The sequence below is a fragment of the Oryctolagus cuniculus genome, chromosome 16, assembly GCF_051225735.1.
Source record: "Oryctolagus cuniculus isolate XC-2025 breed Fujian yellow rabbit chromosome 16, ASM5122573v1, whole genome shotgun sequence".
Lineage (NCBI taxonomy): Eukaryota > Metazoa > Chordata > Mammalia > Lagomorpha > Leporidae > Oryctolagus > Oryctolagus cuniculus.
Genome location: NC_142882.1, coordinates 25,188,530 through 25,332,708, shown reverse-complemented (window position 1 = coordinate 25,332,708; position 144,179 = coordinate 25,188,530). Strand labels below are relative to the sequence as shown.

At 42.7% G+C, this 144,179-nt stretch overlaps 1 protein-coding gene, 2 long non-coding RNA genes and 1 pseudogene across 5 annotated transcripts; 3 read left to right on the top strand and 1 right to left on the bottom strand.

Moving 5' to 3' along the window:
- The first annotated feature begins 13,577 nt into the window (after window positions 1-13,577).
- On the top strand, window positions 13,578-14,028 carry LOC103346594 (transmembrane protein 250 pseudogene; annotated as a pseudogene).
- Window positions 14,029-30,823: 16,795 nt separating this feature from the next.
- LOC149121615 (uncharacterized) lies at window positions 30,824-49,184 on the top strand. The gene is made up of 5 exons (XR_016222967.1): window positions 30,824-31,049; window positions 32,532-32,738; window positions 32,874-32,986; window positions 46,750-46,800; window positions 47,741-49,184. It is a non-coding gene; the product is annotated as an uncharacterized LOC149121615 (long non-coding RNA).
- Window positions 49,185-62,846: 13,662 nt separating this feature from the next.
- LOC149121614 (uncharacterized) lies at window positions 62,847-70,226 on the bottom strand. 2 transcript variants are annotated; one of them, XR_016223436.1, is made up of 2 exons: window positions 69,659-70,226; window positions 62,847-64,265 (listed from the first exon to the last, which is right to left on the bottom strand). It is a non-coding gene; the product is annotated as an uncharacterized LOC149121614 (long non-coding RNA). The 2 variants fall into 2 exon arrangements; XR_016223435.1 differs by lacking the exon at window positions 69,659-70,226 and adding an exon at window positions 68,059-69,648.
- A 9,805-nt stretch (window positions 70,227-80,031) lies between these two features.
- Window positions 80,032-123,643, top strand: LOC149121613 (uncharacterized). 2 transcript variants are annotated; one of them, XM_089316567.1, is made up of 4 exons: window positions 80,032-80,481; window positions 99,915-100,041; window positions 100,285-100,377; window positions 103,441-107,020. In XM_089316567.1, exons 1-4 carry the CDS (start codon window positions 80,149-80,151, stop codon window positions 105,564-105,566), a joined length of 2,679 nt encoding a protein of 892 aa, XP_089172693.1. In that variant the 5' UTR covers window positions 80,032-80,148; the 3' UTR covers window positions 105,567-107,020. The 2 variants fall into 2 exon arrangements, 1 of the variants encoding a protein (XP_089172693.1); XR_016223434.1 differs by lacking the exon at window positions 103,441-107,020 and adding an exon at window positions 123,569-123,643 and having other exon boundaries at window positions 80,084-80,481.
- The last annotated feature ends 20,536 nt before the right edge of the window (window positions 123,644-144,179 follow it).

Genomic DNA, 144,179 nt, shown 5'->3' with positions numbered 1-144,179 from the left:
CTGTGGCAGTCTTGCTTTGTCCCGCCCCTCTGTGCCTGGCAGCCCTGCTTTTTACCACCCCTGAGGTTGTGACCATCTTGCTTTCTCCTGCCCCCTGAGAGTGAAAGCCCTGCTGTATCCCACCCCTGAGGAAGTGACAGCCTGCTTTGTACCGCCCTCTTGTACTGACAGCCCTGCTTTGTCCTGACCTTGGGAGTGATAGCCCTGACTTGTCCTATCCCCCTGGGACTGACAGCCCTGCTTTGCCCTGGCTCTCTGGGTGTGACAGCCCTGCTTTTTCCCGACCCCAGGAGTGAAAGCCCTGCTTTTTCCCAACCCCAGGAGTGACAGCCCTGCTTTGTCCAGCCTCTGTCAGAGTGACAGACTTGGTTTGTGCAGGCCCTCTGGCTGTGGCAGTCTTGCTTTGTCCCGCCCCTCTGGGCATGGCATCCCTGCTTTGTCCCACCCCTCAGGGAGTGATAACCCTGCTTTGTCCTGCCCCCTGTGCCTGACAGCCCTGCTTTGCCCCTCCCCTCTGGGTGTGTCAGCCCTGCTTTATCCTGCCCCCCCCCCCGGGAGTGACGGTGCTGCTTTATCCCACCCTTTGAGAATGAGAGCCTTGCTTTGTCCCGGCCTTCTGGGAGTGACAGCCCTGTTTGTCAAGCCCCTCTCAGTGTGACAGCCCTGCTTTGTCCAGGGCCTATGGCTGTGGCAGTCTTGCTTTGTCCTGCCCCTCTGGGTGTCTCAGCCTTGTTTGACATACCCCTGTGACTGACCACCTTTCTTTGCCCCACCCCTCGGCTTGTAACAGCTTTGCTTTGTCCCGACTGTCTGGGAGTGACAGTCCAGCTTTCTCCTGTCACCTGGGAGTGACAGCCCTGCTTTGTCCTGCTCCCTGAGGGTGACAGCCCTGCTTTGTCCCAGTCCTATGGCTCTAGCAGCCTTGCTTTGTCCTGCCACTCTGGGATCTTGGAGCCCTACTTTGTACTGCCCCTCTGGTGGTGGCAGTCTTGCTTTTTCCTGACCCCTGGGATTGACAGTACGGCTGTGTTCCACCCCTCTGGGAGTGACAGCTCTGCTGTGTCCTGCTCTATGAGAGTACAGCCCTTCTTTGTCTTGCCCCCCTGAGAGTGACAGCCCCATGTCTGACTCCCACTGCCTTTCTCTTTTTCTAACTGCTATGGTGAAGCTTCCAATACTTCATGAAATAAGAGCCGTGGGAGTTGATATCCTTGTCTGGTTCCAGCTCGGAGGGGAACTGACAGATGACTTTGCTCTTCTAAATTTCCTCCATCTGTTCCTCCACTTGAATATAGGGTAAAATCAACCTTTGGTCCTTTTGGCTTCTCTCAGGATTGTGACTGTGACTTGATAGTCCTGGGAAGTGTTGCTTTCCTGAGTGAGTGGGTAAACGAGTGAATCAACACACTGCTACCTTAAGTCATATTATTTCCCTGTAATGGGATCCAGTGACCAAACCAGTCATTGGAAAAATGTTGACATTCATGAAAATTGTCTGTGAGAAAAGGAAATAATGACAAATTTCCTTTAGTTGATTAAACCTGAAAAAGTAATCTGGGTGCAATTCATTATATCTCTATATCTTTTTGTCTATGCTTAAAGGATCAAAATGCTAGAGTGGGCAGATCCCAATAGGATGTTCATTTCTTTTTGATATTATTCTTAGAAATTATTCTTTGTAACATTTTTCTCATTTTCTCAGACATGTATTTGCTTCAATGGAAGAGTGAGAAGTGAAAGAGTGAGAGATCTCACATCTGCTGATTTACTCTCCCAGATTCTTCAAGAACTTGGGCTGGGCCAGGTGGGATCCAGGAAGCTGGAGCTCTATCCAGGTCTCTGACTGGTGTGGTGGTGGCAGGGACTAAAGAACTAGGATCGTGAACCAGCTCATTCTCATGTGTATTAGCAAGAAGCTAGGTTAGATGCAGAATGTCCAGGACTCCCAGTGGCACTTGCATATGGATGCCATTGTCTCTCGTGGCAGCTTCACCTGCTGCACCTTCATGCCTGCTCCAACTACTGCTTCTTTAACTGCTTCAAACTTCTGGAATTCTTTCTTGGGACTGCTTTTCTGTATTGGAATATTCATGAATAGAGGATAGGTGTGTGCATCGATTTCACATTCATAGTAATCAATGTTTTCACGAATGCATCAGTGACAACATTTTATAGACATCACATTCAGATGAGGATTAGGAGAAGAGGAGGAGAATGACATCAACCTGTGACTCTGAGGAACTGACAATCACTGGTTGGAGTTTTAACAATCATTTTGCTGATGTGAAATGAAAGGTAGACAGGAACCAAAGTTTGGATTAGTAGTGCATAAGCAGAAGAAACCATTTCTGAAAATGAAATAAGTGACTGCCTTTGTGGTATCTATACTATGAGTATGTTTAAAGTCATGGCTTCCTTTCTAGAATTCCCATGGAAACCGACTAGGACCCCAGGGGATGTGGAGGGGGAATCTGCTTTGGGATCCGCTGATTCCGAGAGAGGGGTTTCAAGGGAGTTAACTCTGCATGAGGCCTTCAGCATCCTGACACTCTGCACCAGTTTAGTCGTACTGGCTGCAGGCACCGCTTTCCCAAAATGTCACCAACGCTTAGTCAAGTCCCACTGACCTTGGAAAGCAACCCAAGTGCTCCGATTCCCCCTGCCCATGCGCACTAAGCATTCTTGGCCGCCAGGCTTCTGTGCACATGCGCAGCCCACAGAGCTCGAGAGCCAGGAGTGCCTGCACAGTTGCATGTTCAGGCGTTGCTTGGCAACAGTTACTGGGCACTCACAGAAGCGGTCTGAACCCCTGGCTTGCTGCTGCAAAGAGCTGCCACAGGTTCCTCAGTCCTCGGGGCCAGTCTCGGCCCCGAAAAAGCCTTACTCCTTCCCCTTTCAGAAGGGGAATCAGGTGTGAAAATGTTGGGTAGGATGAAATCCCAGTCTGAGGTCTGTCAGCGTGGGGGGAGTGGCCCTATACCACCTTAGGTACGGACTGCGTGACCTACTTGCTCCTTGAATAGTTCATCCATTTTCACAGCTTTTTGATGGGCTGTGCAGGTGTTTCCAAGGGTCTAATCATGTCTTCTGCAGATACGGACTTTTGGTTTTCCTCTTGTGAAATTTGATGCCTTTTTTGCCTGTTTCTTTTTTTTTTTTTTTAATCCCACATCCTGTGAGTGAGAGCCCTCCTTTGTCCAGCCCTCTTAGAGTGACAGACCTGGTTTGTCCGGGAACTCTGGCTGTGGCAGTCTTGCTTTATCCCACCCCTCTGTGCCTGGCAGCCCTGCTTTTTACCACCCCTGAGGTTGTGACCATCTTGCTTTCTCCTGCCCCCTGAGAGTGAAAGCCCTGCTGTATCCCACCCCTGAGGGAGTGACAGCCTGCTTTGTACCGCCCTCTTGTACTGACAGCCCTGCTTTGTCCTGACCTTGGGAGTGATAGCCCTGACTTGTCCTATCCCCCTGGGAGTGACAGCACTGCTTTATCCAGCCCCTTTCAGAGTGACAGCCCTGCATTGTCCCGGCCCTATGGCTGTGGCAGTCTTGCTTTGTACCGCGCCTCTGGGCGTGGCAGCCCTGCTTTGACCATCTTGTAGTGACCACACTGCATTGTCCTGCTCATTGAGAGTGGCAGCCCTTCTTGGTCATGCCCCCCTGAGAGTGACAGCCCCATATATGACTCCCAATGGCTTTCTCTTTTTCTACCTGCTCTTGGTAATGCTTCCAATACTGCATGAAATAAGGTTGTTGGGAGTTGATATCTTTGTCTGGTTCCAGGTCTGAGGGAAACTGATAGATGACTTTGCTCTGCTAGTTTTCCTCCATCTGTTCCTCCACTTGAATGCTGGATAAAATCAAGCTTCTCTCTCTCCAACTCTCTGTCTCTGTCTCTTTTTCTGTCTCTCTATCTCTCTGTCTCTGTCACTCTGCCTCTGCTTCTGCCTATCTGTAACCCTTTCAAACAATCTTAAAAAATAATAAAGTGATCCTTCAGTGATCAATGTGTTTTGTCAAATAACAGGTGAACAGTGTATTGAGTGTAATTTTATTGTGTGATTCTTCAGTTTTACCATATTTTATCCATCTTTTCATAAACTTATAGTCCTTTTTTCATTGTTTTTTTTGTTTGTTTCTTGAGAACAGAGAGTAAACTATATGCCTTTCCCTAGTTTCTTATTTGTATGCAGCTTGGATCTCTCTCCTGAATTCCAGCTCATTTCTTCAGTTCCCATTTGGACGTCCATACATATTTGACACAGAAACTTTGGACATAAGGTGTTCAATATCAACTTCACATCTTTTTTTTATTTTTAAGTTTTATTTATTTATTTATTTGAAAGTCAAAGAGAAGTTACACAGAGAGGGAGAGTGAGAGAGAGAGAGAGGTCTTCCATCCAATGGTTCACTCCCCAGTTGGCTTCAAAGACCAGAGCTGTGTTGATCTGAAACCAGGAGTCAGGAGCTTCTTCCAGGTCTCCCATGCAGGTGCAGGGGCTCAAAAACATGGGCCAACTTCTACTACTTTCCCAGACCATAGCAGAGGGCTAGATCAGAGGTGGAGCAACAAGGTCTCGAACCGACACCCATACCGGATGCCCGCACTTCAGGCCCAGGTGTTAACCCACTGTGCCACATCACTGGCCCCAACTCCGCTTCTTTCCATTACATTCATTGTCCTTTTTCCCCCAAGTTCAGTTTGCAGTGCCAGTGCCTATCCCACTCGTCATACAGAGTGGAATTAAACTCTACATTTCAGGCCCCTCACAACAAAGAGCAGTGAATTCTCCTCTTGCCCTTTTTCCATTTTCTCATGTACACTCAGTTTTCCTGTGCTTATTGCTCTGTGTCCTGATGGAAATTGGTCATGTCTCAGTCTGTTTTGCTTCCCTCTATCATTTAGTTCTTCTCCATTTGCCTCACTGGGGATGGCATTTAATATACCAATCTGTCCGAGTAGTTGCCAGATTTTATTGGTCTCATTATTTACAGCAAATTATTTTCATGTAAAAAATAACAAGTATTTTGATAATATTTGGAGGAAATAGAAAGATACATATTAACATACTTTATAAACTTTTTTTAAGAAATAGCAAGTGCATAAAACTCATTGGAATTAGGTCAAGTGCATAAATAAAGTGTCACCTAAGTATCAGCTCTTTAAACACCTTTCTACTTTTACCACCTCACAACCCAAGGCCACTCACTTAAAAATGCTACAGGTTTTAGGCCTGGTCTGGGTTCTCTGTGCTTTTAACAACTGACTGGCTGCATCATATTCTTCTGAGCAATTCTTGCATGAGTGAACTGAAACCTGATAATAAAGAAAAATCCATTTTTAAAAACATTCTTGCATCCTGCACCATGACATAGCAGGTTAAGCCATGGCCTGTAGCACCAACATCCCATATGGGTGCTGATTTGAGTCCCAGCTCTCCTTTTCCAATCCAGCTCCCTGCTAATGTGCCTGGGAAAGCAGTGGAAGGTGGCCCAAGTCCCTGATCCCTGCACCCACATGAGAGACCTAGAAGAAGCTCCTGGCTCTTGGCTTCAGACTGGTATAGCTCTGGCTGTTTTGGACTTTTGGGGAGTGAAGCAGCAGGTGGAAGATATTCTCTCTCTATCTCTACCTTTCAAGTGAATCAATCTTTAAAACATAAAATAAAGAAATTATTTGCTACCCTAATTGAAGATGTTCTGTAGTTTGTCGAGAATGTTAATTCAGTCCTGTGTTTATACTTGAGTCTACAGACCACAGTCTGAGCTCCTTTCACAATCACTAAAAATGAGCTCCAAAATAAGGGAAACTCCACTGTAGTGGTTTTGGAATGGAGGGACGGCAGCCAACCCGGGAAGAACCAGCAACAAACCCGGGAAGGGCCGAGCAGACGAAAGAACAGCTCAGGGTCCTGTGTCGTTCCTCCATGAAGAGGGGGAGTGACATAATGGTGCCGTGACTCAGATAGGAAGCCTAGGAGACATAATGGTGCCATGACTCAGATAGGAAACCTAAGTGGGAAGAAGTGGGAAAATACCAGAGAGAGAGACTAGCAAAGAGCCTAGGGAAAAGCCGGACGGAAAAAGTGCCGGAAGAAGTTAGGATTGAAAGCGAAAGTGAAAGCTGGAGGAAACCTAGACTCGGATGCGGACTATGGCGGGGAAGTTAGGAGATTAAAAGCGAAAGTGAAAGCTAGAAGAAACTTAGACCGGATACGGACTGTGGGGAGAAGCCAGGAGAAATGAGAGGGGAATATTGTTGGAAGAAAAGTTAGGAAAAATACCGGGTAGAGGAAAATATTTTAGGGAGGATGAAGCCGCGGGGGCAGGCCAAAGCGGAGACGTAAGCTAGGTTGGGATTCGTCAAGTCAGCCCAGGGAACAAAAGGTGAAAAACTGGGACCAGAGGCGGAGACATAGGCTAGGTTGGAATCCGTCAGATTAGCCCAGGGAGCAAAAGACGGGAAGCCAAACTGGGAGCGGAGATGTAAGCTAGGTTGGAATTCATCAGGTTAGCCCAGGGAACTTATACTGAAAACCGAGAAGCAGAAACATGAGCTAGGCCCTGATTCGCGGAAGCCGCCACATGCAGAGAAAGCGCACGGGGCACAAGCGGAGAGAATGCACGGGGCGCGAGTAGATAGGAAGTGCGGGGCTGGCGCGGAGGCCGTGGTGCGGGCGCGAAGGGGCGAGGAGACCACAGAGTGTGCGTGAAGCAGGGAAGCCCCGCAGATAAGAGAAGCACGGGCTGAAGCCACGCAGAGCCGGGAAGCCACCGCGGGGTGAGGCACCGAGAAGCCACCTCGGGGCGGGCGCCAGAAAGCCGCGGGGATAAGAGAAACAGAAGTATAGAAGTAAAATGAGAGAAATAGGAATGCTGGCAGATAGAAGTAAAATAGGAGAGATAGGAATGCCCGGAGATAGAGAAATAGAGAAAAATAAGACCTCCCCACAACATGGCAATGAGAGAGCTTGGATTCGGTCTGCCTGATTAGGAAGGTGGTGAGCACCTGTGGGCGGCTAGCAGCTTATGCACCACAGGACACCGAAGACAGGCACGAATCAGCATCAATAAGTCTCCCCACAATACGGCAATGAGAAGGCTCGGATTCAGTTTGCCTGATTGGTAGGGCTTGTAAGTACCTGCAGGCAGTTCTAGCAGAGCAGAGCATGCACTGCAGGGCACCAAACACAGGCATGCATCAGCGCCTAAAAACCGCCTCACAACATGGTGAAGAGAGGACCCGGATTTGGTTTGCCTGATTGGTAGGGCTTGTAAGCACCTGTGGGCAACTCTAGCAAGCAGAGCAGAGTGTGTGCCATGGGGCACCGAAGACAGGCGCGTATCAACACCAAAAAATAAAAAGAAAGGGGGAACTGTGGGGAGCAACTCGGACTAGACTAAGTTACTGGAATGAAGACTTATTCTATGCATCTGCTCTCCCACAATATGGCGCTGAGAAGGGAGTAACAGCTTCTACACAGCTGCCTCTCACCAACTTGACAAGCTGCAGGAGCTGCTTCTGATTGGAGAAGAGCAGCATGCTCGGCGTGTGGGTAGCAGAGTTGGGATTGGTGGAAGAGGACTATAAAGGAGGAGAGAGACAACATGCACCAGGAACATCTAAGCGGAACATCCGGATAACATCTGAGCAGCCCCCGAGAGAGCCGGGGGGCGGTGTGCCGCTCCCCCGCAGAAGTGGGGAATGTGGCAGGGGGTACCGCCCTTCCACAGAGGTGGAAGGATCGGCAGCCAACCCAGGAAGAACCAGCAGGAAACCCGGGAAGGGCCGAGCAGACGAAAGAACAGCGCAGGGTCCTGTGTCGTTCCTCCACGAAGAGGGGGAGTGACATTGGAATTAGAAAATTAATATAGAAGCAAGATTTTTTCCCTATGATTATGCTTTCTGTTGCTAGGCAGATTACAAACTAAGCTGCACCTTATCAAAAGAAAATAATATGCACACAGAATGCAATCCCAATCTTTGATGAGAGCAGATATAATCAGGAGTACAGATGCTGGTGTCTTTTGAAGATCTGGCTGTAGGATTCAGCTAGGAAGAGTGGCAGCATGTGGACAATGCTAGGAGGACCCTGTAGAGGGAAGTGATGCTGAGAACTACAGTCTTTGGGTGAGTAAAACTCACCACAGTCTTTGGGTGAGTGAAACTCCCTTGAAATGGACCACTTTATTCACATTTGACAAATAAATGGACACCTTGCAAGGTTTTGGGCTGGGTAGGTTTAGGAATTGAGACCATGAAGGGTGAGCAGAGCATCTAAATGGGCACTTTTGCTGGGGCTGGCACTGTGGCACAGTGGGTTAAAGCCCAGTCTTGAAGTGCTGGCATCCTATATGGGCACTGGTCCAGCAGCTCCTCTTCCAATCCAGCTCTCTGCTATGGCCTGCGGTAGCAGTAGAAGATGGCCCAAGTCCTTGGGCCCCTGGACCCTTGTGGGAGACCCAAAAGAAGCTCCTAGCTCCTGGCTTCAGATTGGCACAGCTCTGGCCATTGTGGCCACCTGGGAAGTGAACCAGTGGATGTAAGACCTCTCTCTCTGTCTCGACCTCTCTCTGTAACTCTGTCTTTCAAATAAATAAAATAAATCCTTAAAAAATAAATTGGCACTTTTGCTGCATAAATTCTAGGACCAAATATTGTCCTTCAGCACTCTAACTTACTGATTTACAAAACCAGCATCATTTTCTAGGAGCAGGGTGTTACAGCACCAAATGCCAGGAGGTCTTCAAGCTGGAGCAAGGAGAAGAGCCCTGTGTGGTGGCAAAATCCATCAATCAGAGCCTCTCAGGTCAGTCAACACACAATGGGCAGGGAGGCCGGGACTAAAAGAACTGCAGAAAGAACTCAGCAGATGACGACTGTGTAGAGCTCTTATCACTAATTTTTCCCCATCCCTGCTCTGAGAACAGCTGGTACCATGCACCAGACACAGGGATTCTGCGGTCTCCAAGGAAGGCTGCCATGTGTATGTTCATCTACTTGCTTTTCTGCTCTTAGTGAATATTATCTTAGAGTTTTACCAAAAATTCAATCAATTTCTGGCTCTAATAAGGCTGTTTTCTAGATTAGACAGAGCCCTTACATTCTACCTTGTCCTTGTTTCTACTTTTTTAAGGTAAACAAATTTCATGTATTTCATGAGTGTATGTATTTCATATATGCAGATTTAGGAACATAGTGACTCTTCATCTCCTGCCCTTCCTCCTGTCCACTCTCCCACCTGTTCCTCCTCCCTTCCTCTCTTATTTCTGTGCAATTTTTACAATGATCCATTTTCAGTTTACTTTATACTCATAAGATTAACCCTACACTAAGAGTTCAGCAAATAGTAAGAGGGAAAAAGCCCATTTCCTCCACAGCATCCTGGGTTCTACTATACACCTGGCTTCTTTTTAGACATCCATTTATTTATTCGTTACTTCTTTCAATGCTTATTAGCTGGAAAGTCATAGGCACTGGTTTCTTACTAGTTACAGAGACTGAACTCCTAACTCATGCTTTCAGCCAGGCAAAGGCATTGTGTTGCCTAAATCTGAGGACTGCACCAGTAAATGAGAACTAATTCCTTCTCCCTCTCCCTCTCCCTCTCCCTCTCCTTCTCCCTCTCCCTCTCCCTCCCTCCCTCTCTCTCTCTCATGTTTCTCTGTATTTTCTCTCTCTCTCTCTCTCGGTCACTGATTCTCAAATAAATATGTAAGAAAAAATAATACACTGTTGGCAATAATTGAGAAGTAAACCAGTGCATGGGTTCTGGTTTCCTATGTGCTACTCTCTGGATCTCAAATCAAGAGTAGGAAAGAAGTAAAAATAACAGCAAAAGACGCCTCTGTATTATGACATCAGAAATTGAGACACTAAGCAAAAGGAAATGGGTGGTGCTAAACTAACTGAGAGAATCAGGAGAATATGGTTACCAAGGCTACATGAATCCATGGATTCTCAGTGAATCACTGACATTTTTTTGGGAGGGGAGATTGTACTTAAAGTTTTCCTTCAAGGACTGGCACTGTGGTTCAGTGGTTTAAAGCCCCAGCCTGTAGTGCCTGCATCCCATATGAGCGGTGGTTTAAATTCCAGCTGCTCTAATTCTGATCCAGCTCTCTGCTATGGCCTGGGAAAGCAGTAGAGGATGGCCCAAGTCCTTGGTCCACCCTCCCCCATGCCTCTCTTCTCTCATGGTGTAATTATACTTTCAAATAAATAAATAAATTTTTTGACAGGCAGAGTGGATAGTGTGAGAGAGAGACAGAGAGAAAGGTCTCCCTTTTGCCGTTGGTTCACCCTCCAATGGCCGCCACGGCTGGTGCACTGCAGCCGGCGCATCACGCTGATCCAAAGGCAGGAGCCAGTTGCTTCTCCTGGTCTCCCATGGGGTGGAGGGCCCAAGCACTTGGGCCATCCTCCACTGCCTTCCTGGGCCACGGCAGAGAGCTGGCCTGGAAGAGGGGCAACCAGGACAGAATCTGGCGCCCCGACCGGGACTAGAATCCGGTGTGCCGGCGCCGCTAGGTGGAGGATTAGCCTATTGAGCCACGGCGCTGGCCAATAAATAAATCTTAAAAAAAAACTTTCCTCTTCTGGGGATTAAAAACCTCAACAATAGTTAAGGTTAAGTCTGCTTTTGGGGTCCTTTGATCTTCTTGTATCTGGATGTACATGTCTCTTTCAAGACCTAGGAAACCCTCAACTACTTTTTTACAGATTTATTTATATGAAAGGCAGAATTACAGAGATGGAGAGGCAGAGGCACAGATAGAGAAGCTTCTTCCTGTTGGTTCACTCCCCCAAATGGCCACAATATCTGCAGCTGCGCCAGTCTTAAGCCAGCAGCCAGGAGCTTCCTCTTGGTCTCCCATGTGGCTGTATGGGCCCAAGGACTTGGGCCATCCTCCACTGCTTTCCCAAGTGCATTAGCAGGGAGCAGGATTGGAAATGGAGCAGCCAGCTCTCAAGCCAGCACCCATATGGGATGCTGGCACTGCAGGCGGCAGCTTAACCCACTATGCCACAGTGAAATCCCCCTCAACTATTATTTTCTTTAGCAGGTTCTCAATGCCTCTTCTCTTTTCCTTCATGTATACCTGTAATTTGAATATAATGGTATTCCAAATTTCGTATAGACTTTTAAAATTCTTTCCTGTTTATTTTTGTTTGATTGAGTTGTCTTGTCCTCAAAGTCTGAAACTCTTTCCTCCACTTGGTCTCTTCTGCTGTTAAAGGTCTCAATTGTATTTTTAATTTCACTGATTGAAGATTTCATCTCTAAAATTTCTACCTGGTTCTCCTTAATGATTTCTATCTACTTAGTGATATTTTCATTATGCCATTTATTGATTTCTTCATTTCTTTAACCTATCTGTATGCTCTTGCATTGCATTGAGTTTTCTGACAATCTTTCTTTTGAATTCTATTTCTGACATTCCATGGATTTCCCTTACTTCAGGATCTAATTCTGGAGAACCATTGTGATTTTTGGGGGGCCACATGTACCTTGCTTCTTCAAGTCTCCTGTCCCTATGCTGACACCTGTGCCTCTGGTGTGATTATCTTTTTTTAACGGAGTGGATGTTATTGGTAGAGCTTATGGTTTAGCAAGAACAGAGATATCAGAGCGTGACTGGCTGTTGCAGCCATTTAGGGAGTGAACCAGTGGATGGATGCTCTTTCTCTCCATCTCTAACTCTAACTCTGCCACTCAAATAAATAAAATCTTCAAAAGGTGCATGTCACTGTGCAATAGTGGATAAAGCGGCCACCTGAAGTGCCGACATCTGATATGGGCACCAGTTCTGATCCTGGCTGCTCCACTTTTGATCCAACTCTCTGCTATATCCTGGGAAGGCAGTAGAAAACCGCCCAATTCCTTGGGCATGTGCACCCATGCGGGAGACCCGGAAGAAGCTCCTGACTCCTGGCTTCTGGCCTGGCTCCAGCCATTGTGGCCAATTGCGGAGTGAACTGGTGGATGGAGGAACTTTCTCCCTCTCTCTCTCTCTCTCTCTCAGCCTCTGCCTCTCTCTGTCTCAAATAAATAAATAAATAAATAAATACTTTTTTTACAGGCAGAGTGGACAGTGAGAGAGAGACAGAGAGAAAGGTCTTCCTTTTGCCATTGGTTCACCCTCCAATGGCCGCCACGGCCGGCACACTGCAGCTGGCACACCACGCTGATCCGAAGGCAGGAGCCAGGTGCTTCTCCTGGTCTCCCATGGGGTGGAGGGCCCAAGCACTTGGGCCATGCTCCACTGCACTCCCTGGCCACAACAGAGAGCTGGCCTGGAAGAGGGGCAACCGGGACAGAATCCGGTGCCCTGACCAGAACTAGAACCCGGTGTGCCAGTGCCACAAGGCAGAGGATTAGCCTATTGAGCCACAGCACCAGCTTAAATAAATAAATCTTAAGAAAATAAAAAGAAAAAAAAACAGGTAATTGAAAGACTCCAGTGAGTCCTTAGGGCAGAGAAACATGCAAGTACCCATGACCTTCCCTGCCTGCATGGTGGAGGAGATGGTTGAAAGGAGAGACTCCTTTCCTACCTCTCCTGTTGCAGAAAGGGCCAACAGTAAAGTTTTGGATCACAGTAGCCTGAGCTCCCCCCCACACCCCCAGTCTACCACATTCCCTCTCTTGTGACAGACATTCCCAGCTCTACTAGTACATGAACAAAACTATGATCACTCTGGAGAAGATCCTAAGGTTGAGCAGAAGGTCAAGGTAAAAACTGAGAAGGCAGGAGGAGTGAAAAAGCAGGACTGCCCCAGCCCTTGGGCCTATCAGTCTTGTGTACATCTTCTTCCTGTTCCATGGGGAATGAAGAATGATTGGTCTGGGAACATTCGTAGGGGCTTTTCTGATGTTTTGTCTGGAAGAAATCAGAAACATCTATAATCAAAAAAAATTTACAATTCAATATTCCATGATGATTCCAACTGGAATCAAGGGATTCCCCCCCTCCCCCAGGGCCTTTGAAATGTTGGTGTGTCACTTGTTCCACCCTGTCGAATGCACAGGGTGCAGGACTGCAACTCTGAAGAGGCAAACAGGTCTCCCAGGTTCTGAAGAACTTTGACTCACCTGTGTATTCTGATTCCTACAAGTCCATGTGAGCTAACCCAACTCTTCCTGCACATGTGCAAAGTCACATGAATGTAGCTTTTGAGACAAGTGTCCATCTCTCAGTGGCCTATGAAAATTCAACATCAACATATGCATATTCCCTTGTTGACTTTATTGGGTTCTTTTTTGATTTAACTTGGATTTTCACTGAGTCCTTTTACCTACTGACCAGTAGAAAAGTTGTGCACACAAGCCTACCGACCTCAAAAGTAGTAACTCAGGGAAAAGCCCTGTGGTGTAGCAGATAAAGCTGCCACCTACAGTGCCAGCATCTGATATGGGTGCTGGGTTGAGTCCTGGATGCTCCACTTCCAATGCAGCTCTCTGTTATGGCCTGGGCCAGGCGCAGCCATAGGGAGCCTCTCGTGGGGGTCAGATGCGGGCTACCCATGAGGCCGCTGCTGGTCGCCACCGCCTGGGCTAGTGCTGCCGCGCCAGCCCCATGCCGGTGATGCCCATCCTGCGGCGGGTGCGCTCCTTCCATGGCCCGCACACCAGCTGCCTGCACGCAGCCTGTGGGCCCATGTGCACCTATTACCTGGTGTGCACCAAGTAACAGAACTTTGAGGTGTACCTGAAGACGCGCTGGCTGTATGGCCTCATCCACTTCCTGCTCTACTTCAGCTGCAGCCTGCTCACTGCAGCGCTCTGGGGCGCGCTGGCCAAGCTCTTCTGCCTGCAGTACCTGGGCGTGCGCGCTGCTCCGCTTCCAGCTCCAGCTGTCGCTGCTGCTGCTGCTGTTGCTGCTGCTGCTGCTGCTGCTGCTGCTTCTGCTGGGCCGCTGGCGCCTGGACTTCAGGCTGCTCAATGAGCTGCTGGTCTATGCCACCCACGTCTCCATGCTGCTGGTCCGGGGGCTGGGCTGGTGTTTCCTGGTCTTCGTGGACATGTGAAGCCCACACCGTGGGGGATGCCGGGTGCCAGCCAAGGGAGGTGCCCGCTGCCGCTCCAAACCTGCCCCAGCCACTGAGAAACCCGGGGGTGTCCAGCTGGGCAGGAAGGGGGCCCAGACCCCCTGCTGACGCCCCTGCCGCGAGGGCGTGCTGGTCCCCAGGTGCTGGGGGGCCGGCACCCGTGTTGAGGATGGCAAGTCCGCCCCAGGCAGAGCCCCCACTTCCGCTGCACACAATCTTTTGCAGTAAACTTCGCTGTCTCCTTGAGCCTTTGTTTTCTGCTAATTCGCTCGCGGTATCGGAACCCCCCCTGCTGAGGGCACAGGGTGACAGGAGGGGTGCGGCTGTCCCCCTCTCAAACCCTGCCGCCCCATCTGCAGTGCCTGGTCAATTCTTTATGACGTGAACCTCTTTCTCTCTGTCTAATTCTGCCTCTCTGTAACTCTGTCTTTCAGGTACATAAATAAAATCTTTAAATAAAAAAAGCAGTAACTAACTCAGAGAGAGACTTGGTGTTAGACATTCTAGTCAAAGACCTGAAAATGAAGCAACTACTTTCTACTGAAATTCAACAGACCCCAAAATAGAAATCCACATGCCAATTCTACCTGCCCATGAGTTCTCAGCACTGGTACCACTTTATCACTGTTGTTTTCCAAAGGACCCTTATATATGTAAGTTACTGAATACCTCTGTGCCCATTTTGTCTCATATTGTGCATAAAATTTGCAGTTTACAACATTTTCACATTTTAACCACAATTCTTCATTACCCACGGGTCACTGATATGCAAATAGGCTAGTTTATATTTTTCCATGATTCTCTAGTAAGTTACAGACCAGGATACTAACAAGCCTTCTGACATCAACCATAGTGCTGACACCATCAGGTAGCAGCTCCTAAGTCTAAGAAATCAGGCCCTGCCAGCGCTGTGGCTCACTTGGCTAACCCTCCACCTGTGCGCCATCACCAGGGTTCTAGTCCCAAATGGGGCACCGTATTCTATCCTGGTTGCTCATCCTCCTGTCCAGCTCTCTGCTGTGGCCCAGGAAGGCAGTGGAGGATGGCTCAAGTGCTTGGGACCCTGCACCCACATGGGAGACCAGGAGGAAGCACCTGGCACCTGGCTTTGGATCGGCACAGCACACCAGTTGCAGCACCAGCCATAGTGGCCATAGTGAACCAATGGAAAAGGAAGACTTTTCTCTGTATCTCTCTCTCTCTCTCTATCTCTCTCACCATCTAACTACCAGTCAAAAAATAAAATCAAAAGTAAACAAACAAAAAAATAAATCAGGTGCTTTCCATTGCTTTCCAGATTTTTAGTTTTTCACTATAAAGTAAGCCACACACACACACACACACACACACACGCACAGTATAGTTACCAAAAAGGCAGTCCCACAGTATATTTTGAAAAAGGGTTTCTACTGCTTAAACACTACTAAACCAAACTTTTGTTGCTGTAGTCTCCCACATATTTAAAGTTCCTATATTTTTCCTCTTCCTGAACTGTTACTTACAGATTTATACTTGGCAACCCAAAATAATTATACCAGTATGCTTCAGATGTTATTTTTCCAAGTTCTGAAGTATAAAAAATACTATTTAAAATATTTTTATCATTATTGGGACACTTATACATCCATATATATCATAGAATAATATTTGGCCATATGATGAACCAGAATAATCCTTGAGTTTTAGATACACTTAATTTGAGAGCCCTAAATGACCACTTGACTTTAAGAATTTGTTTTGCACTATATTACATTGGCTTAAATAAATGAATTCTGCATGTTATTAGAATACTACTATGCATAAGTAATACGTCAGCACATAATTATGTTGCTAATTATAGGTTGATAACTCTAAGTGAGCATATGCAGAGATGAGGAAGTCTAAGTATCATATTTATGGGTATTTAGCCAATGGTTAAGAAAGCAGTTAGGATGCCTGAAGCTGAAGTCAGGACACCTGGATTTGATTTTTGCATGAGGCTTCTGATTCCAAAATCTTATTTTTTAGATTTATTTTGTAGAATTGAGAGGTAGTGTTACAGACAATGAGAGGGAGAGAAAGAGAGAAAGATCTTCCTTTCCTTGGTTCACTCCAGAAATGGCTGAAATGGCTGGAGCTGTGCTGATCAGAAACCAGGAGCCAGGAGCCCTTCCCAGACTACCACATGGGTTCAGGGGCCCAAGGACTTGAGACATATTCTACTGCTTTAACAGGCCACAGCATACAGCTGGATTGGAAGAGGAGTACCCGGGATTGGAACCATTGCCTGTAAGGGATGCGGATCCCACTTGTGGAGGATTAACCTACTGTGCTACAGCACCAGCCCCTCAAATTTTTATGACTTAAGGACTTGAGCCATCTTCTACTGCTTTCCCAGGCCATAGCAGAGAGTTGGTTAGGAAAGAGGAGCACATGAGACTAGAAAGGCACCTATTTGGGATGCGGGTGCCATGGCACCAGGCTCCAAATTATGACTGTGTACTCTGAGAGTTGGGAGGTGATGGCTGAAGTAGTTGACTTCCTTTCAAACATAGAGAAGACCAAAACTGTTCAACTGGCACGTGGATGCTTTGTGAGTCAGCATTGGCCAATGCAATGTCTCTAGCTCACCAAATCTCAAATCATCAAAAAAAAAAAAAATAAAAGAGGAAAGAAAGAATATCTTATGTTTAACAACATTCAAATTATTTTGAAAAATGGAAACTACGATGGACAGTATTCAGAATCCCCAGTGGGTATAATTATCCTAATCTTCTATCCCTCATCTGGATGCCATTTGTATATAATGTAGTTACTAATCCATTCATGAAAACATTTATCACTGTTAGTATTAAATAGATGCACATATCTATATCTACTCATGAATATTCCAATAAATAAAAGCAGTCCCAAGAAAGAATTCCAGAAGTTTGAAGCAGTTAAAGAAGCAGTAGTTGGAGCAGACGTGAAGGTGCAGCAGGTGAAACTGCCACAAGAGAAAATGGCATCCATATCCAAGTGCCATTTGGAGTCCTGGAAACTCTGCATCTCACCCAGCTTCTTGCTAATGCACATAAGAATGAGGCGGTTCATGATCCTAGTCCTTGAGTCCTTGCCTCTGCCACACAAGTCAGAGACCTGGAAAAAGTTCCAGGTTCCCGGATCCCGCCTGGCCCAGCCCAAGTTGCTGAAGGAATCTGGGAAAGTGAACCAGCAGATGTAAGATCTCTCACTCTCTCACTCTTCCAATGAAGTAAATGAGTGTCTTATAAAGTAAGAAAAAGTGCTACAAAGAAAACTATCTAAGAATAATATCAGAAAGAAATGAACATCCTATTTGGATCTGCCCACTCTAGTTTTATCATTTAAGCATAGAGAAAAAAATGTATAGATATATAATGAATTACAACTAGATTATTTTTCAGGTTTAATCAAATAAAGTAAATTTGTCATTATTTCCTTTTCTCGCAGAAAATTTTCATGAATGTCAACATTTTTCCAATGACTGGTTTGGCCACTCCTTCCCTTGAAAGGAAAATAATATGACTTCAGGAAGCAATGTTTTGATTCACTTGTCTACCCACTCACTCAGGAAAGCAACACTTACTGGGACTATCAAGGAACAGTCACAATCCTAAGAGAAGCCAAAAGGAAGAAAGCTTGATTTTACCCTATACTCAAGTGGAGGAACAGATGGAGGAAAACCACAAGAGCAAAGTCAACTATCAGTTCCCCTCAGACCTGGAAACAAAGATATCAACTCCCACCGCTCTTATTTCATGGAGTATTGGAAGCCTAATCAAGAGCATATAGAAAAAGAGGAAGCAGGAGTCAGACATGGGGCTGTCACTCAAGGGGGGCAGGACAAAGCAGGGCTGAACTCCCAGAGGGGCAGGATAAAGCAGGACTGCCATAACCAGAGGGATGGGACAAAGCAGGGCTTCCACACCCAGAGGGCCTGGACAAAGCAAGACTGCCACAGCCACAGGTCCAGGACAAAGCAGGGCTGTAACTCTGAGAGGGGCTGGACAATGCAGGGCTCTCACTAACAGGGTGTGGGATAAAAAAAAAGAAAGAAAAAGAGAAAAAAAGTCATCAAAATTTCATAGGAGGAAAGCCAAAAGTCCATCTTTGCAGATGACATGATTCGACCCTCAGAAACACCTCCACAGCCCATCAGAAAGCTGTGAAAACAAGCTGGCACTGTGGCTCAATAGGCTAATCCCTCGCCTAGCAGGTCCACCACACCAGCTTGTAGTCCCAGTTGGGGCGCCGGATTCTCTCCCAGTTGCCCCTCTTCCAGGCCAGTTCTCTGCTATGCCCAGGAGTGCAGTGGAGGATGGCCCAAGTGCTTGGGCCCCGCACCCCATGGGAGACAAGGAGAAGCACCTGGCTCCTGTCTTCGGATCAGTGTGGTGCACCAGCCACAGTGTGCCCGCCATCGCGGCCATTGGAGGGTGAACCAACAGCAAAAGGAAGACCTTTCTCTCTGTCTCTCTCTCACTGTCCACTCTGCGTGTAAAAGAAAAAAGAAAAAAAGGCTTTGAAAACGGATGAACTATTCAAGGAGGAGGTAGGTCAGGTAGTCTGTACCTAAGGTGGTCTCAGGCCGCTCCACCCATGCTGACAGACCCCGGACTGGGATTTCATCCTACCCACCATTTTCACACCTGATCCCCCTTCTGAAAGTGGAAGCAACAAGCCTTCTTCCAGGCCGAGAATGGCAGCCACCTCTCACAGACTCAGAGGCCTGAGGAACCTGTGGAAGCTGTTTTCAGCCACAACCCGCAGGCTCAGGCCACTTCTCTGAGCTCCCAGTGACTGCTGCCAAGCAATGCCTGAACACACAACTGCACAGGCGTGCCTGGCTCGTGAGCCCTGTGGGCTGCGCACAGAAGCCTGGTGGCCAGGAGTGCTCAGTCCACATGTGCAGGGGGAATTGGAGGACTTGGGTTGCTTTCCAAGGTCAGTGGGACTTGACTAAACATTGGTGATGTTTTGGGAAAGTGGTCCCTGCAGTCCGGCATGACTAAGCTGGTGCAGAGTGTCAGGACGCTGAAGGTGTCATGCAGAGTCAACTCCCTTGAAACCCTCTCTCAGAATCACCTGATCCCAAAGTGGATTCCCCCTCCAGATCCTCTGGGGTCCTAGTCCGTTGCCATGGGAATGCCAGAAAGGAAGCCATGATTTCTCACTAACACGTAGTATAGATTCTACAAAGGCAGTCACACATTTCCTTTCCAGAAACGATTTCTACTGCTGATACACTACTAAACCAAACTTTTGTTCCTATCTACCTTTCACTTCACATCAGTAAACTTATTTTTAAAACTCTAACCAGTGATTATCCATCCATCAGGGTACTGGGTTGATATCATTCTCCTCCTCTTTTCCTAACCCTCATCTGGATCTCACGTCTATAAAAAGTTGTTACTGATCCACTCATGAAAACATTTATTACTCTGCATGTTAAACTGATGCACGCACCTATCCTCTATTCATGAATATTCCAATACATACAAGCAGTACTAAGAAAGACTTCCAGAAGTTTGAAGCAGTTAAAAAAGCATAAGTTGGAGCAGACGTGAAGGTGCAGCAGGTAAAGCTGCCACGAGAGACAATGGAATCCATATCCAAGTGCCACTGGGAGTCCTGGAAACTCTGAATCTAACCCAGCTTCTTGCTAATGCACATGAGAATGAGGTGGTTCATGATCCGAGTCTTTGAGTCCCTGCCACCACCACCCATGTCTGGGCCCTGAATAGAGCTCCAGGTTCCCAGATCCGCCTGGCCCAGCCCAAGTTCTTGAAGGAATCTGTTAGAGGGAACCAGCAGATGTGAGATCTCTCACTCTTTCACTCTCTCACTCTTCCATTGAAGTAACTAAATGTCTGAGAAAATGAGAAAAATGTTACAAAGAATAATTTCAAGAAGAATTTTTAAGAAGTGAACAGCCTATTTGGATCTGACCACTAGAGCAAAATCATCTATCAGTTCCCCCTCAGACCTGGAAGCAGACTAAGATAATTATTTAGAATATTGAATGGAACCTATTTGTATTTAAAAATTGTTTGAAAGCCAAATTTAACTGATATTTCTGCTAATCTGGCAGTCCTAATGAAAAGGAGTGAGCCATGGCAAGGCAAGCTGTCAAGGAAAACATCAAAGAAAAGCTCATATCCTCTATGGACACTGCTTCTCCTCTTCATTTATGCTCCCGCGTCCTTCATCCTGTGGATCTGCCCTGGCTCCCCAATCATGGCTTACCCTCAGGAGGATGGTCTGGGGAAGGGTAAGTTGGGAGAGACCCTAAGGCAGGTTCACAATATATAATGGATTTCAGTTTGACTTTGCCACCAACTAATTGAGCCCATATCTCACCTCACCTGGGACATAGCACAGTTGTTGTTAGTAGTGCTTGGAACTTGACATTTCTCCCACTTTTACATTCCCTCCCTTTCTTAGCATTTGTCAGACATTAAGGGAGAAACAGAGACTCAGGATGGTTCCTAGACACAGCCCTTGCCAATGAAGATGGCTCATCCACAAAGTACATTAGAAGCAATAATCAAAGGGAGATCCAGATGCAGTTGACACGAGTACCCACGCTGTGCCTGGGCTTGCTGTAAGTGCTATGTAGGCTGTTCATCAGCAGAGGGACAATCTGTTTTACCTTCTATGTTACAATGCCAGTGCACACACACACACACACACACATATATATATACACATATACATATATATATATAAATATCTAGTTATTTATTTGAAACTCAGATTTACACACAGAGAGACACACATACACACACAGAGAGAGAGAGGTCTTCCATATGCTGTTTCACTCCCCAGTTGGCCACAATACCAGAGCTGCGCCAATCTGAAGCCAGGAGCCAGGACCTTTTTTCATAGGTATGATTTCAAGAAGACAACCACACTTCCCTAATTATATATATATATATATATATATATATATATATATACACACACATATATATACATATATATACATATATATGATTTATCTATCTTTTGAAAAGTACAGTAATAGAGAAGGAGAGAGAGAGAGGGAGGGAGGAAGGGAGAGAGAGAGAGAGAGAGAGAGAGAGAGTGATATCTTCCATTCACTGGTTCACTCCCCCAAAAGCCACAGTGCCTCTGTCTGGGCTAGATAAAGCCAGAAGCCTGGACTCCATAAAATCTCCCACATAGGTGACAGGGGCTCAGTTAATTGGGTCATTTTCCATTGCTTTCCCAGGCACATTAACAGGGAACTGGATCAGAAGTTAAGCAGCTAGGACTTGAACTGGCACTCATATGGGGGGCCAGTGTCACAGGCAGTGCCTTAATCCACTGTGCCACACCACTAGCCCCACGTTCATTTTTACATCTCATTTATCCATTCAGCTAAGAGACAGACTGTCAGGTTCTGAGGTTAACAAGTCAAATCAACTAAACATGGTTCTTGCTCTCATGAAGTCTGCAGTCTGACAGGAAAGAATGAACCAGGCAAATAATATTTCCTTATGTAGTAAATACTAAGTGTGAATTGAATGGCTGAAAATTTAAACTGTCCAAACCAAGCAATTCTAATCTTCTGAACAAGAGACAGAAGGCACAGACATAGAACTGCAAATGATCCAGTTAACTATTTATATAAACAGCTTCTAATTAAAAAGTTAAAATACAAATAACACACGCATATCTGAGCACAGTTGTTACCTTAACATTAAACATAAAAAAAGACCATGAAATAATAAGAGTGAGACTTTGAGTGTAATTCATTTTTTAGGCAATTTGCAATCCTATATGGTCTTCTGCAGTGTGTTCTTCTACAGGTATTATTCCTCTTTCTCACATTTTTTTGGGAAAGTTTTATTTATTTGGAAGGCAGAGTAACAGAGGGAGGGGTCAGAGAGAGCAATCTCTCACCTGTCGGCTCACTCACCACGTGGTCACAATGGTCAGGGCTGCAGCAGTTTGAATCCAGAAGCCTGGAACTCCATCAGGGTCTCCTACATGTATGCAGGGACCCAATGACTTGAGTCATCTTACACTGCTTTATCAGGCACATTTGCAGGGACTGGGATCAGAAGTGGAGCAGTACAGACTCACAGTGGCACCCATATGGAATGCCAGCCTTGCAGCTGGTGACTTAAGCCCCTGTGCTGGTCCTCTCATTTTTTAATTTTTCCAGCTGGGAAATCTGAGGTTTGAGAAACTGAGCCATCAGACAAAACATTGATTTCTTAAGCTGTGTTAGACTTCAGCTGGTGTTCCTTCTAGTCTAAAAGACTATACTCCCCATGGGCAAATGACAAAACCTTTTCCACCTGAGTCTCCTCTTAGTGAACTAGTGATAATATGGTCCCCAGAATTAATCTATGGGCTAAAAGATATGATGGAAGGCATTTAGTCTCTCAGGAATGTTAGTTCTCTATCCAGGTCTCCCGTTATTCTTCTATACTTGGTGAACTAAAGGATGACGTAAAATTATATGAAAATAACAAACAAACATCAATAAAACACCATACAAATTTTATTCTCAAATCTGGATGCTAACCTTTCCCCTCTGCAACTCTTCAAAATTATTTTGCATTCATTCTCATTTACTATTTGACTGTTACAGGTAAAAACCCAGAGAAATCTCCCAGGTAAGCAGCAGGTAAGGTACTTTTTGGAAGAAGGCAGAGTTTATAAAGCATCCTGAAATTGGGGTCAGCTTCACTGGGTGTCACTCTGAAGGACGTTGGTTCAGTTTCTCTGAAGGGAGGAGAGAACGTCCACTTTGCTTATGGCCTTGTCTAAATAAGGTCGGAGTTTGTGAACTCAAGAGGCTTCCATGGCCTTGGCAGCTCGTGACAAGAGCCTCAGGTGATTACTGATATCATAAATAAGATGTCAATTGTTAAATCAACAACAGGAGACCGAGCTGCGCAAGCCGCAGGCTCTGCGTGCCAGTGCTCCAGGGGAGTGCGTGCCACACAGACAACAGCGGGGAGACTTGGGACGTCCAGGGCTCCGAGTCCACACTTCGGTGCTGGAAGGGGAGCGGTCCTGCGTGGAGAGCATGGCAGCCCACAGTTCGGGACACCAGCGGCAGACTCAACACACCAGCGCTGGAACGCGAGGTGAGCCGAACCTCAATAGCCCGAGACACCGGCAGGCAAGTGGAGAGAGGAGACTAGAGGGAACGACCCCCGGCGGGGGGCCGACAGTTCACCAGGCTAACTGGAAGAGAGACAGAGAGAAAAAAAAAGGTGACTGGTACGGACACGGGTTTCTCTCTCTCCGCTCACCTCTCAAGGGCGAGCAATACAAAGAGCAGGTGCCATCTTGGACATACGTCTTAAGCAGAGTGACCTCAGGTCTGCACCGGCCCTGAGCCTAGCAGTAAAACCTGACTCTGGGCGGGGTGAATTAACAGGAGATTAGGACCTAGTAAATTTGTGGTGCTACTGAACTGAGACTGTGAAAAAAGAGACGGTGGGGGAGAGAACTCACGGAATTCACGTGAGCACTCACCAGAGACGCTGCAATTCCGTAACTTTGGTAACCCACTGGGAGACTGAAGGATAATTTGAGCCCACTCTGAGGGCCGAACAGATTCCCTGTGTGGTCCTTGGGAAAGAGCTTCTGATCTCTGGCTCCTGTGGGTATATCATTTGCCTGCTAACTACCTCCAACTTCGTTCAGCTGTGCAGAATAACTTCCCTTTTGAATCAAAAAAAAAAGAGAGAGAGAGAGAGAGAGAGGTTTACCACGCCTAACCTGGGAGTGTCACCTTTGGCACACCAAACAGAGCTCTCAGGCCACACCCATCTCAAGCCCTAAGGCTCCATCAAAAACAGATAGTCCACTTAATCTAGAGTCATAGTATAACAAGAAAAAGTACCACAGTGAAGAAACCAAATATCTCCAATATGCCAAATAACAAACGCAAAAACCAAGGTAATAAAAACAAGGAAGTCACCATGAAGCCCTCAAATGAAAAAGACACCCCAATTCAAGATTATGAGGATGATGACATAGAAGAAATGCAAGAAGCAGATCTCAAAAAATTGATAAGAACATTAAGAAGTTCTCAAAAACAAATTCTTGAACTACAGAAATCCTTAATGGACAAGATAGAAAATCTCTCTCGTGAAAATGAAATATTAAGGAGGAATCAAAATGAAATGAAACAACTAGTACAACAGGAAACTGGGATAGTGACTGAAGTGAAGAATTCAATAGATCAAATGAAAAACACAATAGAGAGCCTTACGAACAGAATGGGTGAAGCAGAAGAGAGAATATCGGACTTAGAAGACAGAGAACAGGAAAGGATACAGTCAGACCAAAGAAAAGAAGAGGAAATTAGGAATCTAAAACATATTGTCTGGAATCTTCAGGATACTATTAAAAAACCCAACATTCGGGTTCTAGGAGTTCCTGAAGGCATGGAGAGGGAGAAAGGATTAGAAGGCCTTTTTAGTGAGATATTAGCAGAAAATTTCCCAGGTTTGGAGAAGGACAGAGAAATCCTAGTACAGGAAGCTCACAGAACCCCTAATAAACACGACCAAAAGAGATCCTCACCACAACACGTTGTAATTAAACTCTCCACAGTGAAACATAAAGAAAAGATCCTAAAATGTGCAAGAGAGAAACGTCAGATTACTCTCAGAGGATCTCCAATCAGACTCACAGCTGACTTCTCATCAGAAACTCTACAAGCTAGGAGGGAATGGCGAGAGATAGCCCAGGTACTAAGAGAGAAAAACTGCCAGCCCACAATATTATATCCTGCAAAGCTATCATTTGTGAATGAAGGTGAAAGAAAGACTTTTCATAGCAAACAGAAATTGAAAGAATTTGTTGCCACTCGTCCAGCCCTGCAAAAGATGCTTAAAGATGTGTTACACACAGAAACAAAGAAACACGGTCATCAATATGAAAGAAGGTAAAGGAAGGAAACCTCACAGCAAAAGATCACAGGGAATTCAAAGCATATATTAGAACTTATCTTTGGCAAATGGCAGGGCAAAGTTACCACTTATCATTAGTCACATTGAACGTGAATGGCCTGAACTGTCCAGTTAAAAGACACCGATTGGCTGATTGGGTTAAGGAACAAAACCCATCTATTTGCTGCTTGTATGAAACACATCTTTCCAACAAAGATCCATACAGACTGAAAGTGAAAGGCTGGAAAAAGATATAACATGCCAACAGAAATGAAAAAAGAGCGGGTGTAGCCATCTTAATTTCAGACAACATAAACTTTACCACAAAAACCGTTAAGAGAGACAAAGAAGGACACTACATAATGATTAAGGGATCAATTCAACAGGAAGATGTAACAATTATCAATGTATATGCACCCAACTACAGGGCACCGGTTTATCTAAAAGATTTGTTAACGGACTTAAAGGGAGACTTAGACCCCAATACAATAGTACTGGGGGACTTCAATACTCCACTCTCAGAAATAGACAGATCAATAGGACAGAAGATCAACAAGGAGACAGTAGATTTAAATGACACTATAGCCCAAATGGATCTAACAGATATATACAGAACTTTCAATCCTACAGCTAAAGATTTTACATTCTTCTCAGCAGTACATGGAACCTTCTCTAGGATTGACCACATACTAGGCCATAAAGCAAGTCTCAGCAAATTCAAAAGAATTAGAATCATACCATGCAGCTTCTCAGACCACAGCGGGATGAAGCTGGAAATTAGCAACTCAGGAATCCCTAGAGCATACGCAAACACATGGAGATTGAACAACATGCTCCTGAATGAACAATGGGTCATAGAAGAAATCAAAAGAGAAATCAAAAACTTTCTGGAAGTAAATGAGGATAACAGCACAACATACCAAAACTTATGGGACGCAGCAAAAGCAGTGTTAAGAGGAAAGTTTATATCAATACGTGCCTACATCAAGAAATTGGAAAGGCACCAAATAGATGAGCTTTCAATTCACCTCAAGGATCTAGAAAACGTACAGCAAACCAGACCCAAATCTAGTAGGAGAAGAGAAATAATTAAAATCAGAGAAGAAATCAACAGGATTGAATCAAGAAAAACATTACAAAAAATCAGCCAAACGAGGAGCTGGTTTTTTGAAAAAATAAACAAAATTGACACCCCATTGGCCCAACTAACTAAAAAAAGAAGAGAAAAGACCCAAATCAATAAAATCAGAGATGAAAAAGGAAACGTAACAACAGACACCACAGAAATAAAAAGAATCATCAGAAATTACTACAAGGACTTGTATGCCAGCAAACAGGGAAACCTATCAGAAATGGATAGATTCCTGGACACATGCAACCTACCTAAATTGAACCAGGAAGACATCGAAAACCTAAACAGACCCATAACTGAGACAGAAATTGAAACAGTAATAAAGGCCCTCCCAACAAAGAAAAGCCCAGGACCAGATGGATTCACTGCTGAATTCTACCAGACATTTAAAGAAGAACTAACTCCAATTCTTCTCAAACTATTCAGAACAATCGAAGAAGAGGGAATCCTCCCAAATTCTTTCTATGAAGCCAGCATCACCTTAATTCCTAATCGGAAAAAGATGCAGCATTGAAAGAGAATTACAGACCAATATCCCTGATGAACATAGATGCAAAAATCCTCAATAAAATTCTCACCAATAGAATGCAACAACACATCAGAAAGATCATCCACCCAGACCAAGTGGGATTTATCCCTGGTATGCAGGGATGGTTTAATGTGCGCAAGACAATCAATGTGATACACCACATTAACAGACTGCAGAAGAAAAACCATATGATTATCTCAATAGATGCAGAGATAGCATTCGATAAAATACAACACCCGTTCATGATGAAAACTCTAAGCAAACTGGGTTTGGAAGGAACATTCCTCAATACAATCAAAGCAATCTATGAAAAACCCACAGCCAACATCCTATTGAATGGGGAAAAGTTGGAAGCATTTCCACTGAGATCTGGTAGCAGACAGGGATGTCCACTCTCACCACTGCTATTCAATATAGTTCTGGAGGTTCTAGCCAGAGCTATTAGGCAAGAAAAAGAAATTAAAGGGATACAAATTGGGAAGGAAGAACTCAAACTATCCCTCTTTGCAGATGACATGCTTCTTTATTTAGGGGACCCAAAGAACTCTACTAAGAGACTATTGGAACTCATAGAAGAGTTTGGCAAAGTAGCAGGGTATAAAATCAATGCACAAAAATCAACAGCCTTTGTATACACAGACAATGCCATGGCTGAGGAAGAACTCCTAAGATCAATCCCATTCACAATAGCTACAAAAACAATCAAATACCTTGGAATAAACTTAACCAAGGATGTAAAAGATCTCTACGATGAAAATTACAAAACCTTAAAGAAAGAAATAGAAGAGGATACCAAGAAATGGAAAAATCTTCCATGCTCATGGATTGGAAGAATCAATATCATCAAAATGTCCATTCTCCCAAAAGCAATTTATAAATTCAATGCAATACCAATCAAGATACCGAAGACCTTCTTCTCAGATCTGGAAAAATTGGTGCTGAAATTTATATGGAGGCACAAGAGACCTCGAATAGCTAAAGCAATCTTGTACAACAAAAACAAAGCTGGAGGCATCACAATACCAGATTTCAGGACATACTACAGGGCAGTTGTAATCAAAACAGCATGGTACTGGTACAGAAACAGATGGATAGACCGATGGAACAGAATTGAAACACCAGAAATCAACCCAAACATCTACAGCCAACTTATATTTGATCAAGGATCTAAAACCAATTCCTGGAGCAAGGACAGTCTATTCAATAAATGGTGCTGGGAAAACTGGATTTCCACGTGCAGAATCATGAAGCAAGACCCCTACCTTACGCCTTACACAAAAATGCACTCCACATGTATTAAAGACCTAAATCTATGACCTGACACCACCAAGTTACTGGAGAACATTGGAGAAACCCTTCAAGATATTGGCACAGGCAAAGAATTTCTGGAAAAGACCCGGGAGGCACAGGCAGTCAAAGCCAAAATTAACTATTGGGATTGCATCAAATTGACAAGTTTCTGTACTGCAAAAGAAACAGTCAGGAGAGTGAAGAGACAACCGACAGAATGGGAAAAAATATTTGCAAACTATGCAACAGATAAAGGGTTAATAACCAGAATCTACAAAGAGATCAAGAAACTCCACAAAAACAAAACCAACAACCCACTTAAGAGATGGGCCAAGGACCTCAATAGACATTTTTCCAAAGAGGAAATCCAAATGGCCAACAGGCACATGAAAAAATGTTCAAGGTCATTAGCAATCAGGGAAATGCAAATCAAAACCACAATGAGGTTTCACCTCACCCCGGTTAGAATGGCTCACATGCAGAAATCTAACAACAAGAGATGCTGGAGAGGATGTGGGGAAAAAGTGACACTAACCCACTGTTGGTGGGAATGCAAACTGGTCAAGCCACTATGGAAGTCAGTCTGGAGATTCCTCGGAAACCTGAATATAACCCTACCGTTCGACCCAGCCATCCCACTCCTTGGAATTTATCCAAAGGAATTTAAATTGGCAAACAAAAAAGCGGTCTGCACCCTAATGTTTATTGCAGCTCAATTCACAATAGCTAAGACCTGGAACTGACCTAAATGCCCATCAACGGTAGACTGGATAAAGAAATTATGGGATATGTACTCTTTAGAATACTATACCACAGTAAGAAACAACGAAATCCAGTCATTTGCAACAAAATGGAGGAATCTGGAACACATCACGCTGAGTGAAGTAAGCCAGTCCCAAAGGGACAAATACCATATGTTCTCCCTGATCGGTGACAACTGACTGAACACCGAAAAGGAAACCTACCAAAGTGAAATGGACACTATGGGAAACGGTGACTTGATCAGCATAGCCCTGACTGTTAATGAACAACTTAATACATTATCCCTCTTAGTAGTTTTTTGTCTGTTCTACTTAATATGACTGGTTTAATTCTGTAATTAATACACAGTTATTCTTAAGTGTTAAAAATTAACTGAAATGTGATCCCTGTTAAACATAAGAGTGGGAATAAGAGAGGGAAGAGATGTATAATTTGGAACATGCTCAAGCTGACTTGCACCAAATGGTAGAGATAAAAACATACCAGGGGATTCCAATTCAATCCCATCAAGGTGGCATGTACCAATGCCATCTCACTATTCCAAGTGATCAATTTCAGTTCACAATTGATCATAATGAAAGGACTAAGAGTCAAAGGGAGCACATAAACAAGTCTAGTACCTGCTAACACTAACCAATAGAATAAATAAAGGGGAGAGTGATCCAACATGGGAAGTGAGATACTCAGCAGACTCATAGAATGGCAGATGTCCTAAATAGCACTCTGGCCTCAGAATCAGCCCTAAAGGCATTCGGATCTGGCTGAAAAGTCCATGAGAGTATTTCAGGCATGGAAAGCCAAGACACTCTGGCAAAAGATCTCTGCGAGTGAGATCCCAGTGGAAAGAACAGGTTTTCAAAGAAGGAGGTACCTTTCTCTGAAGGGAGGAGAGAACCTCCACTTTGACTATGACCTTGTCTAAACAAGATAAGAATCGGAGAACTCAGAGGGCTTCCATAGCCTTGGAAACTCATGAGTGGAGCATAGGGAGACTACTGATGCCATAGACAGGAGTGTCAATTGGTAAAGTCAACAACAGGAGTCACTGTGCACTTACTTCTCATGTAGGATCTCTGTCCTTAATGTGCTGTTTATTGAGATCTAATGCTATAACGAGTACTCAAACAATATATTTCACTTTGTGTTTCTATGGGGGTGCAAACTGTTGAAATCTTTACTTAATGTATACTAAACTGATCCTGTGCAAAAAAAAAAAGAAAAAAGAAAAAAGAAATTATCAACTCCCAACTTGACTCTCACTGGGATTAAACATGACAATAGGTATGATCTGATTTCATCTTCATTTAAAAAAAAATCATCTATTATTTTTCACTTTATGTTTCTGTGTGAGAGCAAACTTTTGAAATCCTTACTTAATGTATACTAAGCTGATCTTCTGTATATTAAGATAATCGAAAATGAATCTTGATGTGAATGGAAGGGGAGAGGGAGTGGTAAAGGGGAGGGTAGTGGGTGGGAGGGACGGTATGTGGGGGAAGCCATTGTAATCCATAAATCGTACTTTGGAAATTTATATTCATTAAATAAAAGTTAAAAAAAATCAACAACGGGAGTCAATGTGCACTTTCTCCCCACGTAGTATCTCTGTCCTTAATGTGTTGTACTATGCGAATTAATGGTAAAACAAGTCTTCAAACAGTATTTTACCCTTTGTGTGTCTGTGTGGGTGCAAACTGTTGAAATCTTTACTTAGTATATACTAAGTTGATCTTCTGCATATAAAGATAATTAAAAATGAATCTTAATGAAGAATGGGATGGGAAAGGAGTAGGAGATGGGATGGTTTGCTGGTGGGAGGGTGGTTATGGGGGGGAAAACCACCATAACCCAAAAGTTGTATTTTTGAAATTTATATTTATTAAATAAAAGTTTTATAAGAAAATTTTAAAAAAGGATGTTGTTGAAGAAAGGAATAAGGGCAGCAACCCATCTTTGAGATTTTTGGAGGGGAAGAGTGGAGAGATGTAAACAAAAGCAAAGGTTATTAGTTCCCATTCTCTCTCCACCTGCTGGAGACTGTCAAGCCCTTGAGGATGGCCAGCAAATCTGGTCTGCAGGCAAGCCTTGGTCCTGGACTCCATTTTCCAGAGTTCCTCCTGCCCTGACGTCATTCGCACTTGAGCGCCTGCGTGCGTGTGTGCACGTCGGATCACGCGTGCGCACAGGTGGATCCAAAGACCAGGACTGCGGAATTTCATTCACCGACAGGAGCCAGCGCTGGGAGGCAGGGCAGTGACTTCACTGACACTCAGCTAGTCTGTTACTCTGCACCTGAGGTCCCAGGCAGTTTGCCAGCGCAACACCCAGGCGGCGCCCGCTGCTTCTCCTCCCGCTGCTGTTGGTCTGTAGCCATCGCCATTACCGTTCACGCGTGTCCCGAAGGGAGCCGCAGGAGTCTCCGGAATTCTCACGACAGATACGGAGACCATGCAGAGGGGTTGGGTGCCAGGGCTGCTGGCGGCTGGGGGTCCTGGCTCGCTGGGTGCCATCGGGCAGCGGCAAGGACTGAGAGGGACCCAGGCTGTCCCGCATTTCCCCACGCTCTGGGGGGCCCGCGTCTCCCCTTTTCTCAAGTTTCCTAAATGCCTTTTATTTACGGGGTACAAGGGGTGTTCCCAGTCGCGAAGGGTGTGTGTGGGGTGTTCAGTTACTGGAACGGATCGGTGGGTTCATTCTTCAGCTCAGTGTAGCAATAAATGGCTGGGAAAAGGTAGCAAAAAAGGCAGAAGCTTTATTGTGCCAAGCGAAAGTAGTCTTAAGCGAGCCGGATGCTGGTTTCCAGGAGGTGTACCACATTTTTAAAAGTCTCGCTTTTTTTTTTTTTTTAATTGGACCACAATCGGAGGTGTGGGGTGGGAGAGTTCATTTTTATAGGGTTCTAAGTATGGCAGGGACCCCTCCTCTTGGGAAGAAAAAACTGGCTAAAGGCAAAAAAAAAATACAAAAACAAAAATAATAACAACAACACCACGTAACAACCAGGTAGAGGCTTTGGAGCTAGACTTTCTGAGAAATGCCCCAGTGCAGAGCTGGGTCAGTGGTCTGGGTGCACGCAGGCAGGTGGACTGCCCGGAACTGGAGTTGTTAAGAGCTAGCTTCCTCTTTCGGGGCCCATGCAACCTCAGACTTACCAGGCCATTTTGCAGCGGTTCCCATGGAGCAGGGCTGGGTGGCCCCCAGCAGGGAGCCCAGGGCTGCAGTGGATGGCTCAACCCTGCTGGCCCTGCTCCACATGCACACAGCCTGCAATGCGAGGTCCCCGCGGGCACTCAGGGCAGCTGGGGCTCTGTGGGCTTCACTGACTTTTTCTCCCTGTTCTTCCCTGTCCCACAGGGCAGCTCCCCGCTGATTGTCCTACAGTCCCTGCAGCTGGAAGTAAAGGGGCCACTCAGTTTTCTTATTTTCTGTTTGGTGCCAAAGCCCAAGACATTTTTAGCATTAGGAGCGCACTAACTACTAATTTGCACAAGGTCTGGTCTGTGGAGGCCTCTGTATTGTGTGTGGGGAGGGGTAAGACAGAAAAAGGGACCAGAAATAAGCACCTGCTTTCCCCCGCAGAGATGCCCACGCAGTGGGGAAAGAGTTGTGGCCTAGGAAAATACGGCACTTATCTTCCGCATAGTGGAATTGTCAGCAGAGTAACCAGTCTTGAGTGAGTCCCTGTTCTGTTAGATTAGTGCTGTCACCCGATTTCCGGTTGATGAACCTGATTGCCCATAATGAGGCCGCCTAGGAGGGAGGAGCAGAAGGGACTCTAGGCAGTGGGTGTGAAGGTTGCTGCATGCCTCCTCTCAGCCCCAGTGTGGGGTTTGCTTGTCCCCAGGCTGCATCCTGTTATGGAGCCTCTGATGGACCAGCAGCTGTGTGTTTCTTCTGGGAGGAGCTGCTTCATGTCGGCGTTCTGAGCACCCATGTCTTGTGACCATTCATCTCCCAGGGAAACAGCCAGGAACAGGATTCCTAGAGCTGTCCTGTTGGCAGGCTGTCCTCTGCAGATAATACTAAGCACCGCTGGAGGGCAACAGCCAAGGTACTTAGCATCTGGAAGAGAAGTTTTTAATATGAGATACATGCTCTGGTGATTTAGCAGTGATGTCTCTAGGAAAGGCGCCCTGTGGGGAAGCTGATGCTGTCTGATGATGTCCATTCATCTCTCCGTTACTAGCAGCTACTGACATCTGCTGTGGGCTGGAGAAGGAAGCCTTGTCCTCGAACTCCAGTGACTGGGAGGATTCAGCTACAGTTTAATGGAGGCTTCATTTGGAGGGAGTAACCAAAGTACGTCATTTTGTGTTTTTTTTTTTTTTTAAGAGGTAGTAACATTTTTTTCAGTTATAGCTCTGCATGTAAATATTGTAATTTCTGGCAAATGATGATTTTTTTGGGTTATATTTTCAATTTCATTTAGTTTCTGTTTAATTTATGTTTTTCAAGTTAATGAATCCTAGAAATCAGCTTATAAAATCCTGGCTGTTAATGCAATAACCTTTCTCTCATCTCTCACTCAATGTACATTATACAGATTTATTTTATTTATTTGAAAGGCAGAGTGACACAGAGAAGGAGAGAGAGACAGAGAGACAGAGGGTTCCAGAACTCTATCTGGGACTCCCAATTGGGTGGCAAGGACCCACATACTGGAGCCATCTTCTGCTGCTTTCCCAGGTGTGTGAGCAGGCAGCAGGATCAGAAGCAGAGCAAGTAGGTCTTGAGTAGTGTTCATAGGGGATGCCAGCACTGGAGGCAGTGGCATAACCCTCTGTGCCATGGAGCCAGCTCCTCCATAGATATTTGGAAATGCTGTTGGTAGCATTGAAACTGTAAAGTCTTAATTTTACAAGGGAAAGGAAAAGAAGTCTGTTCTAACTCTGGTCAGTTCCAGGGGCTGTTGGCTCACATAGTACCTATTTCTGAAAAGAGACACAGGAAGATGTGTGTGTCTGTGCCACAGTATTGGAGGTATCCATGTGTTTGCACACTGACTCACATGTACAGATGTTCCGTGTGCAGATGAGCATGATGCCGGTATTCCTCCATGTCTGGGTCTTGTCTGGGGAGATGAAGAGAAGATATATTGGTGGGGGAACCACACGGCTGGAAACTGGGCTCTGAATCAGGCCCACCATGCACGGTGCTTCTTCCCCAGAGACCCTCACCTGTTCTGGGCAACTTGGCCTTGCAAAGCTCATCTTCCCAGGAAATATTGTAGCTGAAGGTTTTGCAGTTTTTTTTTTTTTTTTTTTTTTGCTTGGCTTGGCTCAACTGCATTTTACCCAGCATGTGTGCAGACCAAAGTCAGCTGTGTGTAGATCCCAGGATGCCATCTGTGGGTTTTCCTAAGTGACAGTGCTCTGCTGCTGCTGCCCACTGGGTCCTAAGGCCTGTGGTGGCTCTCGTCTGAGCATCTGGAAGCCAGAAAGATGGCAGCTCAGCCATTGGGGCTTCCCTGTTTTTCTGCCCCTGACTTTCTCCCCCTCTCTCTTTTTCTATTTGCTGTTACTGCTGGTCTGGAAAGAGGAGGATTTTCCAGGAATATTCACTCCTTGATCCAAATTGCCAGTCAGCCTCTGTCCCTCTGGGAAGACTGCTTCTTGTGGGACATTGGCCATTGGCAGAGATGCTGCTGGACATGATGTGGGCACCTTTGAGGCAGCCAACTTGTGCTACCTTTGCAGTCCTTTGGCAGTGGAATGAATGCCCCTGCTTTAGCAAGTGTAAGTTCCTGTGGAATGTGGTGGAAGAGATGGCATCCAGAAATCCATCCATCCATCCCTCATTTCTTTGCCTTCCTCCTTATGCCTCTCTGACCTCGGAATTATTTTCCAGGATTTCTGTTGTTTCACACTTAACAGACTGCATGGGCTTCTGTTTTCACAACTCTCAGCCCTTGTCCACCTCAGGATATTTTTCAGTGAAGGACAGAGGTGTCATCTGTCTTCCATAAAGCATCCATCTTTCATTTCAAGCAGCTGTGTTTTCCTGGTGCTTATCTTGTAATAGACTGGAAAGCTGACTTCTCTTGGGATATAACAGGCTTGCACTTGAATACTGGACACAGTTGTCCTGTGTGACTGCCCCATATTTCCTGTCTACAACTTATGAAACAGCTGTTCTCAAGATTTCCAAGTGCCTGGTTGCACTCTGGCTACATTCACCCAGGGTGACAACTAAATATTTATTTGGCACTTGGAGACTTGGAGTGCTAAGCCCTATAATCTTCTACTCAAATTTGACCAGAAAATAACTGTGTTTTGAAACATTTGGGGGTCCGGCGCTGTGGCTTAGTGGGTAAAGCTGCTACCTGCAGTGCCGGAATCTCATATGGGTACTGGTTTGAGACCCAGCTGCTCCACTTCCATTCCAGCTCTGCTATGGCCTGGGAAAGCAGTGGAAGATGGCCCAAGCCCTTGGACCACTGCACCCTTGTGGAAGACCTTGAAAATAATCCTGGCTCCTGCCTTCGGATTGGTGTTGCTCCAGTCATTTCGGCCAATTGGGGAAGTGAACCAGCGGATGGAAAACCTCTCTCTCAGTCTCCCCTTCTCTCTGTGTTTAACTCTTTCAAATAAATAAGGCCAGCCCTGTGGCTAAATAGGTTAATCCTCCACCTTGCGGCGCCACCACACCAGGTTCTAGTCCCGGTCGGAGCACTGATTTTGTCCCAGTTGCCCCTCTTCCAGGCCAGCTCTCTGCTATGGCCAGGGAGTGCAGTGGAGGTTGGCCCAAGTACTTGGGCCCTGCACCCGCATGGCAGACCAGGAGAAGAACCTGGTTCCTGGCTTTGATCAGTGTGATGCACTGGCCGCAGTGCACCAGCTGTGGCGGCCATTGGAAGGTGAACCAACGGCAAAAGGAAGACCTTTCTCTCTGTCTCTCTCTCACTGTCCACTCTGCCTGACAAAAATGAAAAAAAAATCAAATAAATAAATAAGTCTTAAAAAAAGAAAAGAAACATTTGGTCTGTGGGTAGACAGGGCAGTTTGCTGCAAGCCTGGTGGTAATTTATGAGCTGATGTTGTTTTTACACCCCATATTAAAGATTTGCTTCATTTACTTTTCTTTCTTAAAAAAAAAGTTTATGTATTTCAAAATCAGAGTGAAAGAGGAAGAGGGAGTGATAGAGAAAGAGAGAACTTCCATCTATTGGTTCACTTCCCAGATAGATGTAATGGCCGGGGCTTTTCCAGGCCAAATCCAGGAGCTTCTTCCAGGTCTCCTGCATTGGTGGCTGGGGCCCCACAACATGGGCCATCTTTCATTTCTTTTCCAGGGCCATTGCATGGAGCCATATCAGAAGTGAAGCAGCCCTGTGGGATGCCAGCACTGCAGGCTGTGGCTTTTTCCACTATGCCACAATGCCAGCCCCATCTCTTTATTTTCTTAAGCAAACTTCCTAAAGTTTTCTTTCCTCTCTTTTGGAATTTCTGTGCTTCCATCCTCTCTATAACCACCCTTTTCTCTCTTCTTTTTATCATGATGAGAAGAGTAGTAGAGACACTGCAGCTCTCTCCCTTGTCAGCATGGCTTCCTCAGGCTGTCTCCCTGAATTAGGAGCAGCTACTTCCTTTGTTCAGGCAGGAAACTGGTGGATCACAGCACCCTCAGGATTTCTGCTTTGCTCTCCTCTGTGATGAATTTGAAAACCTCTGAGTAGGGGGTGGCATTTGGTACTCTGAGATGTGTCTTTATAAATCAGGTGTCATGGAGGACCCTGTGTCTTAAGAATCAATTGAGCCCATCCAGGCCATGGGCAGCCTGAACTGAGCAGGGCCTGGCTGACATCAGGCAGATGGTGTGGGGGGTCGGGGGTACTTTCCAAGGGCTCTGGTCATGAAGCAGGGGTGGGGACACTAGTCTGAGCTTTTAGCAGCTCTGCGGTTGCTGGGGAGATGGGGCAGTGCCCAGGTCACCAGGCTCCACCTCTGGAGCAGAGCTGGAGCAGAAGCCCCTGGTGAAGGGTAAAGCGAATCCCCAGATGACATGGGCCATCCCTCTGTCTGGACTGCACAGACCTAGCCCTCTTCCTGCTCAGCCGCTCCTGGGTTCTCTGAGCCTCTTTCCTCCTCTGCCTCTCCAAGGGGGCCCAGGCTCCTGTGAGGAGCATGTTGTTTTCTGGTTGCTCACTCTCAACACAATCATGGGGACTCCTTTTCCTGCTGCTGGGTCTGTCCTGTCAGGATGAGGCAATGTTTGCACAGCTGAGGTGGGGCCTGGTGGGCGGGAGCAGTCCCTGATGGCTGCAGAGCCATCTGGCCAAGTGTGGCCTGATTCTGCTTGCTGCTGGCAGACAGCTGGCTGCTCTGCCTGGGGAAGCTACTGGGTCACCTGGCTCTGCTCCTGCCCCTTTCAGCCACTGCCATGCAGAAGTGATCCCTGCTGCTGCCCGCTCAAAGCTGCCTGCCGACTTAGCTGAGCTGTGAAGCTGGACATGGATCATCTGTGGGAAGAAGCCTCAGGGATAGCAGGACCAGCCTGGCAGAGGCAAGGCCACAGAGGGGCTCCTTGTGCTCACTTGCCAAGGACATACCCCCAGACTCCACCCCTGATGAGGCTTGCAGGTGCTTTCAGATTTGTTGGTGAGCTCATCATCTCCTTGCAGGATGTGGCACTCATGAGTGAGTTCTATACTTAGGAACCAGAGTGGGAGGGTCCCTTCCACCACTTTCAGGCTTCTTTGTGCCCCTGGGTCCATTTGCTGTCTTCTGGATGGAGGCTGGGAGACTGGGTCAGTAGCATGAACGTGACCAGACCTGTAGTGGAGAACAGACTACAGGGCCTTGTTGTGATAGGAACCGGTGGAAGGTGCAGGTGGCTGTGGGGGTGGGGGCCAGAGGGAAGTCATGTGGGGGCCTGAGAGCATAGGAAGGGTGAGGGGTGTGTGGTTGTGGGCATGGATGTGCAGACTCATGCACCAGGGCCTGGCTTTTAGGAGATCTGCTGTTGCTGGGGGAATGGGGGGGCAGTGCCCAGGTCACCAGGCTTTCCCTGGCGCACTGGGACTTAGCTTCTCCCTGGGCACCTGGGCAGTTGCACGGCCATCCATTCAGTCCAGAGGCATTTCCCTTTTCCTTTTTAAGGCCATGAAGCACTTGGGGAGTGTTTCCCAAGCCCAGGCTTGCAGCTGGCAACGTGTCCATCCATGGGCCATTCAACACTCACCCCCACACGCAGGCCCACAACAGGTGCTACAGTGCTCATTAGGGCCCCGGTGCTTTCTGGAACTCTTCCCACAGGCAGTTTTTCCAGGGATGCTTGTAGGTCAACTCTAGGTTGATGATTTGGAGGTATTTCTCTGAATCAAAATGTACACATTGTATCTAAACAGCAGAAGCTGCACCATCTCCTCCCTTGCCATTTATAGTAATGTGGGAAAGGAGGGAGAGAGGCTCAAACTCCCTTTTCTGTGCTGTTGAGCTGCTCTCCCTTTAGTATTATCCACACACCACGACTAGGCCTGGGTTTCCTCTGACTTCTTTTTCCTTTTATTTGATTCAGATGCAAGCTCGTATAAGAGAAACTGAGTCCCTGAGTCAGATGGACTAGGGATAGAGAACCCCCAATCTCAAGATACTTTCTTGTCCTGTAAATTTGTTTTGTCAGAAGTTGTTTGAAATGAACAGTCTGCTAGAATTCGTGTGTCAGGGAGATTGGGGTGATATAGAATCAGGTTTGCTGTGTGATATTTGAGCAGTATTCAGGTACAAGGTCTTAGAGTCTCTGGTGTGTGTTTAGACTGTGAATTACACAGATACCTTTACCCTCTGGCCTAGGGGAGATGCATCAGCAGCCCCCACCCCCATGTGCATGTCCCAGGGCCATGGCAGGATGGGTTATCTGTTCTCAGTGGAGGTGGAGTATGTGTCTTGCAGGGGCCTCCTAGGTCAGGTGAGAAATAAACAGCAGGCCTGAGTTGGGGGAGTTCTGGACAGGGATTGATGGGAGGCAGAAGAAGCATAGCTGGGGAGAGGCCTTTGCATGTAGTCTGTGGGTATCCTCCTAGGGCTGAAGGAGGACTGTCCAATACCCTGAGTGCATAAATAAGCTCAATGTTTTCCTTGTCATAGGAAGGGAAGCCCTGGGGCTTGGGAATGCCAGAGAAGGGTTCTGTTGCCAGGGAGTGTGGAGTAGGAGTGTGGGAGTGGGAAATGCTGATCGTCTGCCTGCTGACCTTGGACTGGAGTCTGTTACCTAACTCCACTTGTTTCAGTAGAGCTTGTGTTTGGAGTCTCATGTTCATATGTGTGTAGCAGATGCAGGCAGATGCTACCTCAAGTCCTGTCAGCTCTTTTAAGGCTGTCTTTTGATTTAAGGGAAGGAGTTCAGCTCACTGCTGGGGCAGGACCTTGCTGTCAGTCATGGAGCACCCAGTTCTGCCTCTCTCTGTCCCCAGGCCTTCCCATATAGGCTCACAAAGCTGTTTGGGAGGCAGAAGAGCAACACTGAACATGGGATTCAGGACTAAAGGCCACAATCACAGTGCAGAAGGAATTCTAGAAAAAGCCAAGATGGGGTGAGAGGTGTCTAATAAGCATGGACAGCAGCCCAGACTCAGCAGGACTGAAGTTAGGGCCTAGACTTCAGCTTCCTTCTTGAGCCATAAATTAAATAACAACAAGAACAAAAACAACAACAACAAACCACCAAAAACAAAGCAAAAAAGGAGCCATTGAATGACAAACGTCACAATGCATGGGCTTCCTGTGTGAGTGGCCACCCCATGGGGCTTCATTCTGACTGGGCAGAAGTCAAAGGTGGTTTATGGTTAAAAGAACCCAGAGAAGTGCATTTAACTCTTTCCTGCCAGCAGAGATACCTCACAGCTGACTCCTGACTTCTCAGCCTGCTCTGGGCAGTTTTTATTGTCCTTCTTTCTCTATTTGAAGACAGCACCTGCTGTGGAAGTGCTCAGTACCCTCTCCATGACACAGCTATGGGAAGGCGAGTGAGTGGCTTGTAGGAGACCTTACCATGAAGTCTTGGACACAGCTGTTGATGTGGCTCATGGCCAGTGTGGACCTCACTCTCGTGATGACATGTACTGCCCCTAGAGCATTTTGTCCTTCTCTGATGATGGGGAGTGTCCCATGGAGTCTGTATCGCGGTGATCCTGTGAGCTGCAGTTGTGCCCCTGTGAGCTGCTGCTACTACAGAGCTGTAGCCCTGCCTCAGCTTAGGTGTTGATTGCTGACAGTTGAGAAACTGTGGCAGTTGTTGTCATAGAGTGTGACACACTGTCTCATCAATTTAAGCATCCAGCCAGATGTACTGTGTGTCCACCATGTTCCAGGTGCCAGACCAGGCACTGAGGACAGGATGCTGAGCAAGGCAGCTTATGCTTCCTGCTTGTTATACCTTAAACTCTAGTTAGTAATTGCAGTGACTTCTGGAAAGTGTTCTAATCTGAAAAGTATAAAATGCCCTGGATTCCAAGGTCTGAGCATCCAGTCTTGTCTAAGAGTCAAGGATAACTTTCTGGAAGAAGTGACATTTGTGCAGATGCCTGAACATCAAGAAGAAGTAATTTATTCTAAGGAGCTGTGCCTGGCAGCTTGCTTTTTTTGGGACAGTGTACAGCATCTCATTGGAAGAAAGAACTCCAGTGCTGCCAGGGTTTGCTTATGAGAAAGCGAGAATCAGATTCTCCCTGCCAGGACTGCAAGCTGACCTCATCTCCCTGCAGTACTTCTTCATCCAACAGCCAGGCCTGGTTGAGAATGTCCACTTGGTGCTCGTGTGGTTCTAAGGCCTGACATCACAGACAATCTTGCTTTTCAAGTTACTTTGCAAAGAGAAATCACTATCAAATACTTCCTGATGATGTGTGATCGCTTCACCACCAGAAGACCCCAAGAGTATTCAGAACCGTGCCCAGCGCAGAGGAGATACTCATGAAATATTCAGTGAGCAAAGGAGGACATTGTCTTACTGCTGCTTATTGGGAGGCAGATTAGGAGTCCTGATTAAACTGGAGTTAATGCTCAGCTCTATATTTTGCCCTCTGCATGGTTGGTCACTTGGCCATAAGCTGAAGCCCCATTGTCCTTTGGATTCTTGGCAGAGTTCTTTGGTTTCCCATTATAGGTGCATTGCTTGGCCTTGGCTTTCCTGAGGGCAGCTAAGTCAAAAGAGGGGGTCCTACTTCTTCTTCCTGAGAGCCTGGTGGTCATGGTGGGTAGCTAAGATGTTTATATGAAGCAGAAATGGTCATGGAAAACCACAGACAGGAAGGGCTTGAACATTTCCAGGGCAGGCATCATCCTGTGATGTCAGGACTGCCGGCTTCAAGTCATGTGTGGTGGTGGTGGAGAGGGGGTGGAGAGTGTGGAGATCATCCTGTGTAATGCAGATTCCCAGGGCCTGCACTCCTCCTGCTGAGCAGAGCCACAGGGAATGCTGCCCAGAGTTCTTTGTCTTTAGCAGGCAGCCTCCCGAGGTGATGCTTTTTTCCCTTGTGGATTCTGGGTCCTTCCTCTAGGGGGACAGCATCAGAGGGAATGAAGGTTTTACAGAGGAGTTTGACCCTGAGGGACTGGGAGTTAGGGTTAGGAGGGAGGAGAGACAGAGGATGCCATTCTGCAGAGCAGCAGGGGAGACTGGAGACACAGGTCTGCTCCCAGCAGTGCCTTTCTCACCCAGTCCTGCAGAGAATCTGCCCAGCTGCCTTCTATCCCCCTGGTGCCCTTGGATCCTTCATGGGGAGTTCCCTTTCCTTCCCACATTGCTGACCAGCTGATGGTGCATGCTCCAGCTGCCCCTTCTCTGCAATTTTGTAATTAGGAGGTGGCCCAGGGGAGGGGCTTGGGGTGCTTAGCCTGATGTGGGGGAGGCTGGGCATGTTTTGGTATGGCTTGGGCTCCCACCAGCTCATCTTGCTGCTATACAAGGCCAGGAGGGGCTGGAGGGTTGTTTTGTTTGTATTTAAATCAGCACTCCCTTTCTCTTTGCCAGCTCTCAAGTTTTGAAATCCTAATTTGTAAAGAAATAAGTGCTGGAGGGTGGGAAGTGGCAGATTAGTCAGGGGCACATGCAGATTGGCATTCTGCTTCAAGTTCTGCCCCTTCCTGGGGGCAGTGCTGGTGGCTGTGAGGTTAAATGACCTACAGAAAGGGCTCAGGGTGAGGTCTGGTGGCTTTAGATACCTGACCACTAGGGGCTGCCTTCCTCAAACTTGCTTCTAGACTTCTGTGTGGGATTTACTCCTAATGTAATTTCCTACCTCCCTTTAAAAGGCTCATCTCATTTCATTGTAATTATTTGCTTCATTGTTTCTCTCCTGTAAGTGTATGTCTGTCTCCTTGTGTCACAGTATCCAGTGTATCACTTCATGTTGTGCTTGGCTCAAGAGATAGTGGTTGTGAGAGTAAATGAACCTCTTTGCTGAGAGGCACTGTCTGGCTTCAGCCCATTTGATAGAGTGTGAAGGACCTCTTAGTGTTGAGCACAGGACTGGGCAGCTCCTGGCACACTGACAAGTGGGAAGTGGTGACTAGAAAGTGAAGAACAGCTTAAGGACAGGGTCACAATGCAGGATCAGAAATGCTGGGCTTGTCAGGGATGAGCTGTGTGACTCCAAGTAAATCACTTTGTTCTTCTGAGCCCCAGCTACTCCTACTTAAATTGAGAGCAAGTGGCGAGTGCCAAGGCTCACTAGGCTAATCCTCCCTCTGTGTTGCCGGCACCCTGGGCTCTATTCATGGTTGGGGTGCCAGATTCTGTCCTGGTTGCTCCTCTTCCAGTCCAGCTCTCTGCTATATGGCCCAGGAAGGCAGTGGAGGATGGCCCAAGTGCTTGGGCCCTGTACCTGCATGGGAGACCAGGAGGAAGCACCTGGCTCCTGGCTTCAGATAGGCACAGCGCGCCAGCTGTAGCAGCCACTTGGGGAGTGAACCAATGGAAAAAGGAAGACCTTTCTCTCTGTCTCTCTCACTGTCTAACTCTGTGGCAATAAATAAATAATAAAAAAATTTTTAAAAATGAGAGTAAGCGGATAATCCTTGCCCTGCCTTGCAGGGTGGCTGAGATGGAGAAGGTCACACAGGTGTGTTTTGTAGTCTAAAAGTAGCTAAATAAATATGGCACATATGCACTGTATGCAGGGATATGGATACACACAGAAATGCTTGTTTAAAGAACAGCACAATATTAGGGGACTGAATTAGCTTATAAAATACCGACGTGTACAACTTGGAGGTAGAACTCTTAGATGCAGTTCTTGTTTTTCTTATTTTTCAGTTAATTATTCAGAGAGACAGAGTTATAGACAGAGAGATGGAGAGACAGAGAGGTCTTCCATCTGCCCTTTCACTTCCCAAATAGCTGCAACGGCCAAAGTTTGGCTGATCTGAAGCCAGGAGCCAGGAGCTTCTTCTGTGCCTCCCACATGGGTGCAGGGGCCCAAGCCTTTGGACCATCTTCCACTGCTTTCCCAGGCTGGTAGCAGTCTTTGTGATAGAGGAATTGCAAACAGGCTGTGTGATAACATAACACTTGTTGATGAAGGTAGGCGGAAGTGAGGGCCTCACACTCACACTTGGGAGGCATATAATATGGTAGAGTCTCTTTGGAGGATAACCTGGCAGATGTCTCCACAATTTTGAAATGAAAATTTCCTTTGGTGGGGTTCAACTGCAAAAACCTTTACAAACTGAATCAGAGGGGCTAGTGCTGTGGCATAGCAGGTCAAGCCACAGCCTGCAGTGCTGGTGTCTCATGTGGGTACTGGTTCAAGTCCCAGCTGCTCCACTTCTGATCCAGCTCTCTGCTCTGGCCTGGGAAAGCAATGGAGGGTGGCCCAGGTCCTTGGGCCCCTGCACCCATGTGGGAGACCTGGAGGGATCTCCAGATTGGCTTAGCTCTGGCCGTTGTGGCCAATTGGGGAGTGAACCAGTGGATGGAGGACCTCTCTCTCTCTGCCTCTCCTTCTCTCTTTGTACCTCTGACTTTGCTGTAAATAAATAAATCTTAAAAAAGCTGAATCTAATCAATTTTGTAAGCAAAATCAGATACTTTCCCAGCAATTGTGACTATACTCCCCAAAAGTGTGCAGCAAGATTTTTAATCAGGGTTTCTTGTTTTCTTAGCATTATCTACTAAATTAACCACACAGTAAATCATTGTGGGTTTTTCTAATCTTTGACCACCAGTTGTAATAACTAAGAGTTTAAATTTATCATCGGGCATGTCTTTTTCAACACATGCACTGATATTACCAGTTCAGTGAACATGGGGGCCACCTTTATAGGGGTTAAAATAAATTTTATTTTATTCCAATATATGCACTAGTAGAGTTTCCCCAAGTGTGTAATATGATCCATTGATACATCACTGATGATTGCAATACATGAGAGCCAGCATCTTTATAAAGGGTTAGACATGAGTAGCCCTAAGAACCTTGTTTATTTGTTTCAGTGTCTTAAAGTAGAATAGAGTCATTGTTCCTATCCTCGTGCTTTAAGCAAGCATCCATATGAAGTAACAGGGGTTCTATAACTACAATATAATACCAGAACTTAAAATAAAAGTAGTGAAAATTATCATCAAGTCTTGTGTTCACATTTGATTTTCTCCATTCCTCATATGTTTTTTTGAAACATGAGTTTGCTAAGCTAAGATTCATCAGAATTTGACTTGGATAGCACAGGGTTGCAGGTGAATTCTGATACATCATGTATGCCCTCCAGACAGCAGAGCTGAGTACCCAGGAAATAGATGAATCATTCTTATTTCCTCATAGGAGGAGTGCCAGGGCTGTGGGAAATGTGTTTTCCCATGCCATGGTGTCACTGGCACAAAACCATGTGAGAAGATTTTTCAGGATCATTCAGAGCATTGGCCATTCTGCTCTCTCCTTTCCTAGAAATTTCAGGCTTTGTGGCCCCCAATGCTGCTTGATGGATTAAATGGATTCTGTATCCCTGAAGGTTGATCCCAGGAGAAAACGTGATCCTGCAGGCCACAGGGGAGCCCTGGGAAGTGGGACATGCATTCTCCACTGTGTGGAGCAGAAACACACATGATACTCAGGCGGCTGAGTCTGGATATTGAGGTGTTAGCCATAAGCCTCAGTCTGTGTGGGAGCCACAGTGGCACTGGATCCTCTGAACGGGAATCAGGAAAGGGGTTCTGTGGGCTGTGCTTCAAGAGATTCCCATGTCAGTGTCTGGGACTGTGGTATAGCAGTTAAGCTAAATGACTCTGTGTGCTTACACATGTTCAGAAGCTGATTACAGAAGCTCCATGAATGTGGTCTATGCAAGATTGCAGTGGGGCAAGGGGACTGTGCAGACCACATGAGCAGGAAAGTGTGCAGTATGAGTGGTTCAAGCTCAGCCACTGAAGGATCCTGTTACTGACCTGTATAACATTGGTTTATCCATTTGAAGCATGAGGGCATTCCACATACCAGTAAAATATCTCCCAAATCCTGATCCAAATCACTGTGAAGTGTGTGCAAGATCTATTATTATGGGGCAGTTTGGTTTGTGGAGTCTTTGTGGTGTCTCACCAACAAGTAAAAGGTCTGTTCCATTTCTGTGATGTGTGGCCTGCCCAGTACCTTCCTTGAGTTCATAGAAGTCTATACACAGTGTGGTTTTCATGAGCAGTGGGTTTATGGTGGAAATTAGGGTTCTGGATGAAGACCCCATTTCCTCTCTAACAAAGTGGTTCATGCTGAATGAAGGAGTGGACTCCATCAGTTGGAATCCACATGAAAGGACACCCCTCTGGTGCACACCCTCTCCCTAGAGCTTCATGGACTAGGCAAGGGAATCCTAGAATGGCTAAGGCCCAAGCAGTTGTTGATCCTTCTGCCCAGAGTGAGCAAGATTTTAGCGATGCTCTCTTATGTTAACTGTAAGCAAATCTGGGTGATGTTTCAAATTTCACATGAACTTTGAGAAGGATGACACAGGTGACTTGAGAAACATACTCCCGAAATGTCCATAACTACCAGACTGAAATAAAGAGGCATATACTACATCTGGGTTTTCCCTTTGGGATGGCAAGAACCCAAGTTCTTATCCTCCCAGGCACATTAGCAGGAAGTTGCATTGCAGGTATAGAATAGCCAGGACACAAACCAAGCTCTTTGATCTGGGATGTGATTCATCCCAAGAAGCAGCTTAATCTGCTGCACCACAATACCCATCCCTCCTTTGGTTATTTTCTGTAGTTCTTGCTTGCACCCACATCTCCCATCAAGCAAGTGCCAGGTTTCATCACCAGATGACTGTCTGATAAGGCAAATTCCAGCAGGTACCTACTTTTCAAAGTATGTTAGTATTGTAGTCACTGATGTCCCATGGAATAAAGGAAGTGAAATGGCAAAGGCAAGGATTATTTTGTTGAAGGAGTCTGTTAAAGCTGGGATCCCAGAAGGTGTGTCATTTGGACCAAGTACCAGAAAAATGCACTGCAATGATGTACTATAGTGTGTCCATTTTTTTTCTATATAGTTGTGGGGAGAAAAATCTAAATGACAAGGTGCATAAATTCTATGGATTTGGATTTGTAGGGATACAACCACAAGAGGTGTTCTATAAACAGTAACATGGAGCCCTGCATTGTGCATCTGTATCAATTAGAAATGCTTAACACTGACCAAGCATTTATTAATGTAGGTTTTAGTGACAGCATTATATTTCTTTCCATGGTGTACTGAAAATGATTTGAACAATAATCCTTAAAATAGAAATTAGTTCTCTTCAGTAACATTTTTCTTACAGAATTGAGGCTGACATTGTGGCACAGCAGGTTAAGCTATGATTTGCATTGCTAGCATCCCATATGGGTGCTGGTTTTGATCACATCTATTGTAGGCTTTGGGGGAGCAAACCAGCAAAGTAAGTAGCAAATAAATAATTTCACTAACCTGATAATTTGTAAAGCACTGTTCTCACACAGGGAGGCTCATTGCTTTTGTTTCTCGGCTCATTCTGTATTCCTTGTTCAACACAGTATGATCTTGCTTAGTGCAGTAGAATGTAGGAGCAAGCCAGATCAGCTCTCTCACAACTCCCTCCATTCACCTTCCTTTACAGATGCAGTTCTAGAGACCTCTACATGTGTCTGAGATAATGAAGACATCTCCAGTAAGTTCTTATTAACTTATTCCTCCATTGTTTTATGTTGTATTTTAGGAGCTTTAAGAGGTTGTGATAATTAAAATGGAAATGTAAAAGTAATTAAAACTCACTGTTACAGAATACACATAAACAAGATAAAGTTATGTTTACAACACACTAGAACCATGTATTCTAATTGCAAATTGCCCTCTGGTTTTTCTGATTACATAACAAAAAGGCTATTCATTACATAATTCAAGCTGAAACTTAGAGCACTCTTGTGGGATGTAAAACCTAAAATAGTCTTTATTGGTCCTGTAGGTGATATAGTGGACAGTGGTTTTCTTAAAGAACTCTCTTATACATTTCTTCCAGCCATGCTGGAGCTAGTGTAAATTTATATATTTGGGCAAATCATTCTATTCTTCATTTGGAATTTAACCTACTCAAAATTCTCAAAATTCAATTCTTCAAGTACTTACCGAGAATATATGGTCAAAGCCTATATATATATTTGAGAGGTTGACTGAGAGTGGGGGAGATCAAGACAGAAAAAAAGAGACAGAACTCAATTGACTCAGTTCTGGAATACCCAGTGCAGCCAGGACTGGCCTAAGGCTACAGCTGAGAGGCAGGAATGTAGTCCTTGCCCACATTGCACAGTTACTTGAGTAATCACTACTGCCTCACAGCATCTGCATTAGCAAGCTGCTGGAATCAGGAATCAGGGTTGGGAATCAAACCACGGCACTCTGAATTTGGATTAGGGTTTCTCAGCTGACATCCTAGACACTAGTCTAAATGCCTACCCTCTTCTTTAATTTTTTCTCTGCAATATTTGAAACCAATGTAAGTGATCTGCTCCTGAATTTTTTTTTTCTTTTTTTTTTAACATGACCTCACTGGTGATTTCTCATCTTTCTCCTTGAACTCTTCTATTTTCTTCTCCTTACCATCACTCATCCAGGTATTCCATGTGGTCTCCCAGTCAACCCACCTTGCATGTCCCATCACTAATATGCCCCAGATGTCACTGTTATGGGATCATTTGTTCAACATACTTTCTGATTTACCTTGTGAGTTCTTCTCTCACTCATAGATTATTTGGAAATATATTTCTTCATGTTTAAATATTGGAGATTCTTCTGGTTTTCTTTTTTTCTTATGGACTTCTACCTTGAAAGTATGATCAGACAGAATGTTTTATTATTTTAGTCCTTAATTATAACTCAGCATATGTTTTGTTTGGTGATTATTTTTCACAGAGTGGCCTATGGATATTAATTAGGTCAATATGCTGTCATTCACATGTATAGTTGACTGATTTTTATGTTTTAGTACTATAAGAGATATATTAATTGTCTAATATTACTTGTATTTTTTAAATTTCTTGTTAAATTGTGTGAATTTTGTTTTCTGCCTTTGGAGGCTTTGTTTTTTGGTACATTAACATTTATAATTGTTATATCATCCTAATGTATAATCCATTTATTATGATGTAAAGCCTTTCTATATCTGTGGTGATATATTTTTGTTGAAGATATTTTGTTTGCTGCTAACTAAGTTGTCAACTTGAGCTTTTTTTTTAGAGACATTTTATTTATGTGAAAGCAGAATTGCAGAGAGATGTAGAGCAAGACAGAGGTCATGTATATGCTGGTTCATTTCTCAAATGACCACAATGTACAGAGCTGAGCTAATCTGAAGCTGGGAGCCAGGAGCTTCTTCTGGTCTCCCACATGTGTGTTTGGGCCCAAGGACTTGGGCCATCTTCTGCTTTCTCAGGCCATAGTAGAGAGCTGGAATGGAAGTCAAACAACAGGACTCTAATGGTGCCCATATGGTATGCCAGCACTGCAGGCTAGGGCTTTAACCCACTGTGCCACAGTGCTGGCTCGAGCTTTTTTTTATTTTATTTATTTATTTGAAAGGCAGAGTTACAGGTAGGTAGAAAGAGAGCAAAAGAGGTCTTCCATTTGTTAGTTCACACCCCAGATGGCCACAATGTCCAGAGCTGCTCTGATCTGAAGCTAGGAGACATAAGCTTCTTCTAGGTCTCCCGCATGGGTACAGGGGCCCAAGGGCTTGGGCCACCTTGTACTAATTTCCCAGGCAATAGCTCCCTTGATCAGAAGTGGAGCAGCTGAGACTCAAACCAACGCCTACATGGAATGCTGGCACTGCAGCTTCTACCTGCTACACCACAGTGCCGGCCCCAAGAGGGTTTTATAATTAGTTCTTAAGTCAACAACAGGAGTCACTGTGTACTTACTCCTCATGTGAGATCTCTTTACTTAATGTGTTGTTCAATGTGAATTCATGCTATAACTAGTACTGAAACAGTATTTTACACTTTATGTTCTGTGTGGGTGCAAACTGATGAAATCTTGACTTAATATATGATAAATTGATCTTCCCTATATAAAGATAATTTAAAATGAATCTTGATGTGAATGGAATGGGAGAGGGTGCAAGATGGGGGGGGGTTGTGGGTGGGAGGAAAGTTGGGGATGGGGAAGCCATTGTAATCCATAAACTGTACTTTGGAAATGTATATTAACTAAATAAAAGTTTAAAAAAAGACCTCTGTCTCTGTCTCTTCCTCTCTCTGTAACTCTTTCAAATAAATAAATCTTTGAAAGAATAAACCTTATTTTATATTAACAAAAGATTATGAGTTATAGAAACATTTCATCACTATTCCAAGGATGTATCATCCACAATATAATAAATTTCTCTTGCCCGCCTGTGCCAGAAAATTTTATAAGGATGTTAGGATGCTTGGAGAAAGATCAATTTCCTTGCTGTTAGGACCTACTAGACCCATTTTAAGAAGAGAGTGAAGGGCTAGCACTGTGGCTTAGTGGGTAAAGTCACCAACTGCAGTGTTGGGATCCCATATGGGTACTGGTTCGAGTCTCAGCTGCTCCACTTCAGAGAGGCAGAGTTATAGACAGAGAGATGGAGAGACAGAGAGGTCTTCCATCTGCTCTTTCACTTCCCAAATAGCTGCAAACAGGAAGATATCTACTTTCAACACATAACATATGCCATGCAGTAGGATTCACATTAAATTCTTCACAGTGAGAAGAAGGGTAATCATTAAGCTTGTGTGAATCTGGATCAACTTTCATTCTGGGCTGTGAATTCATTGTCCTTTCCAACAGAGTTCGGTTCCTTCATGACCTATGTGCTCTCACATTTTCAGACATAGCAGTTGATCCTTCACAGTGGAATTTTTTCCATTAACCAACTGTGAAGACATCTTTCTCACTCAGCTTCTATTTAAGATTCACATTTGAAATGCCAAGGTTCCCTTGAATTCTTTGGAGTTGAGTCTATTGACTGTATCTTCTATCATATGCATCTGTGCAATGCTGAAATTAAGGGTGCTTTGCTCCTCTCTGCTGTAATCTGGAGTATTCTTTTGCACTCTCACACAATATGAGTTGTGGCTACTTGGTGTTGTCAGGTAGAAAGTGGGGCATGAAGTCTTTTATCTTTTTCCTTTGTGGGTATGTATTGTTGGCAGTACTAGATGGCCTTGAGTTTCAGGAGGAGGAAAAGAGATTCCAGGTTTGTAACTAATTGAGAATGTGTCCTGCTGCAGGTAGAAATAATAAAGTATTATTTTCTGGGTTATTATTTAATATATTCCTATTTTCCAAATAAATCTCTCATATTGAAAATTCATATGAAACATTAGGTGGGTAGTCAACAGAAGGAGGAAAACCAAAAGTCCATATCTGCAGATGACATGATTAGACCCTCAGAAACAGCTCCACAGCCCATCAAAAACCTGTGACAATGGATGAACTATTGCAGGAGGAGGTAGGTCAGGTAGTCCATACCTAAGGTGGACTCGGGCCGCTCCACCCACGCTGACCGACCCCGGACTGGGACTTCATCCTACCCACCATTTTCACACCTGATCCCGCTTCCCAAACGAGAAGGAGTAAGCCTTCTTCCAGGCCGAGAATGACGGCCACCTCTCACAGACTCTGAGGCCTGAGGAACCCGTGGCAGCTGTGTGCAGCCACAAGCCAGGGGCTCAGGGCTCTTCTCTGAACTCACAGTAACTGTTGCCAAGCAACACCTAATACACAACTGTGCAGGCGTGCCTTGCTCTGGAGCTCTGTGGGCTGCACATGCGCACAGAAGCCTGGTGGCCAGAGTGCTCAGTGTGCATGTGCAGGGGGAATCGGAGCATTTGGGTTGCTTTCCAAGATCAGTGGGACTTGACTAAGCCTTGGTGATGTTTTGGAAAAGCAGTCCCTGCAATCCGGCATGACTAAGCTGGCGCAGGGTGTCAGGCGCTGAAGGCCTCATGCAGAGTCAACTCCGTGGAAACCCCTCTCCCAGAATCACCTGATCCCAAAGTGGATTCCCCATCCAGATCCCCCGGGGTCCTAGTCAGTTTCCATGGGAATGCAAGAAAGGAAGCCATGATTTCACACACACACACACATAGTATACATACCACAGAGGGAGTCACACATTTCATTTCTAGAAACGGTTTCGACTGCTGATACACTACTAAACCAAACTTTTGTTCCTGTCTACCTTGCATTTCACATTTGGAAAATGATTGTTCAAACTCTAACCAGTGATTGTCAGTTCCTCAGATTCCTGGGTTGATAACATTCTCCTCCTCTTCTCCTAACCCTCATCTGGATGTCATGTCTATAAAATGTTGCTACTGATCCATTCGTGATAACATTGATTCCTGTGAATGTGAAATCGATGCACACACCTACCCTCTATTCATGAATATTCCAATACAGAAAAGCAGTCCCAAGAAAGACTTCCAGAAGTGTGAAGCAGTTAAAGAAGCAGAAGTTGCAGCAGGCGTGAAGGTGCAGCAGGTGAAGCTGCCACGAGAGACAATGGCATCCATATGCAAGTTCCACTGGGAGTCCTGGAGACTCTGTGTCTAACCCAGCTTCTCACTAATGCACATGTGAAGGAGGTGCTTCCTGATCCTAGTCCATGATTCCCTGCCACCGACACCCAAGTCGGAGACCTGGATAGAGCTCCAGGATCCTGGATCCTGCCTGGCCCAGCCCAAGTTCTTGAAGGAATCTGAGAGAGGGAACCTCAGATGTGAGATCTCTCATTCACTCCTCCATTGAAGCAAATACATGTCTGAGAAAATGAGAAAAATGTTACAAAGAATAATTTCTAAGAATAATATCAAAAAGCAATGAACATCCTATTGGGATCTGCCCACTCTAGTTTTTTGATCCTTTAAGCATAGAGAAAAAATGTATAGATATCTAATGAATTGCACCCAGATTATCTTTGCAGGTTTAATCAACTGAAGTCAATTTATCATTCTTTCCTTTTCTCACAGACAATTTTCATGAACGTCCACATTTTCCCAATGACTGCTTTGGCCACTCGTTCCCATAACAGGGCAATACTACGACTTCAGGAAGCATTGTTTTGATTCACTCATTTACCCACTCACTCAGGAAAGCAACACTTCCCAGGACTATCAAGTCACAGTCACAAACCTGAGAGAAGCCAAAAGGATGAAAGCTTGATTTTACCCTATATTCATGTGGAGAACCAGATGGAGGAAAAGTAGAAGAGCAAAGTCATCTGTCAGTTCCCCTCAGACCTGGAACCAGACAAAGATATCAACTCCCACCACTCTTATTTCATGAAGTATTGGAAGCCTCATCAAGAGCAGTCAGGGCTGTCACCCTCTGGGATCAGGACAAAGTAGGGTGGTCAGTCCCAGAGGGGTGGAACAAAGCAGTACTGTCAATCCCAGGGGTTGGGAAAAAGCAGGGCTGCCAAGCCCAGAGGTGGGGGATGAAGCAAGACTGCCACAGCCATAGGGCCAGGAAAAAGCAGGGCTGTCACTCATAGAGGGCCAGGACAAAGTAGGGATTTCACTCCCAAAGGGGCAGGATAAAGCAGCACTGTCATTCCCAGGGGTCAGGACAAGGCAGGGCTGTCACACCAAGAGGGGCATAACAAAGTATTACTGTCAATCCCAGGGGGTGGTACAAAGCAGGGCTGTCACTCCCTGAGGGGCAGGACAAAGCAGGGCTGTCACTCTCAGGGAGCAGGACAAGGCAGGGCTGTCAGTCCCAGGGGGCAGGTCAAAGCAGGGCTGTCACAGCAAGAGGGGTGGGACAAAGCAAGGCTGTCACTCCCTGAGGGGTTGGACAAAGCAGGGCTACCAATCTCAGGAAGCAGGACAAAGCAGGGCTGTCATTCCCAGGGGTCAGTACAAAGCAGGGATGTCACTCCCACAGGGGTGGGATAAAGCAAGGCTGTCACTTCCAGGGGAGTGGGGAAAAGCAAGCCTGTCACTTCTGGAGGGCAGGACAAAGCAGGCTGCCATGCCCAGAGGGGCGGGACAAAGCAAGTCTGCCACAGCCATAGGACCTGGACAAAGCAGGGCTGTCAGTCCCAGGGAGTGGTACAAAGCAGCTATGCCACACTCAGAGGGGCGGGACAAAGCAAGACTGCCACAGCCAGAGGGCCTGGACAAACCAGGTCTGTCACTCTGACAGGGGCAGGACAAAGCAAGGCTGTCAGTCCCTGGTATGTGTAACTGCTCCAGTCTGTAAAGATGGAAGAATTTAACAGCCAGATTTATCTAAATCTTAGGGGAGTATAGTTAACATTAAAAAAGGAAAAAGAAGTAAAAGCAGAGGCAGGGCCATGGCATAGTAAGCTAATCTACCTGCAGCACCAGCATCCCAATATGGGTACAGTTCATATCCCAGCTGCTGCACTTCTAATCCAGTCTCTGTTATGGCATGTGTAAGCAGTGGAAGATGGTCCAAGTGCTTGGACCTCTGCACCCATATGAACACCAAGAAGAAGCTCCTGGTTCCTGCCTTTGGATCAGCTAAGCTCCAGACATTGTGGCCACTGGCGAATGAACAAGGAGACAGAAGACATTTCTCTCTGTCTCTCCCTCTGTCTGTAACTCTGCCTCTCAAGTAAATAAATAAAATCTTAAGAAAGATTTGTTACTCTCCTCCTATTGAATCCACTCTCACCTGTTCTAACACTGGATAGCAATCTTTAGTAATATTCATGAAGCACCTGACTCTCCCGTGTCTTTGGTCCCCTCTTCTTAACCATAGTACTCATTACTGAAGCTCAGGGCCCTAATTTCAGTACCTGATGTATTATTACTGCTCTGAGTCACCCAAATCATTCAAAACAACATGCAACACTGACCTTCACCTGTAGATGGAGCTCTGAAGGTCAAAAGAGAGAAGGGAGAAAAACCTGTGGACACATTTTGGGTGGCAGTGGTTCACATTAAAGCTCAGGGGAAATGTCTAAGACTCTCTTCAGCCCTATTACCAATCACTCACCACTGGCTTTCCTATCTTGATCTGATAACCTCTTCACAGCTGTGGGCAGCCACAGGCAGTCACTCCCTTTGTTTACACTTAAACATATGGATGGAGACTTCCTGGCACAGACAATTAGACTAAGGAGATTCCAGGAAGAGTCAGGAAGAACCTTATCTCACTACTATATCTCTCACAAGAGATGATATAGATAATCAGTCACACCTGAAACCTGCATTTATCACCTAAGTGTAAGCAATAATTAAGAACCTTATCTGGAACTCTTTGTATCCTTAAAAGCCTTTTTGATATGTAAATCTTTTGTGCTCCTTCTTGTAAACAACTGGTCATGTTTAAATACTACTGGATTTGTTGAATAAACAAACAAACAAACAAACAAAACCTTGTTCAGGACTTGTCTTGGCTCCATTCTTTGTGTCCTTGTCCCTGCATTCCCAGTCTCTGTTTCAGGAAACCTGGTTCTTTGTGCTGCAGGCCGGCACAAGTGGCGCCTGAACATGGGACCTGATAATTAAAGAAGTAGTGAGGAACCTGGATTCATGGAGTCATGACTATAGAAGTGTACAATTTGTGGTGAGTACCCAACACCAAAATTGTGGAGATTTTTTTGAGCAGGCATTATGGGACAAGCATCAGGGAAACCGTCAAGTAAAGGCAGTCAAGGCATTATTGCAGATGCGAGGAATAGGGTTAAAAAAGAAAGTAATATAGCAATTTATAGAGACCATAGAAATTGTATGTCCTTGGTTTATTGAAGAAGGCCTTGTAGATGAGGCACATTGGGAGGAACTTGGAGAAGAACTTAATTTTTACTTACAAGAACATGGACCTTACTCACTACCCTTGTTAACTTTCTCCCTATGGTCATTAGTAAAGGATATCTTAACAAAGAGACAAAACCTTGCTAAGAGGAGCTCTTGACTTCCTACATGAGAAAATTGAGGAAGCAAGAAGCAGTGATGGTGAGGATAATAGATCCCACCAATCCACTATTTCTATGGAAAAGGTTGTTACTTCTGTTCCTCCTTTTGAATTCTTTATAAAAGATAACGATGATAAGGATTATCCCTTTGTCAAGAAGGGGAATGTTTGCCAAACAAAAATGAAGAGCATCATATATCCTGAAAAGAGTGTTGCTCAAACTCTTAGGGAAGCCACAGAGCAAGGCAGGGAGGGAGCCGAAATCTTTTTTGATGCTTTTCCAGTGGATATATATACAGAAGATGGCCAGGAAATGCGCTGTCACCATCCAGTGCTTTTTAAAATATTAAAAGATTTAAAATCTGCTTGTGATGCATATGGGCCTACTGCTCCCTATAGGAGAACTCTGTTGGATAGTCTGTCTCAAACTACTCTAGCACCAATTGATTGGAAAACAATAGCTCAAGCTTGCCTTTCTGGAGGTGATTTTTTATTATGGAAAGCAGAGTTTGATGACCAATGCTGCTGCACTGCTAAGTTAAATAGCCAGGGGGGAAATCCTGATTGGAATGCCAATATGCTGTCCAGAGAAGGTGAATTCAAAGACCTTAAAAGACAAATGGTTCAGCCCATTGCAATTTTCCAACAAACTGCTGCTGTGGCCAGGCATGCTTGGAATATATTACCATCTAAAGGAGCAAAAATTGGTGAGTCCTTGTCTAAGACTATTCAAGGACCAGATGAGCCTTATGCTGATTTTGTTAATAGATTAATACAGGTATCAGGGAAGATATTTGGAGATCCTGAGGCTGGTATGCCTTTTGTTACCCAGTTAGCATTTGAAAATGCCAACACTCCCTGTCAGCAGGCACTTTGTCCTTACCAAAAGAAAAATGATTTGGATGGATATATTAAGATGTGCAGATATTGGCCCCTCTTATTCAAAAGGTTTGGCCATGGCTGCTGCTTTACAGGGAATTTCCATGAAAGAGTCAGCTCAAAGGGCAGAAATGAATAAGAAGGAATGTTTTAAATGTGGAAAGAGAGGTCATTTACAAAAGAACTGCCCGCAAAATGATACTTCAGGTAACAATAGAAATAGGAGCATCCCCCCCTTTTTATGTCCCAAATGTAAATGGGGAAAGCATTGGGCAAATGAATGCCTCTCAAGGACCTATAAAGATGGTGGCAATCCCTTAGTTAACAATATTTCAGGAAATGGGAGGAGGGGCCAGCCCCAGGCCCCACAAGAAATCTATGGGGCCATGACTCTCCTCCCCCAACAACCTGTCTGGGACATTAGCACCCTCTGGAGAGCAACCCCAGGGAATGCCGGATTGGACCTCAGCGTCTCTAAGCACACAATATTAACCCTGGATATGGGACCAGGTCCTCCCTGCGGGATTTTTTGGGCCTCCACCACCCAGCATGTTTGCATTACTCTTGGGATGCAGTAGCTTAACAATGAAAGGCTTACAGGTTTTTCCTGGTGTCATTGACAATGATTATTCAGGGGAGATAAAAATCATGGCCCAAGCTGATAATGTTCTAATAACACTTTCCCCAGGACAGCGGATCACACAATTGATTTTGCTTCCATTAAGCTGTAATTCTAACTACAAGGCTACCTGTAGGGGCAACAAAGGTTGTGGGTCCTCAGATGTTTTCTGGCTAGAACCTATCACAAAAGATCACCCCATTATTGCATTGAAATTAAATGGAAAAAATTTTAAAGGGTTATTAGACACAGGAAACTGGAAAAAACATCCATCTATGACTCAGTTGAGAGGGATAGGACAGAGTCAGGACTTAGAACAGAATGCTGAGTTTATCAAATGGGAGGATGATGCTGGCCATACCGGAATTTTTAAACCTTATATTTTAAAGGTCTTGCCTACCAATCTATGGGGACGAGATATCCTATCCCAATTAGGTGCAATCCTGTGTAGCCCTAATGAGATAAAACCCCTTGGGCCTACTCGTGAGGTGTCTGTAATAAATAGTCCTGATAGCCAACTTTCAAAAATAAAAAAACCCTTAGTGGCCACTGCTCAGCCTGTCACCCATGCTGACAAAATTCATTGGTTGACTGATGAACCTGTGTGGGTGGAGCAGTGGCCTTTAATGCAGGGAAAAATAGTAGCTGCTCAAGCCCTGGTTGAGGAACAACTGCGGGCGGGATATATCATCTTGTCCACCTCCCCCTGGAATAGCCCCATCTTTCTGATCAGAAAAAAATCAGGGAGATGGAGACTGCTACAGCATCTCTGAAAAGTTAATGCTACTATGCAACTTATGGGGCCTTTGCAGCCTGGGTTACCAAACCCTTCAGCCATTCCAAAGAATTCATATATTGCTGTCATTGATTTAAAAGATTGTTTTTATACTATCCCCCTCCATCCTGCCAATTGTTGCTGGTTTGCCTTCAGCGTGCCCTCCGTTAATTTCAAAGAACCTATGAGAAGGTATCACTGGCAAGTCCTCCCCCAAGGTATGGCCAACATCCCCACCCTGTGTCAACAGTTTGTCGCTTCAGCGATTTCTAGTGTCAGAACTCAATTCCCTTCTCTTTATATAATTCATTACATGGATGATATATTGCTTGCTGGACTCAAAGAATCCGAAGTACACCTGTGTTTATCAATTATGAAGGAACAATTATGTAGGTACGGTTTACAAGTTGCACCCGAAAAGTGCAATTGCATTATCCATATCACTATCTTGGTTTTCAACTTTATCCTAGAAAAATTGTCCCACAAAAGGTGACTCTACGATTAGACACCCTAAAAACCTTAAATGATTTTCAGAAATTATTAGGAGATATAAATTGGATTCGGCCTACCCTACATTGAACAACTGGAGATTTAAAGCCACTTTTTGATATCTTAAAGGGGGATCCTGACCCTACTTCCCCCAGGGAACTCACTCCTGAGGCACGAATAGCTTTACGAAAGGTTCAAGATGTTTTACAGAGAAATTTCCTTACTTACTTTGATTACAGTAAGCCCTTGCATTACTTAGTATTAGCAACTGCTTATTTACTTATGGGTTTGTTCTGGCAAGGTGCTCCCCTGCTTTGGATTCACTTAAATAGTTCTCCTAAAAAAATCAATTGTTCCTTATTATTTGGCTGTTGCTGAATTGATCTCTAAGGGACGATTAGAGTCCAGGAAAATTTTTGGATCTGAGCCCAATGTTATATGTCTTCCTTATACCGGTCAACAGGTTTCTTGGCTTCTTTCCTTTACCGATGATTGGCCACTGGCCCTGGCTCATTACTCTGGCCAGACCTCAAATTCTTACCCTGTTAACAAGCTTGTACAATTCTTTCAATCTCATGCTTGCATTTTTCCTAAGGTCACTAGCTTCAACCCCTGCTTTCAGCTTCTCTCGTTTTCACTGATGGATCTAAACAAGGAAAGGCCGCTGTTGTATATGACAAGTGTACCATTTCCTTCTCTACTCCCTTTTCTTCTCCACAACTGGTAGAATTGGCTGCTGTTGTCATGGCATTGCAGATTACAGTGCATACTCCCGTTAATATTTATACTGATAGTAAATATGTTTTCTATTCTGTACCACTATTGGAAACTTGTTCTGTATTTTCTTCTGTTTCTTGGGCTACCCCACTATTTACTCATATCCAATCCTTAATCCATGAACAGGTGCAGCCATTCTACATTGGCCACATTCGTGCTCACTCTGACCTACCTGGTCCCTTACATGATGGTAATAGACTTGCTGATAGTATTTTACGTGTCTATTCCATAGAAGAAGCATCCCGTGGTCATGATTTGCATCACCTCAATACCCAGACCTTACGATTAAGATATGGAATCACCTGGGAACAGGCAAGGCAAATTGTAAAATCCTGCCCTTCCTGTGTTACATTTCTCCCGGTCCCTCATTATGGTGTAAATCCTGGAGGTTTTATGCCTAATCAGCTTTGGCAGATGGATGTTACCCATTTTCCTGAATTTGGTAAACTAAAATACATACATGTCTCTTTAGATACATATTCAGGTTTTGTTTTTGCCACCCCCCAATCCAGCGAGGCTGCCAAACATGTCACCTCTCATTGCCTTCAGGCCTTTGCTGTTCTAGGAACCCCTATACAGATAAAAACTGATAATGGCCCAGTGTATACTTCCAACTCTTTTAAGCACTTCTGTGGTAACTTCCACATCTCTCATATCACCGGGATTCCTTATCCCCAGGGACAAGGTACTGTGGAACGTGCACATGCCACATTAAAAAATTATTTACAAAAAATAAAAAAGGGGGAATACAGGACCATGGCCCATTCCCTGCAAAAATGGCTATCACATGCTCTTTTCATCTTATAATTTTTAATACTGGATAATCAAGGGAAATCTGCAGCTGATCGTCACTGGCATTCTGAAACCAAAAGACAACAAGTCTATGGGAAGTAAAAAGACCCTCTAACTGCTCAATGGTATGGACCTGACCCTGTTTTAATATGGGGACGTGGACATGTTTCTATATTCTCGCAAAAAGACAATGAAGTACGATGGTTACCTGAGTGACTGGTGTGGCAAACAGACAATGTCACAAAGCAGCCCCTTGATCTTCATTATGATAACATTGCTGATCAGGATCCCCCTGAAGATGAAAGAAGCTTGCCGGCTCACATCAAGCCAAACCTACATTACCACCTCTGTTGGTTCGCCGGTAATTCTAACTTGTTCATGTACTTAATTAAAACAGCAGGGTTTGTACAATGGGTAAGGAACAATCAACCCTTGTTCTGTATAGGGAGGGATATAGTTGAAAATCAATGGCTTAATGTGACTGATCAATTGAAAAGGGAGAATACTGATTTTAGCATATCAAAACTGGTCACATTGACAGACTCTGGTATACCTTTGTCAGTTCTGGAAAAGAGGCCTCATTGCTGTATTGGTCAAAAACTGTTAAAGTAATTCTTATGGTCAATTCCTCCTTCTCTGTCGAAAGTAGCAATTTCTGGCTACATTTAGCTGCCATTAACTACTTACTACTGAAAGATCGTATAAGCTGTGACTTGGTTCCTGGAGGTTGCTGCTTTAATATCTCAAATAATGTTCCTTACATAAAATATCTGGTACGGCAGCTACAAGGTGAACTTCAGCATATGTTTCTAACTAATCCCTTTTCTTTTGGTGACTCTCAATGGACCCACTGGCTTTTGATGTTGCTGTGTCTTTTGTTGCTGCTCCTGCCTATTTGTGTGTGCCTCCACTGTATATTCCAATGCCTCTCTGTGTCATTTGGTGCTGTTTGGTCTGAGATTTTAACGTTGCGTTCACAGCTTCACCCCCGAGCCAAAAAGGATGGCATTGAATTCCAATGATGGGTAAGACTCGGTCTCCTTGTACCAACCTAAGACAGGAGCCTCAGAGAATGTCTGGGGTGTCCAATGATAGGTAAGGACAAGAAGAGACATGGGCAACCTAAGACAGGAACAATGCCTCACAAAATAAAAAAGGGGGAAATGTGGGCAGCCACAGGCAGTGGCTCCCTTTGTTTACACTTAAACAAATGGATGGAGACTTCCTGGCACAGACAATTAGACTAAGGAGATTCCAGGAAGAGGCAGGAAGAACCTTATCTCACTGCTATACCTCTCACAAGAGATGGTATAGCTAATCAGTCACACCTGAAACCTGCATTTATCACCTAAGTGTAATCAATAATTAAGAACCTTATCTGGAACTCTTTGTAACCTTAAAAGCCTTTTTGATATGTAAATCTTTTGTGCTCCTTCTTGTAAACAACTGGTCATGTTTAAATACTACTGGATTTGTTGAATAAATGAGCTTTGTTCAGGACTTGTCTTGGCTCCATTCTTTCCTTGTCCCTGCATTCCCACTCTCTGTTTCAGAAAACCCGGTTCTTTGTGCTGCAGGCCTGCACACACAGTGTCTTCCCTTCTCCAAATGTGAAAGCAATGTCCACCAGAGCAGAGTTTGCTCAGGACATTCTGGCAATTTCTCAACCCCCTATACTATAAGATAGCACTTTGGGAGACCGAAGAAGGCCTAAAGATGTCAAGTAAACACAGTCTTAGGACTTTGCTTTTGCCAGCTCCAGACACACACTCCCATAGAGGCCCTGAATGACTGTAGGACTTTTTAAATGCAGCAAGGAAAAGAAAACACAAATGCACTAGTAACAGGAACATTGATAAAAGTCTAGAAAAGTTTTCTGAATGTGTGAAAAGTTAATTTGTCTTTACATTTTTGTTTGAAATTTGCATGATGTCTAATCCTCAGAGGCCTAACCAAAGTTTTAGTTACAAATAATGCAAGTTTCCTAAAATAGAAACAAATAAAGGTAAGGCAGAAAGTTTGTCTTTCCTCCTTTTAAATCCAGCTCCTAAATTTCTCACTACTTTAGTCTTTAAACAAAAACCTCACTGCTCAGAACAGAAGTGGCCTCATTCCAACAAACACAAAGGCTTGTCTCTGAATGGCTGCCAGCTGGCACCTGGCTCCTCCCATCCAAGGTAGAGGAGATAACACCCAGTGAAGTCCACAGAATGTTTCAAAGGCAAACAGCCCACTACCACATGCATGGAATGGACAATGCCAAGTGTCACTTTTTTTTCCAGCTTTCTTCTTTCTCATTGAATTAGCCACACTCACCTACATCTTGATAAAGCTATGTGCTAATGTAGGTCTTCAAAGTACCTGAATTTCTAGTGAGAGCTCATGGTGATTCAGTAGTGGTAAGGCTGAAAGCTATGTTAAATTGTTTCTGGGTCCTACAGAAGCACAGCACTTGTTTATCCCACTGTGTTATAGCTCTCTAAAAATACAGCCAAAATCCCTTGGCCTGGGTGTGCAAAGGTTGCCTTGTGTTTCACTCTTGAATCCCTAGGAGAGACAAAGGGCCACATCCCTTTGGAAAACAGAAAGCGAATTAACTCTTTACATCACCCTCTTTTGAAGGTTAGCTGAGATGGGAGACACTAATATTCTCAGATTTCTCATTCAAGGTGTGATTCAAAGTCCTTTAGTGCCTCAAACTCTTCTCTACTCTCATCAACTTAGGTCATCTATAAGGCCTTTTGAAAGTCTTAACAAATAAAGCCATTGCCAGCAGCTCTGGCAAACCAAGACCTCTGGTGGGAGTCCCAGATGTTCAATTTAAGATCCAGATCCCTGCTGATGTGCCTGGGAAAACAATGGAGGGTGATCCAAGTTCTTGAATCTCTTAATCCAAGTGGGAGATCCAAAAGAAACCCCGGGCTTTGGATCAGCCCATCTCTGGCCATTGCAGCCATTTGGGGAGTAAAGCCGTGGATGGAAGATCTCTCTCTCTCTCTCTCTCTCTCTGCCTTTCAAATAAAATAAATAAATCTTTTTTTTACAGGCAGAGTGGACAGTGAGAGGGAGAGACAGAGAGAAAGTTCTTCCTTTTGCCATTGGTTCACCCTCCAATGGCTGCCACAGCCAGCCCGCTGTAGCCAGCGCACCATGCTGATCTGATGGCTGGAGCAAGGTACTTATCATGGTCTCCCATGGGGTGCAGGGCCCAAGTACTTGGGCCATCCTCCACTGCACTCCCTGGCCACAGCAGAGAGCTAGCCTGGAAGAGGGGCAACCGGGACAGAATCCGGTGCCCAGACCAGGACTAGAACCCAGTGTGCCGGCACCACAAGGTGGAGGATTAGCCTAGTGAGCCACAGCACCAGCCAAATAAATAAATCTTTTTAAAGGAAAACCTTTTGGTGTTAAAGTCGAATTAGAGTTGAATTGCTCTTGCCACCCCAAAAACGCTCCAAGAGACCTTCTCTCATGTAATTAACAAAGGGTAAAGTTTATTGATGTTCCGACATGTCGGGGCCCCCGTCCCAGTACAGGCGAGCGGCCTCGAATAGTCTTGGGTTGGGGTTTTTATACACATTGAAACAAAGAAAATCAATCATTGCATAGAGCAGACAGTGGTATAGAGTAAACAATTGATAAAAGTTAAGTGATTTTACAACCAGTTGATTTATGAATACAGGGAGTATCAAAAAGCCTCCTATTGCCAAAGGGGAGGGCCACACAAGATTGCAGGAACTGCCTTGATGATACCTAGGAATGCAGCCGAATGGCGATAAGGGACACCTGGTGGAGTCAGGGGTCCAGGAGGCAGAGATATATGGTGACTTCTTCTATCTCACTTAGGTGAAACTGAGGTTACGCTCACATTGGGGTAATTTACTGACCAATTAACTTTATAGAGAATGGCTATGCAGAGCAAGTCTAACGAGGTCAGGAAAGTTCACCAGAGGAGGTTGGGGGGGGAAGCGGCTTTTAACTTTTTAACCCTTCATTCCCCACTCCTCTTAGGCCAGGGTCTCTAATCTTAGAGACCATCTGTTTCCCCTTTCCCGTGTGTTACATATTGTTGACGAATTACCATAAGTTTAACATTTTTGACTTGTTTTTAAAGAAATGTGACAAGCCTATTTAATATATAGGGTCCTATAGTAATAATTAGGAGCAGCACAACTAGGGGACCTGCCAGTGCTGATAATAACGTAGTCAGCCAGGGAGACTTAGTGAACCACGACTCAAACCATCCCTGTTGCTGAAGTCTGTCCCACTGTCTTTCCTCTAAGCATTTACGTAGTTGAGCCATGTTGTCCCTCGCCACCCCTGTCTTGTCTACATAGAAGCAGCATTCCTCTTTAAGGGCTGCGCATAACCCCCCCTCTATGAAAATGAGATCCTGTTCTGCAATACTGAAATGCAGATACTGGGCTGTATCCGGGAGGTTGTGGAAGATTTGTCAGGCAGAAGGGGTGGGGATCTCCACCTGGCAGGTTATCAGGTAGAAGGGGGCAGGGCAGGATGTAAAGGCCGGGCTTTCAGTGAAACATTGTCAGGATGACTGAGGTGTAGATGCATATGCTGGACACATTAGGCCTTTATGTCACACACACATAAGCTCATAACTGACTTTCTGTCTAATATTTTCCCCTCAAGAGGTAATACCCAAAATTCTTCTTTGGGATTATGGATGGAGTTCCGTTTTCTGTAACTTCTTCGAAGCTGGCATGTGGGCGTCGAGGGGGGTTTGGGTATTTCCTCTTGCTACCTGTCTTATGGTGTGCAACAGTGGCCTTGGAAAGACGGTGCGGCTCGGTCCAGAGGGCTGCTCAGGTAGTCCAGTGGAATGGGCTGGAAGCCTTGCCTGATGACCATTTGGAGTTTAACAGCTTTTAGTCTGTTAGAGACAAAATGAACAAGGGCATTAAAAACACACAGTGCAAAGAGAAGCATCAAGATTGCAGAAGTTATTGGGCCAAGGAGAGGAAACAGCCAGGATTTCCGTGACCAGATATCAGGCCAGAAATCCCAGCCCTGCTTTGCCTGGTCCTGGAGCTGTTTGGCTTTTTCCAGGAAAATTTGGATTTGTACCTGTCTAGTCTGATTGACCCAGGGACAACATTTTTCCTAGAACATGGCACAGACACCCCCCAGAACAGCACTTAGCATGTCTAATTTTTTTTTATAACCTTTTGTGACTTCACACACCCTCTTTAACTTACTTGAAACATTCCATTATTTCCATTCCAGTCTAGAGTAAACTAGCCATCAGGATTTTTACAAACCATGTCCTTTTCTTATTTAAAAAGCTCTTTTCTTTTTAACCCTTTTTACCAAGAACACTCTTTCCTTCTAAACCTTACTTACCAAGCACACATTTCTATCCTTGTAATGTTTTCTATAGAGCCTGGTTGGCTCTTTCTGCCTTATTGTTACTGGAAGACTGAGGTCTCCATGCAGAGTGAAGATGCCTTACAAATCTCTTGTGTGATCTAGAGCTCTGGTTAAGGCAATCAGTTCTGCTAAATGAACAAAAGTTCCTGGGAGCAGAGCATGCTGTAACTGTTGCATACCCTGAGAAGCAGGTCCCGTCTGACAAAGCTGCTTCCATCTATGAACCAAACTTTATCTGTGTTAGTCAGGGGGCTATCTTTTAGGTCCCTTCTGCTGGTATAGATCAAGTCTATAGTCTCAGTACAGGAGTGGAGGGGACCACTTTCCCCTGGAACTGGCAGGGAGGGCTTTTTAAGTTTATTTTTAAGGCCTGGCTGGGTGTGTGAGACCCAGACCTATCCATGGGGTGCTATTAAGAGAATTGTAAGAGATGCAAATCTCCCTTAAGGGAGGCACCCTGTTGACTTGCATTACATGGCTGGACTAGGAGGAGAGCTGAATAGGAGGCTGATAGAAATAGGCAACTTGCATTTTACTGACCCTAGGCCATCCCCAATAGCAGTGGCTGGAGCTGGAAGCTGGGCAGAGCCAAAGGCTTTTTAGCTTGGGGCCACAGGGTCTGCGGTTCTGAACCAGGAGTCCTTCGACACCCAGGGCAGTTCCATGTCCAGTAGCCTTGCTCTTGTCAGAGTTGACAGAAGGCAGTCGCTGTTACAACAGCTGCTTGCCCAATGCCCTGGCTCCTTATGTCAGCAACAGGTGCCATTTGGGGTGCATTGGCTTTGCTGGGTTTCCTTGACAGTGGATCACCGTGTAAAGCAGCCACTGATTGGCCTGTTGCCCATCCTTACATCGCTCCTGCTGCTAGCTTGCTCCTCAATTTCCTGGTCTCTAATAAAGTGGACCAAGGAGGCAGCCTCTATGATGTCAGTCAAGGGGGTGCTCAACCCCGTCCCTGATTTTTGGAGGTTTTTTTTTAATATTAGGGTGAGCTAAAAAACTATGGTCATGGGCAAATTCTGACACTTACTATTTTCCTGCGAGTTAAGACCGTGCCCATGAGGAGAACTATGATCTTTTAGGTAAGATCAACTGTGGTGACCTGCTTGCATACTTTGAGGTCATCAGTACAACTTCCTATCTATCCCTCAATTTGGTTTAAAAGGGGAGTTCTGCCCATTTACCGCGTACACCAAAAAATCGATCTAGCTGTCACATTTTAACCTCTTATTCTGGCTATGCTGTTTGGTCCTCTATACTGTGACCAGGCATTATTATAGAAATGGTCAGTCATCCCTTACATAAGGTCTGGGGGTCAAACTGTATATTACTGTAGAGTCCTGCAGAGCAGTTGTAACTTCCCTTCTGGAAAAGAAAAGAGGAGAAGTGAGGCAGTGAGTCGGGTCTCTAGCCTGACTTCCTGGGCTCTCAGATTTAACCAGCGTTTAACCAGTGCTTACTGCGTAGCCTGACTTAGAGGAGAAATTGTGGTAGAGGTCTCTGCCATTCCTTGGCCTCCGGACATTTACTGTGTAGCCAGTGGGCTATGGGCCTGGGTTTCTGGGCTTTCACCGTGTAGCCTGTGGACACTAGAGCCTTTTTGGGCTCCTGGAACCCAGTTTTTTAGCATTTGCCGCATAACCATCTCCCGTCGTCTCTAAGTCTCTTTTGGCACACTTTTTCCCTTTTGGCTAGACCTCCATTTGATCTACATTTGAACTAGCAATGCCTGGTTGTTACACAATAAATTACTTAGGCAGAACATGAATTTTATGTCTTTTGTTGTCGAATAAACCAGAAATAAAAACCCTGAACATTAGAGTTAGTACACAAAATTATCACATAACTCAGAATAATTTAACAGAGTCAAAAAGAGCTTACAGGACCTAATTTTAGAAATGGCAGGGTAGCCGATTAAGCAGACACTGTTAAAATAGACATTACAGTTTTTGTGAAAACAGATTTTAAGATTTATGATTTAGACCATTTTTAAACATTTTAAAACTTTTTATGACTTGTTTACACTTTTGGAAACTTTATACCCGTAGTTATTTTTATATAGCCTTGAATTGTCATGTGTGGACAACCTATGAGAATACATGCTAACAAACTCAAACAGTCTCTCTTATCGAATTTGAGATGTTAAAAGTACACATAATACACTTTTCCAAGTTTTACTTAGTACTGATGCCTAGATGACTTAAGACACAGAGTTATTAATGAATACCATACCAGTATCTGAAATAAAAGTCAAAATTACATTTCCATGCTTTTAAGTAATATAAGGACAACACCTCCTGAGCAACAAACATGGTCACTAGTGCATGGTTACAACTTTGAAAAGATCTTTATCATTAAAAGAAACAAGTTTAAAGCACATCAAAGACATGTAAAACTGAGCAAGCAAGCCACTGAGCAAACCGAAGGGCATTTGCATTACCTTAATTTTCTGAACCAATCTGCACTGGCTTACTTTAGTCAACAACATAAAGGCTTGTATATACAGAATTTACTCTTATTTTTATAAGACCATTTTAGCTGGAAAGTAAAAACATGAATACAGCATAGGTCTGACACCATTTATAACATTTTAATACATTTTACATAGTCTGAATTGACTCAAGCAGCTGTTACTTTAACAAATTCAGAGTCTCATCCTTTGAGAGTTCCAGGGATCCGACTGGAAGCCCAAAGTTGGAAGACTCGATTTAGAATTTAAGCTGTCAGAGTCAAACCATTTAGCCAAAATTAATACATTTTTGATCAGTTGGGTAATTACTCAAACATTAAAAACAGATAAACAACGTAGTCTCAGTACTACAAATAATAAAACATGAAACCTTCAAGACAGGTGAACACTCTCATCAGATAAGTCAGGGACAGCAGCACAGAAAAGAGCTGATAAAACCCATTTACATTTTGGAATAACCTGTTAAGAATTTTTAAATTAAGACAACATTTTTAAAGTTTTTATTATATAGTTTAGAACAGTTGGTTCTGAATGGAATTTTCCCATAATGTGTCCCCCTTGGTTGTACAAAACAAGAGATAAAGACCTCCGGAACAGGCACTGATCCGGAGTGAGATTGCTTCGCCCGCCTGGTGAACACGGAGCTGCAGGTTACGGCCCATTTAGACTCTGTAGCTGCAGGGCCGTGGAGCCACAAACACATTTACACCACACACACGCTCTTTTCCATTGCAGACACCAGGCAGGTCCCTGGTAGAGGGGCAACAGAAGCCCCCCCTTCCACACAAAGGCGGGCCTGAGTACTGAGTGCCCCAGGGCGACTTACCGGGTCCTGAAGTCCAGGAGATCCATCCATTTGCCCCATTTGGTCGGCCATGGGGAGTCAGTCTGGGGTGACGGGTATGGCTCGGGGAGTTAGGATCCTGAGGAATAAGTCAGGAGGCGCGCCTTCCCATCCTCCACCTGCCATTCCTGGGCCCCAGCTGAGTCCCGCAGGTTGAGGCTCAAAGGGCCAGCTTTGTTTGAACACGCAGGGGGTTTCAGCACTTGTTAATGGCACAGCAGGGGTTTCCCTGCTGCCTGTGAGGGGAAAGTGGAGGGATCTGCTGGCCCCTGGGGAGCTGCTTCTCTTAGCCTCTCCTGTGGCCCCCGCTGCCGGCCCCACAGCCAGGGCCGGGCGGCTGGTAGGGAGGAGGGAAAATCAAATCTTCAGAGTCGCCCTGTAAAACAGAATAGAGCGGCGCCGAGGCTGAAGTCTTAGTTTGTTTTATCTGCTTTGCTGGGACGGTCCTGGACGACTAAAATCTTTTTTGAAGGTTATTTCTGAGGGAGTAAAAGAGGCTTTAACCAGGAAAGGGAGTTTTTACCAGATCTTGCCAGACCAGGATGTCAAGGGTGCCCTTAGGCGCCCACCATACTTCAAAGGTAGGCCAATCTGCAGAACAAAGGGTGGTTAGTCTCCCTTTCTAAGAGTTGTCTAAACCCGTCCCATTGTCTGAATTTCAGAAAGGTAAATACAAATAGCCAAAAACAAACACCAAAGAGACTCACAAAAAGGCACTGAACAAAACAAAAAAGACAAAAATGGAACATCGGCCTCACGCCTGCGGAGCGACAGCTTCATTCCTACAGAGGTGGGGAGCCTGCCCCCCTACAGAGTCCCAGATGGGGTCCGAGAACCACACTGACACACAGACACAGATACGAATGCAAGTTCCGGAACCACTTCAGAACCTACAAATGCAGACTCTGGGACCACTTCAGAGTCTCGCGACTATGCCACACACAAACAGACAAACACAGACTCCGGAACCACATCAGAGCCCTGTGACAATGCCGACAATACAAATGCAAGTTCCGGAACCACATCAGAACCTACAAATGCAGACTCTGGGACCACTTCAGAGTCTCGCGACTATGCCACACACAAACAGACAAACACAGACTCCGGAACCACATCAGAGCCCTGTGACAATGCCGACAATACAAATGCAAGTTCCGGAACCACATCAGAACCTACAAATGCAGACTCTGGGACCACTTCAGAGTCTCGCGACTATGCCACACACAAACAGACAAACACAGACTCCGGAACCACATCAGAGTCCTGTGACAATGCCGGCAACACAAAATGTGAGTCTGAAAACAGTTTATGCAATAGAAGTAAAACCTGAAAGACAAAGGGTGAATACTGATGCTGGCACCGAATTCCCGACCGCGGGAATTCCAGATGGGAGTTTCGCTGAGCGTCCTCAGTCTCCCGGTCCTCCCGAGGCGTCCCTCGAGGCTGTAGCGTTGTGGCTTCCGGGCACGTCTGCCAGCCCAACGTCTACCGTGCCAGCCCGAAACCGCTTCAGGCCTGAACCAGATACAGAAACAGAAATGCACGTGCACAGAGTCCCTATCCTTTAGGCGCCTTTACTTACCCCGAGAGATGTCCGTTGGAGATGTCCGTGGGCAGCAGAGCCATCTCGGTGGAACCTCCATATGTTACAGTCGAATTAGAGTTGAATTGCTCTTGCCACCCCAAAAACGCTCCAAGAGACCTTCTCTCATGTAATTAACAAAGGGTAAAGTTTATTGATGTTCCGACATGTCGGGGCCCCCGTCCCAGTACAGGCGAGCGGCCTCGAATAGTCTTGGGTTGGGGTTTTTATACACATTGAAACAAAGAAAATCAATCATTGCATAGAGCAGACAGTGGTATAGAGTAAACAATTGATAAAAGTTAAGTGATTTTACAACCAGTTGATTTATGAATACAGGGAGTATCAAAAAGCCTCCTATTGCCAAAAGGGAGGGCCACACAAGATTGCAGGAACTGCCTTGATGATACCTAGGAATGCAGCCGAATGGCGATAAGGGACACCTGGTGGAGTCAGGGGTCCAGGAGGCAGAGATATATGGTGACTTCTTCTATCTCACTTAGGTGAAACTGAGGTTACGCTCACATTGGGGTAATTTACTGACCAATTAACTTTATAGAGAATGGCTATGCAGAGCAAGTCTAACGAGGTCAGGAAAGTTCACCAGAGGAGGTTGGGGGGGGAAGCAGCTTTTAACTTTTTAACCCTTCATTGGAATCTGTAGACAGTATATATATAGTATATACAATCAACTAGACTGACAAATCCAAACAAAAATTAACCATCGTCATTAAGAAATGCTTCCAGGTTTGAATGCTGACTTTGTCATGCTTAGCAATAGCATCTTGGGTAATCTCTGTTCCTCTTCATCTGGAAAATGATAACAATAGTTATATCTAGTGCTTAAGCAAAAAATGAAATGGGACAACACATTTAGAATACTAATAGTCATGTCTGGCATATAATGACTCATTAAATACTGGTTAACCACTATTACTATTATGTCCTAACAGGCTATTTCCAATGGGCTACCCTTGAGTTCCCATACTCTGAATTTATAAGCTCAATCAACACATCATGTAGCTGCAGAGGGATCAATGTCTCCCATATTCCTCCCTAGAGTGCTCTAGACTACACATAGGGCAAACTATATCCAAGGAGACTCTTAAGAATACACAACACAAATGGAATTCAAGGGCCAGTGCAGTAGTGCAGTGGGTTAATCCTCCACTTGCAGTGCCCGCATCCCATATGGGTGCCAGTTCTAGTCCTGGCTGCTCCTCTTTGAATCTAGCTCTCTGCTGTGGCCTGGGAAAGCAATAGAAGATGGCCCAAGTGCTTGGGCCCCTGCACCCATATGGGAGACCAGGAAGAAACACCTGGTTCCTGGCTTCAGATTGGTGCAGCTCTGGCTGTTCTAGCCATTTGGGGAGGGAACCAATGGAGGGAAGGACTTTCTGTCTCTACCTCTCAATGTCTGTAAATAAATGAAATCTTTTTAAAAAAAAAAAAATGGAATTAAAAGGTAAGTTAATTTTATTACAATTAAAAAATTGATACCTAGTTTTTCTCTGACACACATTTTTAATGAAATTTTTGAAGACTCCTCATGTACCCTCGTCTCTATCATGGGCAACATATTGATTTTCAGAGTCCTTTTGCTTGCACACTATATTTTCTCACTTGATTTAACTCACATATAAAAGCTTTAGAAAATCATGGGAGTAGCCATTAATAGGTCAGGCCTCCCAATATCAGTAGTCACTGGGTTCCACACTCCCCTTCCTTCTCACAGCTAAGTTCAGCTAAGTCAAAGAAAAAAGGGTAGTTCTTTGTATTTTATTCCTGAAAACATCAATCTTAAGACATTTTAAGTCCTCTTTTAAAGCTTCAAGTTGGAGAGAGAACATTTATCCAAGGTCCATGATCTAGGTAGCTGATTATTTTTAGCACTTTGAGCAAGAATTGTTAATGAGTTTTTAATCTGAAGGGCTTAAATCACCAAAGTGTTCCAAGTTTCAGGGAAGCACCACAGAATTCAAAGGAAATCTCATCAATCGCTTTTATCAGTTCACTTCCTGACACTCACCTTCCAATAAAAGCAGCCAAAAGACTTTCTAAGATCACAGATACACTTTAGTGGAGCCACATTCCATGTCCTTGTTTATAAATTGGTTTTTAAATGGTCAGGGATTGAGGTAATATACTTCATCTCCATTACACAAGTCCACAAAACAATACAAACTTTGTGCCAAGAAAGAGGAGACAGAGCATGAAGCCACAGGCAGTCCAGGTTTATTCAGAAGGTTTATTCACTCCAAGGTGAATGCATGACAGAGAGTTCCCAGCAAGCACACAGCAAAGAGAGAACCCCCTGTCTTACAGACTAGTGCTTTATATTGTACAAAGTAGTGGGAAGGAGCTTGGAGGTCTGAGCTAAAGCAGAGCTGCTGAGATAGAGAAGTGCTTGGGCTAGATTTAAAGGTCCGTTGAGGTCACAGTGTGAGCTGGGAGTGGTTCGGAATGAGGCTGGATTCTGAGGCTGAGCTGCTGAGATAGAGGGAGACAGCTTGGGAAGAGTGAAGGAGATCTCAGGCTGATAGCAGGAGCTTTCATATGTTGTTGTGTCCAAAAGTTGAGGCAGGACAAGGATGGTCATGGTGGGGTTGGGGGGAAGAGGCTGTATTAGCAAGACAAACAGGAGCCTGCTTGTTGTGTAGGTGAGAGGTCAACATGGATGTAAGAATTTTTCTTCCTCCATCACTGTGTATGATACATCCAGAATAAAGGATACTTTGATGGAAAATTTCTGATATAAATTCTATCATAAAAATGTAGCCAATCACAATCTTTTGCAGTTAAGATAGATTTCTGTGGGTGATCCCATGGGACTGCCTGCCCTGCCCCATGCAGAAAGTTGAGAGGGCATGGTGCACCATGCTTGCTGGGAGGGACCCCACAGTCTGGCTGCTGGCAAGTTGCAGGAGCTCCAGGCCCATTTCCTCCATTCCCCACTTCCTGTTGGAAGCCTTGTGGCTGTGCTTTTGTGGTTCATAAACAGAGAGCTGATAAGCAACAGCCAGATGTGGGCTGGTTGCACAAAGGAGCCCAGGAGCCTATGAGTCCTATGTGACCTAGAAGTCAATTAGTTAGAAGCCTTTTGGCATGCTGCCCCTTCTGCCCTATAGAATTACTGTTACCACTTTCAGGCTTTTTTCTTCCCCACTTACCCTATACAAATCTGTGCCTGATTGCTAATAAACAGACATGCTCATCAGGTCTGTCTCCGGTGCTTCTTGTTGAGTGATGCTTTCACTCTTCCAGCCTAACAAATGAGAGTCTCACACAAAGAGACCACAGATGTCAGCCTTTCGATAATAGGATTCACGTTTGGCTGCCTTTCAGCTGGGAATCTGAGGAAATGTCTAGCAAGGGTAAATGCCATAGGAGTTGTCAGAGACCTAGTAGAGAAAATGATGTGCACCACCAATGGCAAAATCCAGCTCTAATGACAGAACTCCAAACCCCCAATATGGAGCCACACATTTAGCATCTTTCAAGTCAGCAAAGAGTACTTATATTTTGCAAGAACTCTCAGTCAAGTCTCAAGCTATATGCATGCCTATATTTGTTTTAAGAAAATATTATTTGTTGGGTCATTTTAGGAAAGACCAGCAGAATATTAGCCACATTGGGCCCTTTATTCACAAGTTCCTACATCATTACTAGCACCAATTCAGATTTAAGAGGAGGGCAATTGCTAACCTTGAATGTGCATCTTGGGGAAGGGGCTAAGGGGATGTAGTATTTCCTATCTCTTTGCTCATTTTCTAGCTTGCAAACCTCCCTTGCCCTTCTCTAGTAGCCCCAGGTAAGAAATCAGCCTGCTTCACTTGCTCACAGGTCCTTCTTGAAAATCCCATGGCCCACTCTCCCTCTGTCAGACCCTCATTCATATCAGGCATGTGGGTGAATGCAGGGGACAGCACCTAACATTGCATATACGGTTGTCATTATGACCTGCATACATTAACCAGAATTTCATCTGGTGGTCTCTCAGCATCACCCACCCAGGTTGTTGCACTCGACTCAGGCTCATCTAAGTTCAGAGGAGCATAAAGGGAAGGACATGTATTTAGGAGACCACCCTGCCTTGCAGGGCTAACCCTGCCACATCATCCCCTGAAAATATTGTTGCTATGGCAACTTTCCAACCTTGAGGCCAGTGCTTCATACTTCCTCTGACTGTAGGTCTACACACATCCCTTGGCCTCATCAGGCACTCCAGGAGCAGACTCCATGCATACTGCAGTGCTGGTCAGGCAGAGACAGGATTAGCTCAAACCACTGCCACCAGTCATCCCTGATGTGTCAACAGCTGCAGGCAGTACCACAAAGCCACAACTCACAAAACGTCTTCAGGCCTTCTGTGATCATCCTACTCTGTGGGCAAATGTGTGATGCAGCAAGCCTCTGAGTCTTCTGCTGTATCCTTTGACCAATGGGCTCTAGTGGGGCAGGGCTTTTCCTCCCCAAATGCTTTCTACACTGTCAAGATAGTGCCTGTCCAATTCTGGTCTTCAGGTATTTGTCATTGTTCCAGGAGCATGTACTCAGGAGGTGGGTGGCTGGGCACTTCTGAAGTGTGCATAGGATTTTCTTTGTTTTCTTTTTCCCTCCCTCTCTCTTTCTTTCTTTCTTTCTTTCTTTCTTTCTTTCTTTCTTTCTTTCTTTCTTCCTTCCTTCCTTCCTTCCTTCCTTCCTTCCTTCCTTCCTTCCTTTCTTCTTTCTCCTCTTTCTTTCTTACTTTCTCCTCTTTCTTTCTTGCTTGCTTGCTTTGTAAGGAGGACTCTGTGGTTGAGCCTGACCAACGTCCCCTGCCTCAGTTTTCTCACCTTCAAGTATACCTATAAGCTGAGAATAGATTCATGAGTCTTCCATTTACATGATACCTCAAGATTCTGTTCATTCAGCCATAGGTTATCATGTGCCCTGTGATGTGGGTCTATGGGAGGTCTGGTGGCATGAGAGGTTTATGCTAAGAAGACAAGGCCAGAAAAGCCTTCCTATGAAAGAGGGAATCTCAGGGTTAAAAAGATTCTGGATTCACATGTGGGGAGCTCCCATAGTCCTCTCAGCCAAAGCCAGAGATGATTTTCTCTTTCTTGGTTATGCATCTCTGCCAAGGCATGGGCACTAGGATAGAGGTTGGGAGATCCCAGGCTTGTCCAGGTTGATGAGTGGTTTGACAGCCTCCCAGTCAAGATCCATGTTCTGATCCCAGCTTCAGTTACCAAGCTTCTACCTACCATCTGTCTATTTTTATTTCATACAATGCTGTCATTTCTAGGCTCTGCTTCCTCTGAGATCTGACTCTTTTTTTAAAAAAAAGATTGATTTATTTATTTGAAATTCAGAATTACACAGAGATAGAAGGAGGGGCAGAGAGAGAAAGAGGTCTTCCATACCCTGTTTCACTCCCCAGTTGGCCACAAAGGCAGGAGCTGCCCTGCTCAGAAGCCAAGAGCCAGGAGATTCCTCCAGGTCTTCCCATGAGAGTTCAGGGGCCCAAGGACTTGTGCCATCTGCATTCCCAGGCCATAGCAGAGAGCTGGATCAGGAGTGGAGCAGCTGGGAATTGAACTGGTGCCCATATGGGATGCTCACACTGCTGGGGGTGGCTTTGCCCTCCACACCACAATGCCAGCCCTGAAATCTGACCTTAACCTGATGGTTCCTGCCTGATAGGCATGGCATCCAAAAACGATGTAAGAGATTGTATTGTGCACCTACAACTTTTGTCACACTGTTTTTAATTATCTATGTCCTTGTCATCTGTCCACCAGGACTCAAATTGCCTTTAGAGTAATCATGATACTCACATTATTCATGTTGCATCAATTATACCCAGGAGAGTACCAGGCATAATGCATACAGTCACCCTTTCTCCATTCACCCTCTGCTCCTCATTCCCACAGTGCTAGGGGCTCTTGCTCTTCTCCTCCTCCACCCCTCCCTCTGCACAGCTACCACCACCATGAGACCCACACACCATGCTCCTCTACTCCCTCTGACCCCATACACTCTCCAGTTCCAGTGGATCCTAACAGAATGGCATATCAAGTGTGTGAGGTTTAGTTGTACTCATGAAACAAAGCTACAGTACTCCACTATCACTAAGTGAATTGTGGATGTTGGACTTGAAAGCTCTGATTTTTGTGCTCAGTTCTATGGTCCTAGAACAACTCAGAGCATGGCAGAAATTAAGGAGATGCCTGCCTGCATATTACATTCATTTAGGAGCCACAGAGCTCTACAGCATTGTTGTTGGAGCTCTTTCCATTTATTCACTGCTCAAACCTATTGCTTGCTTTTCTGCTTTGTGTCCATCCACTCATATCAGAGTAACCAAGGCAGAGTGAGTTTTTTATGAGTCATGATGGTGACCCAGTGGCTAGACACCTTACTTGGACTTTATAATGTGCATTTTGGTTATTACAGGAAATTTTTTTAGAGATTTACTTATTTATTTGAAATAGTTCCACAGAGAGCAAAGGAGAGGAAGAAAGAAAGGGCAAGGCCCTCCATCTATTGGTTCATTCCCAATTGGCTGCAATGGCCGGAGCTGTGTCAATCTGAAGCCAGGAGCCATGACCCAGGAGCCAGGAGCCTCTTCTGGGTCTCCCATGTGGGTGCAGGGGACCAAGGCCTTAAACCATCTTCTACTGTTTTCCCAGGTCATAGCAGAGAGCTGTAGTAGAAGTGGAGAAGCTGGGACTCGAACCAATGCCCATATGGGATGCTGGCACTGCAGGTGGCAACTGTACCCACTGCACCGTAGTGCCACCCCCTACCCCGGGGAAATTTTTTTCACTTCTTTCCTGCTTGATTGTGCTTACCTAAGGTTGGTGAATATATAAATTGTGAATTACTGAGGTATTCCAAATTTAGGTTTGAATTATATGATTTTGAGGTGTTTTTAATTTAACTTTTTTATAAATATTGACCATTACTATACTTTTTAAAAATATTTATTATTTATTTATTTGAAAATCAGAGTTACACAGAGAGAGGAGAGGCACGTCGGGTTCTAGTCCCGGTCAGGGTGCCGGATTCTGTCCCGGTTGCCCCTCTTCCAGGCCAGCTCTCAGCTGTGGCCCAGGAGTGCAGTGGAGGATGGCCCAAGTCCTTGGGCCCTGCAGCCACATGGGAGACCAGGAGAAGCACCTGGCTCCTGGCTTCGGATCAGTGTGATGCACTGGCCACAGAGCACTGGCTGCAGTGGGCATTGGAGGGTGAACCAATGGTAAAGGAAGACCTTTCTCTCTGTGTTTCTCTCTCTCACTGTCCACTCTGCCTGTCAAAAAAAAGTGGAGCATCCAGGTCTGAAACAGGTGCCTGTATGAGATGGCAGCACTTCAGCCCAAGTGTTTATTTGCTGTGCCACAGCGCCAGCCCCTGAATTTTACTTTTTTATTTAGATTGTTCTTATAGACCTGACTATGTCTTCTAGTTTCTAAGTAACTGCATCATAAAAAGGACCATTGTATATTGTAGCAGTTAAAAATATTTGGCATGATGATCAACATAAGGCTTATAGATTGTAGCTACCCATGAGACTGTGTCCTGGATTTAGGGGCAGTTTATAAGTCGGTTGGAGGTAGCCTTTTATTAATGATGAACATTAATGTACTGAGAACTCCTTGCCTATTAAATAATAAAATCTAAATGAAGACTTACACATGAGTTCCCTCCTGCCTTCATCTACCATTGAATTCCTGTTGTTTCTGCATTTTAGATCTCCCTCTGATCTGTTGCTTCTTCTTCATTCCCACTACCACCATACCTTGGTTCAGATCCTACTAAATTACCTTTGATATACTTTGTAATTGACCTCTCTGCTTTTTGTTTTTCTTACCTTTGTGTAAATCCTCTTAGTTCATCCAAACCTTTTTCTGATTGCTCAGGTTCTCTTACTCCAATAACTAGGGAAACCATGTGGCTGGTAGTTCTTTCAACACACCACACAAAAGAATGCTCAGTAAATGCTTACTAAGTAATGAATGGAATGCCTTACAAAGCTAGGGTGAACATTTAACCTGCTTGGCCATGGATGGTTTCTGTTTATACATTTCAACCCTGTGTCATTATTAATATGTCTCTTTTATGATCAAATTTATCTCTGAGCAACAAATTATACAGTCATCTAATTGTGGCAGTTATCAAATAGATATCTATTTCATTGTCTCTTCAACTAGGTAGTTCTTGGGATCAGAAATTGTATTTATTTAATTTTTATAGCCTCATTTATTCATTCAACTAAAAGAATGACTCTATCAAGATGCTGAGTTTTAATGTCAAAGCAAACATATTTCTTGCCCTCCTGAATTTTCAATCTGGCAAGAAAAAGCAGTCTACACAAATAATATTGCCTGACATGATAAACATTAGTGTGAAATGAATGGATACATTTAAGCATTCCTAATCGAGCAATTCTAATCCCATGAATTATAATTGCCAAAAGTAATCAGAAACAGAACTCCATGTCATCCTGCTTCCATTTACATTCCTACTTAAATCTTAAAAATCAGACACCACACATATACCTAAGAATGCATAATATTTATATGCTATCTTGATGTTAAACATGAGGAAATTAACCATACAGCAATAACAACTTTGAATCTCCTTTCTTTTTTAGATAAATTATAATCCTATATGTTTCTCTACAGTGAAGATTAGCATTGTAGATACTCTTCCTCTCCTTCACTTTTTATTTTAGAGATGAGAAATCTGGGGTTTAGAAACTGAACCCCAAATTAAAAGAAATATTTCCTTTTAAAGATTTATTTTTTTATTTGAAAGGCAGAGTTACAGAGAGGCAGAGGTAGAGAGAGAGAGAAGTCTTCCATCCACTGGTTCACTCCCCCAAATGGCTGCAATGACCATAGGTAAGCTTATCCAAAGTCAGGAGCCAGGAAGTTCTGGGTCTCCAGTGTGCATGCAGAGTCCCAAGCATTTAGGCCATCTTCTACTGCTTTCCCAGGCTAGACCAGAAAGCTGAATTGGAAGTGGAGCAGCAGGGACTTGAACCTGCACCCATATAGAATGTCAGTGCTGAAGGCAGAGGCTTAGCCCACTATGCCACAGTGCTGGTCCCAAAATATTTCTTTTTTTTAAATTTTATTTAATAAATATAAGTTTCCAAAGTACAGTTTTTGGAAGTTAATAGTTCCCCCCCAATAACTTTCCTCTCACCCGCAACCCTCCCATCTCCCACTCCCTCTCCCATTCCATTCGCATCAAAATTCATTTTCAATTCTCTTTATATACAGAAGATTAACTGAGTATATATTAAGTAAAGATTTCAACAGTTTGCACCCACACCGAAACACAAAGTGAAAAATACTGTTTGAGTACTAGTTATAGCATTAATTCACCTTGTACAACACATTAAGGATAGAGATCCTACATGAGGAGCAAGTGCACAGTGACTCCTGTTGTTGACTTAACAAATTGACACTCTTGTTTATGGTGTCAGAAATCTCCCTAGGCTCTAGTCATGAGTTGCCAAGGCTATGGAAGCCTTTTGAGTTTGTTGACTTCAATGTTATTTAGACAATGTCATAGTCAAAGTGGAAGCTCTCCTCCCTTCAGAGAAAGGTACCCTTCTTTGATGGCCCATTCTTTCCACTGGGATCTCACTCACAGAGATCTTTCATTTAGTTTTTTTTTTTTTTTTTTTTGAGAGTGTCTTGACTTTCCATGCCTAAAATAATTTCATGGGCTCTTCAGCCAGATCCGAATGCCTATAGTTAACTTTGGTTGGCCTTTAACCTAGACTTTTTAACCATATTTCTGTGGGCAAATTCAATTCTGAACTCTTTCCACCTCGGCTTTCTCTTTGTAAATTGATAATACTGTCTCCAGAATTGACCTAAGGTATAAATGATACAAAGTAAGGCATTTACTCTGTTAATCTGGCCCCTAGAAGATACTTGGCAATGTTAGTCCTGTATCCAGCTCTCCTGTTTTTTTTTTTTGTTGTTGTTGTTGTTTTTCTACTTGGTGAATTAGAGGGTGGTGTGAAATGCTTTGAAAAGAACAACAAACATCAACAAGACACAAATAAAAATTGTATTCTGAAATCTATATGTTAAACTATGCTGTCTACACCTGTGCTAAGAGTTACATTGAAATAATTGTCATTTATTACTTGAGAGAAGCTGCCCAGGAATAAAGCAGCAGGGGGATTTTTCTGAGGGAAACAGGATGTGTGAGGGAACTGGCATTTGGGACTCAGCAGCAGTGGCTGTCAGTTCTTAAGATTTTGTTCAAGAAAGGAAGAACAGCACCTGACCCTTGAGATTAGGGGTGGGAAGGAAGGGAAGGAGGGATGTAAACAAAAGCAAACACCCTCTGGTTCCCAGCCTGTCTCCACCCACCCCACACTGAAGCCCTAGGAGAGGGCCAGTAAGTCTATCTAGGAATGCCCTGGCCTGGACTCCATTTCCCAGAGTCACCCGGTGCTCTAACGTTTTCCTCTCTGAATGCCTGTGCGTGTGAATGTGGGAGAACCTGCGCATTCGCGTGCCTTTCCCTGTGGCTCAGGGTTGGGAACAGATGAAGTTCATTTACTGGTCAGAGTGTTCCCTGAGAGGCTGCTTTGCTCTTTCTCCCACATTCACTGGGGCGTCTTGCTCTGCAAGTGCAATTGCAGGCATTTGGGGAGCACACACCCCAGACCTACCACCGGCTGCTTCTGTGCTTCTGCATCTGCCACCCGTGGGTCCCAAATTCCAGTGACTTCTCCTGTCCCACACTCTCCACTTTGCTCTCCAGGTGTCCTGAAGAAAGGGGACGTGCTCCTAAGGTTTTACATGGCAAGTATGGAGAATAGGAAGGGGCATCTATGCATGTGTGGGAGAGGGGTGGGTGTGATGGTGGATGTCAGCTCCCAGATATTGATCACTAGCTTCTCAGTGATTCTGGGAGCTTCTCCGGCAGAGTCGAGGCTGGGGCCCAGGTGTTGTGTCTCTCACCACCGCTTCCCAGTCTCCCAACGCTCGGCCAGTCCCACAGGTTGCCTCACTCAAATTCTCCTTAAAGTACACAGGACGAGTAATGGCACAAGCAGGGCAGTTGAGAGTAAGGTGAAGGAAGGGGTCCCATTCCCTATATTTAAATAAGCCCAGTTCTCACTTTGGGTGGGTCAAAGAATGTTTTCTGGCTGGGCTTCCTGTTATATCCCATGGTAGTTCCAGCTGGGCGGGCTTGGTGGCCTTCAGCTGGGAGCCTGAGGCAGCAGAGAGGTGGAGAGAGAAGATCAGAGTAGGATCTGGCTCATGGCCCCCATGCTGGACCCTGTGGACACATCTGACAGCTGGGGCACCTTGTGTTTGGATGTATTTCCCAGTGGCAATGTGAAGCTTGTGCAGTAGCTTTGTGCATTGATCTCTCCTCTGTGTTTAATTAACAGACCCTTTTTCAATCTGGAGCTTGAGGCCATGGAAACATAGCTGATTTATTTTCCTGCTTTTCAATTTCTGTCTTCACCCCTTCTTTCTTATGTTATTAGGGATGTCAACTATTACTACCTGCTGCTAATCTCTTTGCAAAGTGAGAAGTGAACTGATTTTTTTTTTGCAAGCAGAGTGGACAGTGAGAGAGAGAGAGAGACAGAGAGAAAGGTCTTTCTTTTCCATTGGTTCACCCTCCAACGGCCGCCGTGGCTGGCGCGCTGAGGCCAGTGCACCGTGCTGATCCAAAGGCAGGAGCCAGGTGCTTATCCTGGTCTCCCATGGGGTGCAGGGCCCAAGCACTTGGGCCATCCTCCACTGCACTCCCTGGCCACAGCAGAGAGCTGGCCTGGAAGAGGGGCAACTGGGACAGAATCCGGTGTGCCGGTGCCGCTAGGTGGAGGATTAGCCTATTGAGCCATGGCACTGGCGTGAACTGAAATTAATGCAAGTCTACCGTGTGTGTTAATAATGAGCTACTTTAATATGGATTTTCATAAAGTGGAGAGCTATGAAAATATAAATACAGAAAAGTGCAATTTTTCTCTTCTGGTTCTTTACAGTCACTCAATGCTCCACCAAGCTGGTTATCTTACAGTCCATACAGTTTTAATTAAGAGGGCCAATTACTTTTTAAAAAGAAAACATTTATTTATTTGAAAGGCAGAGTTACAGAAAGGAAAGGCACACAGAGAGAGAGAGAGAGGTCTCCCATCTGCTGGTTCACTCCCCAGATCTTCACAATGGCCAGAACTGCATGGATCTGAAGTCAGGAGCCAGGAACTTCTTCCAGGTCTTCTACACAGATGCAGGGGACCAAGCACTTGGGTCATCTTCCACTATTTTCCCAGGCCATAGCAGAGAGCTGGATCAGAAGTGGAGCAGCCAGGTCTCGAACCAGCACCCTTATGGTTTTACCCGCTCAGCCAGAACCCCAGCTTCCCATTATTTTTCTTATTCTGGGTTCTGTGTTTAACCCCATGACATTTTCAACATGGGAGGATATTAGTGATAGATTTTCATAATGACTGTGGTCTGTGTAAGCCTTTGTACAAGGTGTTAACGTGAGGAGGAGTAAGGAAGAAAAGAGAAAATATGCCCCTTCCCATGTGGGTGCAGGGCCCAAGCACTTGGGCCATCCTCCATTGCCTTCCTGGGCCACAGCAGAGAGCTGGACTGGAAGAGGAGCAACTAGGACAGGACTGGTGCCCCAACTGGGATTAGAACCCAGAGTACCAGTGCTGCAGGTGGAGGATTAGCCTAGTGAGCTATGGCACTGGCCAATTCATCTTCCCATTAATAACTTTCATTGATGTCTACCACAGGGTGGCAGAAGGCAATCATCCTTCTGAATTGCATCAAGCCAGGAGGATTCATCTACAGTTTATCCGAGCTTTCTTTGTATGAGGGAATAACCAAAATACTACATTGTATACAGGGTATTTTTTAGATTCATTTTATTTACTTGAAAGGCAGATTTACAGAGAGATTGAAAGAGAGGTCTTCCATCTGTTGGTTCACTCCTCCGATGGCCACAATGACTTGGGCTGGGCCAGGTGAACCCAGGAGCTAGGAGCTTCTTCTGGTTCTCACACTTGATTTCAGGGGCCCAAACACTTGGGCCATCACCCTCTGCTTTCCTTGGTGAATTAGTAGGGAGCTATATTGGAAATGGAGCAGCCAGGTCTTGAACTAGTGCCCATGTGAGGTGCTGGCACTGCCAGGGTCTGCTTAACCTACAACACCAGCCCCATGTGCATTTTTTCAAAGTGTGGGAGGGGTTAATTTTTTTCTAATATGACTCAAAGATTATAATTTGTAGTAGATTATTTTGGTTATATTTTGAGTTTCATTAAATTTCTATATTTTTGAAGTTAATGAGTACTAGTAGTTATTTTCTAAAGATTTATTTATTTTACTTGAAAGTCAGAGTTACACACAGAGAGAAGGAGAGGTAGAGAGAGAGAAGTCTTCCATCTGCTGGTTCACTCCCCAATTGGCTACAGTGGTCGGAGCTGTGCCGATCCAAAGCCAGGAGCGAGGAGCTTCTTCTGTGTGGTATTATCTTGTTATCCTTGCTTTGGAGAAACAAACTCTCTCCCATCCCTCATTTAAAATAGGTTTATTTTGAGGGCTGGCACTGCGGCATGGCAGGTGAGGCTGCCACCTATAGTGCTGGCATCCCATATGGGTGCTCTTTTGAGATCCAGCTTTCTGCTGTGGCCTGGGAAAGCAGTGGAAGATGGCTCAAGTTCTTGGGTTCTGCACCTGCATGGGATATCTGACAGAAGATTCTGGCTCCTGGCTTCAGATAGATCCAGCTCTGGCTATTGCAGCCATTTTCAGAATGAATCAGTGCATGGAAGACCACTCTCTGTGCCTCTGCCTCTCTGTAATTCTGCCTTTTAAATAAACAAATAAAATTTTACATGCTACACCACTGCACTGGACCCAAGACCTAACAGGTTTTCTGGGTGCTTATCCTGGGGTTCACTTGGAGCACTAAGCACAGTTATTCTGTGTGCCTGAATATTTCATGTTCCTTCATATGGAAAAGTTTTTCTCATGTTCTGAGTGATTGGGCTACATCTGCCCATAGTGGAAACTAAAACTTAATTTGGCATTTGAACACCCAGAGTGCTGATTCCTGTAATCTTCTGAATTTAATCAGAAAATGGGTTTTGAAACATTTGGTCTATGGATAGGCAGGGCAGTTTTCCTGGATCCCTGTGAGAATTGATGAACTGATGGTGTTTTTCTACTCCACACTATATTCTGAAATTCACTTCATTTCATTTTCTTAAAATAACTATATTTGAAATTTGCTCCCCCCTTCTGAAATGTTTGTGCTTCTGTCCTCCTTATAACCATGCACATGAGTAGCTCTTTTCATTCTCTTTATGATGCTACAAGAGCAATGAGACAATGCAGCTCTCTCCCCTGGCAGCACATCTTCCTCAGTATATCTCTTTGATTTAGACCCTGGGTTAACTTGGCTGCACAAAAGGCTTATATCTAAACCCAGTGTACCTATTGAATGAAAGTTACCATAAAACAAATATGCTTTGTAAACCTCTCATCTGTTGTTTTGAAATGTCTTGTGAATGTGTCTTTTATGTCAGTGTCTGTAAGCTGGAGACTTCCCACTTAAGGCAGAAGGCTGCTGAGGGACAGCACAACTGTAGCTTTGCTCTATTACTTTACTATGGCTACTCTTTCACCCTTTTCCTTTATTTTATTAAGATTTAAAAATTTTAGTTTAAAGGCAGAGTTACAGAGAAAGAAGCAGAGACAGAAGGATGGGGATCTTGCATCTGCTGGTTCATTCAAGAGACTGAAATGAATAATGCTGGCCCAGCCTGGAAGTCCAACCAAGTGTTACATGTTGGTGCAAGGACCCAAGTACTTGTGCCATCTGTTTCTGCTTCCCCAGTTGCATTAGCAGGGAGCTGGACCAGAAGTGGAACAGCTGTGACTCAAACTGGCACTCGTGAGGCTGACATTGTGGCACAATGGGGAAAGCCACCATCTGCAATGCCAGCTTCACAGATGAGCAGCAGTTCATGTCCCAGTTGCTCCACTTCTAACCTAGCTCCCTTCTGATGGCCTGAGAAAAGCAGCAAAGGATGACTTAAGTGTTTGGGCCATTGTAAGCCATGTGAGAGACCCAGATGAAGTGCCTGGCTCCTGGTTTCTGTGTGGTTCAGCCCTGGCCATGGCAGCCATCTAAGATGGAAGATCTTTCTCTCTTTTAGCATTTATTTGCAAGGCAAAGATAGAGAAAGGGAGAGAATGAGAAAGAGATTTTCCATCTGCTGGTCTACTTCCTAGATGGCTGCAATGGCCAGAACTGGGCCAGGCCCAAGCCAGGTGCCAAGAGCTTCATTCAGGTCTCCCACTTGGGTGTCAAGAACCCAGGTATTGGACCATCTTCTACTTTTCCAGGGCCATGAGCAGAGAAGTGGATCAGAAGTGGAGCAGCCAGGACATGAACTGCTGCCTATATGGGATGCCAGCATTGCAGGCAGCAGCTTTACCTGCTAATCCACAATGCCATCCCATCTGACTCTCCCTCCTCTCCATAACTCTGACATTTTTTTAAGATTGATTTTATTTATTTGACAGAGTTACCGATAGAGATAGAGACAGATAGAGAGGTCTTCATTCTGCTGGTTCACTCCCCAAATGGCCACAGTGGCCAGATCTGAGCTAATCTGAAGCCAGGAGCCAGTAGCTTCTTCTGGATCTCCCATGTGGATATAGGGGGCCAAGGACTTGGGCCATGCTGTGCAACTTTCCCAAGCACATTAGCAGGCAACTGGATTGTAAGTGGAGCAGCCAAGACCCAAACCGGTGACCATATGGGTTGCCGGCCAGGGCCTCAACCAGCTGTGCCACAGAACCAGCCCCCAAAACTGTGACATTCAAATAAATCAATCTTTTTTAAAGGGTGGACACACATATTGGATCCCAGCATTTTATTTGGTGGTGGCTTAATCCACTGTGCCACAAAGCCAGCCCCACCCTTTATCCTTCTGATGACTTGCGTGTCAAGATCTTGGTAATACCTGCTGAACAAATGTTGGTATTATGTTAGACTGTTCTGTTTTATTTTGGTTCTCATTTGTTGAGTTTATTTTGGCTGTCCCTTTTTGGTAGCAAGCTGTGATGTCATCAGTGGCTAAAGCTGCCATGTGTTAGGCTGGCACTGATTCTACCTTTCCATTTCTTCAAATAGAAGTGGAATATGAAATCATCTCAAAACTAACATGCTACAAAGTAACAACTGGAAATCAAGCTTCCTTCCTTCTCACCTAACAGACTCAACAGGTCTCTGTGTTTCTCATTTTAGCCCAAATCTATATCCGATTTCTAGAGCAGAAGGAAGCTTATTTTTTAAGGCAGAATTCATAGATGTGGTTGTCCATTCACCTCTGAGAATTAAAGCCATAACTCTGCCTTTTGACTGGTTTTCAGTTTGTGGTGGTGCCATCTCTCACAGGAAGACAGATTCCTCACAGAAGAATACACCTAGGTGGAGAAAAATTTATGGAGTGGGTTTTCCAAAGTGAAATGGAATTCTGGTCTGGACATCTTTGAGATCATGATCAGCAGAGTGGGGAAATTCTTAGCTATGTCCATTCACACCTTTTCCTTTTGTGTTCAATGTATTCCTCCCTTACATAGTGCTCTGTGTTCTCCTTCTGTTGCACACACACAAGGCGTGTCTGTGATTGAGGCTGTTTGTGTACCACTGCAGTATCTGGAGTTGCCTTTGTCTCCCTCTCTAATCAGAAACTCAGATGCAAAGTGGGGAGGGGACTGTCACCCTGCCACACAGGGTTTGGGCCCCTTGCCCCTTTACTTTTCCTCAGTGCAGGAGCACCCTTAAACAGAGCTGTACTGGGTAGTATTATTTCTTTTGGATTTGAATGTTTGGATAGCAAAAGAAATAAATACTTTTTTCTTATAGAATGGATTGAGGAGACACTACATAAAGTCAGCAGCAACTTTCTTGGCTCCTGTTACATGTCAAGATGAGTCAGAATATTTAGGGCCATTTGTTAAATTTTTTAAAAAATTAAAAATATTTATTTATTTGAAAGGCAGAGTTACAAAGAGAGAGAGAGAGAGCTAGAGAGAGAGAGAGATGTAAATCATTTATCCACTATTTCACACCCCTAATGGCCACAACAGCTGGGGTTGGAGCTGGATTAAAGTCAGGAGCCAGTATCTTCTTCCACATTTCCCATGTGGGAGTAGGAGCACAAGCAGCATCCTTTGTGGTTTTCCTAGGCACATGAAGGAGCTGGATCAGAAATAGAGCAACTGGGACATGAACTCATGCACAATATGGAATACCAGCATCACAGGCAATGGCTTTCCCACTATGCTCTACTGTCTGCTTTTAAAATTATTTTTATTTATTATTATTATTATTTATTTTGTTTTGTTTTCTTTGAGTTAGAGAGATGCAGAGGCAGAGAGAGAGGGAGAAAGGTCTTCCATCTTCTGGTTTACTCCCCAGATGGCTGCAATGGCTGGAGCTACCCCAAACTGAAGCCAAGAACTGGGAGCCTCTTCCAGTTATCCCACATGGGTTCAGGGGCCCACGGACTTGGGTCATTTTCTACTGCTTCCCCAGACCTTAGAATCAGAAATGGAGCAGAAACCTTAGGATCAGAAATGGAGCAGCCGAGACTCAAAGCAGCACCCATAAGGGATGCCAGCAATGCAGGCAGCAGCTTTTCCTGCTAGGACACAGTACCAGCCCCTCTATTGCCTGTTTTATGGAAATATATGTTTAAGGGATATTAGAAGGCCATTCAGGCCCTTCCTACAAAACATTTTGAAATAATGATTGACAGTCTACAAGACTGGTTTGAAAGGGAGAGAACTGCAGGGACAGAGAGGCAGTGATATTGAAAGGGTATGAGGAACAAGGGAAGGCAGGAAGGCCAGAGAAATCTTGAAAAGTCTCCAACGAATAAAGTAATAGGACACAGGTTATTTGTGCAGATTGCCAAAATGAACCATTTCTATTTTAGGGTTTTCCTTTTTTTAAATTAGAGATAATTTCTAACATAAATTGTGATATACTTGACTCACTTTTCAGTTTTCTTCTTACAGATAAGATGTGTTTATAAGATGTAGAGGGGATGGTACTGTGGCACTGGCACCCCATATGGGCACCAGTTCTAGCCCCAGCTGCTCCTCTTCTGATCAAGCTCTCAGCTATGGACTGGGAAAAGGCTCAAGTACTTAGGCCCCTTTACCCAAGGGGGGACAGAGAAGAAGCTCCTGGCTCCTGGTTTCAGACCACTGCAGCTCCATCTGTGAGAGCCATTTGGGGAGTGAACCAGCAGATGGAAGACTTTTATCTCTGTCTCTTCCTCTCACTGTCTATAATTTGACCTCTCAAATAAATAAAATCTGAAAAAAATAAGATATAGAAAAGTACTGTAATTAAATGCAATAGTACACTCCTAAATATGCAGTTAGCATTAAATTTTTGTTGAGAAAGGGATGAGCTTGGCTTTATGTGTGTCTTGCTTAGAGCAGAATTTTTATGACTAATGATAGGATTAAGAGTCAAAGGTCTGTACTAGTTGATAGAATTAAAAAGGCGAGAATATTCCAACATGGGAAGTGGGATACACAGCAGACTCATAGAATGGCGGATGTCCTAAACAGCACTCTGGCCTCAGAATCAGCCCTTAAGGCATTCAGATATGGCTGAAAAGCCTGTGAGAGTATTTCAGGCATGGAAAGCCAAGACAGTCTGTCAAAAAAAAAAAAAAAAGAAAGAAAGATTTCCACAAGTGAGATGCCAGTTGAAAGAACAGGTCATGAAAGAAGGAGGTACCTTTCTCTGAAGGGAGGAGAGAACTTCCACTTTGACTATGATCTTGTCTAAATATGATCAGAGTCAGTGAACTCAAAAGGCTTCCATAGCCTTGGCAACTCATGACAAGAGCCTAGGGTGATTATTGATGCCATAAACAAGAGTGTCAAATTGTTAAGTCAACAACAGAAGTCACTGTGCACTTACTCCTCATGTAGGATCTCTGTCCTTAATGTGTTGTACATTGTGATGCAATGCTATAACGAGTACTCAAACAGTATTTTTCACTTTGTGTTTCCATTTGGGTGCAAACTGTTGAAATATTTACTTAATATATGCTAAACTGATCTGTATATAAAGAGAATCGAAAATGAATCTTGATGTGAATGGAAGGAGAGAAGGAGCAGGGGATGGAAGGGTTGCGGGTGGGAGGGAAGATATGGGGGGGAAGCCATTGTAATCCTTTGGAAATTTATATTCATTAAATAAAAGTTAAAAAAATAAAATAAATAAAAAAAGAAATGAAAATGTCCTTAAGACAGTAAAAGTCATCATGACTGAGCACTGAGGAATCTATTGAAATGATTACATTTTAAAAGATTTATTTATATATTTGAAAGGTAGTGTTAGAGTGAGAAAGAGAGAGACTAATCTCTCTGCTTTGTTCTCCTCCAGAATGGCTACAATGACTGGGGCTAGACCAGGCTGATCTCGTAAGATAGGAGCTTCTTCCAGATATCACATGGGTTCAAGGGCCTAGGCATATGGGCAAGCCTTTGCTGTTTTCCCAGACACATTAGCAGGGAGCTGGATAAGTTTGGAACATCAATATCTATGACATATTCCTTGCAGTACAAGGATATAGAACCCATCTGGCACAATTAACATCCTATTTATGGATGGGCCAAGTATAACAGCTTCCAACTCTCAACACGTGGACTAGATGGGTTCTGAGAAATTGTGTTATAATAGATATTAATCCATAACTCTTGGTTTAAGCTTTTGTTAGCAGATAATGGCTGTGACTACTTTGGGTCTCTGGATTGTCACCAGTGAAGGCATTCCGATTAACAGTAATGAGATCAACAGTCAGCAGAATGGTGTCCAGCTGAACTTAAATGGTTTTTCTATTTTATTGTTAGAATAGTGACCTCCTGCAGTACCCTGGCATCTCGATGTAGACAGTAGACATTGGAAGCCATCCCCTTTGCCAAATGGAGTATGTCAAGTTTGGGTCCATCATATATTAAGGAGGCCATAGTAGTCATTCTCATGTTTTACTGTTCTATATCCATGGCCAAAGTCCTACTAGACAACAAGGTTTGGAGAATCACAGGCTCAAGGTGTGTAGGTGACTGTTTTTCCAGTATAGCACAGTTAATAGCCATCTAATTTAATTTAACTGGCACATAGCAAGGTTCCAAGAGAGGCTATTCCTTGCATCACAGCCCTTGAGAAGTAATGGATATCATAACTGATCCAAAGAATTTAGAAGGCGTATGAGCTCCACAAGTGAAGAAGTCACTGAGAGCACTAATGAGAATGCCTACAGAATTCAATTTGACTGATGTTAGCACTTTTCATTGGAAGGGGGGCCATATAAGCTGGGCTGATTTGTAGCATCCATGACAAATAATTTTTTAAAGGAGGCATGCATTGCACCAAAACCCAGGAAGGACTAAAAGGCATTAGCATTGTATGTTCTTCAAAGGCATGTCAAATAGTCTCATTCAGGGAGGAAGTCATCAATGTGATGACTTCTTGCTCTCCTGATAAAAGCTGGGTACAGTTAAATTCTTTGCAAAAATTATGTTTGATGGCAAAGTCAATGAAATGCTCATGTATACCCTAGAAAAAGTATCTTTTCAAAGTGAAGGCAAACTAGACTGAGGAGCTGTTGGAAAAGCTTTGAGCAAAACACATTTTCCACTTTTGTAATAATTAAGACAGGTCCTGAAATCTGGTATTGTGATGTCTCCGGCTTTGTGTTTGTTGTACAAGATTGCTTAAGCTATTCGAGGTCTCCTGTGTCTCCATATGAATTTCAGCATAATTTTTTCCAAATCTGAGAAGAATGGCTTCAGTATTTTGATTGGTATTGCATTGAATCTATAAATTTTGATGATATTGATTCTTCCATTTTTTTTTTCCATTTTTTGGTATCCTCTTCTATTCCTTTCTTTAAGGTTTTGTAATTCTCATCGTAGAGATCTTTAATGTCCTTGGTTAAGTTTATTCCAAGGTATTTGATTGTTTTGGTGGCTATTTTGAATGGGATTGATCTTACCAATTCATTCTCAGCCGTGGCATTGCCTGTGTATACAAAGGGTGTTGATTTTTGTGCATTGATTTTATATCATGCTACTTTGCCGAACTCTTCTATGAGTTCCAATAGTCTCTTAGTAGAGTTATTTGGATCCCCTTAATAAAGAAGCATATCACCTGCAAAGAGGGATAGTTTGACTTTTTCCTTCCCAATTTGTATCCCTTTAATTTCTTTTTGTTGCCTAAGGGCTCTGGCTTAAACTTTCAAACTATATTGAATAGCAGTGGTGAGAGTGGGCATCCCTGTCTGGTGCCAGATCTCAGTGGAAATGCTTCCAACTTTTCCCCATTCAATAGGATGCTGGCCATGGGTTTTTCATAAATTGCTTTGATTGTATTGAGGAATTTTCCTCATATAACCAGTTTGCTTGGAGTTTTCATCATAAAAGGGTATTGTATTTATCAAATGCTTACTCTGCATCTTTTGAGATAATCGTATGGTTTTTCTTCGGCAATCTGTTAATGTGGTGTCTCACACTGATTGATTTGCAAACACTGAATCATCCCTGCATACCAGGGCTGAATCCTACCTGGTGTGGGTGGATGATCTTTCTGATGTGTTGCTGCATTCTATTGGCCAGAATTTTATTGAGGATTTTTGTGTCTATGTTGATCAGGGATATTGGTCTATAATTGTCTTTCAGTGCTGCATCTTTTTCCGGCTTAGGAATTAAGGTGATGCTGGCTTCATAGAAAGAATTTGGGAGGATTCCCTCTTTTTCTATTGTTCTGAGTAGTTTGAGAAGAATTGGAGTCAGTTCTTCTTTAAATGTCTGGTAGAATTCAGCAGTGAATCCATCTGGTCCTGGGCTTTTCTTTGTTGGGAGGGCCTTTATTACTGTTTCAATTTCTGTCTCAGTTATGGGTCTGTTTAGGTTTTCTATGTCTTCCTGGTGCAATTAACATAGGTTACATGTGCCCATGAATCTATCCATTTCTGATAGGTTTCCCTGTTTGCTGGCATACCAGTCCTTGTAGTAATTTCTGATGATTCTTTTTATTTCTGTGGTGTCTGTTGTTACATTTCCCTTTTCATTTCTGATTTTATTGATTTGGGTCTTTTCCCTTCATTTTTAGTTGGGCCAATGGTGTGTCAATTTTGTTTATTTTTTCAAAAAACCAGCTCCTCCTCGTTTGGCTGATTTTTTGTAATTTTTTTTGATTCAATGCTATTCATTTCTTTCCTGATTTTAATGATTTCTCTTCTGCTAGTAGTTTTGGGTCTGGTTTGCTGCAGTTTTTCTAGATCCTGGAGATGCATTGAAAGCTCATTTATTTGGTGCCTTTCCAATTTCTTGATGTAGGCACCTATTGCTATAAACTTTCCTGTTAACACTGCTTTTGCTGTATCCCATAAGTTTTGGTATGTTGTGCTGTTATCCTCATTTACTTCCAGAAAGTTTCTGATTTCTATTTTGATTTCTTCTATAACCCATTGTTCATTAAGGAGCATGTTGTTCAGTCTCCATGTGTTTGCATATGCTCTAGGGATTCCTGAGTTGCTAATTTCCAACTTCATTCCTCTATGGTCTGAGAAGCTGCATGGTATGATTCTAATTCTTTTGAATTTGCTGAGACTTGCTTTATGGCCTAGTATGTGGTCAGTCCTAGAGTAGGTTCCATGCACTGCTGAGAAAAATGTGTATTCTGGAACTGTAAGATGAAAAGTTCTGTAGATATCTGTTAGATCCATTTGGGCTATAGTGCCAATTAAATATGCTGTTTCCTTTTTGATCTTCTGTACAGTTTATCTGTCTGTTTCTGAGAGTGGAGTATTGAAGTCCCCCTGTACTATTGTATTGGGGTCTAAGTCTCCCTTTAAGTCCCATAAAAATTTTTAAATAAACCAGTGCCCTGTAATAAGGTGCATACATATTTATAATAGTTACATCTTCCTGTTGAATTGATCCCTTATCATTATATAAATCCCCTCTTTGTCTCTCTTAACAGTTTTTTGTTAAAGTTTATTTTATCTGATATTACAATGGCTACACCAGCTCTTTTTTCATTTCTGTTAGCATGGAATAACTTTTTCAAACCTTCCACTTTCAGTCTGCATGCATCTTTGTTGGAAAGATGTGTTTCTTTAAGTAGCAAATAGATGGGTTTTGTTCCTTAATCCACTCAGCCAGTCTGTCTTTTAACTGGACAGTTGAGGCCATTAACGTTCAATGTGACTACTGATAAGTAGTAACTTTGCCCTGCCATTTGCCAAAGATATTTTCTAATATGTGCTTTGAACTTCCTACGATCTTTTACTGTGAGGTTTTCTTCCTTTACCTTCTTTCATATTGATGGCTGTGTTTCTGTGTTTCTGTGTGTATCACATCTTAAACATCTTTTGCAGGGCTGGATGAGTGATGACAATTTCTTTCAATTTCTGTTTGCTATGAAAGGTCTTTATTTCACCTTTATTCACAAATGAGAGCTTTGCAGGATATAATATTCTGGGCTGGCAGATTTCTCTCTTAGTACCTGGGCTATGTCTCACCATTCCCTTCTAGCTTGTAGGGTTTCTGATGAGAAGTCTGCTGTGAGTCTAATTGGAGATACTCTGAGAGTAATCTGACATTTCTCTCTTGCACATTTTAGGATCTTTTCTTTGTATTTCACTGTGGTGAGTTTTATTACAACGTGTTGTGATGAGGATCTCTTCTGGTCATATTTACTAGGAGTTCTATGAGCTTCCTGTACTAGGATGTCTGTGTTCTTCTCAAAACCTGGGAAGTTTTCTGCATGTATCTCACTGAAAAGGCCTTCTAATCCTTTCTCTCTCTCCATGCCTTCAGGAACTCCTAGAATGCAAATGTTTTTTTTTTTTAATAGTATCCTGTGGATTCCCAACAATATTTGTTAGATTTCTAATTTCCTCATCTTTTCTTTGGTTTGACTGTATACTTTCTTGTTCTCTGTCTTCAAAGTCCAATATTTTCTCTTCTGCTTCACTCATTCTGCTTTTAAGGCTCTCTAATGTGTTTGTCATTTGATCTATTGAATTGTTCATTTCATTATGATTTCTCATCACTATCACAGTTTCATGCTCTACTAGTTTTTCATTTCATTTTATTTCCTCCTTAAGATTTCATTTTCATGAGAGAGAAAATGTCCATTAAGGATTTCTGTAGTTCAAGTATTTGTTTTTGAGAACTTCTAAATTTTGTTTTCATAAATTTTTTGAATCTGTATCTTGCATTTCTTCTATCTCATCATCTTCATAGTCTTGAATTAGGGTGTCTTGTTCATTTGGGGGTGTTATGATGTCTTCTTTTTTCTTGTTTCCTCAGTTTCCTCATTCATTGCTTGGCATTGTGAAGATATTCTTTGGTTTCTATCTCTATTTTTTTTTTTTGCTGTGGTGGTTTTTCTCTTATACATTGACTCTAGATTAAGTGGACTGTCTGCTTTTGATGGATTCTTAGAGGCTTGTGATGGGTGTGGCCACAGAGCTCTGTTCGGTTCTTCAGGGTTAATGGTGACACATCCAGGTTAGGCATGGGAAATATTCTCTTTCTCTCCTTTTTTTTTTAATTCAGAAGGGAAGTAATTCCACACAGTTGAGTGTAATTGAAGGCAGTCATTGTCTGCGCTCTGGCCCCTGTGGGTATAATATTCGTCTGCTCTGTCACAAGGACCACCCAAAGGATCTGTGCAGTCCTCAGTGTAAGCTCACATTTCCCTGCAATCTCTCATAAGGTTGCCAAGTTTACCAAGTTTGTGGCGTCTCCCGAGAGTACTCACGTCTCAGGCACTCCATGAGTTCTCTCACACACCCTCAGCTTTGTTTTTTTTTCCACAGTCTCAGTTCATAAGCTCCACACATTCACTAGGTCCTAACCTCCTGTTATTTCTCCCCACCAGAGCCAGGTTTTTCTGTTTGGCTTAGGGCAGGCACAGCCCTGAGGTGGCATAGCTTTTATGTATATCCAGAATGGTGCCTGCTCTTTGTCTTGCTCACCTTTGTAAGGTGAGTGAGAAAAAGAATCGTGTCTGTACTGGTCCCTTTTATTTTATTTTATTTATTTTTTTCTCTCCTCTAGTTAGACTGGTGGACTTTCCCCCATGGGGCTTCAAGCCTCATTCCCTCTAGGCTCTTCCTGCTGCTTCCCCACCAGTGTCTCAGGCTACTGAGGTTTCACCTCACCTCCCTTTCCAGAGCTGGTGCATAGACTTGGCAGCTGGGGTCCTGAGCCATGGGCACCTGTGTCCTCCACATAGGTTCACCGTGTCCCACTACTTCTGGAAGAGTTTCCTCTGAAGTTTTTTCTGTAACTCTTCCCTGAAACTACAGTATCTCCACTTTTATTAAACTATCTTTTCCTGGATTATCAGTGTGCTCCCTCCCTATTCCACCATCTTGGAGGACTCCTTCCCCCTGTATTCTAATAGTCCTCCCTGGTAGCTCAAGGAAGTTTTGCCAGGATCTTTGTAAAAAAGATGAAACATATTGTATTTCAGGAGAAAAGTGCTTTGTGTAGTGACACATGATTTGTAAATGCCTGGCACCCTAACTTCTGTCTAATGTTCTCCACTTTGCCACACTTAATTAAAAAAACATTTATTTTTCAGATCCATTTCAGAAATTGTCACCAGTTCACATACTATTGCTTTAGAAAATTTTCCTGAGCATGTCTTCCCTTTTGCTACTAATGCTATGTTTGGAGTGTGTGACTTCAAAAAGCATATCATGAGGCCGGTGCTGTGGCACAGTGGGATAATGCCCTGTCCTGAAGCACCCACGTCCCATATGGGCATGGGCTCAAGACTTGGCTGTTCCACTTCTGCTATGGCCTGGGAAAGCAGTAGAATATGGCTGAAGTACTTGGGTCCTTGTACCCATGTGGGAGACCTGGAAGAAGCTCCTGGCTTTGGATTGGTGCAGCTCCGGCCATTGAAGCCATTTGCGGAGTGAGCCATTGGATGGGAGACCTCTCTCTCTCTCTCTCTCTCTCTCTCTGTGCCTCTCCTCTCTCTGTGTAACTTTGACTTTCAAATAAATGAATAAATCTTTAAAAAAAAGCATATCATAAAAATTTTCCCCTTTCAGTAATTTCTTCTTGAACAATATGCAGTATACATGCAGCTACAGAAAACTACTCTGAACCTTTGTCCTGCTTTCTGAAATAGTAAAATTATATTAAACTAGATTTCATGCAATAATAAGCTTATTAAAATATAAACCAAAAGAACACAATGACCATATATAAGCTGAAATGTGAAGCACAACCATATGATCTCCAGATAATTTATTTGTATGAATCCCAGGAATTTTTTTTTTTTTTTTAGTGTCAGCAACTTTCCTAAGTTCTAACTGATAGGCAAAGATTGTGTTTATAGGAGCTTTTTTCTAAGTTTTTAAAAAATTTATTTGAAAATATTGTATATAGAGGAGAGACCCAGAGAGATCTTCCTTCTGCTTTTTCACGTCACAGATGGCCTCATTGAGCAGGGCTGGGACAGAATGAGGTGAGGAAGCAAGATCTTCATCTGGATTTCCCACATTGGTAGCATTTGCCCAAGTATTTGGATCATCTTTCATTGCTTTGCTCAGGCAATCAGCAGGAAGCTAGATCAAAAGCAGAACAGCCAGAACATGAACCAGTGCCCATATGGGATGCCAGCGCTACAGGTGGCAGCTTTACCCACTAGGTCACAGTTCCAGCCCCAATCCAGGGTTTTGTGAAGGGATGAATACAGGGAAAGGTTCTATTTAGAATCATTACTGGTAAAGTGCACTGCATTAAATATACAGTATGTGTATTTGTTAACTTTCTTTAGTATAAATGTTGATAACAACATAATGTTTATCTATGATAACCTCATTTATTTCAACATACTGAATATTTCTCTTTACTTTTACATTATTATTTTACAAAATTTGTAGATAATGCTTTCATTAAACCAATGATACCTTCTGTTTAATCTCTGCCACTTAATATAGGTAGGTGCATTTTCCTATGTGCTTGTTTATTCCTCCACAGTGAAGCTGATGTTTTCTTGGTTAATGTATTTATTATTCTTTATTCATTCTATCATATTCTTTTTTCCCACTGTTCAGTGCATAAGGAAACCAGAGGGTTTTTTTAAGTTTCATTTATTTATTGAAAGAGTTGCAGAGAGAGAGAGAGAAAGAAAGCCTTCTATCTGCTGTCTCACCCTCCAAATTACTGCAAAGGCCAAAAGCTGAGCTGATCCAAAGCCAATACCCAAGAGCTTCTGGGTCTCCCATGCAGGTGTAGTGTCCCAAGGACTTGGACCATGTTCCACTGCTTTCTCAGGACATAGCAGGGAGCTAGATTGTACATTCAGCAGGAAGGATTTGAACCAGCCCCCATATGGAATGCAGGCACTGCAGGCAGCAACTTTACCTGTTATGCCACAGCGTTGGCCTCCAGAGTTTTCTTTGAACTCCTGCCATTCACCTTCTCTCCCAGGTATGATTCTAGGCCCTCCACATGATTCTAGGAGGAAGGAAAATTAATATATCACTTGTAAGTGGTGTTTTTTTTTTTTTCAAATTATTCCCCAGCTTGTCAGTACTCATTTTAGGTGTTTAATGCTAGTTTATTTTTTTTTTTAGATTTTTTTTTATTTATTTGAAAGTCAGAGTTACAGAGAAGCAGAGGGAGAGAGAGAGTCTTCCATCCACTGGTTCACCCCCCAGTTTGCCACAATGGCTGGAGTTGCACTGATCCAAAGCTAGAACTGAAGAGCTTCTTCTGGGTGTCCCACATGGGTACAGGGGCCCAAGGATTTAGGTCATCTTCTACTGCTTTTCCAGGCCATAGCAGAGAACTGGATTGGAAGCAAAGCCACTGGGACTTGAACTGGCACCAATCTGGGATGCCAGCACTGCAGGTAGTGGCTTTACCTGCTATGTCACAGTGCTGGTTCCAGTATACTAGTTAATTAAAATGGAAAAATACAGGGCTGGCTCTGTGGCTCAGTGGGTTAATGCCCTGGTCTGAAGTATCGGCATAAAATTTGTTCTCATGAAATATGCAGAAATGAATGATGAATTTGGCATGATTGTGAAACATTACCGTCATCATTAATGATGCAGTTTGGTCTCTTGTTTTTTGTTGCCTTAGCAAAATATATATTTATTACACAAATTGAGTTGAAACTAAGCACAATATGCTACATTTTTGGGGTCATGTTGTCTGAATCAGTCTTTGTTGTCACATAGATGATGTACTGAGCAGTGTTTTAGTGCTATCTATGAAGTTAACACTTAGCATTCTGCAAGAGGAAGAGTTACCGAGTAATAAAGCACAAATCAGTTAGGTTTGTTTTTGAATTTTTAGAGTAATGGAGTCCTTAATACCTTTGAGAAGCTTAATTGGATTTGGGAATAGGATAAGAAATGTGTGGAGAAGAGAATCTACTAGAGGCTCATTTATTTTTTAAGATTATTTAGTTGAAAGGCAGACTTACAGAGATTGGGAGAGACAGGGAGACAAAAGGAGATATCTTCTATCTACTGTTTCCTTCCCCAAATGCCTGAAATGGCTGGGACTGGACCAGGCCAAAGCCAGCAGCGTGGAACTCCATCTAGGTCTCCCATATTGGTGGAAGGGTCCACATACTCAGGCCATTTTCACTTCTCTTTCAGTCAGATTAGCAGGGAACTGGATTGGAAGTGGAGCAGCCAGGACTCAAATCCTCTGTTTACATGGGATGCCAGCAGTGATGGTGGAGGCTTAGGCTGCTGCATCACAATTCTGGTGACTATTGCAGGTTCTTAAACAAATCTCTAAGCATTTTTCTCAGTGAGTCACAAGTGCAGATTGTACTGCAGACATTCCCAGGTTCTCTTTTTGGGCAAATAATTCCATTGCTTTCACCTTAATTATGTATAATGTTATTTCAAATGTTTATCATTTGAATGTTTTGGGCAAGTAATTCCATTGCTTGCTTTCTTTCTTTTTTTTTTTTTTTTTTTTTTTTTTTTTTTTTTTTTTTTTTTTTTTTACAGGCAGAGTGGACAGTGAGAGAGCGAGACAGAAATGTTTTCCTTTTGCCATTGGTTCACCTTCCAATGGCCGCCATGGCTGGCACGCTGTGGCAGGCGCACCACACTGATCCAAAGGCAGGAGCCAGGTGCTTCTCCTGGTCTCCCATGGAGTGCAGGGCCCAAGTACTTGGGCCATCCTCCACTGCACTCCCGGGCCACAGCAGAGAGCTAGCCTGGAAGAGGGGTAACCGGGAAAGAATCCGGCACCTCGTCCGGGACTGGAATCCGGTGTGCCAGCGCCGCAAGGCAGAGGATTAACCTAGTGAGCCATGGAGCTGGCCACCATTGCTTTCACTTTAATTAGGTATAATGTTATTTCAATTGTTTATCAGTAGAATAATCATAGACTAGGGCAAAAGCTAATTTGTATTCTTCGTCTTACCTGTATTTTCTCTCTTACTTAAAAATATTTATTAGCTTGATAGTGAAAGAAGTTGATGGACTGAGAGATAGAGAGCTTTGACACATTAATTCACTCCATAGATAACCATACCAAACATAGTTGGGGCAGGACTGAAGCCAGAATTAAGAAATGGAATCTAGGCCTCCTTCATTGGTGACATCACAACTGTTTCCCCAGGTCTGTATTACCTGTGAGCTAAAAACTGCAGCTGGCATTGGAAATCAAACATAGACACTCTGAGGTGGCACCGGAAACACTAAGCTTAATGCCTACCCTGTCTTTTAATGTATTTTTTCTCTGACATATTGGAAATGATAGGCATGGTGTTTTCCTGGAAATTATCTTCTGTTCATTCCCATCATAGTTTCACTGATGCTTTCTTGCCTTTTTTCCTCAATGCTTCTACATACTTCTACTTAACCCTGCCCATTCAAGAGTCAATATTGCCCCTCTGTTAGCCTGCTGTGCAATTCCCCTTGACAGATGTGGCCTTTGTGATTTGAACCTCCTGTTTCCCTCCAGGTTAGGCATTTCTCACAGCCTGTAGATCATGGGTTTGACTCTGTTGAATGCTTCTGTGTGGATTTCTAAACACTCAACAAATCTAATGAGAAACCATATCCTTTCTTTTTTCCTTTGTATCCACACACAACTGTCAGTGTTTATTTTGTGACAGAATTAATATGTTGACTGGAAGTGTAATATTACAGGTGATGATAGCATTTGAAGACCTGGCTGTGTACTTTACTTGGGAGGAATGGCAGAAAATGAACAATGCTCAGAAAATCCTGTACAGAGATGTGATGCTGGAGACCTACAGCAGCCTGTTCTCCTCGGGTGAGTAACACCCATCACATGCCCAGTGATAACATCTTCTTGCTATTTGACAAATAAGGGAACACTTTATAATGTTTAATATTGGGCTGGTGTAGAATTTGAGTCCAGGAATGATCTGAATATCTACCCTCTAATAAAAGATTCAAATTGGAACATTTGTTACATAGCTCCTGGACCAAGCTGTAGTCCTTTAAATAACCCAAGATAGTGATTTCACAAAGTCTTACATGTTTCCATTAATAGGGCACTGCATTACCAAACCTGACTTGATCTTCAAGTTGGAGCAAGGAGCAGAGCCATGGATAGTGGAAGAATGCCTGAATCAAAGCCTTCCAGGTCAGTCTGCACATAAGAGAGAGGGAGACCAAGGCAGAAATTGTGCAGATGGTGACTGGTGCTCTTTCCATGAATTTTTCTCAAGCCTTACTCCTGATGACAGCTGGTGTTGTGCATCAGACACAGGCATTCTAGAGTATTTAGTGATACCAGTGTCTTTCTAACTTTTGTTCTTAGTGAAGATGTTCTTTGAATAAAAAAAAATCCAATCATTTTCTGATGTTACTAAGGCTTTTATCTAGGTTTGATAATTCCCCAAATTCTAACTTGTCCTTCTCTAAACTTTCATACCTTTTCCTTCATGCACTTATTAGTTCCTTCAGTGCTTGTTAATTAGGCAATGTACAGAAACTTTTTTTTAAGATTAATGTTTCTGTTTTTTTTTAAAGATTTATTTATTTATTTGAAAGTCAGAGAAGAAGGAGAGGGAGAGAGAGAGGTTTTCCATCCACTGGTTCACTTCCCAATTGGCTGTCATGGCTGCAGCTGCACTGATCCAAAGCCAGGAGCCAGGAGCTTCTTCCAGGCCTCCCACATGGGTAAAGGGGTCCAAGGACATGGGCCATTTTCTACTGCTTTCCCAGGCCATAGCAGAGTGCTGGATCAGAAGTGCATCAGCTAGGACTTGAACTGGTGCCCATAAGTGATGTTGGCACTGCAGGTGGTGGCTTTACCTGCTATGCTACAATGCTGGCCCCCAGAAACTTATTTCTAACTCATTGCTCAAATTGAGTACCCACTCATGATTTTGCCCAGGAATAGAACTTTCTCAGGATGGAATCAATAAATGTGAACTCTCTCTCTCTTAGTCTCTTTCCTTTTTTTTCCTCTGTGCCTCTCAAATAAATAAGAAAATTATAGTTTGTTGGAAACATTTGAGGAGTGAGCCTATAGCTGGCAAACCTCTGTTCAGTCTTTCTTTATCTCTCATTCTGTGTCTCTGACTCTCAAGTAAGTAAATGAGTAAATGCTAAAATATGGTCACGGGGCTGGTGCTGTGGTGCAACGAGTTAACACCCTGGCCTGAAGTGCCGGCATCCCATATGGCCACCAGTTCAAGACCCAGTTGTTCCACTTCCAATCCAGCTCTCTGCTATGACCTGGGAAAGCAGTAGAAGATGGTCCAAGTCCTTGGACCCCTGCACCCAAGGGAGACCCAGAAGAAGCTCCTGGCTCCTGGCTTCAGATCAGCACAATTCTGGCTATTGAGGCCAATTGGGGAGTGAACCATTGGATGGATGACCATACTCTCTCTTTGCCTCTCCTCTCTCTGTGTAACTCTGACTTTCAAATAAATAAATCTTTCAAAAAAGATGGTCATGAGTAAGCCTCTGTGCTGTGACATCAGAAATTAGGAAGCTAGGAATGACACTGTGCTGCAGTGTGTTAAAGCTCCAGCCTGCAGCACTAGCATTGCATATGGGTGCCAGTTCAAGTCCCAGCTGGTCCTCTTCTAATCCAGCTCTCTGCTAATGCACCTGAGAAAGGAGCAGAGGTTGGCCCAAGTCCTTGGTTCCCTGTACCCATGTGGGAGACAAGAAAGACACTCCTGGCTCCTAACTTCATCTTGGCCCAGTATTGGTTGTTGTGTCCATATAGGGAGTGAACCACTTCTCTCTATCTCTACCTCTCTCTATAATTCTAGCTTTCAAATAAATAAAGTAAATCTTTGAAAAAAGAAATCATAAACTAAGCATGAATTTATATAAAACATGAAAATAAGTGATCCTAGACTAACCAAGAAAGTAATGAGATTTTGAGACCAAGGTCAAGTAGCCTCGTGGGTTTATGTTGAGTGGTTCAGATTTCTTTAAGGGTGGAGTTTGAAGTATGCTTTCTCTCCTATTTTTCAGTATCATTGAAAAATATGCAAACAAAAAGATGAGAAATGCATAGGAAATGAATTTTCTGTGCAAATAGGAGGCAATTGATCAAAAGCCTCCAGAAATTCAAATTATCACACAGGAATGTTTATAGAAAGAATTTAGAGGAGGTAACCAGCACTGATGATTTCAGAATGAGCTAGAAAACGCTTTTAAAGAAGATGAGCACATCCCAGTTTGCAGAAACACATTCTTCAAACTGATTGGAAGTGTTTAACTACAGTGGTATATTGTGACTTTTCTCTACCTGTTGTACTTCTGAGAAGCTGAAGGTGTTGGGTGTCCTTAGGAATTTGGGGAAGCTGTCCTAGAGTAGAGACAAAGTATTTTTTCATTTGAAAAACCCCACAAATGATGTTTACCTGGGAAGACTGAATGTAAGACAATCATAGATTCCAATCATACTCCTTAAATGTTGTCTTGCTTAAAGTACAGGAACATTTCACTCTTCTCCACCTACAAGTAAGTGATCAGTAAAACTTTTTCATGTTTATATTTGAAATATCAGAGAAGCACAAAACACACAGTTTTTATAAAAATAAACTGGAGAAAAAGGACAGGGAAAATGGTTGCTAGGTAGTGGGTGAATATCTTTATTAAACATTTGTCCATTCTTTAGAATACTTTATAGTTATTTCATCTTTGTGAAAGGCAGAGTGATAGTGAGAGGAGAAAGAGAGAGAAAGAGGTCCTCTCTTAGCTCACTTCCCAGATGCCTGCAACACTTAGGTCTAATAAGTCTGAAGCCAAAACTCTAGAATTCATCTAGTATTCCCTGGTGTCTCACAGGTTCCCAGGCACATGAACCATTATCTACTTCCTCCCTGTTTACATGGGTAGAAAGCTGTACTGAAAGCAGAGTAGCCAGGGCTGAAACTGACACTGTTTTGAGATGCAGGGATCACACACATCATAGCACAAATGAAATTCTACCATCCTTGAAAAATTCTCATAGTAAAAAGAATCATATTTCAACATTGGGAAACCTCATGGTACAATTTAATGTATTAATTTATTAAGGAGAAAAGCCATATAATGGTCATAAATAAGTACCTCATACTGATTTTGTGAAAATATTATGCCACTTGGATAACAAGTAACTTCATTCCCTTTACATGAGTATGCCAGGAGAAATAGTTACATGTGATTCAGTAACATGATTGCTTTTTCCTCATTTCAGTGGTCATGGAAAGGGATGACCTGATTAGGATCAACCAGGAAAGTCATGACAAAAATCTGAATCAGGATTTTATGAAAAATAATAAGACATCAGCTCTCAAGAGAGTTGAATTAAGAAAAACACTTAGTTTAAATTCAAGCCATATTCCAACACTGATTATTAAAAAAGGAACCTATACAGGATTGAAGCCTGAGGAATGCAGTAAATGTCACAATGTGTATCCCCCCAGTGGGCCTGATCAACTACAGGCTGGAGAGAAATTTGATAACACTAAGATACCTGGAAATTCTCTCCAGTTCTGTGAGCCTCTTGGTCAGCATGACAATATTCACATCATGAAGCAGCCATTTGGACCCACTGGACAAGCAAACGTCTGCACAAGAAAGATGTTTTATAAATCCGAGAGGATTCATATGGCAGAAAACTATAATAAATCAACTGTCACTTTTGGAAAAGCAACTCAAATAGAAAAAGTTAAACATGAAAATTTTGGCCTCAATATGCACCAACAAACCCACACAAGAGAGAAAATTTATAAGTACCTTAGGTATGTTGAACCTGTCATTCACCAATCACATCCTGCAATAAATCAGAGAATAAATACAAGGGGAAAATGCTACACATGTAAACCTTGTGGAAAATCACTCAGTTTTAATTCACCTTATGAATGTTATGACTGTAGAAAAGCTTTTGGACAAAAGTCAGTCCTCAGGAAACATCAGCAGATTCACACAGGGGAGAAGTCTCATGAATGTAATGACAGTGGAAAAGCCTTTACACAAAAGTCACACTACATAAATCATCAGCAAATTCACACAGGAGAGAAACTTCTTGAATTTAATGACTGCAGAAAAGCCCTTACACAAAAGTCACAAGTCATAAACCATCAGCGAATTCACAGAGGGGAGAAACTGTATAAATGCCTTCATTGTGGAAAAGGCTTTCTGTGGAAGTCAGTCCTTATAGTACACCAGAGAATTCACACAGGGGAGAGACCCTATGAATGTAATGACTGTGGAAAAGCCTTTGCACGAAAGTCAAACCTCATAATGCACCAGAGAATTCACACAGGAGAGAAACCTCATAAATGTAATGAGTGTGGAAAAGCCTTTGTGCAAAAGTCAGACCTCATCATACACCAGCGAATTCACACAGGGGAGAAACCTCATAAATGTAATGAGTGTGGACAAGCCTTTGGGAAAAAGTCAGCCCTCATCAAACACCAGCGAATTCACACAGGGGAGAAACCTCATAAATGTAATGACTGTGGAAAAGCCTTTGGGCAAAAGTCAAACCTCATAAGGCACCAGCCAATTCACACAAGGGAGAAACCTCATAAATGTAATGAGTGTGGACAAGCCTTTGGGCAAAAGTCAGCCCTCATCAAACACCAGCGAATTCACACAAGGGAGAAACCTCATAAATGTAATGAGTGTGGAAAAGCCTTTGGACGAAAGTCAAACCTCATCATACATCAGCGAATTCACACAGGGGAGAAACCTCATGAATGTAATGACTGTGGAAAAGCTTTTGGACAAAAGTCAGCCCTCCTCGTACATCAGCGAATTCACACAGGGGAGAAACCTCATAAATGTAATGAGTGTGGAAAAGCCTTTGGACGAAAGTCAGACCTCATCATACATCAGCGAATTCACACAGGGGAGAAACCTCATAAATGTAATGACTGTGGAAAAGCCTTTGGGCAAAAGTCAAACCTCATAATGCACCAGAGAATTCACACAGGGGAGAAACCTCATAAATGTAATGACTGTGGAAAAGCCTTTGGACGGAAGTCAGACCTCATGATACACCAGCGAATTCACACAGGGGAGAAACCTCATAAATGTAATGACTGTGGAAAAGCCTTTGGGCGAAAGTCAGCCCTCATGATACACCAGCGAATTCACACAGGGGAGAAACCTCATAAATGTAATAACTGTGGAAAAGCCTTTGGGCGAAAGTCAGCCCTCATGATACACCAGCGAATTCACACAGGGGAGAAACCTCATAAATGTAATGACTGTGGAAAAGCCTTTGGACGAAAATCAGCCCTCATCAAACACCAGCAAATTCACATGGGACAGAAACCTCATGAATGTAATGACTGTGGAAAAGCCTTTGGATGAAATTCAGACCTCATCATAGAGCAGCAAATTCACACAGGGCAGAAACCTCATGAATGTAATGACTGTGGAAAAGCCTTTACACAAAAGTCACACCTCATAAACCACTAGCAAGTTCACACAGATGAGAAGCCCTATGAATATAATGACTATGGGAAAGCCGTTGGATGAAAGTCAGACCTCCTCATACATCAGTGAATTCACACGGCAGAAACCTCATAAGTGTAATGACTGTGGCAAAACCTTTTTATGAAAGTCACACCTCATATCACACTGAAGAATTCACACAGAGGAGACCCATGAATGTAATGACCAGGGGAAAGCCTCTTGATAAAAGTCAGTCCTTTGGAAACATCAGAGAATTCACACAGGTGAGAAACCTCATGAGTGTAATTACTGTGGAAAAGCCTTTGGACAAAAGACAAACCTCATATCATAGAAGAGAATTAACACAGGGTAGAAAACTCATGAATGGAATAACTGTGGAAAATCATTTAGCCATAAATCAACCCTCATCGTGCATCAGAGAATTCACACAGGGCAGAAACCTTATTAATTTAATGACTGGAAAACCCTTTGGACAAAAGTCAAACCTCATAATGCACCAGAGAATGCACACAGTGTTGAAACTTCATGAGTATAATGACTGTGGAAAAACTCCAAATGCATCAGAGGATTCACCCGGAGAAATAATCTTATAAATGTAATGACTGCAGAAAAGCATTTTTCTATAAATTATACCTCATATCAAACAGAATTCACACAGGGCATAAACCTTATGAATCTAATGAGTGTGGAAAAGCCTTCATAAATCATATGTTATAAATCATAGCTCATATCACACCAGAGACTTCACACCAGGGAGAAACTTCACGAATGCAATAACTGTAGAAAATTTCTTGGGAATAAGTCACATCTCCGAATGCATCAGAAAATTCACATGAAGAGAAACCTTTTGAACATAATGACTTGGAAAGCTTTTTCCCATAATTCAGCCCTCATTGCACAGCATCTAATTCATATGGGGGAAAACACTTTGGATATAATGCATATGGAAAAGCTTTTATCCTCAAGTAACACCTCATAAAACATCAGAATTCACATCGGGGAGAAACCTTATGAATGGAATGAGTGTTGGAAACTGCCAAAATCACACAATATAACAGCAGAGAATTTGGTACATGGTGGAAATCTTGTAATAAATGTGAGAAAGACTTTTTTCAGAAGGAATACCTCATAACACATGCAGTTCAAACGAGGGAGAGAACTTGATTATAATGAATGTGAAGGACTTTTTCCAAAATCAACCTAACCATGTGACAGAGCCTTTTAATGGAAATCCCATAAGGAAAAAATTTGGGGACCAGCGCTGTGGCACAGTAGGTTAAACCCTGGCCTGAAGTGCCAGCATGCCATGTGGGCACTGGTTCTAGTCCCAACTGCTCCTCTTCTGACCCAGCTCTCTGCTATGGCCTGGGAAAGCAGTAGAAGATGGCCCTGCACCCAGGTGGGAAACCTAGAAGAAGCTCCTGACTCCTGGCTTTGGATCTCTGTAGCTCCAGCCATTGCATCCATCTGGGGAGTGAACCAGTGGATGGAAGACCTCTTTATGCTTCCCTGTCTCTCTGTAACAATCTTTCAAATAAATAAAGTAAATCATTAAAAAATGAAGAAGTTCAGAAATATTATTAGTGTGACAAAAAGCCATTTGTCAGAAATCGATCATTATACATCAGAGAATTCACATAAGGGGTTTCTTAGGAGTGTAATGAATGTGGAAGTATATTTTCATGGAATTCAGGCTTGAATAAATATGCAACGCAATAAAGGTGATATCCTTCAAGTGCAGTAGATTTGAACAAACCATAGCCAGAAATTAAACATCAGGCTGGCACCGTAGAGCAGTAGGTTAATCCTCCCCCTGCAATGCTGACATCCCATATGGGTGCCAGTTCTTATCCCAGCTGCCCCTCTTCCAGTCCAGCTGTATGCTGTGGCCTGAGAAAGCAGTAGAAGATGGCCTAAGTGCTTGGGCCTCTGCACCCACATGGGAGACCAGGAAGAAGCACCTGGCTCCTGGCTTTGGATTAGTGCAGCTCTGGCCATTGCAGCCATTTGAGGAGTGAACCAACAGAAGGAAGACCTTTCTCTCTGTCTCTCTCACTGTCTGTAACTCTACCTGTCAAATAAATAAATAAAAATCTTAAAAAACAAGAAATTAAACATCAACAAACAAGAGAATTCAAATAGTAAAATGTCAATTTAATGAATGTGAAAAATTCTTCTGCCATTAATCAATTCACATGAAGAGACTCAGAAATGAGAAAACATACATGCATAGGAAAGTCATGAACCATACGTCATCTCTCAATGGTTACCTGACAACTCACAGAAAGAAAAAAGCCTATGACTGTATTGTAATGGGAAATACCTTTATTATTAGGTGAACTTCCACAAAACATAGCAAGATTACAGAGAGAAGTCCCTGAAATATAATTTGTCTGGAAGAATTCTTTGGTGGAATCACACCTTAGTAGGTATTGGGCAGTTTTCATGATGAATTGTGACAGAGAGTGGTTAACCGTTCTTCAGACATTTTTCTCTTATACAACCTGCAGTTTTGGTTTCTCATTGAGAGTGGGATCAAGTATATGAATTGAACTGTGCTCTCTTGTGTAAATTTTGTTAATAAATATTTCAAAGTTGAGTAACAGTAATTGCAACAGTTATTTGGAATACCATCTTCATCAATTACAAAGTTATTTGTTTATAGCTGCTTTGTTGGCCACCCAGGATTCTTTCCCCACATTATTGTAGTGCAAATCATAGGCATATGAAGTGACACATGTTCCAGCCATAATAGTGTACCCTGACCCTGGATAATAAGTGTTGTGTGCAGCACAAAGGAATGCGTTTGTGGTGACCTATATACCCATGAGAAATTTCAACTTATCTGTGTGCACATCTGGATTAGACTCCACTATCCAAGGTCTATTTGAATATGCAAGTAGATGTTGTCCCACACATCACCCTCATTCTTTAAAGGGACAACCTCAAACACTATAAGTTGCAATACTCATCTGAATTTTCCTGTATTACTGAGTGCATAATACCTTTTTCATTCATGATCCCCCTATTCTACATGTCTTCATTCTATTCCTAATTGCCTTGAGACAAGAACATGCAATGAAGTCTGTCCAGGTGGTACCCATTGCAACAGAGAAGCAGGAGCATAAATGTAGTACACTTTTCTTTAAAAAAAAGATTTATTTATTTATTTGAAAGAGTTACACAGAAAGATAGAGGAAGTGAGAGAGGGAGATCTTCCATCCAATGGTTCACTCTCCAATTGGTCACAACGGCCAGAACTGTGCTGATACAAAGCCAGGAGCTTCCTCCGGATCTCCCATGTAAGGTGCAGAGGCCCAAGGACTTGGGCCTTCTACTATTTCCCAGGCCATAGCAGAGAGCTTGATTGGAAGTGGAGCAGCCGGGTCTTGAGCCAGCACCCATATGGGATGCCGGTACTTCAGGTCAGGGCGACAACCTGCTGTGAGACAGCAGTGGCCCCTGTAGTGCACTTTTGTATTAATTTAACTTTACTATAATTTTTATAACCTTTTATTGTTGTATTATTCCCTGCTCCTACAGGTGGCTCTCATTTTTACAGAAAATGTGTGTTTTTATCCCTTCCAATTTACAATGTCATTTCTTGATTTATATAAACCTGATATACATTCAGTTAATTCCTCAGGATCCCCTCAGGAGGAACACTTTTCCTAGGTTGCATGGCTATCCCATGATAACAGGGCTACAAATGCTATGATGCATCTAGTTGCAGTAGCTCTTTTATTTCCTATCTAGAGAATAGCTGTGCAAGTCATCCATTCCACCTCCATTACTACCCATTAGAAACAGCTCTTCATCCCTGTTTAAGTCCCCATGGCTTCTTACAAGTGTTCATCAAATTAAGTCTTATATAAACAGATTTAATAGAAAATGAATGGTGTGTCTGCTGGTAGTTTCAGTGAGGTTGAATGATTTGCTGGACTGCTGTTTTGTCTGGGTTATCTTTCATATTACTTAGAACTAATTTTTCACAATATTGCTTGCCTGAGCACTTTTTCTAGGCTCCCAGCTAAACAGGTGTTTGAAGACTAGATTTGCTATTAATTCTCATAGTACAACTCATTAAGGACAGAGGTCTCAATGGGGAGCATAGATCCTTATGTGGTCCTTGGGACAGAGTAAATATTATACACACTTGATTTAATGCTCAGGCACTGGGCTCCATCAAGGAGAAGAGCTCAGCTGAACAGAATATAACTCCCTTCTGATTAAAAAGAGAGAGATTTACCATGCCAAACCTGGATGTGTCACCTTAGGCATACCCTTTTCCCTTGAGAACTGAACAGAGCTCTCTGGCCATACCCACTATAAGCCTCTAGAGATTCACTGAAAGCAGAAAGTCCATTTATCTACAGTGATAATACAATGATAAAAACCGTCACAGCAGAAAAAAAGATGAGTATCTCAAAAATGCTAAACAAGAAATGCAACAATATGAGAAACAAAAATAAGGAAGACATCATGAAACTCCCAAAAGAACATGACACTTCCATACTAGATCATGAAGGTGATGAGATAGAAGAAATGCAAGAAATAGAACTCAAAAATTTGATCATATGATTACATAGAAGTAATCAAAAGCAAATGCACAAACTACTGAAATCCATGAAGGTCATGAAAGAAAATCTCTCCCATGAAATTGAAATTATAAGGAGGAATCAAGATGAAAGGAAGAATTCAATAGAACAAATAAAAAATGCAGTGGAGAGCCTTAAAAATAGAATCAGTGAGGCAGAAGAGAGAATATCAGACTTAGTAGACAGAGCACAGGAAAGTATACAGTCAAACCAAACACAATTAGAGGAGATTAGAAAAAAAGACTATTGGGAATCTACAGGATACTATAAAAAAAAAAGGCAACATTCTGATTCTAGGAGTTCCTGCAGGCATGGGGACAGAGAAAGGATTAGAAGGCATTTTTAGTGAAACTTGTTGATGCCCACAAGATAAGCATAATGTTGCTTGCTCTAGCTTCTGTAACAAAGGCTTGGCTTTGTAATTAACTTCAACAAGATATGGCTTGGGCCTTTATAAGCTTACCCTAGGGCTCTATCAGGGCTGTTTGATATGGAGAGCACATGCCCCTGTGCAGCTGCCGGCTTTCAGAAATAAAAGACTCCGTAATTTGGCCCTGAGACTTCAGCACTTATTAATATTAATAAACTTACTTTATTATTTATTATTTAAACTTACTTTATTAATATTAATAAACTTACAGATCACCTCTCACAAGATTAGTTTTTGAGAAGCTAGCAGTTGTGGGACTGCTTAGAAAAAAATAGAGGACAATCAGGGGACAAAAAGTAGTGACTCTGGTCAGGGCATAGCTCATTTGAACTTGAAAATCAGTAAAATGTAGCCTGAGGATCTGCAGCACCTCCTGCATGGACCCAGAGGCCCCTCTGACTTTGACCACCTTGACCTCAGCATGACACTGGCACAGCTCCCCATACTCTGTTACAGGAAACTGGATTGCCAGCATCACTGAAGAGAACAAGGAGAGTCCCACAGTGACAGAGGTGGAGCCTGAGTCTCAATGAGGGGCAAGGACCCATGGCAATGTGGCCAGGTGTTCCCCATGTCTCACAGAAGACAGTGAGTATGCCTCTGGTGGACTTCTTGTTGCAGGCAGAGGACTGCTCACCTGCAATCCCCACTTGAGGACTGGTTACTATGTGAATCATGCTGGCTGTGAGGCCTTAGCTCCAGGCAAAACTTTGCTCCTCCATTGGCTGCCCAGAATTAATCCAGACATGGCCAAGCAGGCCCTACAGCACTGCTCAATGCATGGCGTGGCCTTTGTCAGTGAGGATAGTGTCAACAAAAAGAAGCTGCACCACTGCCCCTGAGCCAAGCACCCAAAAGCACTTGTCTGTCCCAGCATCTGAACACCAGCCTGTTTTCATAATCAATTTCATTGTGACAGTCAATAAAACTGGAGAAAAAGTGGGAAAAACTAATGTAATTCTATACACTTTTCAAAAGATGAAGAGGAGGAATACATCTGGACTAATTTATAATGCAAACATTATCCAACTTCAATGATTGAAGAAATCAAATTTCCGCATGAGCAATAATAAAAAATCAAACTAAATTTTGAAACAGGATATTCTTCAATAGGTGAATGTATGAATAAACTGTGTTGTATCTGAGAGACCTGAGCCGGGATCAAGGTACAGCTCTTTTAGAATAGGCCTCCATCTTTTAACTCAGGCCTGACAGGGCCCTGAACCCTACAGCTCATGAAAGAAAAAAGAAATAAATGAACTCCCTTGCAATAAACCCACCTAGCAACAGCCAATCGGCAGATAGCAGGGAAATACCTGAAGTTTCAGGTGTCTTTTCAGGCTGTTAAGGTGATTGATAACATCCTGAGACACTGCAGTTTGGCAGGTACACCCTAGCGGCTTGGACCCCATACTTTAGCCAATAATTTTAAAAGGCATCGACCTCAAAAGCCATCCCACCACCTTTACTAGGTCCATTCGTGCCGCTGGATGCACTAACCAATTTTAAGAGATGTTCTTTGAATCTCCCGTGGAATGAGATGATTTGATGAATGGTGCTATAATGTATAGATTGTCTCTGAAAACCCTATAAAAACCCTGTTAACTGAAGAGTTGGGGCTTTCAACCAGACCCGTGGCATCAATGATATTTGAGAGCCCAGGCCCAGACCTGCAATAAAATTCTCACGTGTTTTACAGCCGTATAGGCTCCTTGGTGGTCTTTGGGGACAATTGAACTGGGCATAATATATCATACAAAAAAATTTAATTTCTAAAAGGAAATGAGCTCACAAATCATTTGGGCCATTAGCATTGAATGCCACATCCTGTTTCAACAGCCTGAACATGCAGATGAACATCTGTGAGATGGGATAACTTCAAAGTAAAGTTAAGTTTCAAGATAAAGTCTGGGAGTCAGCACTGTGCTGTAGTGGCCTAAGCCTCTGCCTGCAGTGCCATCATCCCATATGGGCTCCAGTTCAAGTCCCAGCTGCTACACTTCTGATCCAGCTCTCTGCTTTGGCCTGGGAAAGCAGTGGAAGATGCCCCAAGGTGTTAGGCCGGTGCACCCATGTGAGAGACTTGGAATGAAGCTCATGGCTTTGGATTGGTCCAGCTCCAGCCATTTGGGGAGTGACCAGCAGATGGAAGATCTTTTTTTCTGTCTCTCTCTTTGTCTATAAATCTGTCCAATAAATAAATAAAATCTTTGAAAAGAAAAGATAAAGTCGGCCTGATTTTGTATCACTGTTTTCTGTTGTTGCTGAGGCCTGAGGCAGCTTTCCTAGTTTATTTCTGCCTGCATAGGGGGGTTCATTCCCTATACTTTTTCAGTGGATAGGGGTGTTTGACAAATTTAACATGGTCTCCTGACTTAAAAAATCTCAGGAAATTGAAAATACAATAATACTCCATCAATATGAAAAAGAGTATATACAATAAAACTCCAAAACATATTTAATGACAAAAAATAAAATACTTTACTGTTAATATCAGGAACAAGATAGTAATTTGTTTTCACTACTTTTATTCAACTTTGTAGTGAAGATTCTAGCAATAAAAATAAATAAAAGTAGTGAAATTGAAAGGAAGAAGGAAAGATGTCTATTCACAAATATGATCACAACATAGGGGTGAGAATTCTCCACCCTCAAACTCTCACTTGTAGGCAGCTTCAGGTTTTAGTGATAAAGTTTTATTGGAACACAGCTATGCTCATGGATTTATTTATCTATGACTACTGTCACACTAAAATGACAAAAAGTTGTCACAGAAAATGTATTGGTACAAATAAAAAATATTTACTATCATTAGTAAGAGAGTAGTTTGAGAAAGAAAACAACTGACAAGAATAGGTCTAGACAAAAATTGTGATGGCATAAACCAAAAACATAATGCAGCAATAAGTGAGTTTAGTAAAATGAGAAGAAACAAAATCAATACAGAAGAATAAAATGCATTTAATGTAACACCAATGAAAATCAAAATTTTAGAATCACCACTAGTTCACTTAAAATATGAAATGCACATCTGATGAAATACTGACAGGCCTACAAAAACAACTTAATATTAAATGAAATTAAATATTCCTCTCTAAGTGGAAACATTTTATTCAAGAATCTCAGGATTCATCAATGTTAAAACATTATTTATCCTAACATTATTTTACAGACTCAACACAATTTCAATCTCTTTTCCAGCAAGCTACCTGGTTATTTTTAAAGTAACAAGCTGATATAAGCTCATATGAAAATGCAAAGAATCTATGATAGCCAAAATAACTCTGTAAAAATTATAAAATCAAAGGGATGATTTTAAGAGTTATAAATGTATACTAACTAAAGTGTGCTGTTGACATACAGAAAGCCAAACAGATTAATGGAACACAAGAGGTTGCATAGAAGATCCGAACACAAACAGTGAACAGGTTTTCTACAGAGTCTCAATTGCAATGCAGTGGAGAAAGTATAGCCTTTTCAACACATAGTGTTAGCACAATAAGATATTTCCAATAAAATAGCTTCTACTTACAAAATTGAAAAAAAAAATGTGCCACAGATATAACTATAGTACTGAAAACTGCAATACTTCCAGAAAAAAATCATAGAAGAAATTTTTTTTTACTTTAAGTTAGGGAAAGATTTCCTAGATATGAGAAAAACTTAAGAGGACATCCATTCACTGGTTCACTCCCCAGATGGCCACAATGGCCAGAGCTGGGGTGATCTGAAGTCAGAAGCCAATAGCTTCTTCTGGATTTCCCAAGCAGTTGGGCCATCTTCTACTGCTTTCCCAGGCCATAACAGTGAGCTGGATCAGATGTGGAGCAGCCAGGACTCAAATTGGTACCCAGATGTGATGCCGGCACTGCAGGCAACAGTTTTATGCACTATGCCACAGCACTGGCCCCAAAAACTTCTTTTCAAAACACTGTTTAAAGAATGAAAGTCAAAGCAAAAAAAAAAAAAAATCCTTGAAAAATATACCATGGGACCGGCTCTGTGGCATAGTGGGTAAAGCTTCTGCCTAGAGCGCCAGTATCTCATATGTGCTCCAGTTTGAGTCCCAGCTGCTCCACTTCTGATCCAGCTCTCTGCTATGGCCTGGGAAAACAGTAGTAGATGGCCTGAGTCCTTGGGCCCCTAAGTCCTCATGGGAGACTTGGAGGAAGTGCCTGCCTCCTGGCTTTGGATCGGCACAGTTCCGGGCATTATAGCCAACTGGGAATGAACCAACAGATGGATGACCTATCTCTCCCTGCCTCTCCTTCTCGCTCTGTGTAACTTTGACTTTCAAGTAAATAAATAAATCTTTTTAAAAAAAAGGAAAAGGAAAAATATACCTGATAAATTAATGGTATCCATAATATATGAAGAAATTTTATAGTGCAACACATAAGATGCCAACAAAACAACCCTTAATTCTAAAATAGTAAGCATGTTAGATATAGTTCACCACAGAAGATGTGAGAGGGTGCTGTTGTTTAATAATGGGTTGAACCACCCCCTACAATACTAGCATTCTATAAGAGTGCTGATTTGAATTCTGTCTGCTATACTTCCAAACCAGTCATGTTGTTAATGCTCCTGGGAAAGCAGCAGTAGATTCTATATATATTCTGACCCCTGGCACATATGTGGGAGACCTATATTCAGTGATCCTCACCAGGTAATCAGTGAGCCCTGAGTATGTGTAACTTCCCACAGTGACTGCCCAAAGTACCAGCCATACCCTGAGCCCTCCCATGCAGCCTCAGTGTTTTCACAGTCCCAGCACACAAGCTTCCCACAGTCATGAGCACCAAGTCCTCTATTAGTCCTCCCCACCAAATTCAGGTTTCTCTGCTCTGCTGGTTGCTGGGTGTGCAGATACGAACTGGCGCATCTGTTACATATGTCCAAAATGGTGCCTGCCCTCCATCAGCTTGTTACAGGATGCCAGTTTCAGGGTGGTCATGGAGAGAGAAACAAGCCTAGTTTGGCATGTACACTGTCCCACCTAGGGCTCCTAGCTGGATTCCCACCAGGATCTTTCTGCAACTTTATTACCAGTGGCTTGGGCTGCTCCAGTCTGGTCTCACCTCCTGAGCTACTGTTGAGGTTCTTGGCTGCTGGGTTTCTGAGTTGTACATGTCCACACCCTGCATATGGTCCACAGTGTCCCTCTAATTTGTGTGGAGTTTCCTCTGACATTTTTCCCTAACTCTTCCTTGAGACTGTACTCTCCATTTTTTCATACTATCTTGTCCTAGATTACAACAGTAAGCTCCCTCTCTACTCCTCTATTTTAATCCAATCCCTGATTTATTTTTCTCAAGAAATTCATCAATAGGCTTTTTTATACTCATCTGTTCAATTGTTTATTATTGTGTTCAACAAATACTTATTGAAGAACCAAGGCATGTCCATAATAGCCACAGTGGAAAGAAGCATGGCTTTTAAATTTTAAAATTTTATAATAAAAATAATTATCTGTAATAGATTACAAATAGTTTGTTTTCTAGAGTATGTATACCAAGTCCTCTTATTTTCCCTAGAGTTTAAACCACTATTATATAGCATGTTGAAAAATCATAGCCATTTGGCCAGCACCATGGCTCACTAGGCTAATCCTCCGCCTTGCAGCACCACCACACCGGGTTCTAGCCCCCATCAGGGCTCCGGAGTCTGTCTGGGTTGCCTCTCTTGCAGGCCACCTCTCTGCTGTAGCCAGGGAGTACAGTGGAGGATGGCCTGAGTGCTTGGGCCCTGCACCCCATGGGAGACCAGGATAAGTACCTGGCTCCTGCCATTGGATCAGCGTGGTGTGCCGGCTGCAGCGCGCTGGCCGCGGTGGCCATTGGAGGGTGAACCAACAGCAAAAGGAAGACCTTTCTCTCTCTGTCTCTCTCTCTCACTGTCCACCTGCCTGTCAAAATAAAAAAAAGAAAAATCATAGCCATTTATGATGATAGTGTCAATGACACTGTCATATATATAATGCTAAGGAATGGCTAAATTTCATCTTTCAAATTGCTTTTATTGGATGCATGATTGTGAGAAAATTATTAGAAAGGCTTCACCCTAAGCTCATTTTCCCAACCTCACCTCCCTCCCTACAAACTACCCTCTCTAACTTGGATTCTGTATCATCTTCACTCTCTCTCTTTTTTTTTTTGACCGTCAGAGTGGACAGTGAGAGAGAGAGAGACAGAGAGAAAGGTCTTCCTTTGCTGTTGGTTCACCCTTCAATGGCTGCCGTGGCTGGAGTGCAGTGTCCTGCGCACCGCACTGATCTGATGGCAGGAGCCAGGTACTTATCCTGGTCTACCATGAGGTGCAGGGCCCAAGGACTTGGGCCATTCTCCACTGCACTCCCGGGCCACAGCAGAGAGCTGGCCTGGAAGAGGGGCAACCAGGACAGAATCTGGCACCCCGACCGCGACTAGAACCCGGTGTGGTGGCGCCACAAGACGGAGGATTTGCCTAGTGAACTGCAGCACCAGCGCATCTTCACTCTCTAAAAGAGAATGCACCTGCCAACTAATGTGAAGAGCAAATCACTTCATCTCCTGTTTAGATGTTGCTTTGTGGATACTTGTGTGCTTCTACCTCCAAAAGCAGCCACTCTGTCATTCAACGGTCACTGTTACCTCCTTCAACAAACAGGCACTAAAAAAAGACAAGAGAAATCTCATACTTCATGGAGTTTGTGTCTTCACAGAGCATGTAGATTACAATTCTCATTGCTAAGGTCACCAAGGACAGAATGGAGTTCCCTGTTAAAAAAAATCCTCCTCTAACATATATGTGTTAGCCCATTAATATTTATTAGATTATTATATAAGATAGTTACTATGTTAGGACAAAGAGATAACAGCATCATGTAATGCACAAGAAAAAAAACCTAGGGTGCAGCTATTTTTTCCTTTTTTCATGGAGGTATCTGGCAGTTTGAGAAAAGAAAGAGATTGGGCAAGAGTGCAGGCTCTGGAGCAGCAAAAGCCAATTTTAGCTGAAGGAGTGATGATCCACACTAAAAAGTTCTTGCTTTCCAAAATTCAGAAACAAGCTTCCCAAGTAACTAACAAGTAATGAGATGCCCCAGGAAGAAAAGGCAGCTAAAGGATTCAGCTAGGTTGACTCCAATGAGACAAGAAGAGAAATCCATTTTTCAACATGATTCTTGAAGGATACTCTGTACCTCATGAAGCATCTGTCCAGGGTCTGGTGTCCTCTTGGTAATGTCAGCCATCAAACAGACATCATAATTCCCAGCTAGCTGCACTGTACCCATCATCATTCATTGGCTGGCCCCTACCCTGGTCAGCAGCACTGAAGCCTATACCCTATCCCAAGCCCTACTTCAACATCCCCAGCTTCTGCAGGACCAGAGACTGGTAAACCAAACTCAAGTGAAGACAAGGCACAATAAAAAGAAATATGGGGAAATGTGTGATTCAGGTTTGAGTAGTAGAGGCAACATGTGCTTAACTAACCAGTCTTGGTTCCAACCCAGATCCTGCAACATGTTAGTCTGTGACAAGACTGAGCCAATTATCTTGCTCCTCAGCATCTGTCTCCTCATCTGCAAAGACAAAATGCCTACTTTGCAGAGCTGATATGAAACTTAAATATATATGAAGTGGCCTTCAAAAAACAGTAATTAAAATTCTTATTTCTTTATTAAAGGACAATCCCAAATGGAAGTGAGGCAAGAATCAGATTTTACTAGACATAAATCCTACAGTATAACTCTAAGAATATAAAAAATCAAACCTGAATAACATACAGCAGCTACTTTGATACAGCAAAATATACATGCACATGGAACAGTTCTACAAATTCCCAGCTTGTGAAATCAGAATTATCTAAACAAAACAATGTTAATAACCAAAGTGTCTGATAACTTCTGCTCATTTCTTCACCACAAATAAAAACCTTCCAGGATGAAGTCAATGTCCTAATTTGCTTTCTCTATGTTTGAGGATGGTTAGGATCACTTCATTGACCTTCTGGGGTTTCCAAGGCAACTGTTAGGGTAATTCTCAAAAGGAAAAGAACACCAATTCTGTGGCAACTGTTCTAGAGACACTCATACAGTAATAGACATTATTACTAGAAATGCAGTGCTCTCAACAGCAGCTATCTCCTTTGGATAATTTACTACATTCAACGCTCTAAGTAGGTAAACTTACACTTCTGCATGAAGAGTAATAATTATTACTACAAGAAACAATCAGAACTCTAAATGGAAAATAAAATTAATTTCATGAAAATAAATTATGAAACCTAAAGCCCAAATTTGTGGCATAACCCAGTATTGTCTTTCCAATAAAAAATGTTAATTCTCAAGTGTCTACACCTAAGAGATTCCCACAGCTGCCTCATGTCATCCTTTTCTAGGAGTCCTAGGGAGGGAAAGAAATGGATAAATTATATTCAGCATCCTGAGTGTTTCTGTTTATTATCACATAAATTTATGAGAGGTCAACTTTCAGTTCAGCATTTCAATGTTCAGTTATGCTAGAATATTTTATTTGTGGAGCAGGTATGTAACCTAGCAGTTAAAATGCTTGCATACCATGTAGGAGTCCCTGGGTTTCATTTCTGGCTCTAGAACCTGACTCAAGCTTCCTGATAATCCAGATCCTGGGAGACAGATAACTGCTCTTGCTGCCGACCTAGGAGACCTTGACTGAGTGCCATTTCTGCTGACTCAACCCCAAGTGGACATGAAGAATTTAGCTCTTTCATTACATCCCTATATCTTTGTCTCTATGCCTCCCAAATTTAAAAAATGAAACTAATTCTATTTCTGAGCCATTTAATAATGAACCACATCTAACCATGAACTATAAAGCAACTGAAGTTCTAAACAGAATTTTTTTAAATTTTTTATTTACATAAGGTAAACAAATTCCATGCATTTCATATGTACTGATTTAGGAGCATAGTAATACTTCCCACCAACCCTCTCTCCCGCCCTTGCTCCCATCTTCCCTCTTCCTTCTTTTCTTGATTTTTCTTTTAATTTTTACAATGGCATACTTTTAAAACACCACCAAGTAAAGAATTCAATAGATATTAAGTAAGAAAACCACTGTTCTTCAAGAGTATAGACGAGGGCAGTAAACAATATTGACATTTTAAAGTCTCAATTTTGCTCACATACATTATATTTTGTCACAGTAAATTTATAAAATATGTTTCAAGATTTGTACTACCTACACATACAAACAAAAGTATATAGAATAAACACAGCCTTCTCTACCAGATCACTTAAAGCACTGTAAAAACATATTGTAGTTGATTTATTTTTAAAAGAAAACTTCTTAGAATTCCACATTCCTCAATTATCACCAGTTTTTCTATTGCCTTTCTTAGTAAAAATTCTTTAAATTCTCTGAACTTATCCATACCAGTCAAAATTCCATAGCAACCATGTATTGAAATGGTTCCTTAACAAACTTAATTATTATCTACTTGTAAACCATTAGAGGTCATTGATATAATGAAATATTTTCTTGCTATGCCCCAGGGAAGATACAATCCTGTTTTATTTCCAGCAAATGTTATCACTGCTAACATTTTTGCAAAAGAAAATGAAGAATTCATAGTTTATCTTTTTTATCCTGATCACATAAACAGTTTTCATCATTCACTTGTAGCAGACTCCTGCATTAAAATCAATTAACTGAGTATTTTATTAAAAATAAAGAAAAGCAATTAGCCTACTAATATAGACTGCAGCTGTTGGTGAATTAAAGGTAGATATTTCTAGCCTCTGGACCCATTTTTGAAGTAAAGTTGATAGGATTTCTTTACAGACAAGAGAGGAGTTGTGAAAGAGAGATTAATCAAGAATTGCACTGTGGATCTCAGCAGAGCAACTGCAGAAGCTGCCATTAACTCAAGTAGAGAAGACTACCTAAGGGACAGGTATGAGAAAGAAATTGGCAAGAAAAAGAAATTAAAGGGATACAAAATGGGAAGGAAGAAGTCAAACGATCCCTCTTTGCAGATGATATGGTTCTTTATTAAGGGGATCCAAAGAACTCTACTAAGAGACTATTGGAACTCATAGAAGATTTTGGCAAAGTGGCAGGATATAAAATCAATGCACAATAATCAACAGCCTTTGTATACACAAGCAATGCCATGGCTGGGAAAGAACTGCTAAGATCAATCCCATTCACAATAGCTACAAAAACAATCAAATACCTTGGAATAAACTTAACCAAGGTCGTTAAAGATCTCTACGATGAGAATTAGAAAACATTAAAGAAAGGAATAGAAGAGGATACCAAAAAAATGGAAAAATCTTCCATGCTCATGGATTGGAAGAATCAATATCATCAAAATGACCATTCTTCCAAAAGCAATTTATAGATTCAAGGCAATACCAATCAATATACCAAAGACATTCTTCCCAGATCTGGAAATTGATGCTGAAATGCGTATGGAGACACAGGAGACCTCAGATAGCTAAAGCAATCTTGTACAACAAAAACAAAGCTGGAGGCATCACAATACCAGATTTCAGGACATACTACAGGGCAGTTGTCATCGCAACAACATGGGACTGGTACAGAAACAGATGAATAGACCAATAAAACAAAATAGAAACACCAGAAATCAATCCAAACATCTACAACCAACTTATATTTGATCAAGGATCTAAAACCAATTCCTGGAGCAAAGACAGTCTATTCAATAAATGGTGCTGGGAAAACTGGATTTCCACATGCAGAAGCATGAAGCAAGACCCCTACCTTACACCTTACACAAAAATGCACTCAACATGGATTAAAGACTTAAATCTACACCCGACACCATCAAATTATTAGAGAGCATTGGAGAAACCCTTCAAGATATTGGCACCGGCAAAAACTTCTTGGAAAAGACCCGGGAGGCACAGGCAGTCAAAGGCAAAATTAATATTTGGGATTGCATCAAATGGAGAAGTTTCTGTACTTCAAAAGAAACAGTCAGGAGAGTGAAGAGACAACCGACAGAATGGTAAAAAATATTTGCAAACTATGCAACAGATAAATGGTTAATAACCAGAATCTACAAAGAGATCAAGGAACTCCACAACAAGAAAACAAATAACCAACTCAGGAGATGGGCCAAGAATCTCAACAGACATTTTTCAAAAGAGGAAATTCAAAGGGCCAACAGACACATGAAAAAATGTTCAAGATCACTAGCAATCAGGGAAATGCAAATCAAAACCACAATGAGGTTTCACCGCACCCCGGTGAATGGCTCACATTCAGAAATCTACCAACAACAGATGCTGGCGAGGATGTGGGGAAAAGGGACACTAACCCACTGTTGGTGGGAATGCAAACTGGTCAAGCCACTATGGAATTTAGTCTGGAGATTCCTCAGAAACCTGAAGATAACCCTACCATACAATCCAGCCATCCCAGTCCTTGGAATTTACCAAAGGAAATTAAATTGGCAAAGAAAAAAGCAGCCTGAACCTTTATGTTTATTGCAACTCAATTCACAACAGCTAAGTCCTGAAACCAACCTAAATGCCCATCAACTGTAGACTGGATAAAGAAATTATGGGACATGTACTCTATAGAATACTATACAGCAGTCAAAAACAATGAAACCTGGTCATTTGCAACAAGATGGAGTAATCTGGAAAACATTATGCTGAGTGAAGTAAGCCAGTCCCAAAGGGGGAAATATCATATGTTCTCCCTGATCAGTGACAACTAACCGAGCACCAAAAAGGAAACCTGTTGAAGTGAAATGGACACTTTGAGAAACAGTGACTTGATCAGTCCTTTTCGTGACTGTTGATGTACAATTTAATATTTTATCCCTTTTAGTATTTTTTTTTGTTCTAGTTAATACTGTTGGTTGAACTCTGTAATCAACACACATTTATTCTGTCCATCTTTTTTCTAAAGATTGGTTTACTTATTTAATTGAAAGGCAGAGTTACAAAGAGGGAGGGGGAAGAAGAGAGATCTTAAATTGAAAAAAAAACATAGAGCCACAATGAAATAGATCCACTATGGCTTTTTTTATGAAATGCATTTTTCATTCTCATAAACTCCATAGTTTTCAAGATTTTTGCAACTGTTAACCTGTTTATATTTTCATAGTATTAAAATCATTGGTGTTCAATTATTTTCTTTGCTTGAGTTCAGATCCAAATATTTGAAGAAAGAAACTATTATACAAATTAGGTACAGTTTTTATGGTTGAGAGATTTCAGTATGTTGTGCATATTCAAACTTCTACGGCTTCATGCCTCCTGCTTTTGAAGCAGTGTATGCTGAGCACTTGAGAGACTTATGCATTTGCATGTATATTTTTAATATAAATATGTAATTTCCTTTTCGCTCTATATTGCTAAGTCATAATTCACATATGTGGTTATCCTATTAATAATGGGCTTTGTAAGCTTTGAACCATTTGAAAAGAATAAATATGTACTGCTGCATATTAGTAATGCTTACTTTTCTTGTATTTACTTCTCTTTTGTAAAGATCATTTTACATTCTTATGTAATATTTGATGCATACAAAATAATATAATTGTTATGCTGAGATAAAAAACACAACAAACTAGCACTCCAAACCACTTAAGATTAGCACTGTATTTGTTTTTGGCAAGTGCTTGTTCTTTTATTATATATATAATAAAAAACATAAATATTATATAATGCATTAATATAATAATATAATGAATATTATATAATATGTAATATATAAATATAAAATATTTTATATATATATATATATAAAACCTTGTACATTTGGGAAAAAATTCCTTAAATGACATCTGATTTCCTGTTTATTGTACTTTACTGAGCTGGCATGGAAAGGGATCTCAGCATTTCTTCAATCTTTCCATTACAGGCCCTTGCCAAGAGCATTGTGGTGGTAAAATGAAAGCAGCATTCCCACCTAAAAACATAAAACATAGCAAAAAAGGAATCTTCTCTGTAATGGAAAAAAGTCTGGGAGACATCTGCTGGAAAGGAATGAAAAGTAAAGTGAGCTCCATCTCTTACTGAATTGGCAGATTTTGCTATTGAGTTACTCAGTTTTCATGAACTTACAGTGTCAGCAGCAAATGATAACATCAGTCACAACACCCATTTTATATTATATGAATTTATGGTTGAAAGAAATTTCTACAAATATTTTTGTCAAAATATTGTGGTTGCTACCAAAAGTAAGCATTTAAAAATGAAACCATCTAAACCTTGAATTATGTATTTAAAATAAATACTCAGGTGAATTTTTACAAACAGCACTTCAGTTATTCCGGATAAATATAATAAATTTCTGTAATTCCATAGCATCTGGTTTCAGAGTCAACACAAAGTCAGAAAATTAAACTGCCATGTACACAATAGTGAATCCATTAAAGAAACCAGCACTGCTTGCTATGAGGCAAGTGGTGGGAATAGGCCAGGAGTGGGGGGCAGGGAGGCATCAGCATCCTGTCCTGTAGCACAGACTTTGGCACCTGGGGAAATCTGACAGAGCCTGGCAAGATGAGACACCCCAGCCTCCAGGACCTGCTAGGAAGCTGAGATACCTCAGCCAGCCCCCAGAGTCCTCAGGTCTAACTTCAGAACTGGACCCCATTGCTGATCTTGGTGCCTTCAGTTCCCACATCTAAGGCAGCCCACAAGGTGGCCGATGACCCAGGTGACTTCCTGTGTACCCATGCCAACCTACTTCCCAAAGCCAATGCACCACAAGAAGATAAAAAGACAAAGTTATTTTAAAATGGACAGTTTTTTTTTTAATTTTTATTTTTGATAGGCAGAGTTAGTGAGAGAGACAGAGAAAGGTCTTCCTTCCATTGGTTCACCCCCAAAAGGCCAATCCGAAGCCAGGAGCCAGGTGCTTCCTTCTGGTCTCCCATGTGGATGCAGGTCCCAAGCACTTGAGCCACCCTGCACTGCCTTTCCGGGCCACAGCAGAAAGCTGGACTGGAAGAGGAGCAACCAGCACAGAACTGGCACCCCAACCAGGACTAGAACCCACAGTACCAGTGCCGCAGGCAGAGGATTAGCCTAGTGAGCCATGGTACCTGCAAAATGGACAGTTTTGAGGTCAGGTGCAAAGCCACAGCACCATTAAATCACAAACAGATTTAGGTTCACTCACTAGTTCTCAGTCCTCCACTTCCTCTCTGCTCCGATGATTGCATATTTTGCTGCTATTCTGATGGGGGAAAATGTAAAATGCCATTTTCTCTTTTGTGTTTTGAAGAGTTATCTAGAGCTGGACTTGGGATCAAATCCAAGGTTTTCTTTTTCTGTGGAGTGTTTTAGCCATTACATCTACATGCTTGACTGTGAGTATCACTTTTCCAGGCCTTCCTGAGAGGGTGCAGTTTATTTTCACAAGTACTACTCAGATATTATCTTTCATCATAAAACACAGCCACTGTTGGCATTCAGCTCATTTCTTCATTTGTAGACAATACAATTCATTTGATCTGCCTTCTATATTTTATTTTCCACTTAATATACATTTTCGGTATTTTGTCTGTTTTCCTCCTGTTACAAACTTTACACTAGGACTGGAGGGCCAATCCATGGCAGTTACTCACAAAGCCTCTATTAGACTTCAATAACTGACTGATGTTTTCTGAAATTTTTTTGCCAAGTTGCAGTTTTTTTCATCCTAACCCACAAGTTTTCCCATATGTATCACCACAGTGACACCTAGAAGTTTAACAGCAATTTGCTTGAAAATGGGGCGTTTTCAGAATTGATGACTAATGATGGCGCCATTCGAACACAAATGGGCTTGGGCTCTCTTTCTGTTTCTCTAACCACTTCAGTTACTCAAGTGTACATAAACCCTGACAGCTCATGTAAATGCAAATTCTGTCATTTAGGGTTAGAAGTAAGTTTAGGGCTAGGTATAGGATGAGTGTTAGGGTTAGTATTAGGACTAGGATGAGAGCTAGTATTGGTGTTAAGGTTTAGAATGAGCGTTATTATTAAGGCTATTATTAGGATTGGGGTTAGGGTAAGATTAGAGCTAGGTTTATGTTTAGTGTCGGTGTTAGTATTAGGCTTATGGCAAGAGTTGGGGCTAGTTTTAGGATTAGGGTTCTGTGAAGTTTGGCTTAGGTCTAGGGTTAGATTAAAAGCCATGGTTAGGGTTATGGTTAGGGCTAGGCTTAAGGTTAGGGCTACACATAGAGTTATGTTTAGCTTTAGGGTTAGAATAAGGATTAGGTCTAGGACTAGGGTTATATTTAGGATTAGATTTGTGATTAGAGTTATAGATAGGGTTAAGGCTATTGTGAGGCCTAGGGATAGAGCTAGGGTTATGGATAAGTTTAGGTGTAGGGTTAGGGATAGAGTTAGAGCTGTGGTCTTATATATATATATATATATATATATACACACACACATACATATATAATATGGTTACATATATATAATATATAGAGAGAGCTGTGATTATATATTATATATATATAATATACAGCTATATTTGAAGTTATGGTCATCATCACCAGGATGAGGCTTAGTCTTTGGGTTAGCATGATGGTTAGTTTAAGGCTAGTGTTAGATACAGCATTAAAGTTAGCATCATGAGTATGGTCAAATTAATGCTGAAGTCTGGTTTGTTTTAGGGTTAGGCCTAAGCAGAAAGATAAGATTAGTGTTGGGGTGAGATTTAAAATTAGTTTAAGATTAATATTAAGATTAAGGTTAGATTTAGTTCTGTAGTAAATTTTAGAGTTAGAACCAGAGTTAGGACTATGGTTAGAGCTAGTTAACATTAAAAAAAGTTAACTAATTATTTCCAAGATTTATGTATTTATTTACTTGAAGGCAATGTGATGGAGAGGCAGAGAGAGAGAAAGGGGTGGAGAGAGAGGAGTGAGAAAAGAGAACTTCCATACCTTGTTTGACTCACCAAATTGCTGCAACAGCCAGGCCAGGGCTGGGCAAGACCAATGCCAGGAGCCAGGAACCACATCTGGGTCCCCCACATGTGTTAGGAACCCAGAAAACCAGATCTTGGGCCATCTTTCACTACCTTTCCAGGTGCATTAGCAAGAGAGTTGGACTGGAACTGGAGCATAAAGGACTTAGATCTACTCTGATAAATGGAATTTGGGCATAAGTGCAGTGGCATAGCCTGATGTGGCATACAACAGTTCCAAGGGGAAATTATTTTTTACAGTCTGGTGGCTGGATAGTCTAAGGGGCTGTATCTTTCAGGGGTGATGTTTTTGCTTCATAACATGGCATATGGCATTTCATAGTGAGAGAAAGCAACAGGTGGCACCCACAAACTCAGGCCCTTTTTATTTATTGCTTAAAAAGGTTTATTTTATGTGTAAGGCTTAGTTACAGAGAATGAGGGTGAGACAGAAATCTCCCATCCATAGGTTCATTCCCCAACTGGCCACAACAGCCTAGGCTGCACCAGTCTGAAGCCCAGAGCCAGTAGCGTCACCTAGGTGTTCCATGTAGGTGGCCGCAGCCCAAGTACTTGGCCCATCCTGTGCTGCCTTCTCAGTCTCATCACCAGAGAGCTGGATCAGAAGTGAATTATCTGGAACTCAAACTTGTGCTCTTATGAGATGCTGGCATCATAGGTAGAGGCATAACAATGTTTCCCCCAGTACTGGCCGCTCAGGCACTTAAAAAGTTGTGTGAATCTATTCCTAAGCACAGAAAATATCACCCTGGAAAATTTGTTTCCAACACATCATTTTTGGGTGTTGTGAAAATTCTGTAATATTTCAAGTTTGATAGTGTGATTCTTTTCTTTTTCTAGTGTTTGTTTAACACCCTATTCTGTTCATTGTTTTATGTGTCTAATTTTTTTTGCCAGTACCAGGCTGTTTGTAACTGCCCTGTATTATGTCTTGAAATCTGGTGTTGTGATGACTCCAGCTTTGTTTTTGATGCATAAGATTGCTTTAGGTATTTGAAGTCTCTTGTTTCCATATGCATTTCAGCCTTGTTTTTTCTTGATCTGAGAGGAATGTCATTGGTATTTTGCTTAGGATTGCATTGAATCTGTAAGTTACTTTCAGTAGTATGAACATTTTGATTATATTCATTCTTCAAGTCCATGAACTTGGGGGATTTTTCCATTTTTGGTGTTTTCTTCTATTTATTTCTTTAATGTGTTGTAATTTTTATTGTGGAGATCTAAGACATCCATGGTTAAATTTATTCCATGGTATCTAATTACTGTCTTTAGCTAACATGAATGGGATTGATCTTCTAAGTTTTTTCTTAGACATGGCATTGTCTGTATACAAAGGCTGTTGATTTTTGTGTTAATTTTATATACTGCCACTTTACCAAACTCTTCCATGAGTTCCAGTAGTCTATCAGTGGAATCTTTTGGTTCCTATATGTATAGAAGCATGGCATTTGCAATTAGGGATAAGTTTGATTTTCTTCTTGATTTCTCTTTCTTGTCTGATGGCCCTAGATAAAACTTCCAGGACTATATTGAGTAGTAATGGTGAGAAAAAAATTAGTAATGGGGAGAGTGCGCATCTTTGGTTCCAAATCTTAGGAGGAAGGCTTCCAACTTTTCTCCATTCAATAACATACTCGCTGTGGGTTTGTCATAAATTGCCTTTATTATGTTGAGGCATGTTCCTTCTACACCCAATTTGCTTAAGGTTTTTGTCATGATAGAATGTTGTATTTCATCAAATGCTTTTTCTTCATCTACTGAAATAATCAAGTGATTTTTGTTCAGTTTGTTAATGTCTTAACACTGCTTTTGCTGCATCCCATAAGTTTGGATAATGTTGTATTGTCACCTTCATTCATTTCCAGAAATTGGTTTGCTTTCTATTTCAGTTTCTTCTTTGTTCATTCAGCAGCAGGTTGTTCAGTCTCCATGTGTTTGCATAGGTTCTTGAGACTATTGAGTTGTTAATTCCAGCTTCATTTCACTGTGGTCAGAAAAGAGGCATAGTGTGATTTTGATTGTCTTGAATTTGCTGAGACTTGCTTTATGACCTAGCATGTGGTCTGTCCTAGAGAAACTTCCATGCACTGATGAAAAGAATGTGTATTCTGCTTCTGTGAGATGAAAGGTTCTGTACATATCAGTTAGTCTATTGGGTCCATAGTGTAGATTAGCTCAATTGCTTCTTTGTTGAATTTCTATCTGGTTGATCTGTCCATTGATGAAACTAGGGTCTTGAAATCTCCCATTACTATTGTTTTGGAATCTTTCCCCCTTTAGTTTTTTTTTAAAGATTTATTAATTTATTTGTAAGGCAGAGTTACAGAGACAGAGGCATATACACACAGAGGTCTTCCATGTGCTAATCTACTCCCTAAATGGCCACAACAGCCAAAGCTGGCCTGACCAGAAGCCAGGAGCCAAGATTTGGACCATCTTCTACTGCTTTCCCATGTCATAGCAAAGACCTGAATTGGAAGTGGAGCAGCTAGGACTTGAACTGGTGCCCATATGGGATGCCAGCACTGCAGGCAGTGGGCATACCTGCTATATCACAGCACCCACCCTTCCAACTCCCTTTAGAGACATAAACATTTTTTTAAATAGCCAGGCACCCTGTAATCGGATTCATATGCATTTATTTTTTTTAACTTTTATTTAATGAATATAAATTCCAAAGTACAATTTATGGATTACAATGGCTTCCCCCCCATACCGTCCCTCCCACCCACAACCCTCCCCTTTCCCACTCCCTCTCCCCTTCCATTCACATCAACATTCATTTTTGATTATCTTAATATACAGAAGATCAGCTTAGTATACATTAAGTAAGGATTTCAACAGTTTGCTCCCACACAGAAACATAAAGTGAAAAATAATAGATGATTTTTTTAAATGATGATGAAATCAGATCGGACCTATTGTCATGTTCAATCCCAGTGAGAGTCAAGTTGGGAGTTGATAATTTCTTTTTTTTTTTTTTTACAGAGGATCAGTTTAGTATACATTAAGTAAAGATTTCAACAGTTTGCACCCCCATAGAAACACAAAGTGAAATATATTGTTTGAGTACTCGTTATAGCATTAAATCTCAATGCACAGCACATTAAGGACAGAGATCCTACATGAGGAGTAAGTGCACAGTGACTCCTGTTGTTGACTTTACCAATTGACACTCCTGTCTATGGCATCAGTAATCTCCCTATGCTCCAGTCATGAGTTTCCAAGGCTATGGAAGCCCTCTGAGTGCTCCGACTCTTATCTTGCTTAGACACGGTCATAGTCAAAGTGGAGGTTCTCTCCTCCCTTCAGAGAAAGGTACCTCCTTCTTTGAAGACCTGTTCTTTCCACTGGGCTCTCACTCACAGAGATCTTTTGCCAGAGTGTCTTGGCTTTCCATGCCTGAAATACTCTCATGGGCTTTTCAGCCAGATCTGAATGTCTTTAGGGTTGAATCTGAGGCCAGAGTGCTATTTAGGACATCTGCAATTCTATGAGTCTGCTGAGTATCTCGCTTCCCATGTTGGATCACTCTCCCCTTTATTTATTCTATCGGTTAGTGTTAGCAGGTACTAGACTTGTTTATGTGCTCCCTTTGACTCTTAGTCCTTTCATTATGATCAATTGTGAACTGAAATTGATCACTTGGAATAGTGAGATGGCATTGGTACATGCCACCTTGATGGGATTGAATTGGAATCCCCTGGTATGTTTCTAACTCTACCATTTGGGGCAAGTCAGCTTGAGCATGTCCCAAATTATGCATCTCTTCCCTCTCTTATCCCCACTCTTATGTTTAACAGGGATCACATTTCAGTTAATTTTCAACACTTAATAATAACTGTGTATTAATTACAGAATTAAACCAGTCATATTAAGTAGAACAGACAAAATAAATACTAAGAGGGATAATGTATTATGTTGTTCATTAACAGTCAGGGCTATGCTGATCAAGTCACCGTTTCCATAGTGTCCATTTCACTTCAACAGGTTTCCTTTTTGGTGTTCAGTCAGTTGTCACCGATCAGGGAGAACATATGGTATTTGTCCCTTTGGGACTGGCTTATTTCACTCAGCATGATGTGTTCCAGATTCCTCCATTTTGTTGCAAATGACTGGATTTCGTTGTTTCTTACTGCGGTATAGTATTCTAAAGAGTACATATCCCATAATTTCTTTATCCAGTCTACCGTTGATGGGCATTTAGGTTGGTTCCAGGTCTTGGCTATTGTGAATTGAGCTACAATAAACATTAGGGTGCAGACCGCTTTTTTGTTTGCCAATTTAAATTCCTTTGGGTAAATTCCAAGGAGTGGGATGGCTGGGTCTAACGGTAGGGTTATCTTCAGGTTTCTGAGGAATCTCCAGACTAAATTCCATAGTGGCTTGACCAGTTTGCATTCCCACCAACAGTGGGTTAGTGTCACTTTTTCCCCACATCCTCGCCAGCATCTGTTGTTGGTAGATTTCTGCATGTGAGCCATTCTAACTGGGGTGAGGTGAAACCTCATTGTGGTTTTGATTTGCATTTCCCTGATTACTAGTGATCTTGAACCTTTTTTCATATGCCTGTTGGACATTTGGATTTCCTCTTTTGAAAAATGTCTATTGAGGTCCTTGGCCCATCTCTTAAGTGGGTTGTTGGTTTTGTTTTTGTGGAGTTTCTTGATCTCTTTTTAGATCCTGGTTATTAACCCTTTATCTGTTGCATAGTTTGCAAATATTTTTTCCCATTCTGTCGGTTGTCTCTTCACTCTCCTGACTGTTTCTTTTGCAGTACAGAAACTTCTCAATTTGATGCAATCCCAATAGTTGATTTTGGCTTTGACTGCCTGTGCCTCCCGGGTCTTTTCCAGAAATTCTTTGCCTGTGCCAATATCTTGAAGGGTTTCTCCAATGTTCTCTAGTAACTTGATGGTGTCCGGTTGTAGATTTAGCTCTTCAATCCATGTTGAGTGGATTTTTGTGTAAGGTGTAAGGTAGGGGTCTTGCTTCATGCTTCTGCATGTGGAAATCCAATTTTCCCAGCACCATTTATTGAATAGACTGTCCTTGCTCCAGGAATTAGTTTTAGATCCTTGATCAAAATAAGTTGGCTGTAGATGTTTGGGTTGATTTCTGGTGTTTCAATTCTGTTCCATTGGTCTATCCATCTGTTTCTGTACCAGTACCATGCTGTTTTGATTAAAACTGCCCTGTAGTATGTCCTGAAATCTGGTATTGTGATGCCTCCAGCTTTGTTTTTTTTGTACAATTTTGCTTTAGCTATTCGAGGTCTCTTGTGCCTCCATATAAATTTCAGCACCATTTTTTCCAGATCTGAGAAGAAGGTCTTCGCTATCTTGATTGGTATTGCATTGAATTTATAAATTGCTTTTGGGAGAACGGAATTTTGATGTTGATTCTTCCAATCCATGAGCATGGAAGATTTTTCCATTTCTTGGTATCCTCTTCTATTTCTTTCTTTAAGGTTTTGTAATTTTCATCGTAGAGATCTTTTACATCCTTGGTTAAGTTTATTCCAAGGTATTTGATTGTTTTTGTAGCTATTGTGAATGGGATTAATCTTAGAAGTTCTTCCTCAGCCATGGCATTGTCTGTGTATACAAAGGCTGTTGATTTTTGTGCATTGATTTTATACCCTGCTACTTTGCCAAAATCTTGTATGAGTTCCAATAGTCTCTTAGTAGAGTTCTTTGGGTCCCCTAAATAAAGAATCATGTCATCTGCAAAGAGGGATAGTTTGAATTCTTCCTTCCCAATTCATATTTCTTTAATTTCTTTTTCTTGCCTAAAGTTCTGGCTAGAACCTCCAGAAGTATATTGAATAGCAGTGGTGAGAGTGGGCATCCCTGTCTGCTACCAGATCTCAGTGGAAATGCTTCCAACTTTTCCCCATTCAATAGGATTTTGGCTGTGGGTTTTTCATAGATTGCTTTGATTGTATGGAGGAATGTTCCTTCCAAACCCAGTTTGCTTAGAGTTTTCATCATGAATGGGTGTGTATTTTATCAAATGCTTTCTCGGCATCTATTGAGATAATCATATGGTTTTTCTTCTGCAGTCTGTTAATGTGGTGTATCACATTGATTGTCTTCCGCATATTAAACCATCCCTGCATACCAGGGATAAATCCCACTTGGTCTGGGTGGATGATCTTTCTGATGTGTTGTTGCATTCTATTGGCGAGAATTTTATTGAGGATTTTTGCATCTATGTTCATCAGGGATATTGGTCTTTAATTCTCTTTCAGTGCTGCATCTTTTTATGGCTTAGGAATTAAGGTGATGCTAGCTTCATAGAAAGAATTTGGGAGGATTCCCTCTTCTTCGATTGTTCTGAATAGTTTGAGAAGAATTGGAGTTAGTTCTTCTTTAAATATCTGGTAGAATTCAGCAGTGAATCCATCTGGTCCTGGGCTTTTCTTTGTTGGGAGGGCCTTTATTACTGTTTCAATTTCTGTCTCAGTTATGGGTCTGTTTAGGTTTTCTACGTCTTCCTGGTTCAATTTAGGTAGGTTGCATGTGTCCAGGAATCTATCCATTTCTGATAGGTTTCCCTGTTTGCTGGCATACAAGTCCTTGTAGTAATTTCTGATGATTCTTTTTATTTCTGTGGTATCTGTTGTTACATTTCCTTTTTCATCTCTGATTTTATTGATCTGGGTCTTTTCAATTCTTTTTTTAGTTAGTTGGGCCAATGGGGTGTCAATTTTGTTTATTTTTTCAAAAAACCAGCTCCTCATTTGGCTGATGTTTTGGAATGTTTTTCTTGATTCAATCCTGTTGATTTCTTCTCTGATTTTAATTATTTCTCTTCTCCTACTAGATTTGGGTCTGGTTTGCTGTAGGTTTTCTAGATCCTGGAGGTGAATTGAAAGCTCATCTATTTGGTGCCTTTCCAATTTCTTGATGTAGGCACCTATTGATATAAACTTTCCTCTTAACACTGCTTTTGCTGCGTCCCCTAAGTTTTGGTATGTTGTGCTGTTATCCTCATTTACTGCCAGATAGTTTTTGATTTCTCTTTGGATTTCTTCTATGACACATTGTTCATTGAGGAGCATGTTGTTCAATCTCCATGTGTTTGCATATGCTCTAGGGATTCCTGAGTTGCTAATTTCCAACCTCATTCCTTTATGGTCTGAGAAGCTGCATGGTATGATTCTAATTCTTTTGAATTTGCTGAGACTTGCTTTATGGCCTAGTATGTGGTCAATCCTAGAGAAGGTTCCATGTACTGCTGAGAAGAATGTAAAATCTTTAAATGTAGGATTGAAAGTTCTGTAGATATGTATTAGATACATTTGGGCTATAGTGTTGATTAAACCTGCTGTTTCCTTGTTGATCTTCTGTCCTATTGATCTGTCTATTTCTGAGAGTGGAGTATTGAAGTCCCCCAGTACTATTGTATTGGGGTCTAAGTCTCCCTTTAAGTCCATTAACAAATCTTTTAGATAAACCAGTGCCCTGTAGTTAGGTGCATATACATTGATAATTGTTACATCTTCCTGTTGAATTGATCCCTTAATCATTATGTAGTGTCCTTCTTTGTCTCTCTTAACAGTTTTTGTGGTAAAGTTTATGTTGTTTGATATTAAGATGGCTACGCCCACTCTTTTTTCATTTCTGTTGGCATGGTATATCTTTTTCCAGCCTTTCACTTTCAGTCTGTATGGATCCTTGTTGGAAAGATGTGTTTCTTGTATGCAGCAAATAGATGGGTTTTGTTCCTTAACCCAATCAGCCAATCGGTGTCTTTTAACTGGACAGTTCAGGCCATTCACGTTCAATGTGACTAATGATAAGTGGTAACTTTGCCCTGCCATTTGCCAAAGATATTTTCTAATATATGCTTTGAATTCCCTGTGATCTTTTGCTGTGAGCTTTCCTTCCTTGGTTTCCTTCCTTTGCCTTCTTTCATATTGATGACCGTGTTTCTTTGTTTCTGTGTGTAACACATCTTTAAGCATCTTTTGCAGGGCTGGACGAGTGGCAACAAATTCTTTCAATTTCTGTTTGCTATGAAAAGTCTTTATTTCACCTTCATTCACAAATGATAGCTTTGCAGGATATAATATTGTGGGCTGGCAGTTTTTCTCTCTTAGTACCTGGGCTATCTCTCGCCATTCCCTCCTAGCTTGTAGAGTTTCTGATGAGAAGTCAGCTGTGAGTCTGATTGGAGATCCTCTGAGAGTAATCTGACGTTTCTCTCTTGCACATTTTAGGATCTTTTCTTTATGTTTCACTGTGGAGAGTTTAATTACAACGTGTCATGGTGAGGATCTCTTTTGGTCGTGTTTATTAGGGGTTCTGTGGGCTTCCTGTACTAGGATTTCTCTTGAGATGGGTGTGGCCTGAGAGCTCTGTTTGGTGTGCCAAAGGTGACACTCCCAGGTTAGGCATGGTAAACCTCTCTCTCTCTCTCTTTCTTTTTTTTTTTTTTTTGATTAAAAAGGGAAGTAATTCTGCACAGCTGAACGAAGTTGGAGGTAGTTAGCAGGCAAATGATATACCCACAGGAGCCAGAGATCGGAAGCTCTTTCCCAAGGACCACACAGGGAATCTGTTCGGCCCTCAGAGTGGGCTCAAATTCTCCTTCAGTCTCTCACTGGGTTGCCAAAGTTACGGAATTGTAGCGTCTCTGGAGAGTGCTCACGTGAATTCCGTGAGTTCTCTCCCCCACCGTCTCTTTTTTCACAGTCTCAGTTCAGTAGCACCACAAATTTACTAGGCCCTAATCTCCTGTTAATTCGCCCTGCCCAGAGTCCGGTTTTTCTGCTAGGCTCAGGGCCAGTGCAGACCTGAGGTTGCTCTGCTTATGATGTATGTCCAAGATGGCGCCTGCTCTTTGTCTTGCTCGCCCTTGAGAGGTGAGCAGAGAGAGAGAAACACGTGTCCGTACCAGTCACCTTTTTTTTTCCTCTCTCTCTCTTCCAGTTAGCCTGGTGAACTTCCCCCCCACCCCGGGGGTCATTCCCTCTAGTCTCCTCTCTCCGCTTGCCTGCCGGTGTCTCGGGCTATTGAGGTTCGGCTCACCTCACGTTCCAGCGCTGGTGTGTTGAGTCTGCCGCTGGTGTCCTGAACTGTGGGCTCCCACGCTCTCCACGCAGGTCCGCTGTGAATCACGCGTTCTGGAAGAGTTTCTTCTGCTGTTTCCTCCCCTACTCTTCCTTGAACCTGCAGTATCTCCACTTTTATTAAACTATCCCTCCCCGGACTATCAGTGTGCTCCCTTCCTATTCCGCCATCTTGCCTTCTCCCATATGCATTTATTATAGTCACTTCTTCCTGTTGAATTGAACCCTTCATCATTACATAGTGTCTTTCTCTTTCTCTTTTTAACAATTTTTGTCTTAAAGTCTATTCTGTCTATCAGCCCTAAAGGCACTCGGATCTGGCTGAAAAGCCCATGAGAGTATTTCAGGCATGGAAAGCCAAGACACTCTGGCAAAAAGATCTCTGTGAGTGAGATCCCAGTGGAAAGAACAGGTCTTCAAAGAGGGAGGTGCCTTTCTCTGAAGGGAGGAGAGAACCTCCACTTTGACTATGACCGTGTCTAAACAAGATAAGAGTCGGAGAACTCAAGGGGCTTCCATAGCCTTGGAAAATCATAACTGGTGCATAGGGAGATTACTGATGCCATAAACAGGAGTGTCAATTGGTAAAGTCAACAACAGGAGTCACTGTGCACTTACTCCTCATGTAGGATCTCGGTCCTTAACGTGCTGTACACTGAGGCTTAATGCTATAACGAGTACTCAAACAGTATATTTCACTTTGTGTTTCTATGGGGGTGCAAACGACTGAAATCTTTACTTAATGTACACTAAACTGATCTTCTGTAAAAAAAAAAAAAAAAAAAAGAAAGAAAGAAAGAAATTTTCAATTCCCAACTTGACTCTCACTGGGATTAAACATGACAATAGGTCTGATCTGATTTCATCATCATTTTAAAAAAATCATCTATTATTTTTCACTTTATGTTTCTGTGTGGGAGCAAACTGTTGAAATACTTACTTAAGGTATACTAAGCTGATCTTCTGTATATTAAGATAATCGAAAATGAATCTTGATGTGAATGGAAGGGGAGAGGGAGTGGGAAAGGGGAGGGTTGTTGGTGGGAGGGACGGTATGGGGGGGGAAGCCATTGTAACCCATGAGTCGTACTTTGGAAATTTATATTCATTAAATAAAAGATAAAAAAAAAAAAAAGAAAGGCAGTAATGAAGGAAATGGTGGGTGAAAAAACTACAAACATATCTATAACAAATAGCAAAATATCGAAAACAAGTCCTTTCCTAGAATTAATTATATTCATTGTGAATGGTTTAAACTTGCTAATAAAATGCATATTGGTAAAAAAAAAAAAAGTCTATTCTGTCTGATATCAGGATGGCTACAGAAGCTAATTTATGCTTTCTGTTAGCATAGAAAATCTCTTTTTCCATCATTTCACTTTTAGTTTGCATATATCTTTGTTGGTGAGATGTTTGTTACAGGCAGCAAATAGATGGGTCTTGTTTTTTAGTCCATTCAGCTACCCCGTACCTTTTTATTAAGATTAGTTTATTTGAGAGGCAGAGCTATAGACAGAGAGGAGAGACAGAGTGAAAGATCTTCCATCTGTTGTTTCACTCCACAAATGTTTGCAATGGCCAGTAGCCATTCTGAAGCCAGGAGCCAGGAGCTTCCTCCAGGTCTCCCATGCAGGTTCAGGGGTGCAAGAACTTGGGCCTTCTTTCATTTTCTAGGCCATAGCAGAGAGCTGGATCAGAAGTGAAGCAACTGGGCCTCGAACTGGTGCCCATATAGGATGCCAGTATGGCAGGTGGCAGCTTTACCCGATGCACCACAGTTCCAGCCCCCAACATTTTTTTTACCAATTAAAGAGTTAGACCATTTGCATTCAAGGTAACAAATTGTCCCTCCAATTTTAATGTAAATATTTCTATTTTTTGCTTCATATTTCCTTTGTAATTTTCTGGAAGATTTTCTGCCTTCACATTTCTTTCATAATAATGATTGTCTTCTCTGTCAAAAAAAAAATAAACAACCTGACCTAAATGAAATAACTCTGAGATTGAGATCCCAGTGGAAAGAACAGGTCATCAAAGAAGGAGGTGCCTTTCTCTGAAGGGAGGAGAGAACTTCCACTTTGACTATGACCTTGTCTAAATATGATAAGAGTCAAGACTTGCTTTATGGCCTGGTATGTGGTCAATCCTAGAGAAGGTTCCATGTACTGCTGAGAAGAATGTAAAATCTTTAGCTGTAGGATTGAAAGTTCTGTATATATCTGTTAGATCCATTTGGGCTATAGTGTCATTTAAATCTACTGTCTCCTTGTTGATCTTCTGTCCTGTTGATCTTTCTATTTCTGAGAGTGGAGTATTGAAGTTCCCCAGTACTATTGCATTGGAATCTAAGTCTCCCTTTAAGTCCATTAACAAATCTTTTAAATACACCGGTGCTCTGTAATTAGGTGCATATACATTGATAATTGTTATATCTTCCCATTGAATTGATCCCTTAATCATTATATAGTCCCCCTCTTTGTCTCTCTTAACAGTTTTTGTGTTAAAGTTTATGTTGTCTGATATTAAGATGGCTACACCCGCACTTTTTTCATTTCTGTTGGCATGGTATATCTTTTTCCAGCCTTTCACTTTCAGTCTGTATGGATCTTTGTTGGAAAGATGTGTTTCTTGTAAGCAACAAATAGATGGGTTTTGTTCCTTAAGCCAATCAGCCAATCAGTGTCTTTTAACTGGACAGTTGAGGCCATTAACGTTCAACGTGACTATTGGTAAGTGGTAACTTTGCCCTGCCATTTTCCAAAGATATTTTCTAATATATGCTTTGAATTCCCTGTGATCTTTTGCTGTGAGGTTTCCTTCATTTAACTTCTTTCATATTGATGACTGTTTCTTTGTTTCTGTGTGTAACACATCTTTAAGCATCTTTTGCAGGGCTGGACGAGTGGCAACAAATTCTTTCAATTTCTGTTTGCTATGAAAAGTCTTTATTTCACCTTCATTCACAAGTGAGAGTTTAGTAGGATATAATATTCTGGGCTGGCAGATTTCTCTCTTAGTACCTGGGCTATGTATCACCATTCCCTTCTAGCTTGTAGGGTTTCTGATGAGAAGTCAGCTGTGAGTCTAATTGGAGATCCTCTGAGAGTAATCTGATGTTTCTCTCTTGCACATTTTAGGATCTTTTCTTTATGTTTCACTGTGGTGAGTTTAATTACAATGTGTTGTGGTGAGGATCTCTTTTGGTCATGTTTACTAGGGGTTCTAGGAGCTTCCTGTACTAGGATGTCTCTGTCCTTCTCCAAACCTGGGAACTTTTCTGCTAATATCTCACTAAAAAGGCCTTCTAATCCTTTCTCCCTCTCCATGCAAGCAGGAACTCCTACAACCCAAATGTTGGGTTTTTTAATAGTATCCTGTAGATTCCCCAGAATATTTTTTAGATTTCTAATTTCCTCTTTTTTCTTTGTTTGACTGTATCCGTTCCTGTTCTCTGTCTTCTAAGTCCGATATTCTCTCTTCTGCTTCACCCATTCTGTTTGTAAGGCTCTCTAATGTGTTTGTCATTTGATCTATTGAATTCTTCATTTCATTATGATTTGTCATCACTCTCACAGTTTCCTGTTGTACTAGTTGTTTTGTTTCATTTTGATTCCTCCTTAATATTTCATTTTCACGAGAGAGATTTTCTATCTTGCCCATTAAGGATTTCTGTAGTTCAAGAATTTGTTTTTCAGAACTTCTTAATGTTCTTATCAATTTTTTGAGATCCACTTCTTGCATTTCTTCTATCTCATCACCTTCATAATCTTGAATTGGGGTGTCTTTTTCACCTGGCGGCATCATAGTGTCATCCTTGTTCTTGATACCTTCTGACTTTAACTACAGGTACTCATTGAGAGAAGCTCTTCACAATAACCAGTGCTTTCATTTTTATGGTATCTAAATATCCTACTGTTTAATATAAGAAGAAGAATGAGGAATGCATTCCTTTCCTATTGGGTAACCCCATGCCATTCAGTATATTCCCTTATGTTGGAAATTTGTGCATTTTTTCCGTTCATTTCATTTCATTTTCACTCATTGTAACCCAAATGTTTGCTTACTATCATAGACTTCTGTAACAGTTTTCAAAAGCTTACTGTGAATTTTATTTTGAAAACTGGGCTTTGATTAAGAGGACATGGTAAAAATCTAATACAATAGTACTTGGGGACTTAAATACTCTTCTCTCAGAAATGGACAGATCAACCAGACAGAAGATCAACAAGGAAACAGCAGGTTTAATCAACACTATAGCCCAAATGTATCTAATACATATCTACAGAACTTTCAATCCTACATTTAAAGATTTTACATTCTTCTCAGCAGTGCATGGAACCTACTCTAGCATTAACCACATACTAGGCCATAAAGCAAGTCTCAGCAAATTCAAAAGAATTAGAATCATACCATGCAGCTTCTCAGACCATAGAGGAATGAAGCTGGAAATTAGCAACTCAGGAATCACAAGAGCATACATAAACACATGGAGATTGAACAACATGCTCCTGAATGAGCAATGGGTCATAGAAGAAATTAAAAGAGAAATCAAAAATTTTCTGGAAGTAAATGAGGATAACAGCACAAAATATCAAAACTTATGGGATGCAGCAAAATCAGTGTTAAGAGGAAAGTTTATATCAACAGGTGCCTACATCAAGAAATTGGAAAGGCACCAAATAGATGAGCTTTCAATTCACCTCAAGGATCTAGAAAATCTGCAGCAAACCAGACCCAAATCCAGTAGAAGAAAAATAATCAAAATCAGAGAAGAAATCAACAGGATTGAATCCAAAAAAAATTACAAAAAATCAGCCAAACGAGTAGCTGTTTTTTTGAAAAAAATAAACAAAATTGACACCCCATTGGCCCAACTAACTAAAAAAAGAATTGAAAAGACCCAGATCGATAAAATCAGAGATGAAAAAGAAAATGTAACAACAGACACCACAGAAATAAAAAGAATCACCAGAAATTACTACAAGGACTGGTATGCCAGCAAACAGGGAAACCTATCAGAAATGGATAGATTCCTGGACACATGCAACCTACCTAAATTGAACCAGGAAGACGTAGAAAACCTAAACAGACCCATAAGTGAGACAGAAATTGAAACAGTAATAAAGGCCCTCCCAACAAAGAAAAGCCCAGGACCAGATGGATTCTCTGCTGAATTCTACCAGATATTTAAAGAAGAACTAACTCCAATTCTTCTCAAACTATTCAGAACAATTGAAAAGGAGAGAATCCTCCCAAATTCTTTCTATGAAGCCAGCATCACCTTAAATCCTAAGCCAGAAAAAGATGCAACATTGAAAGAGAATTAAAGACCAATATCCCTGATGAACATAGATGCAAAAATCCTCAATAAAATTCTGCCCAATAGAACACAACAACACATCAGAAAGATCATCCACTCAGACCAAGTGGGATTTATCCCTGGTATGCAGGGATGGTTCAATGTGTGCAAAACAATCAATGTGATACACCACATTAACAGACTGCAGAAGAAAAACCATATGATTATCTCAATAGATGCAGAGATAGCATTCCATAAAATACAATAACCTTTCATGATGAAAACTGTAAGCATAATGGGTATGTAAGGAACATTCCTCAATTCAATGAAAGCAGTCTATGAAAAACACATGGCCAACATCCTATTGAATGGGGAAAAGTTGGAAGCATTTCCACTGAGATCTGGTAGCAGACAGGGATGCCCACTCTCACCACTGCTATTCAATATAGTTCCAGAAGTTCTAGCCAGAGCTATTAGGCAAGAAAAAGAAATTAAAGGGATACAAATTGGGAAGGAAGAACTCAAACTATCCCTCTTTGCAGATGATATGGTTCTTTATTTAGGGGACGCAAATAATTCTACTAAGAGACTATTGGAATTCTTAGAAGAGTTCGGCAAAGTAGCAGGATATAAAATCAATGCACAGAAATCAACAGCCTTTGTATACACAGGCTAAGCCATGGCTCAGAAAGAACTGCTAAGATCAATTCCATTCACAATAGCTACAAAATCAATCAAATACCTTGGAATAAACTTAACCAAGGGTGTTAAAGATCTCTACGATGAAAATTACAAAACCATACAGGAGCAAATAGAAGAGGATACCAAGAAATGGAAAAATCTTCCATGCTTATGGATGGGAAGAATCAATATCATCAAAATGTCCATTCTCTCAAAAGGAATTTATAGATTCAATGCAATTCCAATCAAGATACCAATGAAAATATGTTCAAGATCACTAGCAATCAGGGAAATGCAAATCAAAACCACAATGAGGTTTCACACACCCCAGTGAATGGCTCACATTCAGAAATCTACCAACAATAGATGCTGGCCAGGATGTGGGTAAAAAGGGACACTAACCCACTGTTGGTGGGAATGCAAACTGGTGAAGCCACTATGGAAGTCAGTCTGGAGATTCCTCAGAAACCTGAAGATAACCCTACCATTCAACCCAGCCATCCCACTCCTTGGAATTTACCCAAAGGAAATGAAATTGGGAAAGAAAATAGCAGTCTGAACCTTAATGTTTATTGCAGCACAATTCACAATAGCTAAGACCTGGAACCAACCCATATGCCCATCAACATTAGACTGGATAAAGAAATTATGGGACATGTACTCTATAGAATACTATACAGCAGTCAAAAACAATGAATCCTGGTCATTTGCAACAAGATGGAGGAATCTACAAAACATCATGCTGAGTGAATTAAGCCAGTCTCAAAGGGGGAAATTTCATATGTTCTCCCTGATCAGTGACAACTAACTGAGCACCAAAGGGGAAACTTTTTGAAGTGAAATGGACACTATGAAAAACAGTGATTTGATCAGCTCTTGTCCTGACAGTTGATGTAGAATGTAATACTTTATCCATGTTAGTATATTTTTGTTCTAGTACTATTGGTTGAACTCTGTAATTAACACACAATTATGCTTAGGTGTTTAAATTTAAACTGAAAAATGATCCCTGTTAGGAATTTGAAAACATTATGCTGAGTGAAATAATCCAGTCCCAAAGGGACAAATATCATATGTTCTCCCTGATGGGTGACAACTGACTGAACACCAAAAAGGAAACATATTGAAGTGAAATGAATACTATGAGAAATGGTGACTTGATCAGCCCTTGCCCTGACTGTTGATGAACAACTTAATACATTATCCCTCTTAGTAGTTTTTTGTTTGTTCTACTTAATATTTTTGGTCGAATACTGTAATCAATAGACAGTTATTCTGAAGTGTTGAAATTTAACTGATAAGTGATCACTGTTAAATATAGGAGTGGGAATAAGAGAGGGAAGAGATGTGAAATTTGGGACATGCTCAAGCTGACTTACCCCAAACGGGAGAGTTGGAAACATACCAGGGGATTCCAATTCAATCCCATCAAGGTGGCATATACCAATGCCATCTCACTAGTCCCAGTGATCAATTTCTATTCACAATTGATCATAATGATAGGACTAAGAGCCAAATGGAGCACCTAAACAACTAGTGTCTGCAAATACTAGCTGGTAGAATAAAAAATAGAGAGAACGATCCATCATGGGAAGTGAGATACACAGCAGACTCATAGAATGGCAGATGTCCTAAACAGCACTCTGGCCTCAGAATCAGCCCTTAAGGCACGCGGATCTGGCTGAAAAGCCCATGAGAGTATTTTAGGCATGGAAAGCCAAGACACCGAACAAGAGAGGCGGAGCCAAGATGGCAGAATAGTGAGGGCGCACACCGATAGTGCAGGTAAATTTAGTTTAATAAAAGGGGAGGCCAGCGCTGTGGCTCACTAGGCTAATCCTCCACCTAGCGGCGCCAGCACACCAGGTTCTAGTCCCAGTTGGAGTGCCGGATTCTGTCCTGGTTGCCCCTCTTCCAGGCCAGCTCTCTGCTGTGGCCAGGGAGTGCAGTGGAGGATGGCCCAGGTGCTTGGGCCCTGCACCCCATGGGAGACCAGGAAAAGCACCTGGCTCCTGGCTCCTGCCATCAGATCAGCGCGGTGCGCCAGCCGCAGCGTGCAGGCTGTGGCGGCCATTGGAGGGTGAACCAACGGCAAAGGAAGACCTTTCTCTCTGTCTCTCTCTCTCACTGTCCACTCTGCCTGTCAAAAAAAAGGGGGTGGGGGAGTTACGGTATGGAGATATCTTACAAATCTGATTATAGACCTATCATATGATCCAGCCATCCCACTCCTTGGAATTTACCCAAACCAAAAGAAATTAGCATATGAAAGTGTTATCTATAATCCCATGTTCATTGCAGCACAATTCACAATAGCTGAGATCTGGGAACAATCCAGATATCAATCAATGGTTGACTTGATAAGAAAATTATGGGATATGCACACTATGGCATACTACTCAGTTATAAAAAAGAAAGAAAGAAAAGGAAACCCTGTCTTTTGCAACAAGATAGATGCAACTGGAAACCATTATACTTAG

What these genes read in the sequence shown, in the direction of transcription:
- LOC149121613 (XM_089316567.1), top strand. Translation starts at nt 80,149, where the DNA reads ATGCCTGTGCGTGTGAATGTGGGAGAACCTGCGCATTCGCGTGCCTTT. An exon ending in TGCTCCTAAGGTTTTACATG is followed by an intron (nt 80,482 to 99,914) that starts GCAAGTATGGAG and finishes GTAATATTACAG; the next exon opens with GTGATGATAGCATTTGAAGA. An exon ending in CCTGAATCAAAGCCTTCCAG is followed by an intron (nt 100,378 to 103,440) that starts GTCAGTCTGCAC and finishes TCCTCATTTCAG; the next exon opens with TGGTCATGGAAAGGGATGAC.